Source organism: Arachis hypogaea, chromosome 1, assembly GCF_003086295.3.
Source record: "Arachis hypogaea cultivar Tifrunner chromosome 1, arahy.Tifrunner.gnm2.J5K5, whole genome shotgun sequence".
Lineage (NCBI taxonomy): Eukaryota > Viridiplantae > Streptophyta > Magnoliopsida > Fabales > Fabaceae > Arachis > Arachis hypogaea.
In genome coordinates, this window is record NC_092036.1 from 3,884,461 (window position 1) to 4,028,639 (window position 144,179).

The following is a 144,179-nucleotide window of genomic DNA, read 5'->3' on the forward strand; positions in this document are numbered from 1 at the left end:
AAAAAGTCAGAGGCGATCCTAGGACTCCGACACTCAAATTTGAACCTTAAGTTTATAAATGGAGAACCAAAAATAGGATAGGTTATCTAAGATTCTTGTTTCTAATTCCTTTCTAACTTAAACCCTAATTTCTGCCTTCCTCCAATCCTCCAAAACTCCGGTGCACAGACAAGCAATACAGACAAAGCAAACACAAGTAGAATACAAATATAGCAGATAGCAAATATAGCAGATAAGCATAATATTCATATAGGCAAGCCCAATTAATGCACAATCAAACGAAACACACATATGCATATGATGTATGTCTGCCCTATAGCTGATGAGTCTCATTTGTCAGTTATAAAGCCAACCCGACATGTCCGGTAGCTAATCCGAACATCGTCCTCTTGAAAACTGGTGAGCGGTACAGTATCACGATCCTCACCTGTTGAGTGATAAACCACCTCGATCCACACCATCTACGGGCGGTAAACCACCTCGATCCCCACAGACATTTTCAATTGGAAAACAGCACACACGTGAGCGGTAAATAACCACGATCCCTACAAAATAATTTCTTATTAAATCTGGTGGGCGGTAAATAACCACAATCCCCACAAAACAATTCTATATCAAATTTATTCTCATCATCATTCAATTCATTCAACAATTATCATGATCACACCTCTCATTACGTTCATCAATAATTCACACTCAATACATAATTCCCTTCTTAACTAAATAAAACTCAAAATATAATACTTTTCTTGATAAATTGAAACTCCAACATAATACTTTTCTTAATAGATCAAGTTCCAAAACATAATGTATTTCTTTTATAAATCGAAGTCAAATAATATAATTCTTTTATCCATATTTGTCTAAATAATATTTCAAACCAAATCTCCAATTTTTATAAAAATTTCGGTAACATCTCCTTTAAAATTCGGACTTTGTCACCCTTCTCGGGTCCCAACTAAACCACCTTTCAAACCTTTTTCAAATTATTTCCAATAAGCCAAACCAATTACAATATCAAAATCATTTCCAACTCTCAAATCATTCATTATCCAATATATATATACATAACTCAATCAATCCTCAATCTTTCATCATCAATACTCACATTCATCAATAATCATTCATCAACTCCCATCAACAACTTTAATTAACATAATTCCTACAACCAACTCAACAAAATCATCATTCATATACTAATTCGCAATATAATTCCACGTTTCCATCAAGGTTACTAGCATTAACATATTTTCACATTTTCAACCTATCATATGATCATCTAGCCTATATTTTCACAAAATATTATATATTATCTACGAGAAACGAAAATCATACCTTGGCCGATTTCTTTCTAAGATTGGAACACTTCAAAAACCTCTCATTTCACAAGTTTTAAGCTTTCAAACATTAATTTCTCAAGTTTAATTACCCGGATTTCATTCCAAACCGCCCAATTGAACTCCAAATCAACAAGACCACAATCTAATTCACACAATATCACGATAATCATCATAGGGTTTAATGATTGAATAATTCACAAGGATTCAACAGTTTCTTACCTTACCCATAGATAAAATGGACAAAGTCCAACACTATCCAACTGGTTTGGTCCGTTGGCCCGTTTTTAGGCCAAAACTTTTAAAATTAGTGTTAAAATTTGTATTTTAATTATTTCTTCCATTCTAAACTATTAAATTTAATTTTTTAATTTTTTTAAATAATAATTAATTTATTGACTAATTATTTATTAATTTCGCGAATTTTACAGGTATGACAGCAATGGAGGTGATGATGAGGGTGGACCTGGAGGTGGTGGCAGAGGCGATGATAATGGGGGCAGTGGAGGTGATTTAGGGTTTGGATTTGATGCCGATGGAGGTGATGGGGTTTATGGAGGTGGTGGTGGAGGTGGGGGAGATCACGAGAATGCCCGGCTGAGAAGTGAGGTGTTGCCATAAATGAGACAAGGAAAAAGACCATGACTCCGCATTTTCACCCTCCACTAGGATAAATGCGATAGGAACGATATTAAAATTTCCATCTTGAGCTATCGCAAACAACAAAGTTTTTCTATATTTGTCGTACAAATAGATGATGTCAATACTGGCCAACGGCTTACAATACTTGAATGCCTTGACGCGCGGTGAAAATAACCATAAAAGTCGGTGAAAAATTGCTGACTCTCATCAACCTGGCCTCCAACTCGCACATAACTCGTCTTCAGAACTGCGACACTACCTGACATTGTTATCTGCACACCAAGCACCTATCTTGGGAGCTCATTGTAGGCTTCCTCCCAATCTCTATATATATGTGCGACGGCCTTCTGCTTAGCCAACCACGCCCTCCTGTACATAGATTTGAATCCAAAATGTGCCTCAGTCGCATTCTGCAGAACCTTGACGGACATAGCCGCATCAGCTCTGATCATGGGAAGGATGAAAGCAGATAAATATCATATGATAGTCAAGCTTCCTGTGATCACTTGAGATCGAGGTCCCTAAACATGTATGAGGTCCGTTATACGGTCTGACCTCCCAGATACCCTCCCGCCGCAGTAGAATGATCTGAATCAACCATCTGCAACTATTTCCGAACTCTTTACACTTGTCATAGTACTTGTCATGGTCCAATTCCATCACTTTATACTCAATCCCACGACGGATGCTATAAGTCTTCACACATCAGATGACTTCTTCTTTATTCTGAAACTGCTGACTGACTTAGAACTCATCTAGACTTGCAGTGTCATGTGAATCTCTAGCACCAAATCTGGATTCTATATCCGGTAACCCTTCCAATCTCATCGCATCCAAGTCTAGAGCAGAAAAGTGCAGTGAGTACTGCTGAGTTCCCAAGCTCGATGCTCCACCAGTCCCAACAGGAATACTCCTCCCTATATTATCATCGCTGTCATCATCAATTGTGGCAGACTCGACATCATCTTCATCCCCAAGGACAACTTCCACCACATTTGGTTCTCCAACCGCCCCAGAAATCGAAATCATAACATGGGCATTTATGTTAGCACCCAGTTCTGCAGTCTCATCGCAGTGTAGATTACCTGCAAAAGATGGAGATGCCACCAAAAATTTCACAAATGCAATTACGAGCAGAGATGAAGACGCAATAGCAGAAGTTGAACTGGAGGCCGCTGGAATTGGTATTGATTGATGATTCCGGTTCGATCCTCCTAAACTAGAGACTACATCCACAACCTTGGCCAATAGTTCAGGGATTCTCACATAAGAAAACTGGCGATGATAATGAAATAAAACTTGTAGATTCTCGTCACTGTCTATCACAAACAAGTTGTACTTCATCCTTTCGCGAACTACATAAATCAAAATTTTGTAATATAACTTTTCTATCCGTTTCATTTCTTGCAGACCCAATTTCTGTAGAACGGTATTCTAAAAATCAACAAAACTCATAGAAGCTCTAATAACGACACTCAACGGATCTTTATAAGAAAATTTTATACCTGATTATGTTTTTTTTTAATGGTGCCTTTGTAGTGCACAAGAACTAGCAAACCTCTTCACTAACCATTGTGAATTTACCTCAATTCAACGCTTTGATTCAATTTATATAGCACACGCTCCTTAAGTAAATTGAATTAAATCAGTTCGATTTAATCATATGCATTGCATTCTTAGTAAATTGAAGCTAAAAGCTTTGATTTTCCATGAGGAACTCCTTGTGTAAATCGAATCATATAGATTCGAATTACATGTATTGACCTTCCACAATGTAGATCGAATCATGTTGTTTCGAATTGCATAATACCCTAGTAAATCAAATTATATTGTTTCCATTTATATGAAATGAGTGTAAATCGAAATAACTTGCTTCGATTTACATAGAAATAAGGCATGCACGTAATGTTTTTTACTTTAGGGGATCCATGTAATTTTCTCTTCCAATTCATTTGTTTAAGTGATTTGTCCTAAAAATGACAAATGAATTTTCGGTCAATGATATAAGAAGTCTTCAAAGGACCATAAGTTAAGAAATATTTTAATAACTTCTAATTGGTTAACAATTTTCATGTGTCACGATTATGATATTTATTGTGTCATGGTTAAAAAATTTTAGTAATATTGGCTAGACCTCTTATATATAAGTTCAATTATATATAAGTTCAATTGACGCTGAGACGTCGTTTGTCTCATTAACCTTGGCGAGGTTAACAACTCTACCATGGTCAACCCCACTGTGGTGAAAAACTGAAAATAGCCATGAACCTATCTTGGTTGGCCAAGCCAAGAATGTACCTCTCTCAAAGAGCCTCAAGAAAAATAAGTACACAACTTATTTCATATTCAAATCAACTTCAACTTCACTTTACAAACAAATAGTACATGAGTTATTTATACTAGTGAGAAAAGGAAAAATTTCATGACTTAAGTAATGTGAGACTAATAGATAACACAAAGTAACTAACATACTAACTCTACTTGCTCCCGCGTCATTCTTCCTGAGTTGGAAAGAACTTTTGCGAGAAAAGACTTATGACAGTAGATGATCTGATTGGTGAATCCACACTAAAAGATCCTATTGGTGACTCCACACTAAAAACTTGCATTCACAAATCAGATAAAATTTTACAAGACCCGTGGTAGCAGACAATCTCATTGACGACTCCACACCAAAAGATCCCATTAGCAAATCCATGCCAAAAACCTACACCCACAAATCAAATAAAATTCTACTAAAGCAAGGTGAAGGCTGTGAAGACCGACCTTGCTCTGATACAAAATTGACTCCGGAACATCGTTTGAGTCATCAATCTTGACGAAGTTAATAACACACTACAGTGAAAATAGCCATAAACCCACATCGGTTAACCAAATGATACATGAGTTATTTATACTTGTGAGAAAAAGAAAAACTTTCATGATTTAAGCAATATGGGACTAATACATAACACAAAATTCACTATCCTAAGCAATATGGGACTTATATTATTTTATTATAAGTAATTAATATAATTAACCTGCTAACTCTACTTGCTCACAGGTCATCAATACTACTTAACTAGTTCAATGAAAAGAAAAGCATATAATTTAATTGGAAATGACACATGAATTTTTAGTGAATAATATAAGAAGTCTTTAAGATTGCGTTTGATTTTGAGAACATGGCAATACAAAACACTGAGAATATGAGAATATGACACCAGGACAGAGATACAAAAATTAGTATTTTTATATTTTATTTAGTGATAAACTGAATATAAGATAGAACAAATAATAAAAAATATATTTTATTTTATTTTTAAAAAAATAAAATTAGAATAAAAAATAAAATGATAAAAAATATAATTATAAAAATTTAATAATGATAAAAAATAAGTTATGTCTCCATTCAGTGTTTTCGTGTCCTTCTTATTAAAAATGATACAAAATATAATAATTCAGTGTCTCATAACACAATATTACTTTTCATGTCTCACTGTCAAACACAATTTTGTATCTCTAAGTCCATGTCCTGTTCCTAAAAATTCACAGATTAAAAATTTTTTTCATAACTTTTAATTGGTTAAGAAATTTCATGTGTCACAATCAAAAAAATTTCTTATGCCAAAGTTTAAGAAATTTCAGTGTTATTTTTGTTTCACATAATTTCTAATTGATTAAGAAATTTTTTATGTCAAAATTAAAAAATTTTTTGTGTTACAGTTAAAAAATTTTGGGACTATTTTTTGATAAATTTTATAGAATTAAAAAACTCTTTCTCTTCTTATTCTTCTCTTTCTTGTTTATTTTTTATAATTCTTATTGTTTCACAAAAATAATAAAAACAGAAAAAAATATAATAATACCAAAAAAAAAAAGAAAAACACAATAACATATAACAACAGAATGTCTAGAAAGAGAAAATACGCAAAGAATTATTATTTTTTAATTTCTCTACTATTATTATAAACAATTTTTTTAATTTTATTTTATGTATCATTTTGATGAGTCCCTTATTTATCATATTCATTGTCTTATGAAAAGTTTTCTTTTGGTTATTTGGAGTGAAAATCAACTTATTTGTAGTGTAATATATTTTAAGTTGTGAATTTTTTGGATGATTGTAACAGAGTATGCTTTCAAGGCTGCTGGGATCACCTCAACTGGTGTACGAGAAAATAAATAACTTCTTAAATGATATATTCTGAAGTTCACTTTTACTTTATCTTATTGGAATAGCTTTATCAGCTGATGCTAGGATATTAGTTTAGCAAGCAAGAAATGAAACTGCCGAGTTTCGATTTAGATTTGAATATGAGATGCCAGCAGATATATTGGCTAAATGGTAAGTAGTACAGTTTTAAAAAGAATATTCAGCCAGTAAATAAATTATTAGCTACTTATTTCTTTGTTATATTTGTAATTAAAAATTTTAGTATTCTTTTATGAAATTGTCAGCTTTCAAATTATTAATTTATTTTTTAATTTTGATATTTAATTTTTATTAATATACATGTAAATATAAAAATATTTTTAATATTAGATTTAATTTTAATTTTATTTTAAGTTTTATAAAATAAGACATAAATATTTGTGAACTATATCTCATAAATGATAATTTAAAATTAAAAATAAAATTTATTTTTTTAATACTTAATTTTAGTTTAATTAAAATTTTATATTATTTTAATTATTTCATCAACATAGTTATATAAGTTATAAAATTTTATTAATTTTTCGTCAAAATGATATCGTATTTTTAAGATAATATTGATTTTATTTTATTAATTAATTTTAATACAAGTTTTAATTTTAAATTAATTTATTTTTTAAAAATATTAGAAATAATATTTTAAAAATACTCTATTAAAAATATTTTAAAATTAATATTTAATTTTTATTAATATATTTATAAAACCTTACATTTTAATTTTATTTTTCTTTAATTATGATCAGCTCAATTACGGTTCGAAAAACTGTGATGTTCAATTGTTCACTCTTTGTACCGAAAAAAAAAACATTAAAAAAGGGATTAGATTAGTTGACAACTTTCCAGATTAGGGTTTGAGTCTCCCCGACTCTTCTCTTCTTCTTCAACACACTGCGCATGCTCTCTCTTCTTTGCACTCTCTGGTAAGATCTCTTTCTCTCTCTATCAATACGCTGCGTTTTGATCTCATTCTTTTTTTTTCTACTCTCAACCCTAACAATAATCTCTCTCTCTCTCTCTCTCTCTCTCTCTCTCTCTCCAGATTTCAAGATAACTCAAGAATGGAGGAAGGCGAAGGCGGGGATCCCATGGATCAGTTCCACCGTAACGAGGCTATATCCGCCGTCGCCGACGAGGGTTTCTTGGGCGAGGAAGACGACGACTACGAGGACCTTTACAACGACGTCAATGTCGGTGAGGGCTTCCTCCAATCGCTGCGTAAAAACGACGATCTAGCGTTTCGAAACGACGATGCCGTTCAGGACAACAGCAAGAAGCCCCAACAAGAAGCTGTCGCTGGGGTTTCGATTCCTGGTGTAGGTGGTGGTGGTGGTGGTGAGGGACCCGGTGGTGGTGGTGGTGGTGGGGCTGTGGATGGTGCTTCTAGGGTTTCTGGGTTTCAGAATCAGGGGTTTAGAGGGAATGATTTGGGTGCAAAACAAGGTACTGGTGGATCTGGAATTAGGGTTGAGTTGGGTCAGCCATCTGGGAAAGTGAGTGAAATTGAGGATCGGAGTGGAAATGGTGCTGGTGTTGGTGGTGGTGGTGCTGCTGCGGTGCAAGGGATTGGACAGCAGCCTCATGGTGGTGGTGGTGGTGTTGTGGGCTCCGTTGGGAATGAGGGTTTGGCCAGGCAAAGTGGTGGTGGCGGTGTTGGAGTTGCAGCTGGAGGAGATGTTAATAGGATTGGTGGGAATGGGATCGGGAACAGTGTGGGTGTAGTTAATACTATTAACACTGGTGGACCTGGACCTGGACCTGGACCTGGTGGTCCGGTGGGTGCTGGCAGTGCTGTTGCTCCTGGTGGTGGCGGCGGCGGTGGAGGTACCATATTGTTTGTGGGTGATTTGCATTGGTGGACTACCGATGCTGAACTGGAGGCTGAGCTCTGTAAGTACGGCCCTCTCAAGGAGGTGAAGTTTTTCGATGAGAAAGCTAGTGGGAAATCTAAAGGGTATTGCCAGGTTGAATTTTTTGATCCTGCAGCTGCCACTGCCTGTAAGGAAGGCATGAATGGGCATATGTTTAATGGAAGGCCTTGTGTTGTTGCCTATGCTTCGCCTTTTACAGTTAAGAAAATGGGTGAGGCTCAGGTGAATAGGAACCAGCAGATGAACCAAACAGCAGCTCCTCAGGGAAGGAGGGGGCCTGCTGAGGCAGGGGCTAAGCCTGCTGGGAGTAATATTACAACTGGCGGTAACTACCAAGGTGGAGATGCAAATAGAGGTTATGGAAGGGGTAACTGGAGAGGGAATAATCCTGGGATGGGTAATAGGGGGCCTGTTAATCCTATGAGGAATCGAGGAGGTGGTATGGGTGGTAGAGGTATAATGGGAAATGGTGGGAATGGATTTGGACAGGGCATGGGTGCTACACCTCCTATGATGCATCCTCAGTCAATGATGAATCAGGGTTTTGATCCTGCATTTGGTGGTCCCATGGGTAGAATGGGTACCTATGGAGGCTTTCCTGGTGCTCCAACACCTCCATTCTCTGGCATTTTGCCTTCATTCCCTGGTGTTGGAGGTGTTGGTTTGCCTGCACCCCATGTTAATCCTGCCTTTTTTGGAAGAGGGATGCCTGTGAATGGCATGGGGATGATGCCTGGAGCTGGTATGGATGGACCTAATATGGGAATGTGGTCTGATCCCAATATGGGTGGATGGGGTGGTGAAGAGCCTGGTGGCGGCAGGGCCGGAGAGTCAAGTTATGGGGAGGAAGCTGCCTCGGATCATCAGTATGGTGAGGCAAGTCATGATAGAAGTAACTGGCCTAATTCTATGAGGGAAAAAGATAGAGGTTCGGAAAGGGACTGGTCTGGCACATCTGAGAGGAGGTACAGGGATGATAGAGATCAAGGATATGAGAGAGATGCACCCAGAGAAAAAGATGTGGGCCATGATCATGAATGGTCCGAAAGAAGGCATCGTGATGACAGGGACATTGGTCGAGAAAGATCTCGAGACCGTGATAGGGAAAAGTCTAGAGACCGCGATCGTGACCGTGATCGTGACCGCGAAAGGGATCGTGAACGAGATCGTGATCGTGACCGGTACAGGGAAGACAGGGACAAATATGCAGATCATCATAGGTACCGTGATCGTGAAGCAGAGCATGATGATGAATGGGAAAGGGGGCGGTCGTCGAGGACACACAGCAAATCACGGTTATCTCAAGAGGAGGAACATCATTCTAGGCCCAGAGATGCTGATTATGGGAAGCGGAGGCGGATGACCTCCGAGTAGTTCTATATGCTGCCTTATTATTTTTCCATTGCAGAAGGAAAGAATAGTAACTGAGAAGTAATGGTTTGTCGTGCCTTTTCGGGATTCTTCGGTTGTGCTCCTCTGGTCCAGAAGTTGTTGAGCATCTGTTCCATTTCAATCACTTGTTCTGATTGCTTCTTGTTAGGAGCATGGCTTTGGTTATCTTCGAGGAAGGTTAGTTTTGGTACTATAATTCTTTATATGCCTGAGGTATTTTAGCTTGTGACATATGTGGTTGTTTTGCGTTTTTTAACTACTAGTAGTTTAGTGCTAATGTCCTTTACAGACTTGATTCGGTCTACTTTTTCTTCAACTCAACTAATTGTCTGCCAAGACTTGGTTTTAACTGTAGATGACTATAGACTAGAGAGGTGTTGAGTATTCTGTTGAATAAGCATCTGTAAGATTAACTCATTGAAATGTAGGTCAATTATCAATAAAAGCCCAGGAAACCTAGAAATGAAGTGGTAACAACCAAACGAGAAGCCTAACAAATTCTTATTTGTAGGTTCTATTGGAATCAAGTATTAATTTTCATAGTTTCACGTATTGCATTGTCTAGTTAAAATTGCATTGCGTTATTTCTTTTGTTCATCTGTGCTCTTCTTTATTCACATAATCCCCCTTATGCCTTTCTGTAAGCTATATTCTCAATAAATCTTTCTTGTACTATTCTGGATATGTTCTCCAGTCCCGTATATAAGGCTGTAGTGTTTGATTCTCTTCCTGAATCTATGTGCTCTTGTGATGCCGTGTAAACTTGATTGTTTGTCGTGATAAGTGGTCAAGCATGTCTCCTCTTCAAGACCAGGATGCTTAATTTCTGGATTAATTGTAAATTTGTATTTCATCTGCTAAAAACACTCTGGTTCTCATGTTTCCATTTATTAGTTAATTTCTGCAAACTACAGGAATTTATGATATCTTGCAAGCATATAATCATTCTGTTTAGGAGCATATATACATGCATGTTGGTAACTAGCTTGCTATAGGAACATACATACAGTATGCTTGAATATGTGGTCGATTTTTCATTTTTTGATTATGTGATCACATGGTATCAAGCTAGCCAAGCAATTCACTATAGTTATCCTTTCTCCTATTTTTGATTGGTTGGCTGGGTAAAAAATAATGCTAGATATATGGTTAGTGGAACATGTGTATGTATATTTGATTTCAGTGGAAGACATCTGATATTGTGGTAAGTAGATTATATATATACAAACACTAATGTTTTAAAATAATCTGCAGTAGTATAGGTTCTTAGAGTTGGTAAACCCTGTTTTTCTTTTCGTGAGATGCTCTCTTAAGAAATACACAAGGCAAAAGGATCTTTGGGACATGAATATGAGAAAATGGTTGAAAAATGTCTCCATTTGGTCACACATTCATGTGTCAAAAAATGGAGCATTAAATTCTTGGCTTAGATTTTTGAATTGTTTTATTTATTTATTTGTTTCAAGAATCATATTCATTTAGCATTTCCAGAAAATTTGAAGTTATTTGCATTTCTGTGGCAAAAAATTTCTTGGGTTGCAGCTATCTGAAACTGAAAGGTGTAGTTTGTTTGTGGATTTAGAGGGCAAAACTTGACATAACATAAAGGTTATTTGCTTTGGTGGAATTGCACTGCCTACTTTTTTTTTGTTTTGTTGTGGTTTTTAGTCACTTGATAAGAATTAAACTTGTATTTTGCTGCTTCATGTTAATGCCTTCTGAATTTCGATTATTTTTTATTATCCTATGTTATGTAGGAACAAATGTGTTGAGAAAGGAAACTGGTCATTCAAACTCTGGGTTGCTGTGGGGGATCAACAATCAAGCCTTCAATATTGCTCCTTTTTATTACAAAGAGAAGTGGAACATTTACTATGAACTTTTTAGCTTTTGATTTGAGTTTATGTTTTAGTTATTAGCACATGAAAAGAAAAACCGAAGTTGTTGATGTAATGGGTTTAACTTGCTGAAGTCTGTAATGTAGAAGACTGCTTAGAACTTATGTTTGATTGATGTATTAGGATTTAGCACAGGATGTTGCTATTGTGCCCGTTTCTGATTGGCTCGCTGTTGTATCATTTTTTTTCCCACTTTTTTGTTTTGGGTGTTTTGTTTCCCTAACATATTGTTAGTATACTAGTTGAGCATGCAAATATTGTGTATGATGTAGAGAGCTAACCATTCTATTAAGGTAATCACTCGAAGCTGTAGAAGTTGTATATAATCTTGTCTTGTAGATTTTTTATTTTTTGGGTGGGGTTTAGTCATGTTTTGTATTTCATGATGTCATGTAAATATATTTTTTTGGGGGTTTTGATTCATGTAAATATTGATATTTACTTCTTTTTTTTAAATAAAGGTCCAATCCAGCTCAAGTTCTGATTTGTTTTCTTATCTTGTTATTTAGTTAGTGAAATGGAATCCATATGTTTAGATTTTGAGGGCTTCATTGTGTTTATGTCTGTTGTCACTTGTCACACTCACTTCCTGACTCTTCAGGAAATATAGTTTCAGGAAATATAGATTAGTAAGAAAGTCCATTAACTTTTGATTTTTTTTTCCCATCTATTTTGTATCCCCATCTTAAAGCATAAGAGATTGAGAGTTGTAAATCTTGATTTCATATGCCCCTTTTCATGAAATATATTTTTTGTAGAGTCCATTTAAATTTATTCAGATAATTGCCCCTGGCTCATGTTCTTTCCTAATTCATTGTTTTTCTCCCCCTTTTATAAGAAATCCTATTTCAAACAGTTGCATTTATTATTTTGCTTTGCTTTTTTCCATCAGAAATGTGGGTTGAATTTTCCTCTTAGAAGTAGAAAGTATAAACCATTAAAGGAAGTGAATTTACACCTCTGCTTGTTATCCTATGTGCTCTGTTATGCTTTCTATTGAAATGATGTGTTTTTATGCCAGTGGGTTTATGTTATTTCAATGCTAGATGCCTAGATATTTTATTTAACCTTATTTTTTGGCTGTAGGCCTGTGGCACTGAGTTGCTCGACAGTTTTTAATTTGATAATTCTTAACCTTGCAATCAAGTAACATGCTCTCTACGATATTTGTTCTTATTCCTTACATATGATTCTTTTATCATAAAAATATGTTGTGGCACCGTGGGAGTCTCTCAATTATCCATAGGGAAAACTTTGGAGAGAAACTAGAAGAGAGAATACAAGATAAAAAATGCTATATTCAATTCAAAATCTTAAAGTTTAAAGTGTTAAGTTAATGGGTTTTATATTTTAGAGTAAAGTATCGTTTTTGTTCTCAACGTTTAGGGTAAGTCTTATTTGTATCTCTAACGTTTAAATCGTCCTATTTGTATCTTTAACGTTTATAAAAGTGATTCAAATGTTATCTTACTATCAATTATACTAACAAATTAGATTATATTTTTCAATTATTCTCACTTGGATGTATTCATTCTCAATTAGGTCTCACTTGGATGTGTTCAATTTTAATATTATACCTACTATTTGTGTTTAGATTCAGTTATGTCCCTAGAAAAGTGAATTATGTAAATGTAGTAGGAATTAGTTTCAACTTTTGATGAGCTATTTTTCGGAGTGGATCATTGATTTTATCCCAGACATTTGTATTCTAATTTCAAGAAAAGATTTTTAAAACTCAAACTAAAGCGTTCATGATGAGTAATTGACGGCATGATAATATTGAATCACTTTTACAAATGTTAGGGATACAAATAGGACGATTTAAACGTTAAGAACACAAATAGAATTTATCCCAAACATTAAGGACAAAAATGATACTTTACTCTATATTTTATAATCTGATCACTTATTTTTCTTTGATGTGAGACTAATTCTTCATATTTTCTCACACTTGTTTTCTTAACAAAATAATATTGACTATAAAAAGATCTAATATATGTATATAGCAAGTTTTATCATTCGATACTCTATTGGCTATCAATTTTAAGACAAAATTAAGTTACTAATACATGAGGGTAAAAGATTATTTTATATGTGATATATTAACATTTCTTATTCTCGTCTTTTCTTCAAAACGTCCATAGTCTAAAAAAACCTTTTTTGGGTAACACCAATCTCCACACCATAATAAGTGTTCAATTGTTTAGGGAAGAAAATGGACTTAAAACGATACAAACAAGTGACATCACATCTCAAGTTGCAACAAGTGTTAACAAAAATTTGTTATACTATCTAGTATCTACTTAATCCAATACTAACAAGTTATTGCTTTATTTGTTTTTTAATTTCTAGAAATATTTCGCAAGTCATAAATCCCCAATTTGTTGACATTTGCATTAGTTTTAATTTAAATATCATTACATAATTTCCATGTTAAATTTTTGCCCCTCCAAAAGTTTCTTTCAAGCTCCATTACTGGATAATTGACACTGTTAATAATTAATAACATTATGAATAGATATAAACCAATTCATTTCATTCCTGGAAATGTAATTCGAAGAAGACAAAAATCTCTTCTATGCTAATAAACAGACACATCCAGTCATCGATTGGCGAGTGGCGATTAACCCTGTAAGGCTGTAACCCAGCAGGTCATATCCCTCCACTACTCAACGGCTATGTTACCGGCTATAGCCAGTGAACCATCACAACGGTAACATTTTACTTAGTTTGCTAACACTATATATACATTTCTCATTTCATCAAATGTACTTTCAAGTCTCAACTCAACACAAAAGTAAAAAACAAACAAGAACACTTTCCAACTTCCACTCTCACCACAGATTCATATTCATATTCATTCATCCTCGTACTTCTCGAAAGGGTGAATCTCAAAAAGAATCCAAAGATGTTGAGTAAGAGATTGTTGTTGCTTCCACTGTTCCTTCTTTCTGTCTTGTTGTTTGCCGGTTCCGTTTCGGTTCTCGCAGACAATAATGCTCCTTCTCCTTCGCCGAACTCGTCTTCCGCAAATTCTCCGGCGTCTCCTGTTCCGGCACATTCACCGGCGAAGCCACCATCTGCATCGTCACCAACTTCGCAATCTCCGGCAGTTTCACCATACGGATCATCATCTTCTCCTTCTTCGTCGCAGGCAGCGGCACCTACTTCGAAGTCTCCGGCGCCGTCATCGGTTTCTCCGGCACCAAGCCCTTCCAAGAACGGGTCTCCGCCACCAGTACCGTCTCCGGCTACTCCTCCACCGACTGCTCAGACTCCGGCGGTGACTCCTCCGAGTGCTCCACCGGTGACAGAGGTTCCGGCAAATTCTCCAGCAGCGACACCAGAATCTTCCGCGGGAATTCCTACGAGTTCGGCCGCTCCGGCAGATTCACCAGTGACAATACCGTCTAGCAGTGCCGGGCCAGTGACGGCGCCGGCGAGTTCTTCGCCCGAAACTTCGCAAGGTCCGGCCAGCGATGATTCGGGTTCAATTTCAAGTTTCGGGGCTCCGATTGTGTTGTGGGGCATTGCCGTTTGGATCGGTTTGGTTATCTGAGGCAGAAAGAGGAGGATGTGTTGCTATTTTTGTAATATTTGTGGGTCTTTTAGCAATTATTTTTTTATTATTATTTGTCACATTGTTGGATAAATAATTCCTTCAATTTTGTTGTTCAATTCCTTGAACTTGGTTATTCAACGGAGAATGCGCTTATGCACATTAAAGCGTTTTTTTTTTAAACGAATGAAATTTGAAAAACAACACAAAAGTGCAAAATTATCCCAAAAGCATGCAAAAATTTATCTTTTCAAGAAAATATTTATTTTTCTTAACATTTTAACACAAAACTTTTTATTCCATTCACAAAAATGCTTCTTCATTGTAAAATTCAGAATAATTTTGTAAACTAAAATCAAACTTTTAACACATACAAAAAAAACATAATAAAAAAAGAAATTTTCGATAATGTCTTACTTACCGATTTAAAAAATATCAAAAATTTTTTTTTGGGTATTATCTTTTAAACTTGAAGTCCCTATCCATTAAAGAAAATGGACAAATCAACCCCGGTTAATGGTTGCAAGGGTGACGTGTTAGATGTGTCAACTCCAAATGATTATAGAGACTAAAAATTTCTTTCCACGATAAAAATTCTTCTTGTCTCCCCTCTTCTTTCCCCTTTCTACTTCCTCTTCTTCTCCTTTCTCTTGGCCAGTCACCATCATCTCCATCTCCATTACCATTATTATCGAATTTCATCTTCACCACGGCACCGCCATCATCAAACTAACCTCTCTTTTCTTCTTCCTCTTCCTTTCTTATTCCTATGTCGTGCCCTGCTTCTTTCCCATTCCCCATTGCTGTTGCCTTCGCCGATTTGAGGATGAGACTTCGCTATTGCTTCTACCTCTTTGCACTGTAATAGTCTCTGCCACGTGGCATTTGCCATCGTTCTTCTGCTCCCCATTCCTCTGCGCCGTAGTTGGCTTGCATTTGTTCTGTCTTGTTTTACTATGGTTGTCATTCTAACTCCATGGAACTAATGCTGTCGGAGTTTCCGGTGCCATTGTTGCTGCCGCCGTCCCTGCATCTTGCTTCCCTTGTCTATGTCGCAGTCTCTGAGTTGTCAAATCGCTATTGCTGCCATCTTGTCGCGGCTACTGTTGGTCGCTAAAGCTGCACCAAAGAAACCGCCAGCTACTATTACCCAACCTCACAATCTCTGCCAGCTAATTACTTTGATATCTTTAGTGAAATTAAGTATTATTCTCTCAAACCCTAGGTTATGCGATTATGATGAAATTGGGGAACTTAATTGTGTTTGTTTTGTTGATTATTGATTATATGATTATCATAATCGTAAGTGAATATGATTGAGATTTATGTTAACCACAAGGGTATGGTAAGCTTAGCTATATTATAGGTTGAAATTTTGAAAAAGAGGAGGAGGAACCAGAGAAGAAGAAGAAGAAGGGACAAGGAGGAATTTCTAGTCCCTGTAACTATTTAGGGGTGACACATGGCACTATTACCTGACATGTCAATGATGACCTTTTGTCATCCAGTAGTAGGGGTTAATCTGTCCATTTTACTTAAGGATGAGGCCTGATTGATGTTTATGTATGATTAAGATGCGCGCGTCTCTGAGATAAAAAGTTAGAGGCCAAAAAGAGTATTTACTTTTTTGTTAAAAGCCCCTCAATCATACTTCTAGAGTCCAAAAGTATTATACTAAATGTCTTCAAAATATTTTAAAATCAAACAAAAATATTAATTATTAAATATATATTTTTCAAAAATATTTTAAAAATTAGATTTTAGTTTTTTTTTTTGTAAATAAGATTAAAAAAATAAGATAATTTTATCGTTAAAATTTGTAATTTTGTGTTAAGGAGATATTTTTTTGTGAACTTTTTTTATGAAAAAATCTAGGAGACCAACTAGGATATAATTAACTTGGAGTCAACTAATTAAAAGTTAATTTTTATTTTTAATTTTAAAATTCGAAAATTAAGATAGTGAAGATTTTTTTTAGAATGAACCTATTTTTTAACTAGTTGGCTCCACGTTGACTATATCCTAATTGGTTTCCTAGCGAAACCGTTTTCTATTAATAACCAAAAATACTTTTGAAAATTAAAAATATAGAGACTATGAAGGCTTAGTTTGGTAAAGCTTTTACTTTTTAAAAGTAGCTTATAAAAGTTAACTTTTAAAAGATGGCTTTTTAAAAGTTGTAGCATTTATGTTTGGTAAATCAAATCAAAAACAACTTTTAATAAACATAAGCAACATCAATTGTGTTTGGTAAAATAGCTTTTAAAATTTAAAAATACTATAATAGACATAAATGCAAACATTAAATTTGAAAATTAGTTAACAATGAGGTTATATTAGACTTTTAAATTTTGAAAAGCACAAGCCAACTTTGAAAAGCTCTATCCTAGGTGAAATAAAACAAATCACTCTTCACAAGTTTCACATACCTCTACCGCTCCTGACACTCAGAGAAACTTATCTCAATGCAGTGAAACCATATAATAATCAATCTCTGTAACCTATTGATACTGGTATTCCTCATTTTAATATGTCACCTAATATTAGTATACTTCCTTCTACTAATACTCATCCTATGTGGACCATTAACCAAGTTTAAAACACAAGGTGACAAACCAAAAGCTTTCTCTGCTTCTGTTGCTATCACTAACAGTAAAGAATAGATTCCAAAGTCAGTCATTACTGCTTTACAATTCTCTCATTGGAAGCAAGAAATGGTTGAAGAGTATAAAGCCTTGATGAGAAATAACACATGGACAATGGTTGCTATGCCTCAAGAGGCTAAAGTTATAGGTTGCAAGTAGATATTTACTATTAAAAGACAACCTAATGGCAATATACAAAAGTATAAGGCCAGACTTGTAGCTCAATGCATCCATCAAGAGGAAGGATTTGACTTTGAACAAGTCGTTGGTTCTGTAATCAGGCCAACTACAATTAGATTGGTCATAAGCATAGCTGTTTCAAAGAATTGGACAATGAGAAAGTTTTATTTTAATACTGCATTCCTCAGTGGGAATTGCATCAAATCATACATATGAAATAACTAGTGGGGTTTGAACAACAGTCCTCAAATTATGTTTGCAGATTGAATAAGTCCTTATATGGCCTAAAGCAGACACCAAGAGAGTGGTTTATGAAATTAAGCACTACTTTAAACAGTTTTTGGGTTTAAAGCCACAAAATTTGACACTTCCTTATTTGTTAAACAAAGCTCTACTTCTATTATGTATACAACAATTGGATAATGTATTCTCTCTTAAAGATTTAGGAGAATTGAATTATTTTCTAGGCATTGAAGTACACAAAACAGATACTGGCTATTTACATCTATCATAAACTAAGTACTTTAATGTTCTTTTGTCTAAATTTGGCATGTCAGAGGCTAGTCCAATGCCAACACCAATAGTCTTTTCCCTTCATTTGCCTTCTTCCGGGTCTAAAAAATTTGAGGTCCCGAAGCTATATAAAACTGTGGTTGGTTCACTTCAGTATGCGACTATAACTAGACCTGATTTATCTTATGCTATGAGTAAAATTAGTCAGTTTATGCACTATCCTTTGGTTGCTTATTGGAAGGTAGCTAAATGTGTGCTTCGGTATCTTCAAGAGACAAAAGAACATGGTCTATTGATTCGAAAATGCAGTGACTACAGGCTTTATGGGTTCAATGATTCAGATTGGGCTGCGGATCTTGAAGACAGAAGGTCAGTATCTGATTTTTGTGTATTCTTGGGCACTAATCTTGTGTCCAGAAGTCTTCCACTGAAGCAAAGTTCATGAGTCTAGCATCGTGTGAAGCAGAATTGGTATGGCCGCAAAATTTGCTTGAAGAATTGCAAGTATCCTTGAAGACAGCACCAACAATCTATTGTGACAACATGAGTACTGTACTTCTTATAGCAAATCCAGTTCTTCATGATCACACAAAACACTTTCAACTGGATGTTCAGGTTGTTAGAAACAAACTGAGGACAAATTCCCTTCATGTAGTGCATATCCCTGGTGTGGATCAAGTTGCTGATGTTCTCACAACTGTCATGGAGCTGATTTCATTTTTTCATTCATTTCCCTTATATATATGTTTTATTATTCAGTGTTGCTTTGCTAATTCTGCCGCATATGATGTGATTCTATTTCTCCTATTCATGATCTGCTTCTCAATTTCAAGAAATTCAAGATGTCTTTCCTCAAAATGTTGTTGATGGTTTGTGGCATACAAGTAAACAGAATTCAATTGGACTAGTTTTTTTGGTCGCAAATTGGACTAGTTGTGTGTTAGCTGATCATGGTGGAGCATGAATTCAGGTGACTTTTTTGTTGGATTTGGATTCTCTAAAGTTTGAATTTCACTTTAGAGAGTAAATTGTAATCTCTCACCATTTATTTTATAGGTGGGGCCAAGAGTAAATATGAGAGAGAAACCATTCAAGGATAGAAGATCACAGTTTATCCTCTAAAGTAAAAATTCAAAATTTAAAAGATCCAAATTTCTTTTCTTTTATATCAACAGGGTCGAAGCCCAATGAGTGACTTTATTCAGTGCTGATTATCTTGAGAGTTTTACAAATCAAATTTTTTATAAATGTTATCATAATCTAATTGGTAATCAAATTAGTTAGACTATGATTTCTGATTTAAATATTTAATGGATGAGTTACAAATTAAATTGATTGATTCAGTAATAATTAAATAATTATATAAATTTTACTTTTTCATTTGATAATAAGAATCTTTTTTTAGTTTTATTTTATATCAAATTAACTATTATTTTTAGATTTTAATAACTAATTAATCAGTTTATATTAATATAATTTTTAAAATGAACCAATTAGACCAATTTTTATTAGATTTGATTAAGTTTGACCAAATTAATTGTTTAACCGATTCAAATGATGATTTAACTCGATTTAATAATTATGCTTTTTACAGTTTAGATGGCTCTTCGCTAGTTTAGGACAAAAACTTAAGGAACGTGGTCTATTATGTGTTCATGTTTTTTTTTTTTTTAATATAATCCTACGGTAAATTTGACCAAAATTTTGATAATAATTAGTGTTTTTTCTACATTGATAACCACTGTCGTCGAACCGTTCCTAGGCCGTTAGATTTCTACATCTACTCCTTTCTTTTAAAAAGTTTAATTTTGACACACTTGACATATTTTATACAAACATTTAATTATATATATATATATATATATATATTTTTTTTTTTTAAATATCTATTCACACCGTTAATATAAAAAATAGTTATATTTACTAATATATGTTACATAATTAGATGCAGCATAAAATTATTTTATATTAACAATACACTAAAAAAATTAAATTCTTATATTAATACCTAAATGGTAAATATTTTTTTATATATTTTTGACACACCAAATCATTTCAATTCCATTCAAATTCTATCAAAAATTAAGAATTTAGTTTTAGTTATAACATAAATACACGAAATGCGCGAATTAATTTAATTCCTACTTTTTATCCAATCTATTCTAAAAAAAAATTGACTTTAAAATCAAATCAAATCAATTTCAATTTTTTCAAATACTGTAATTTACCTTAAATAGAAAGTCACAAACACAAGAATTTGATAGAAAAGTTATTATGATTCACTAACAGATATTATAGATTGCTTTTATTAATCTTCATTTTTATGTCAACTTACTTATTTCAAACAGATATTAGCATTATTTTACTGGCTCTAAAAATAGCCTCTGCTTCCCAATCTTTTCTTTATAATTAAAAATTTACTTTAAAAAATATTATTAGAAGTAAATTCATAAGTTAGAAATATATAGTATTCCGTTTGAGTATTATAAAAAGAAGCATGTGGATAGGAATGACCCTACAGATACCATGGTTGATGAGGTAAGAGATATCAAATTATCAATTGATTCACCAAAATAGATACACCATCTATACCAATTCATTCACTAAACAAGAGTAATGTAGCTGGTTTTAGAAACATTATAGTTGGCCTATGTCAGTGACATGATTCAACAAATTTTTACCAACAATAATGTCATGACAAATTTGGAATTGCATACTTCACTAGTAACATTGCTAACTCACACACCGTGCACAAAGCATGACCAAGAAAAATGTCAATATATTCTCACATTTGCAACCTTCATCATCATAGCACAAATTGATTTCTCATCATAATTCACAACATTATTCAATTCCAACATGGGAACCTGCATGGAGAATTTTAATGAGGAGGAACACATTTTTCGCAGTAAATTCAAGCCGGTCCAAGTTCCGGACGACGTGACGCTGCCGGAATTCGTGCTCGAAAACGCCGAATTATACGCCAACAAGGTTGCATTTGTGGATGGTGTGAGTGAGAAAGCTATGACTTATAGTGAGGTGGTGAGAGACACAAAGAGATTGTCAAAGGCATTAAGGTCTCTTGGTTTGAGGAAGGGGAATGTGGTGATTGTGGTGCTTCCAAATGTGGTAGAATATGGAGTCATTGCTTTGGGAATAATGGCTGCTGGTGGTGTGTTCTCAGGAGCAAATCCAGCATCACATGTTTCAGAGATTAAGAAGCAAGTAGATTCTGCTGATGCCAAATTAATTGTCACAGATTCTACAATATATGATAAGGTAATTGTTTTAAGTAGAATTATATTTTTTTTTAAAAAATATTATTCATACATCAAGTATTTTTGGTACCGGTATAAAAATACGGTTGTTACTAATTAATTGTGCATTTAGTAACGATCTTTTTTTTTTGTTAAATAAGTTTTTGGTTATTGTATAATGCATAATTTTTTTATTGTTAATTTCTATAAAATTTCTCTGTTTTTGGTTTAAAAGTACTTTAAGAGTTTAATTAAAAAATATTTTAAGCATAGTTGTTAAATTTACAAGTACTAAAAGGTAATTTTATTTTAATAAATGTATTAAACAGTTTAATGCTTTATTTTTTAATATTTTTTTATATTAAATATCTTATCAAATATCCTAAAATACTTATTATCAATACTATATATATTTTAAATACTTAATTTGTCTTTATCCTTAATTTTTAAAGAGAAATATTAAGAGACCATCAAAATTTATTTTTTTATTATTACTTAATTATTAATTCATTTTTTTTAGTCTAATAATCTAACAACATTTAATAATAGAAACAAATTAATTGTAGTGGATCAAGACCAATCTTCTTGAATTGTTTCTGAATCAAAATCTGAATAAATAAGATAAATTATACTATATATGAATTTTATGAGAACTGTATCAAAAAAGGTAAAAATTCAGGTGTAGTCAACTTCACGTGAAGTTAATAACCGAGAGCGATTAGATAATTTGACTGATTTGATTAAAATTTCATCTAACGACTCTCAACTATCAACTTCACATGAAGTCGATTGCACCTGAGTTTCTTTAACTATCAACTTCACGTGAAGTCGCATTTAAACTATAGTATTTGAAACTTGTTGAGTTTGAAATTTAACACAGGTGAAAGCTCTAGAGTTGCCTGTAATTGTGCTAGCTGATGAGCCAATTGAGGAAGCTATGAACTACAAAAAACTACTTGAAGCGGCGGACCGCGCCGGCGACGATTCGGCTAAAGAACCAATTCATCAGAATGATCTATGCGCCATGCCATTTTCATCAGGCACCACAGGGCTCTCAAAGGGTGTGATGCTTACACACAGAAACTTAGTAGCAAATCTTTGCTCAACACTCTTCGGTGTGGGACAAGAAATGATTGGCAATGTGACAACACTAGGACTAATCCCATTCTTTCACATCTATGGCATAACTGGAATATGTTGTGCCACTCTTAGGAACAAAGGCAAAGTTGTGGTTATGGGAAGGTATGATTTGAAGACATTTATTACTGCATTGATCAAACATGAGGTCAATTTTGCACCAATTGTGCCCCCAATTATTCTTGGATTGGTGAAGAATCCAATAGTGGATGAATTTGATCTTAGCAAGCTTAAACTCCAGGCTATTATGACTGCAGCTGCTCCACTTGCACCAGAAGTCCTTAATGCATTTAAACAAAAGTTTCCTGGTGTTGTTGTCCAAGAGGTGAATACATTATCCTCGTTTTTTTACAATGTTGCTAATTTATTAATGTGGTTATTATTTTCAGATGGACAGCAATAAAGGTAGTGTATCTTTAAAATATTTTCTTACACTTTTGTTTTTCACTCTTGCTGTGTTTTTTTTTAACTCTAAAATCTTGATATATTCTAACTCAATCTATTTATATATAAATTGCATTTAATACAGTAAAATAACAAGACAAAAAGAAAATGAAAAAGAGTATTTTATTTTTTAATGTGTTAAATTTTTATAAAAATCGTTTTTCTTTCAAATTAATGTTATATATATATAGATATATATATACACACACACACACAACAGTTTTTAAAAGTTTAATTATTCTATTGATTTGTCAAAATTTTAATTAGGTTTTTTTAATTATTTTTATTAAAAATAATTTTTTAATTTTTTTTATATTTGGTGTAAAATAAATTATAAAATATTCTAAAAGCACAATATTTTAGAATTATTGTGCTTTTTTTAAAAGATAATAATTACTAAAAATCTAATTATAATTTTTTATCCAATATAAAAATTTAATTAAAATAATAAAATTATAAAAACTAACCCAATAATTAAACTATTCCTATCTTACTGGTGAAAAAGTTTCTATTAGTATAAAAAAGTATAAAAAAACTAATTACCATGTAACTAATTTGGAGTCAACTAGTTTAATAATAACTTTTATTTTTAATTTTTAAATTTGAAAAATTAAGATAATGAGAGATTTTTTTTATAATAGACTTATTTTTTAACTAATTAACTCTAAATTGACTACACCCTAGTTAGTTTTCTCACAGAATAGTATTTATTAGTAACACTCCAAGTTTTAATGGATTGCCTAAATGACTAAGAACAAGGATCATTTCTCTTGCATAAATTTGAGTGAAAAGATATAAAATGGTATTATTGTTGGGCAGGCATATGGACTAACTGAGCATAGCTGCATCACACTTACCCATGCAATAAAAGACGCTGGGGTTCTACACAAAAATTCAGTGGGGTTCATCCTCCCAAATTTGGAAGTTAAATTTATTGATCCTGATACTGGTCGATCCCTCCCAAGGAACACACCTGGGGAAATTTGTGTCAGAAGCCAATGTGTAATGCAAGGTAAAAAATATACAATTTGCAACTACTAAAACGTAATTGTACGTGTTCAATTGTAAACAAAAATATTATTCGTATATTAAAATTAGTTGTTAAAATCAGTTACTTGTATTTTGTATAAAATATATGTAGTTTAATTTTAATATGTATTTTATACTAATAACTAATTTTAGTGACTGATTTTAATATATACTTAGCATAATAGAATTGTAAAATTATACCGGGATATGTGATGTTATGAATTTTGATTTGGTTTAATTTTTTACTCCACATGATTTTCTGAGCATTTACATATGCATTGTTCACAGGTTACTATAAACAGGTTGATGAAACTGCTCATACAATTGACAAGGATGGATGGCTTCACACTGGGGATGTAGGATACATAGATGATGAAGAGAATATATTTATCGTTGATCGCATCAAGGAGTTAATTAAATACAAAGGATTCCAAGTAAGTTGATTTGGTTAATTAGAATCACCGTTATAACTTCGAAAGAGTTCAATTTAATCTTACAATAATAATATGATCTCAATTCTAATAACTTTCTATAAACAATTTTGCCATTATGAATGTTTTAAACTTTAGCCATGAAATTTTGAAACATGTCTTTTGGATGAATGTAGGTAGCTCCTGCTGAGTTAGAGGCCATTTTGTTATCTCATCCGTCGGTAGAAGATGCTGCAGTTGTGCCGTGAGTAACAAGCCACCATCGATCTTTGTCACTCTTTTTGAAATTCCTACAAAGTTTTGTCACTTATTGAAGATTGTGATGATGGTTCAGGTTGCCAGATGAAGAAGCAGGGGAAATCCCAGCTGCGAGTGTTGTCGTGAGCCGCGGCGCAAGAGTGACCGAAAAGGAAATCATGGACTATGTTGCTTCAAATGCTGCTCACTACAAGAAAGTGAGGGTGGTGCACTTTGTAGAAACCATACCAAAATCACCTTCTGGCAAGATAATGAGAAGGCTTATCAAAGAGAGGATGGTGAAAAAAATGAAGACAAACTCCACACCAAAATCCAACATTTCTTAAGTCATTATATCATAATATTATTTATGCTTTTCCTGTGGTTGATGATTTATTTACTGTTTTGGTTTATGGAGGCAGAGCAAAGTGAATAAATTGCTGCATATTTAATCATTGGTTATATGGTTTTTTATTCACTAATTTAATATAAGTACAATTGGATGGTAGTAAAGTCAATTATCTACTGTTTGCTAGAACCAAAAATGCTACATTGGAGTTTCATTTGATCAGGGAAAGTCAAAATCAAAATGCAGCAGCGTTATTGAAATATAACTTAATAATCATCTGTCACATTCACAACCCTGTTGGTTAAGTAGCATGTTTGTTTGTAACAATGATAATATAAGAAATTTCAAATTTATGTTTAACTTGTATTCTAATTTATCTACTATTTGATCTAAAAAATAGGGTCCTTCTAGTTTAGTTATGGTCAATGATTACATAAAATTTCTTTTTCAATATAAATCTTTTTCGATTTGCATTGCATTCTACAATGTAATAAGCTCTTGTCATTCTTCCCTGCTCTCTGCATAGCATTTATCTTCTTTGGTTTTTTCTTTTGTTTTTTTCAATAGCATATGAAAACAATGAATGATTTAATTTTAAATTAACTGAATTGAATTGAATTGAAGAAGCCAAACAATGTTCAAAATCTAGCAACGCTAGATATTTTAGCTCCTATTGAATGAATTCGTACCTTTCCCGTCAAAAAAAAAAAAATAGAAATCAGTAGCCCAATAATGACAACATATATTTGAATTTTGGACTTTTGGGTTACCAAACATCATGTAACATATATTTTCTCATGGCACACACTATGACTCTGTTGTGGAGCACTCTTTGATATTCGAGTCCATGCCGTTACGCAAAGGCGCAAAGTCTCAAACACATACATATCATCGCAGTTCAGAGAAATTATTTTTAACCTTGGCATACATAAGTAAGTATTTCAACAAACTCGTGATTCTTTAGAGTGGGACAATTCCACATGATATTATCCAACGAACAGCAAAATCACCACTGATTTGTTAAATATGCAATTAGTTTTTCTACTTAATGATGGTGCGCGCGCGTTTTATGGAATATATAACGTGGCTTAGAACATGGGCATCCATGACTTTTTCTATGTCGGCAAATTGTAATGTTAGGGACACATGAAATTGCACCTAAAATATGAAAAATTACAATTAATTAAAGAACATGGAACATGTAATCGGCAATCGAATAACACATATATGTTCAGTTTTCCCACTCTTTACAATACCATAAGAGTGTCCTCTACGTTTCTTGGCTAGCTTCAAATGACGCTAACTTCAACAGTTGCAACAATAATATTATAAACTATGGCATGATATACATAAATTTAATGGGATAATGTTACTATTAATTTATGAGGAAGTATAGAGAGCCAATCGAGTATTTATACAATGTGTATAATGGGAGTATAGGAATGTTTGATTCAATAAGTTATTTTAGATAGTCTAAGTATATTGTGTTTGAGAAATCAGTAGTATTTTATCTTGAATATTCATTTTTTAACTCATATTGAGTCAAATAAATAATCTATTGTACACATTGTACAAAAACTCTATTGACTCTCTAACGAGATTCTTTATTTATTGATCTTACCCACCGTGCAGAAAAGAAAAAGAATAGTGAATGCAAACTAGGGGTGTGCATGGGTCGGGTAAAACCGAGTTTAATGTGACTCAAACCCGACCCGAAATATATACCGGGCCTATTTATTAGACCCGAACCCGACCCTAGACCCGATGAAACCTATACACTTTCGCGCTACGATTATACCGGGTCGTTAACATTATATTATCTTGATACCTTCTTATAAGCTAGCATGTGAAAATATTCAAATTTCCAAGACTCCAACCATTATTTGACATGGTAAAATTCACTTAGAAAAATATAACAAGAACCAACTCTTCTCTAAAATTAAAGTATAATCATAATCAATACTAATATTGTCTAATAACACTAAATATTTAAATTAATACAAATAACACAATATTAGACATTAATTAATCTAAAATCTTATGCATTTTAAACATAAAATATTAACTTATAGTCTTATAATAACTGATAATACAAAATATTAAGGTTTACAATACTTAAATTCCACGTAAGAATAGCCATCATTCATCACTAATAACACAAAATATTAATTGTGTATGATGACCGAACCACCAGACCAATTTCGGATAACCTGAGTCATGGCCCAGACCCGACCTAAAATAATAACCGAATTTATTTTTGAGACCCTTATCCAATCCTAGATCCGATGAAATCGTATCAAATTAGCCTCTAAAATGTTTGGAATCGGGTTGGATCTTCAGGCGGAGCCGGAGCCATGCACACCCTAATGCAAACTTACGAAATTCATCTCACTTACTTCTCCCCGATGTATGTAGCTATGACATTGATTCCAAAAAGTACGCATGTAGCACTACTAAGCTACAATATTCCTAACTTAATCTATCACCTGTGTATTTTAATTTCTCTTTTATGCTGAAACATAAGCCATTGTTGTTTCTTGTTACATCACGGATCGGAGTATGCACAGTGTAATAATTATGTCTTTATTTTTTTAATTAAAATTTTTATACTATTTTTAATTTTATAATTAAATTTTTATTAGTCTAAAATATATTAGAGTTAACAAAATAATATATATAAATTATATATAATACAAGATTGATTTGATATTTTTTATATATACATAAGTTTTAGAAAAAAATTAATATAAAATAAAAATATGTAACGAACATGTTTGAAAGTATAATTAAACAGCGAGTGATAATAGCATTTTTTTAATTATGTAATTTTTTTAAAAAATTAATTATCATGTGTCTTCTAATGTTAATATTCATAAGAAAAGTTTAAAATTTTATTTTAATAAAAATCACAATAGATACATTAAAAAACTTGAACTTTACATGTTTTTATAATTTTTTTATTGATAATTTTAACATCTATTTTTAAGATTCATATTAGTTAAATTATTTTCTATTTTTATTATTAATTCTTTTCTGAGAAAGGGTTCATAAAGCTTAAGAATAATTTGCAAATAACAAATAATAAGAGAGTATCATTAATTTATTTCTTTTTAAACACTAGTAAATATTTAAATTATTTTTTAAAAAATTTTAAATCGGATATTTTGGCTTCTAATAAATTTTCTTTTCTATAAGTCATTTAAAATTATTTTATCGGATATATCGATCCTTTCGTTGTTTTGAATAAGGACTCTTTTTTATAGTTATATTTCTTAGGGTTTAATTATTTTATAATAAAATTTATTAAAAAAATTTTTGTTTAATATACATATTAAAATTTTAATTGAAATCAATAAAAAATTAATTTGTAAAATTTTGTTAATAATTAAAGTATTTAATCATTTTTTTAAATGATTTAACTATTTCATGTTTAAACACTTTAATTTCATTTTTTAATAAATAAAATAAATATTATAATTTCAGATTTAGACCCACGTCAGGAATTTATGTTTATACACTTTATAATTTATCTCATTTTTACCATGGTCGAATTACTTGTACACATATTTCATATCTGATATAAATAAGATAAGTAAAAAAGTACAGCAGTATAATTCATCTATGCCAAAAATGAGATACATATATGGTGCGTTCTATGGTACTTATTATGGTACCATGACTATGGTGACTACAAGAAATTGGCCAATAAAGTGTAAACACCTAGTTTGAGTATATAAATTTTGACTTTGAGTTATTATGTATTAAACATGGTAAAAAGATTAACAGTTAAGGTAAATATTCTAAACAAGAATTAGGAAAAATAAATTTAAAATGCAAAAAGATTAGGGAAAAAATAGATGTTAGCACGCACATCATCCATGGATCCAGAGTTATTACATGAGTTAGGGTTTCATAGGTTTGGAAACACCGATCTTTATAGCAATTATTGGCTATTCACATCGCGTTGTCTGTGATCCACCCGGAAAAGAGGAAAAGTGGAAAATCGGCGTTGACTCATAGCTAAAATTTTTTAAATTCTAAATTAACGAAAATATATTTAAATTTACGTATGTAGCTGCAATTTTTGAAAAAAATCTACAAAATTTAAAAAATAGTGCTAAAAAGAATCAACAAATTTAAAAAAAATAGTGTTAAAATTTAAAAAATAACAATCTAAGTAAAATAATTTAAAATTTAAAAAATAACAACCTAAGTACACTCAATCTAATATTTAAAAAATAATAACTTAAATAAAATAATTTAAAATTTAAAAAATAATAACCTAAATAAAATAATTTAAAATTTAAAAAATAACAACTTAAATATAACAATCCAAATAAATAATTTAAAATTTGAAAATAACAACCTAAGTAAATAATAATTTATAATTTATAAATATAAATCTAAAAATTTCTAGTGACGACACCTAAGAAATAAACTCTCAGACTCAACGTATGAGCGCCACGTCAGCATATGAGCTCCCCTATTTGTATAACAACCTAAGTAAATAATAATTTATAATTTAAAAATATAAATCTAAAAATTTCTAGTGACGACACCTAAGCAAATAAACTCTCAGACTCGACGTATGAGCGCCACGTCAGTATATGAGCTCTCCATTTGTATTACTATAAAGATAAAATTCTTTCTAAGAATTTACAATTATCAAAATAGATTTTAAAATTATTTAAAAATTTCAAACCAATCATTTCGATTATAAGAATCAAGTTGAAAGGAGATTGTATTGTGTCACAAAAGAGTAAATATTATAGATTGTTTTGTGTGTTTGGAAATTTAAGAGATTTAAATGTTCAATATTAAAAATTTAAAATATGTTTTTGAAAAAATATTAAAAAATATATTACATAATTAAAATTTACAACTTTAAAATATAAAAATTTTCATATAATTTTGAATTAATATTACAAAATTTAAATTAAACGTCCATAATTTGTAAAATATGTCACTGTTTATAAATACTAACATAAATAATAGTTTTATAAAAAAACAAAAATCAGAAACCAGTAAAGAGAAAAAACAGTTTCGGGCAAAGAAGTGGTCATAGATGGTGTTTTTCTCTGTTCTTTCTTTTTTATTTTTCCACTCTTGCTTGTAAATTGGATTTTTATTTTTTAGTCATGTATTATATATTGGTTATCTACTAGTTTAGTTAAAAAAAAAATCAAAAACAACCCAAGTTTTGTTGGCCTAGCATACAACCCACATCATAAGGTTTAATTTTTGGTGCTCAAATTTTTATTTTACCCTCACAGTAACACTTGATAAGTTACTGCATGTTTATCATTTATTACTAATTAAACAAGTTTCCTTTCATAAACTTCTGGCTAGCTGTCACACATCTATTAGTGAGTCAACAACTAGCCACTATTAGGCACCATTACTTGTGCCACCATAGACCTGGCCTACATATATAGTAGGGAGCCAATAATATTTGTGATTAGTAGTTATCAATTAACTATTAATAATGATTTAATGATATAAAGTTAGTGTAAAATTTTATCAAATAACTTACTTTTCTCTACTAATTACATACTGACCAAAATACAATAAAATTGCTAATCCCTAAACTTTTCCACATACATAAGTAAGTTTTCTATAATAAAAACGAAATAGGTGTATAAATAACTCGTCTATAGCCAGGACGAGACACGTCTTAAGGAGGTTTATAAAATAAAATTTCTTAAACTTGTCTATATCGGTAATTATAATATTTATTTTTTATTTAAAAATAAACCCTGTAAATCCTTCTCCAAAGTCCAGAGAATCGAGCAAAAGAAGCTCCAACTCACGTGATAGTTATATGCCTCCCAATGTTGTTTTTTTTTTTTTTTTTTTTTATCTCAAATCCCAAATCTTCACACTTGGATTCTCGTTCAGATTCTTCTCGAAGAATTTCCTAAACAAAGTATGCCAAATACACCTTATAATCTGATATCTTAAACAAAAAAGGCAGAACTTCAGTAATTATTAGTACTCTATTTTTTTTAGAATTTATCTATTTTTTATGTTTTTAATATATTTATTTTATATTTATTAAATAAAAATATTTAAAATTTCTTATTAATGATAAACGTAGTAGCTAAACCCTTTTTGTAATCCTTGCTCAAACTTCACAAAGCGTGCACATAATTATAAAATATAAATTTCATTTCTTAACAATGGCATCAGCCGTAATAATCTCCAAATCCAAGCCCCATTTACCGCTCACTCGGTCACTCCCTCATCTCATTACTAGTTTACTACCCCTTCACCTCTCTCTCTCTCTCCCTCCTCACTGCAGCCTCAAGTGTACGCTTTCCACTGCTCTCTGCAGATCTCATTCTCTTTCTTCGGAACCTTCCAGAAATGCAGCCTCTCCGGCCGGCGAATCTTGCGCCCCTAGCGGCAGCGCTACTCCTCTTAGCCGCCGCCACAACCCATGCACACAACATTACCCGCATTTTGGAGAAGCACCCCGACTTCTCCACCTTCAACAAGTACCTAACACTAACTCACCTTGCGCCGGAGATCAACCGGCGAATCACCATAACCGTGTGCGCCATCGACAACAGCGCCATGAACGAGCTGCTGTCGAAGCACCCTTCCATCTACACTCTGAAGAACATCCTGTCCCTCCACGTCCTCCTCGACTACTTCGGCGCCAAGAAGCTCCACCAGATCACCAACGGCACCGCCCTCGCCGCCACCATGTTTCAGGCCACCGGAACCGCCCCCGGCTCCACGGGATTCGTCAACATCACCGACCTCCGCGGCGGAAAGGTGGGCTTCGGCGCCGAGAATAACGGCGGCGCCCTGTCCGCATTCTTCGTGAAATCGTTGGAGGAAATCCCTTACAACATATCCATAATACAGATCAGCAAGCCACTCCCCTCGGCTGCAGCAGAAGCCCCTACACCCGCACCCAGCAAGCAAAATCTCACTTCGATAATGTCCCGCCATGGCTGCAAGGTCTTTGCCGACACCCTCTCTGCCTCCCCCGACGCTATGTCCACCTTTTCTGACAATGTGGATGGCGGACTCACCGTCTTCTGCCCCATGGATGACGCCTTTAAGGTAATCACCATTAATTAGTTAGTTAGTTACATCCTAACTGTCAATTTGGACAAATTAGTTAGTTACATTGTTGTAACCGTTTTGTTGGGTTCTGAAGGCATTCCTACCCAAGTATAAGAACCTAACTGCTGCTGGGAAGGCGTCGTTGCTGGAGTACCATGCTACGCCTGTTTATGAGAGCATGGCTATGTTGAAGTCAAACAATGGTTTGATGAACACGCTTGCTACCGATGGAGCCAGCAAGTTCGACTTCACCGTGCAGAATGACGGTGATCAAGTCACGCTCAAGACCAAGATTGTTACTGCCAAGATCACTGGCACGCTCATTGACGAGGACCCGCTCGCGATCTACACCATTGATAAGGTTCTGCTTCCCAGGGAGCTTTTCAAGGCCCTGGCTCCGTCTCCTTCGCCCTCGCCCGCACCGGAGCCAGCCGCCGCCGACGCTCCTGCATCCCCGAAGAAAGGGGGAAAGAAGAAGAAGCAGAAGGCAGCCGACGCACCGGCAGATGAGGAATCAGCGCCTGCGGATTCGCCCAGTGATGCCGCCGATGAGAGCGCTGACGACGGTAACGGCGCTGTTAGGTTTGACGGCGTCAGGTACGGTAACGTCATCTTCGTGGTTATGGCTTTGTGCTTTGGGTTTTCCTTGCTGTAAACTGTGAGTTCTGTAATAAAAAGACAAAAGAGAAAAAGAAAAAGAAAAAAGTTTCTTAAATTATATGTGTTGCTTTAATATTTTTCTTACAAGAAAAAGAGAAAATTTTAGCCATTTTTTGTTATAGTTAGGAAATAAAGGAATTTGAAATGCTGTGTCCTTTATTACTGTATTTTTATTCGGTGTCTTTTGTAGGGTGTGTATTTTTAGCTGATTATTACCATTGTAGTTTTCTATTTGTTGCTGATGTAATTTATTTTTGGTGGTGTATGATTTGAATGTAAGCAAATGTGTAAGTGAGCTGTGAAGCTGAAAATTGAGTTTGTGTACCCATTCAATTTTATAGCTTACTTTGTCATATTGAGACACTTTTGGTTCGTCTTTGGTATATGATTATGAAATAAGACAAACATTGGTTGAAACTTGAAATCCTCAAAATTGACTGGTAGCCTCAAAGTCAAACCTACCCCTAAATTTGAGGCAATAAAATTCTTAAATCCTTTTATTTATTTGTTTTTTTAGCTGGAAACCGGTTTCTTTTATTCTTGAGATAAAAAATAAAGGTGATTACTTCCACAATACCTATTTTGTCTTGACTCTTGATCAATGCTCATCTATGCTTCTCCTCAATATTCTGTTTTGTGCCTGGTTGTGGTTCAGTCAAAATTTCAATTTCTTACCATTTTAAGCCATTTCATTTGGGAGAAGATCGATTGTTTTCTTATTGTTTATTACTTTCGGTGGCCCTTGATCCATACTATGTCATTATTAAATGGCACCAATCCCATTTTAAAGTTGGAGTAATAGTTGGCCGAAGTATTTATCATTTTAATTAGTTTTCTAGCTGAAGTGGTTAATTACTATGTACTGTATATATACGAGACTTAAGGAATAAATCCTCTCAATATTTTTTAATTAAAAGAATAAAATATAATTTCTAATTTTTGAATTTTTTTATGTTCTTTTTGTCTTATTTATAAAATTAATAATAAAAAATTATATTTTTTTCTCTCAAGTAAAAAAAAAAAAAATTGGGACATTCCTTGAAACTTACACTATTTCCATGAGAAGGATTTGTTTTCTGTATGTCTGTATGATTACCACGGTTGAATACAGTCGTCAAATCCACTTCCTATTCCTTAGAAATTAAGATTAATATTAAGGGGAAAAAACAGCATAAAAAAATGAAAAACTTATAAAAAAAAATATGGATTATCATAAACAATTACTTGCTAGTACTTCATCTCAATCGATTGTCATTGTTATTGGATAATTAACGTAGAATCTTTCCAATCATTTAGCCTATTGGTACTGTTGCATTAGAAGATCAAAACACAGAATCAGCCAAATTATAGTCTGCTGATTCTGATTCTGACAGTGAGTGCGGTAGCCATCAAATTTTCGGCCAAGGGAAACACAGCTTGGTGTAATCTTTTTTACTGAGATGTAAATTGAAATTGGTGGTTGCTGTTAATTCTTCTTGCTAGTGGAATGTGAATTTGGCACTAACTTTTTAGGGCATAGGAAATAATAAATACTGTAAATGTTGGCACGAACTCTTTTAAGTTTTAACCCCCTAGAAACAAACTTCTCACATGGGGGTACCCTATGCATAGCATTATTATTGTAATGGAAAAATTGGTGGTCCTGTCCAACAATAAATGCATTCGGTGCCTTAGCTATGGATAATTACTGCCATCAACATGTCTACTTGCTTGCTGGATTTACCTAAAAAAGGATAAGAATTCTCCTTCGGAATCTTTGTATAAGATTTCAGTGATCAGAGGCAATTTTGGAAGTTAGCACAGAACAAAATCATCTTGGATACCCTTTATGCTTCAATAGTTCAATCTAGAACACTTTTTTTTCCTTTCTTTCTCTCCATACAAAGATGCAAATTTGCTTAAATAACTGACCCCCTCTACTATATAGAATGCAGCATATTTGACTTCTTTTCAAAGAAACATGGTACAGTTTAAGTGAAAGATATACACAGAAGTTATAATATTATACATGCCATTAAACAAAAACTTCACAGAATCAATAATAAATCATTCCCAAAGTCATATATAAGTTCTAAAAAACCAAAAAACTCTTGAATATTTCATCATGACAACGACGTTGTATATTATGTTACATATGATATCAAAATTAAACTTGTTTATCAATTATCATATTCTCCTTAACTTGAAAGTTGAAATTGATAAATAGATATACCTGCTAAATTCAGAAGACTACAAAGGAAGAATAAAACATATGCAATGGAACTAGAATTTTCAAAAGGATTGAAGCAGAGCTTTTTTCTACATCACCATTGTTAGGCACATAAGTGTATGGATTTGGAGGTTTAAAATTGTAAGGTGGTGGTGGAGGAGTGCAACACTGAACACCAGAAGTTGGAGGGCATTTATTTAGTGGCGGCGGTGGCGGCAGTAACGGCGGAGGTGGTGCACCATAAGAAGGATAACCAAGAAGTGGTGGTGGTGGAATTTGACATGGATATTCACATTTGGAACAATTCACACATGTTGGTGATGATGGTAAGATATTATTATTATTATTATTATTATTATTATTATTATTATCCCCTAATAAAGGATCACCATAAGCTTTAAAATTAAAATTGGAGAATGGTAACCAAAGGGCTATAACTAGAAAAAATTTTGTTGGAAAAGTTCTATTTTCCATTGACTTGATATATATTAGAGAAAAATATTTGAAGAAAGAAATAAATGATACAGAGAATGAACGAAAAGAAAGGGAAAATAGAAGGAGGGAGAAGATTGTGATTGTGATTGTGATTGTGATTGCAAGTATTATCAATGTTTGTGGGAGATTTATAGAAAAATTTTCAAGATACAAGAAGTTGTTTAATATAGTGCCGCATGGCAGAACATATGTCATGATGATATTCAAGTAGCAAATTAAACAAAAATCTTCACCGTTTTGCATCACTCTATCAACTCTAAAATTAAAATTTTAAAATCTAAATTTTAGATGCTAAATCCTAAATCTTAAGTTATAATAAATAAAGAATTAAGATTTATATAATTAACAAAGAGTATAATACTCCTTACTTAATAAAAAACATTTAAAAAAGAACCTTCCATCTCTACAGACAAATTATTAAAACAAAAATGTTACACGATCAAATTTTTTATGGACGGTATGTATTTAAAAATAATGAGTTCTACTAACTAATTTAATCCAACAACCACCATATATCTTATAAAATAAATTCTGAGGTCGTGTAATATCACTCAATCTTAAAATGTTCAACCTTGTGTTTCTACTTTGATCATCATCAATTTTTATTCTTGGAGTAATTATTAAGTAGTAGGATGTTTATATTAAGAGGGTAAATCATATCTCATTTTCTTGAAAGAGTTATTGTCTTTTTAGCTATGTGGTAGCGAATCTTTAGAATTTTTCATCATCAATACAGTAATTCCTCCACTAAAAATCGATGTAGTTTATGGAGTAGTACGGATACTTATCTAATTTATTGTGTTTATGTATCGGATATATTTTGAACACGATATTTATTGATATTCGTCTAACATGCATGTCTTTTATATTCAATTATATCTTAATAAAAAATAAAAAAAAATTTCTCAAGAGACATACTTAAATATCATCATGTGTCAATATGTCTAATTTTATTCTTAATATATATTCTTGAAATGAGTTTAAAAACAGTATATATTCTTAATTATTAAAATAAAAAATATTTTAAATATTTTATATATTTAAAAAATTAATTTATATTTTAATATTAATAAAATATCAAAATATCATTATAATTTATCTAAAAAATATTTTATATTTTATATATATACCGTGTCATCGTGTTCTATAAAAATTTTAAATTTGTGTGTCCGTATTCTTACATCGTAGAGTTTCTCACAATATTGCTCACAATTCAAAAAATCTATAGAAAGAGCACACTATAAAATTAATGATTATTCAAAATAAAATTATTACATCAATCCTAGATAACAAAATTTCTGCTCAAAATCTTGTTAACGAAGATTCAAAAGCATATAAGTTCTGCAAGAAATTTATTTAACATAATATAACAGATACAAAAAATTTTTGTTATGTTTTTTTATTTCATCAATACTAACTAGATAACCATAATTTCTGCAAGAAATCTATTTAACATGTAAGAAATGAGCAAGAGAGGCTTAAGAAGACTTGTCCAATTCATTGCTATTCATATATAAATAGTTCAATTGATCCTCAAAATATGATGAGACTGGCCTTGGGGAGAATCCAGTATAGAACTTTTCTTCAACATTTGCCAAACATAATTCAACTACGTACTTGAAGGGTTCATGCTTCTGAGTAAGTGGTTGAACTGCGAATTCCTCGAACGGCATCCACTTCGCAAGGGAAGGCATAAACAAAAGGAAGGTATAGTCATACCAAGGAGATCGAATGCATGAACAAAAAAGATTGAAAAATGTGGATTGTCATGATTCATGAGGACAGCATTGTTCATAGTAATATCTTGTTAAATTCCTTTGGAATGCATGGTATAAACTCATGATTTGATTAACCAATAATAATGGATCTTGATTTTGTAGCTTAAACATGAGAAAGCTAAGGAACATAAGGAAATCCTCCATCACATGTATATAGATTCTATTACTACACACATATTATTGTAAAACAGTTCCAACAAACTCATTCTTCAAATACATGAAGGAACATTTGCATTAATTAGAGAACCATGTTGGTTTATGTGCTAACAAATGTTTGGACAACTTTATCGTGTTGATAACACAAGACATCAATATATAGATAGCTATAGCCATATAGAGATGTGTTTGTGGTTAGTGACAAAAATATAAGATAGGGTAATTCGGTCAAAACATCCTATAGTACGAAAGATTGGAGAAAAAGTTGCACTTAAAGGATGTTATTTAAGCAGATTAACTTTTACCGTAAACGAAAATTGAATTAGATATAGCCAAAATTTTAATCCGATCCAGATTAAATTTATTGGATTAAATCATATTTAATATTCACAATTTTTATTTTTAGATTTTGCAGATCAGATCGAATCAAATATATTCACAAAATATAAAAATATTTTTAAAAATTTCTTTTTATTAAAAAATATTAATAAAATTTATTTTTTTATTTTATTAAATATGTTTACTTTTAAAACAATATTAAACATAATTTTTTTAAATAATAAAAATAATACAACATGTATGATAGTTATTAGTTGAAATAAAATATAAAAAATATTTACTTATTTATCTTTTTATTTTTGCGGATATGCAGATATGTGGATACCTGCACAAAATTCGCAATCCGATTCTATTAGTGTGCGGATAAAATTCGATCCAACAGCCTTGTGGATCAGATACATATCCGCAATTTTTTTATCAGATTCAGACAAACACCGCGGATAAGCGGATCGAACCCAATTCATGAACACTCCTAGACATGTATCTAACTTGATACAATAATCTGTAGCAGATTTTAGTACGGTTTAAACTCACGATATTAAAATTGTATGGAAATAACTCACCCTTGTTCTAGGATTCACTTCTAACAAAAATATAAGATGGTTTGTATCTAATTTTCTAAAAAATAGATACACAAAGAATATATCTTTTAATCTTTCTTTATCTTATCTCTGCCATCTAGTGAATGGTTCACAAGTCTATTTTATTGTATAAACAATTTGTAAGTTGTCTTAATGGATGATTAGTTAAGATTTCATGAGTGGTAAATAAGCAGGAGTATGAACATAACTAGGTTGATATTTCTCCTTCTATCATCTCATACTCATAGTATGAGTTGCTGAAAAGTTAGGTTGGGAGAACAAAATAGACAGAAGAATGATGTGAAATCGTGAAACAAAAGTACCTGAGCTGCTTCAATTTCCAATTCTTGCTTTTTGATCTCAACAGAAAGAGGGCGCAACATGCAAAGAAATGACAAATCTGATTTCCCAAAGAATGAATTCTGCACTTCCCTAAAAATAGAAAAAACAGGACTGTTTCACCAACGATATATCAAGATTAAATTCCATACAAAAGTTAGAAGATTCACACCTGAATGCTAGTATTTCTACAAATTCTGTATCAACCTGAACAAATATAAAACAGTTGTTATGAACTTATGATCAATAAAAAAAAACTGGTCACATTTACTCAGATACTCACTCCTGTCTCTTCTTTTACTTCTCTAATAGCTGCTGCAAAAACCTCCTCACCCTGCAGGTACAAAACCATGTTACAATAACTTCCAGTAGCCAATAACCATGCTGCAAAAATCTCCTGTACTGCATACCGCGTCGACAACTCCAGTAGGTAACTTCCAGTATCCAATTCCATGGAATCTACCTCTTTTTTCCTGTACTACAAGAACCTACAACCCCAAAGAAGGGGAAAAAGTTGCACTGATCAGAATGTTGGCATGAAGCAGGTTAGTTATTTGTATGAAAAAACATACAAGATAGTAAGACCCATTTGGTGACTGTACTAGAATAGAAATATCAATTCATTTGCAATGTTTGGTTTGATACAAGAAAATAACTAGAACTCGCATGCCATGTGAAGTTAATGAAGACAGCTGCATCCGAATTTTTACTGGTGTAATAAAAAACTCTTTGTGACTGTGAATTTGACAATCACCTCTTTGTTTTGATTTAAGACTATAGCAGCAACGGCAACACGGTGGGAAGCATTTATAGGGATTGTGCAGCCTGTTTGGGGAATCCAATAAACTAGCATTAGATAGCTTGGCTCAGCATGGTGGTACCAGAACCCCTCCTGCCACCAACAAAATACATTTAATATCTATGCAATTATATGTTCTGAAAAATGAAACAATATATATATATATATATATATATATATATATATATATATGTATATATAAGCAATTAGTGTTTAAAAGAATTTTACTCAATTATATACTTCGCAGTTACCTTCACTGCAGTTTCCACAAGGTTAACAAGATTGATAGGTAACTTTATCCAAACACCATGTTTTCCCTGCAAAGCTTATTGAAGTTAATAAAAGGCGGAATATTTGAGAAATATTAAGAAGTCTTTAGAATTTATTATCCGTGGCTATCACTCAATTCTTTTAATTTAGTTTTTTTAATTTAGTAATTCAATAATATATTTTCTCATATTTTTAAATATTAATAATTAATTAATGATAAAAATAATAAATTTTAATAATATTCTAATATTTCTCTGTAGCAGGATCATAAGTTTCGTTTTAATTGTGTGGCTGACATAAGTTTATATGCAAAAAAAAAGGGTTAACGCGCAAGTTTCTCTTTCCTCTAAGTCTTGGGTTGAATCTCATTGTACACCAAAATAAAAGTAACGATGATAACAATTTGACATTTTGATTTTTTTTTTTTTTTAAAGAAAAGGATACTATATCACAGACATCATTATAGAGCTGTGTATGTGCAGCATAATAAATAATAAATAATTAGTATTACCTTAAGGTTCCAATGTAGAAGTGAAGACCTAAGCAATGTAGCAAAATGTTGTGGGTCCATAGGCTCATTCAAGTCAACAATAACTCCTCCATGGGCATCATCAATGGCAGGAAGAATTTTGGGATGTTCAAATCCATTTTCACACAATCTCTCCCCTAATTTTGGTGCTGGAATAGTTGAGACAGACATGGAGCTTTGTACTATACTGCTGCATCCAAGTAAGTCAAATATTCAACAATTTGACTCCAGTCTATTTCACTTCATATGTCACAAAAGGTTATTAAACGTTGAAAAGTCAAAAAGGAGTTTCAAGAAATTCAGCAATTATACAAAGATTTAACTGTTTGTGTCAGTAAATAATTCACAGACACATCAATTTTTTATCTTGAAATTAATTTCCTCTTTCACTACGGCAATATTAAAGTAACAACAAATAAAATAAGGTTTCAATTCAAGATCTGACATAGGGGGCTCCTCCAACAAATTAAAGCTTGTTAGGCAAACTTTTTGGTATAATTAATTACATTCTTTTTTAATTTGTTCATGGATCACTGTCTTTTAAAATTGAATAAATTACTATTTGTATCCAAAAAAGATACAGATGCGGACAAATATAACCATATAAAAATAAAACGACAATTATAACCACGAAAGATGGTTTCTGTGTGTCAAGAGTACCTGAACATTGGTTACACAATTAATCCGTTAAGCTATCTTCTATAGGTACAATTATTGTTTTATTCTTATATGGATATATTTGTCAGCGTCTACAAATAATAATTTATTCTTTAAAGTTTTAGCATACAGAATAAAAAATTATTATTATTATTATTATTATTATTATTATTATATAACTCTAAATATAATAGATTTTTTTACAAAGACTATTGTTAGTAAATTGTGAAATAATTAACACAGTAAAAAATTAAAAATCTCATAAAATAAGGATAAAATTATAAAAAAAAAGAGACAATATTAAAATTTTAAAATGAAAATTATTGTTGAACAAAATTTCAATTTAAAAAAATAACTATTTACAAACAAGAGAAAATACAAATGAATCTTTCTATACTGAGGCAAGATTGTAAATCCCAAAATAATGCATGCAGCAGCATATATAAATAACTTATCATCCAAGCCATGTGAACTTGTGATGTAAAATACTTGGTCACTACACTTATCTACCAATAACGAATTACTACCAGCATGCATTTTAAAAATTAAAAAATTAATACTAGAATAACAAATAGAAGATTACCTTGCTAAGGAGAAAGGAGGAAAAAATGGGTGAGAGAGAAAAATGAGGACTGATTATTGTAAACCTAAATGAATGAATTAGAATTCCTCTTATGAGAGGTAGCTAGAAAGATACATAATATATAAGAGGTAGTAGTGGAAGCTCAAAGTTATAAGTGGCTAGTATAGTGGACGAGGCCTTAATTGGATTGGTTTATATACCAAAAATTTTGAAGTTGGAGTGCGTGGTGACGTATGGTTCCACTCCAATTTTGCTATAATTTGCAGTATGAACAAGTTTACCAAACTTGTGGGACAAGGTAGGCTTTGAATCACTTCTTAAATTAGAAGCATTTCTTACTCTAAGTTTGACGCTAACTACTTTATCATCAGAAGATATCTATCATTTCATCATTTGTGGTTCAAACCATCTTTGTATGTATTTTATATACTTGGTATCTTATAATTTTTTTATCATGCTATAAATAAAATTATTGATCTATTGCAGATTTAATTATTTTTATAATTGATTACATAATTAAAATATGTAAATAAATAAATATGTATATAATATAAATATATATAGTACGCTAATTTTAGCGGATATGAAATATTTTTTATAATTTAATTATTTAGGGTTGAATTCAAATTTGATATTTTATATATATAACATGTAAAAAACGTTGATGTTGTTTGGTTGTGATGGCTAATGATGTAAGAGGTTAAAGGAGTTGGTACAATGTGGGAAATGGAGAAGAGGCTATAAAAATTAAAAATGAAGACAAGCGAAGAAGGTTTCTGAAATCGTCATTTATGGTTAATTGGTTATAGAATTATAGGCTTTGTATTAGTGGTGTGCTTCAAGTATTGTATTATAGGCTTTATATTAGTGGTTCTAGCTTATAGAAAATACTGGCTGAAATTGATTATTAAAATAGTTGATTTCCCTATGTTTTCTTTAATTTTAATGGGATTTATAGATTGTAGCCAAATTACGGGTGAATTGACTTTAGCATTACAGTATCACACTAATGTATAATAATAATTGCACGTAGTATTTCATATATAATCTAGATAAAATATATAAATTGAAGATAACAAATTAAACCAAGAAGTTAATAAATTTAGATTTTTTAAAATAAAAAAATTAATAAAATAATAAAATAAATAATTATTTATTATTAATTTTATAATTTATATAAAATGTATTTCTATTATCTTAATTTAATAATAACTAATTTTTTATTTTATCAACAACGTTTTATTTTAAAAGTTTGATCTGAAGTTGACGGTAGAACAAGCAGACATGAGAAGTGAGAAGGGATGTTGTTGGAGATGGCGCCACCGAGAGGTCAACGAAATAACGGAGTGGCAATTAAAGGGATCAAGGTGGGATCAGGTAGTATGCCACCACAAGTCAACAAAATGAGTGCAAAAAAGATTTTAGACTTGCGAGTACTTATGTCACTGCTCACTAGCTATACGTGACACAAGTTAAAAATCACTCAATTATTTATGATCAAACATTTAAATTAATTCCCAAAAAAAATTATATTAGTTATGCTAGTCCAACAAATATTTATTTTTTTACAAAAATTATTTTCGTCAAAAAAATTAATTTCTTTATCATTTTCAGTTAAAAATTTTTATTTGCGATGTTGGATAAATAAACTCTTAACAAAAGTTATTATAAAATAATTAGGTTTTAAAATAATATTAATATAAGATAAATGGTTCCCTTCAAAATAACAAAAGAATTAGTGTGTCCAACGAAAAATAATTTTGAAATTTTTTTATAAATATAAAATTTATTAAAATTATAATATTTAAGTTAAATTTTTTTAAAAATTAATTTGGATGTATATTCGTTATTTAAAGAATGCAATAACTTACACGATTCACTATAGTAATAATTGGATTTTTATTTTAATAAATAAATTAATTATAATAATTACTGAAATAAATAATTTAAAAAATTATTACTGAAATAAATACAAGGCAACAATGGCCAGTAACAACGTGTACATAGTTACGTATGTTTATCCCAATTGTCATATAAGAAATAACGACAATAGAATGATTTTTTAGTATGACAATTCAATACTGTTGCAGACTCAGCGTGTAAGTATGTTGTCAGAGTTGAAAAGTTTGATATTGAACAATCTTGGTGGTACAGAAACAAGGGATGTCAGAAGGATGGGGGTATAGGTTGCTGGCACCCATGGGTAATGGAGTTTTTGATTTTGACTATTTTGACTTCTAAGGGCCAAGCATGTGCGGATCATGTTCGACATCCATGAGAGAATCATGGCGGAATAAGTGATGAAGCTTTCCGCCGAGGTTGGAGATGTCGGTCGTAGTAGTTTTTTACACTCAACCTACGTAGAAGACGGCCGACCTCTCGCACCACCACCAATTCATGTCGCCATTCCAGTCGAAGAGGTGGAGGACGGTGACGAAGAGTCAGAAGAAGAATACATGGGGGATAGTGCCAACAGTGATTCTTTTGATGGGGGCGAGTAAGAGGAGTTTATACCGGAGACACCCACTGAGACTGCGGCGCGCCATGTCTTGCCTTCACCCCACCCAATTTTGGTGTTATCGACAGTATCAAGTCACTATCACAGTCTAGATCTGGATGCCATGCATGATAGTACTCTATATTCCAACACGGGGGAAGAGGATTACAACCTAAACGGTGGGGTAAAGTTTTGGGTCGGCCACATGTTCAAATACCGAGATGCAGTGTTGCAGGATGTGAAGAACTACAGTATTCGCAGGTCTGCTGAGTACCGGGTGATCGAGTCGGACCGATTAAAGTATCATGTACAATGCCATCAAGCTGGGAATGGGTGTCAATGGAGTCTCCATGATACCCTTCGACAGAACCTTGGATACTGGTGAGTTCAAATTTAATTGAGTTTTTGAGTACTTCTGTGCAATATATTTAGTAGTTTTGAAATATGGTTGAGCCAATGCTTTATTGCGTTAGGGAGGTCCGGAGGGTTGGTGGAACGCACAGTTGTTTAGCACTCACCATGTTCCAGGGCCATCAACAATTGGATAGCAGTCTCATATGCAAGGTCATACTACCGTTGATACAGTCCAACCCCTCCGTCAGCATCCCAGTCCTGTAAGGTGCAGTTCGAGCGAGCTATCACTTTAAACACTCCTACAGAAAGGTGTGGATGACGAAGTAAAAGGCAATTACACAGATCTACGAGGATTGGGAGGAGTCATACAACAAGGTGCCAAAACTGCTTCAGGCACAACAGAGCTATTTTCCTGGCACCATCTGTGAGCTACGGGCCAGACCATACTACGATGGACACCTTCTGGTCCGCGACTATAGCATGCTCGACAAAGTATTTTGGGCTTTTCCATCTTGTGTTGAGACTTTCAAGCATTGCAAGCCATTTGTTTCCGTCGATGGCACACATCTGTATGGCAGATACGGTAGAGTGTTGCTTATTGCGGTGGCACAAGACGGCAACAGCAACATCCTGTCTATTGCTTTTGCCATTGTCGAGTCCGAGAGTATCGAGTCATGGTCGTTCTTCCTTACTAATCTGAGACGTCATGTCACCCCACAAGACGGCCAACTGGTTATCTCCAATAGATCGCAGGCCATCAAGGCCGCCCTCAGTGCCGATGACAGACTGACAGTGGTTGGCATCCCCAGAGAGCGTTCCATGCTTACTGTATCAGACACATGGCGACGAACTTCATGACTCGTTTTAAGTCAGCCGAGGGCAAGAGGTACCTTATAAACGCTGCTTACGGTCCAAGTAAGGCTGGGTATGAGTGGTACATAGATGCCTTGAGAGGAGTTTCACCGGTGATGGCAGACTGGGCTGGTCGTTTCAACAAAGAGATTTGGCTGCAACATTGCGACAGTGGGAGGCGGTTTGGTCATATGACGATATATCTGTCAGAATGCATCAATGTTGCTGGATGGACCTGCATCATGCCAATCTGGTGGTGATGTGTTCCAAACTGCCTAATGCTGAGATCCTCTGGAACCAGATGCTGGACGCGGTGCGTGGGTCGGGGTGGAGGAGGTGGAAGAGGCGGACCAGGAGGTGAAACCTCTCTGTCTGATGGGATGTCTCCGTAATCTTCCTGGTAGTCGAACTCCGCCTCCTCGTCGGACTCTGTGTCCAGCCACATCCGACGAGGCCTAACCATCTCCTTCCTAATCGGCTCGCCAGGTCTACACTCTCTAGCGCCTTTGTCCCTCTTAGCAGGTCGCCGGGTATCCGTCCTAACCTCCGCCGCACGCCTACGCTGGTCCGGCACGCCCAAGGGAAGGTGGAGATCGTCTCTCGGCTGGCTGGCAGTGGGCTGTACGTCGGGGGGTAACTCAGCGAGTCTCGAGTCCTCCAGAACCTCCTAGCCTAACAGATGCCTAACACGGCAAGCCTCACGCCACTAAACATAGTACTCCCGGGTCAGCCTGCTGTCAAATGTATGCTGTATGGAGATCCTGCGACCAAGATCAAAATGCTTACGCCAGCCTTCGTACCAATCAGAATGTCGATCAGGCCACCAAACATCTTCACCCCGACCAGAGGATGTGAGGAACTTATAAGAAAAAACAATAAGTACATAATATGATGTGGTTGACAGACACACATGTGATGGTTTTAACACAACTGAAATCTAAACTCAAGTAAGCAAAGATAAATAAGACATCACATATACCTGTCAAGGTTCACTGGAGGGTCAGGGACCTGCTGCTCTCCATTGAACTGCCTCTTCATCCAGTTGACCTGGTGAAACTGCACAATATTAAAGCAGACAATGGAGACGACTGACATCTATGTCCTCCACTCCTCTTCCTCGAAGAACCAAGGAGGGCACAAAACCTACAGAACAGGGTCGTCGTATGGTCTCCATACAAAACTGAAAGAACCGTAACAGAGCTAATAGTCAGGACGACAAAAATAAGGCAACATAAATTACTAAAATGAAAACGTGGTGGTCGTAAACATGGTACTAACCTCATCGAATCGTAAACTGGTCGATCAATAGACGCCATCGCAAGACCCTGACCTCATGCTGATCTCTGCTCTACTGCTGCAATCCAACCAACCTGACACCAACTAAAAGAATAAAAGCAGTTCGTTATGCAACAGGTCATAGGAAGTTACAAATTGATAACTAAATACATAAATAAATATTTGTTACCTCGCAACCATAGGATACTGGTAGATCCGTTTATTTGCTAGACACCACCGAGAAAATCTCTGGTAGATTTAGGACATCACCAACAGAGTGCAGCCGGCGATGTCCGTGACGCCTCGGTATGCCGCCAAACACAGTGACTGGTACGTCTAGGTAAGCACGGCTGAGCCCCAAGACAACGCCCGACACCACCCGAAGTCCTCCAGGAGTGGGAGCCAACGCAAGTAGACCAAGTTGTTCGACTTGTCCGTCATCAAATATCTTCCGATCAGTAACATAATATAGCACTTGACATATTGTCGGAGAGTTTCTCAATCATCTATAGGAAACATCTGTCGAACACGGTCCCACAGCTAAACAAGTTTCAGTGTGAACGACTCCTTTTTGTCACATGCATATAATATGTTTTGCAGCGTGTTATATATATGTGATTTGCTAGAAAATAACTTAATTATTAATATATTATAATAATTTTTTAAACCACACTATTAGAGATATAATCATTAGTATTATCTTCTCTTATCAGTTTAAATTTTTAGGATGAGTAGTTTCATGACATGGTATCAGAGCTCTATATCCGAAAGGTCAAGAGTTCGATCCTTGATGAACCCCAAAAAAATGAAAAAGATAACAAATCAAGCAAACTCAAAAGAGAGACCCTTACTTAAGGGAGAATATTAGAAATATAACTTATAGTGTTACCTTCTCCTATCAACTTAAATTTTTGGGATAAGTGATTTCATGACACACACAAATAATATAATTTAATAGAACAATATATATCATAAATAAAAAGAACAATGATCAAATTTTATAGTGTTTAGCAAATAAAAAACTAACAGCGAATTATATTTAATATTCCAAAAAAAAATAAACCAACTAAATTAAAATTAAAGAGTTTAAAATAGCCTATAATAAGAATAGCTAGCTAATAGTGCTTTATATAAATTATATGAAAAATTTTTTATCATCACAAATTCCATCATTCAAAATATAGTCATTTTTATAGGTATAACAATTCTATTATTTTTACCGTCTTCTTTAACTAATTTTTTTATTTTGATATTAGATGTCACAGATCGCTCTATTTCTTTTTTAATGTTGTGTTTTACACAAGATACAGCTATTTTTTGGAACCTAAAAAATTTCTAAGTCACTGAAATTTTTTATTAACTACGAAAATATTCATTTAAAATAAATATTTATAAGTATGATGTTTAATTCAAAATAGTATATGAGAAACCAACTAAAAGAGTCAAATTTATTAATATATCTAAAAGTATTAATCGCGTCTAAAAATATTAATTTATATTTTTGATGTATTAAACGTGTCACCAAAACTTATCAAATTAGAATTATTCTCCAAATACGTGACGTTAAAAAAAAAAACAAAAATACATTGTCCGATGATATGCGCTAAAATTGAATATTTTGCTAGAATTTAAATTCTACATTTCTACTTACCGATTCATTCTTGTATTTTTTTTTTTTTGAATGTCAAAATTAATTTCTCATCTTGCGACATCCTACTCACATGATATGTGCATGATTGATAAGAATTAATATTTTGAACTTTGATATTCACTTTAAAAAGCATGTGTTTGTCTCTAAATACATATATATCTTCAGAAAAAGTATTTGCACTCAACTCCTACAACAAAATAGAACATTTATATTAATCATTACAGTAATATAAAATATAATATTTGACTATTCTTAAATTTAATTTAAATACAAACCTTTTCAAATATAGAACACACATTTTATTACAGCTTTTTTTCGAAAAACTCTTAGCCTCATGCTCAAACACTATGAAAGAGACAACATCAATCTCATTAACAACTGTAAGGTATATTTTGTACCTACATAAATGCATACGTAAGTTAAAAAAAATTCAATAATACGCCGAATTAGTGAATACATTTGAGGTGATATTTGATGGATGTGGTGCATTATAAATGATTGTAATAAAAGATAATTGCACTGTAACATTAGATAAAAAAATAAAATTAAGTAAAAATAATCATTAAATTATCAAAAGAATAATAATAAAATAACTATATAAAAAAATATTATAAAAAATTATAACTTATACCTTAAAAAAAATTAATTTCGATAAAAATAAAAAATATATCCTTATTCTATGAAATAGTAAAAAAAAAATAATAAATTAAAAAATGTTTTGGTTCTCAAATTTAGACTCATAAACTATAAAAAAAATATTATATATAACCATTAGTAACACAAAATTAATTATAAGAATTAATTATTAATTATTAATATTAATATCAATTTATCACTATTAATATTTGTATTATATTTGTAGCAATTAGAATTATAAATTATGTTTAATTTTTTATTATTGATCAATATCAATTTATCATTATTAACATTAGTATCATATATATTTATGGCACTTAAAATTATTATGGAGATATCAGTATCAATTTGTCATTATTAACGTATATATCATATTTATGATAATTAGAATAATAAATTTATATTTAATTATATATATATATATATATATATATATATATCAATTTGCTATTAATTATCTTTGATTCAAAATTATATTGTAAAAATTGAAAATTAGAATTAGTGATAATTAATATAATTAAAATAATTAAAAATATTAATAATTAATAATTAGTATGATTATACATTAAATATCAGTTTTATATAATTATAAAAAGATATTTTTTAAATTAAATTAAAAAAAAAAGAGAGACATACTAAAAAAAAGAGAGATATACTAATATGTTTTTTTTTAAATTAAATTGGGCCGCCAAAGCCCATAGTCTCTTTGTTAAGCAAGCCTCCAACAACCAAAAAATAATAAGGAAGAAGCGGAAGAAGAAGCCTCCAACGGCTACTTCCATATAAAACGACTCAACGCAACAAACCATCATATTCATATTTCTTCTTCGATTTAACGTCTCTCTCAGTTCTCACTCTCTCTGTGATCTTCAAGCTCTCACTCAGCCTCGTTCTCTAAACTTCTCAACCGCCGCACTATTTACTCTTTCTCTCTTCTCTCTCTGTTTGTTTTCGTTCTTGGTTTCTTTGTATTCACTTTATTTTTTCTGCTTTTTCTTTTCTAGGGTCTTCGTTCTTTCATCATCGTCATCATCGCATCATCGTCATCATCATCTCCTCCTTTTCTTTCCGGCCATGGATGCCGGAACCTGGAGTTCTTCTATGAAGACAAAATCTCGATGCCCTCTCCAAGATCGCCGTTTCATCCACAGGAAAGCTTCTCAAGAAAACGTAATCGCTCTTTCGCTTTACAATTTCGCATTCTATTTTCTTGATTTTACTAGAATAAAAACTAGGGTTTTCTTGTTTAATTTCGGGTTTTCTATTTTCCTAATGCAAGAATTCTTCAACAGTTGGACAGGTTCATCCCAAACAGGTCAGCCATGGATTTCAGTTATGCGCACTACATGCTAACGGAGGGAAAGAAAGAGAAAGAAAACCCGATGGCAAGCTCGCCGGCACGACAAGCCTACCAGAAGCAACTGGCGGAGGCTTTCAACATGAACCGCACAAGAATCTTGGAATTCAAGAACAAGCCCCCTGCCCCTGTTGAACGAATCCCTAAGAATTTCCTCTCCCCACCACCTCCTCAATCAAAATCCTCCAAGCCCAAGCGTTACATCCCTCAGGTAACTATACATTTTTGGATTCATATCATATGCATTCTTTCAAGAGTGATGTTTTGAATTGTGTTCTAACCGTTTGTGAAAATGATTCTTAGAGTTCTGAGAGGACATTGGATGCTCCTGATATACTTGATGATTTCTACTTGAATCTGTTGGACTGGGGTAGCAGCAATGTCCTCAGCATTGCTCTAGGAAGCACAGTTTATCTTTGGAATGCCTCCGATAGTTCCACTTTGGAACTCGTGACAGTTGATGATGATGAGGGTCCTGTAACGAGTGTTAGCTGGGCTCCTGATGGAAGACATTTAGCCATTGGTTTGAACAATTCCCATGTACAGCTTTGGGATTCTACTGCTTGTAGGCTGGTAAGTATCATAATCAAACTGAAAATTTTTGCTTTTTAGTCATGTGGCAATTCTGATAATGGTTTTTTTGGGTTTATTATATGGTGAATGCAGTTGAGAACACTGAGGGGTGTACACCAATCAAGAGTGGGTTCACTAGCTTGGAACAATCATATCCTCACAACAGGAGGCATGGATGGTAAAATCGTGAACAATGATGTTAGGGTGAGGTCTCATATTGTTGACACCTACAGGGGGCATCATCAGGAGTTGTGTGGTCTCAAGTGGTCTCCCTCGGGACAACAATTGGCAAGTGGGGGCAACGATAATCTGGTTCATATATGGGACAGGTCCATGGCGTCATCCAATTCACCGACGCGATGGCTTCACAGGCTTGACGAGCACAGGGCTGCGGTGAAGGCACTGGCTTGGTGTCCATTCCAGGCAAACCTGCTAGCCTCTGGTGGAGGTGGGGCTGATCAATGCATTAAGTTCTGGAACACACACACCGGTGCTTGCTTGAATACTGTTAACGCAGGCTCTCAGGTGTGTGCTCTGTTGTGGAGTAAGAACGAGCGTGAGTTGCTTAGCTCGCACGGTTTCTCACAGAACCAGCTCATCGTTTGGAAATACCCTTCTATGGTGAAGATGGCTGAACTCACTGGACACACGTCAAGGGTGCTTTACATGACTCAGAGTCCTGATGGGTGTACTGTGGCCTCTGCAGCAGGGGACGAGACTCTGCGGTTTTGGAATGTCTTTGGAACTCCAGAAGCATCTAAGCCAGCACCAAAAGCAACAAACACACCTCCCTTCGCTCAGTTCTATTTTATCCGATGATATTGTTGTATAGGGGATTCTGTAAGTCCCAGGGACGGATCCAATTTTTTGGAAACCAAAGTAGTAGTAGTAGTAATAGTACCGTATGTATAGAAATAATAAATGATCGAAAAATAAAGTAAATTTTGATATAAAAAATTTAAAAAATAATAAATTATTCAAAAATAAAATTAAAAATTTCATCGGTTATTTAACTTTTTTTTTTAGTGTCAAAACAAGCAAGAAAAAAAAAAACAAACCAAAACACCTATCCTAGATCATCAAGGATGAATTGTTGGAGGTCATTACAAGGCGCAGACCAAGACATGCGTAGGGTTGATTCTAGCTCCATATCTCGTAGTCAATCCACGATTCTGTTGGTTTTTTGAGCTATCCATTCAAATTGTACAAATCAAGGTCTTGACAAAAGTTTTTGAATCTTGTTAAGAATATCACAATATCTCTCAAACCACAATTTCAAGTTAAAATCTCCTCCAACGGCAAAAAGCTCACGTCTAATAATAAGTCAAGGGAGAGAGCTAACAATAAGCGAAAGGTGAGAGCTACCAGAATAACCTAAAACCAACAAACATTTGAATCTCTAATGACACGTCCAATTCCAGCCAAACTCAAATTAAAAAATAAAATTACAATTAACTTTAAAACTATTACATGTTGGAAGTATCCAACACAGTCGACTCTTGAAGGTGCTAAAAGGATCACTTCTTTTTTCATGCATTATTAAGTCATTAGTGGTTATAAGCCTTAGAACAACCACCTTATAATCAGACTATTTATTTTCACTGTTAAAAATATCATTATACTTATGTTTTCACATCCACCAAAGTCTCGGCCTACCAGCCATGACCTTCCGAAACCAACTCTCAAGAGTGGTACCTTCAACTGGTCAATAAACAAAGGATCCAATATTTATCAAATGACTTTAGGTTTCACACAATTTCTAAGACAATGCTCTATTATTTTCTGATCCTCGTGACATTTTGTGGATAAGTCCGATCTAGATAAATAACGTTTGATACGAAAAGCTTCCGTTAGAAGGACATTACGTAAACTCAGCCACATCATCAGCTTGATCTTCTTTGGAATATTAAAATGCCAAAACCACCTCCAGTTGTTGTTGCTATCCCAATTTAATTTATTCTTCAAAAACCAATGATAACCCTCTCTAGCATTACAATCCCTTGTCCCTGCAGGTCACCATCTCCATCTTGACTCCAAATCCACCATTCTCGGAGGGTTAAGGCTATGAATGAACTGCTTGATCTCTTGAGGATTTTATAATAAATGGAATAAAAAACGTAAAAGTATAACCATGAAAATAAAATAATAATAATATAAGAGAGTACAAATAATATATAGAGTAGGAAAATAACTGACTCAAATTCAAATAAAAATAATTTTATAATAATAAAAATAACTATTCACAGATTGCTTTTTTCATATATTGTTGTATCTCCCCATGTATTAGCAGGTTTGTCCTTTGTATAATTTTATTTTATTTTATATTTAAAAAATAATTTTATAATAATATAATAATTAAGGATATTTGATCCGATATGAGAATAAATTTGCACATACTAATACTAGTATGAGAAAAATAAGGATAAATAAAAATACGACATATAAATTATATTATTTATTATTTTTATCACTATATAAATTTTTAAAATAAATATATTATATCATTTTTTATATTAAAATATTTTTATAAATTATTAAAAATACACAAAGAAATTAACCTTTAACTTAAAAATCTTAAATATTTTAATTTTTCATAAATATTATCATTTTAAATTTATCATATATCAAAATTTAATTAACTTTCATTTTTAATTTTAAATAATTAAAAATATAGATAAAAAAAATATGTTCGTCTCTTACCTTTCAAAGACACATCATTCATAAGTCGCGTGAGAGGACAACAAACTAGCACTAAAGACCCACAAAAGATACAAACACGTCCCACATTGATTACCATACAAAATCTTTACTTGTTTAAATGTTGAATTCAATAACTTGTTGGTCAATGTATAGGGAATGTGGGATGGGATTTACGCGTGACTTTATAAACCCTAAACCGCCCTTATTCATGATAGGGAAATCTACTGATGGAAGGTCTTTGTCCGCTGTTTCCCCTCATGTGTGGAAAAAACAAAGAAACAGTGATGCATGGCACGTGTGCAAGTCCACGATGATCCATAGAGAGAGGTTAGTAGGTGGTGCTGCGAGCCATCTATTGTATGATGTCTATAGCGGTTCACTGTGATTTCCTCGCCTCTCTCCCATTCCTTTTTTCACTCGGATCCATCTTTGGTTAGCATTGCTAATGAAACATGGATCATCGTGACTATGTTGACATAAACCTAATTAATAATTACATTAATACTTATTAATATTGATATATTAATAATAAATAAATTTTTAATATTTAATACTTTTATATTATTTAATTGTATATATTTTAATTTTATATTATTTTTATATATTATATATTTGTGGATACAACTTAAAATTTATGGACCCACCATATGTTTTAGAAACGGTCTCTTACTTTCTCTAGCTCTGAACTCTGGTATTCCAATATCCTTAGTACTCATCGAATTTATGTATCAATAAACAAAAATTCATTTACTCTTCTTTCCATCCATATTGCTATGTACTCACTTATCAATAAATAAAAACTAACAGTACTTCCTTATTTTTGTTTCATAATTTTATTTTGATCATAATATAAATAAAAAAATTAAATAATATATATTCCAATATCCTTAGTACTCATTGTATTTATGTATCAATAAACAAAAATTCATTTACTCTTCTTTCCATGTATATTGCTGTATACTCACTTATCAATAAATAAAAACTAACAGTACTTATTGGAAATAGGAAAAGGGAGAGACAAATCAAAAACAGATGAGAGGGGATTAGAAAATCGTCAAGTTCTTGGAGATATTGGTAACCTTGAAGTACTTAAAACTACTGATGGCAAGCACATTTCACGGCCTATCACAAGGTTTTCTCTTTTTTTTTTTCGTCATTCAGTTTGATTGATCTACCAAAACATACAACTTATTTCCTAACTTGGTTGTTTCTTATAGGAACCTTTATGCAAAACTTTTGGCAAATTCACAATTTACTGCAATAAGAACATATTGCTCTTTGCTAACTTTGTTAATGATCTTGAATTGAACGTCTATCTATGCATTTGGTTTTCAATGAACTTGCCCACGTAGGTCTGTAGAACTTGTTGTTGGATCCAAAAGCCCAAGCTAATGAACAAGGAGCTGCACAAGGGAATAAGGTGCAGTACCATTCTGAAGACACATTCTTATTTCTATTTTTATGATACCTAATAATTAATGCACCTTGAACCTAATTATGTTTATTTTCAGAACTTTGTTCAACTTGAATTAGACAATACAGCAAGCGTTCACAGGAAACATGGTTTAGAGGAAAGCTTTGAGCACGATAATGAAAGAAAGTTTAAGAAAAGATCTTGTAGGAAAGTCATAGTCTAACTGCAGAAATTACTGCACAGAGCAAGGTACTTTACTGTTGTTTACACCCTGCATGTGATAGGAAATACTAGTCCTCTAAGGATATGCATGATATCTATGGATTTGGGAGTTGCTTGTTTTGTGGTTTGTACTCTTTGGATTTAGAGATATCCATGATGACGTTGTTGAAGGGGATGTTCCACAAATCTAGACTCTCTTCGTTTGGGTCTGACTTGTAACGATTTTCTAAACAAAATCTTGTGGCTCACCCACGCTAATACAGTCTCCCATATACTTTCTAAGACAATAATAGGTCTGTGATGCCCTTATAAAAATAAATTAAAACCAAAATATTTTAATCAAATAGACTAAATATTTTTTTAATTAAATGTTTTGTTTCCTTAAAGAAATACGAAAAGAAAAGCAAATTTTTAGCAATAGCAGAAAGCAACTTCTTTAGCTCATGATTGAAAGACTGGCTAAGGTACCTTAGATGTAGCAATTCAGCTGCCTTCGACGGAAGCTCCTTTATTGCACAGAGCTCACATCCAAGGTAGAGCATATGAATTGGTGCTGCCATAATGAAATATAAGCTTTTAGAATCTGCTTTATTTTTATGATGATGATATAATGATGCATGAAAAAATAACATTGTATAAATAACATTTTGTTATGAATTTTACTAGCAAACTCTTTTTTTGTTTTCAAATATAATTCAGCATCCAATAAAGTGCACTTATTGGCTGAATCTTACTTGTCCCTATATTATAAAGAGTAAATGAACAAAAATACACATTAAAGAGTTTGGGTGGACAAACATACACACCAATGAATCAAAATTATGTAGAAAATGGACCATAATAAGCAGCTTTATTTTATGAGCTTGCTTTTTTCTGCTAACTGCATTTTTTTTATTATTTTTACCTTTTTCCTCCTTCTAGTGTGGAGTCTGGTGACATTGATCTATCTGAGTTTTAAGAAGAGAACCAGGGTGACGATGGTGATAAAAACGATAACGATAGAGATGACGGGGCTGATATTAAAAGAGAATCTGTAGTCAAGAGGGAACCCAGCAAGCTGCTGGAACAAATGGTGAGATGTCACTAATAATTTTACCTTGACTTCTATCGTTATAAGAGCCTTTAAGCTTAAATTATTGCCTCAACTCGTGCAGAAAATGCAGCAAATGGATCTAACCCCCAGCCGAAGAAACTAATTATAAGTGATGAATACTTTCAGAGAGTGACTAGGGCACTCATCATGCATCTTAGACAGCAGGAAGAAACTGTTCTGCAACAAGGTGCCACTTGAAATGTTTGCTATTTGTTATTGAATATTTACTTCAATTGATTAGGCTCGGTAAAGGAACTGTATACCTTTCAATCAAGTTCTTAAGCTCTGAATGCCTTTGTCTGCTCTACATCTAATAGTTATTTGTACAAAGAAACTTTTGCTATGAATATAACTAGCCTTTATATGGTGTCCAATGTAACAGTATATTATATTGAAAACTGAAATTTATGCTACTTATGAATGTTGCAGGAACTGAGTTGGCTGAAACAAGGCAACGAGATTTGATTCAATGGTATATAGACCAACAAAATGAGAAAAACGCTTACAGTTCTATGGAGGAGGTTAAAGCAGAACTTTCCAGACTCAAAGCTATTATAGAGGTCTACATTTTGTCTACACCCTTCCAAGAATTGCATTTACTTAGCTTTCAAACAAAAACACAATTATTTTGGACATGAGTTGATTTAAGTGAGTTTCATTCATTTTCCATTATCTTTCTTGTGACAGTGTTTTGGCAACCTTGCTGAAGAACAAAGTTGTGCCTGATCCAAGATTCAAGATTAAGATTGCTTAAAGATTCTGTTGTGGTTTGTATTGGTTGCAGCTCCAAAAGCAGTGAAAAAATCAAAAAGACAAAACTAATGCAAAATTTATTAAACCATACTGATTGTTCAGAAATAGAGCAAAGTTATGTTATTCATGAATTATTTTTACCTTTGGTCTAGATTGTAGATCATACTTTTGATGTATTTAGGCATTTTTAATATTTTAAATTCTATATTTCTATGTAGACTTTGGACGGACACAGTAGACTTTGGACGGACACAATCCGCCAAAATACAAAATAAAAGTCACAAACTCATTTCTCTCCTACATTAGCATTCTCATCCTGGACTTCATCTCCAGGCTCATCGTCGACCAGTTTTCCCCCGATCACAATCTTGATAACGTCAAATTGACTAACGTCGAATTCAGGGGCGAACACATGAACCTGACTAACTGCTCGGTCAAATCCGGCAGCGAACATCTCTAAACCACCATCTTCAAGCTCCTGAATCCGAGCAGTCAAATTTCATTTTTCAACATCAGATTCTTTTTATTTCTGTTGAAGAGTACAAACTTGGTCCTACAGAGTCCCTATCTCACCCTCCAAGTCTTTCATCTTTTTCATCAGATCCATAATAACACCATCCCTCTCATTCAGTTATTTTTCAAGATCTGCTATCTTCCTGGCTTCCTTCTTCTCCTAAGCGCCAGATAGCTCCAGGCCCCGACCAACGTATAGGAGCCTGGCAGCTACAACCTACGAAAATCATCAGTTATTTATAAGTCAGATCCCAAGCAAACAAGGCAAAACAAAACCACAAAACCCTACCTGAACATATTGGCCAACTGTTTCCTTCCCAGCACCATTCAAAAGCTAAAAGTCAGAAGAACTCTGAGCAACTTTCTTAGAAAGCGCGGCATAAGGGAAACGGTCGCTCCAAACTGAGTCCGAACTCCCACCAGTAACAAAGCCATGCAAACACATTTGGTTCTTCAAGTTACCCCTAACCCGGCCACCACTAGCGAAATCAAATCCGGAAAGAACCTCAAGCAAATCCTCAGGATCTGGACTCTTCCTCTTCTCACCCCGATGAACCGCACTAGACTGCGCTCCTTCGGCAGCCACTTCCTTTAAAACATTGCTAACTGATGCTCCCTTTCCCTCCCGTTTTTTTCTCTAAGAAAGTCCGCATCTTCGCCGAGGACAAGCTCGGAACCCTCCCACCTGACAACGAAAGCATGCAACAAAAGCTCGGTAAATATAAACAGCAATAGTCAAAACAGCGAAAACCCTCCAAAAGCAACTCACCAATATATTCGGCCAACCCATCAGGATTATTTTCACGCTGAAGAAGCTCAGCAGTAGACAACAACTTACCAGAAGAAAAACATTAAATAGAATACTCCAGAACAAAATCCTCCTCCTCTGACCTCCCCAAGGCATCAAGAACCTGCATAGGCTTAGGACACCAATAAAGGAAAAATCTCTCACACAACTCCTCATCAAGGAAAAAAGGATACTCAGTCTCAGAGGAACAAATTTTCACAAACATCTCTTTAAAGCTTTTAAAAGAGGACTTAAACAAAGCGAATAAGGAACGCCCCGGATAGTTGCTCAAATTTATCCAGAGTCCCTTACGCACTCCCTTTGATTGAAAAAGCGAGAAAAACAAGTTAAGAGAGGGCGTATGGTCCAAAAACGCCATCAGAATTTTAAAACCGCGAAGAAAAGCCCAAGAGTTGGGATGAAGCTGAGAAGAGGCGCAGTATAAGCGTAAAAATACGCCTAATCTCCCCTCCTCTCGCAGACCCTCTCTTCCCCATTACATGCAATCAACTCAACACCACGATGAGGACCTTTATGAACCCAGTCACAAACGTTAAGTGAAGCTAGCATCTTTGGATTTTGAAAAGAGACGCGCGACACTTAACGTCCGCATGAACCCATTCGTAAAGGTCATCCTTGACCTCGACAACTTTGTCTTCTGGCTTCATCATCACAAACCAATAAAGAAGAAAGGTGAAAACGAAGAACACTAACCTCTCGAAGTCATCCTCCCCTGAAGAAGTAAACTTCCCCACACACCACAAAATTTACCAACGGAATAAACACTATCACACGATCAAATTCACAGTCAATCCCCAATCGTCGGATTGATAAACTATTCACATGACCAACGCATCATTACCTCGAATGTAGGACCCACTAACATTTATTTCCAAACATCTTTTCAAATACCCAAATGACAATAAATGCAACCCTTAATTTTCCTCATTTCCTTTTACCTTTTTATTTTTTATTTTATTTTCCTTGTTTTCCATTTCACGAGTTTTATTTCCTAAACATTCTTAGCCTGGAATTTGGCAACAAGTTAACCTTGTGGGTTCAGACATAGGTCAAACAAGGTATAACGACGGTGGACACTAACATTAACTTGCTTCCAACCAAAGCAAATTAAGTTTGGGACTGTGATCCGTACCCACAAAATGGGCTCGACGTTATACCTTAAAAAGACTACATCCAACAAACAGAACGTGAGATACTAGGTCAAAGATCAGGCCAGTTAGCTTCAAAATAAATATCCATGCTTAAGTTCGAATACGAGGTTGAGAATTTCGAACCGTCTAACATACCTCTTCATCTTAAATAGCGCTACACCTACACAAATAGTCTCAAGCACACACAGAATTCAATCTATTATTATGATAGTTATTAAGATATTATTAGTATTCCTGTACAGAAACTGACTTAACCATCGGAATCTCTTGTACAGGTGCTCCATACTGCTCGGACGAGATTGGAACCGATAGCACTACCCTCAGCTGAAGAATACCACAAGTACTCTAGTAACTGTCACCAACCTAAACCTCGGATCGAGAGCTGATACAGGAACATAACCCAACTTGGTTATTGAATGATATCTTTATTTTAGTCAATTTGCACTTGCAAATTTGCCATCAATGAACTATGATGTAGATGAGTAAATTGATATTTAGGGAACTTGCACTGTTGCACATTGATAGCTTGAAAGCACTAGATCCTGTTTAAAGTCCACAATGGTGCATAATTTTCTTTTTTTTTTTGGGATATTATGCAAGTTAAGAGGCACAAATGATGATCCCATGTGGTTTGGCATACTCCGATAACAAAAGATTTCTGGAAGGTTAGTGAAATTATTAACAGATCCCAAAAAAAGACAATTAAAATCCGAAAACAGCAACAGAGACGTTGAAAAAGTAGAGGAGAATCTAGATTTCAAAGTTAGTGAGGTTTCTTGCTTTTAGTTGCACAGCTGATCAAGGTAGTTCACTTGTTATAGATCCCCCTAAAAGTGTCGCGAAAATAAGAGTTTACTCTTATCCTGTAGTCCTTTAACCGCTTAGCACATTCATCAGCCTCACATGAATATTTCCGGAACTAATTGTAGAGATAGGACCGACATAGACACATTGATAATCTCATGATTTTAACCAAATCTATCATAATCATCATATAACAAACCTAATGGTGCTTCATAGAAACAAAAGTACGCAATAATTGAAGGGGAAAAGGATAGTAAGGCAAACTCAATTTTCAATTTTCAGCTTTGCAGCTTTACAATTACATTACAATCACTCACCGCCAAAATTAAATTACATCGTCAACAAAATAGTTAATCAACTAAAAATACAAACAGTCAAAGAAAAATGCTAAAGGAAACACATTTCAAATTCCCTTTAACTCCTAGCTAAAACAACGGCAACAGTAACAGCAACAGAGCCTTATAATTTAAGTAATTAGCTTTTCTTTCTCTTTTTGTTACAGAGGTCACAGTTTACAGCAACGAAAACCCAAAGCACAAAGCCACAACCACGAAGATGACGTTAACGTACCTCGCGCCGTTAAACCTAACAGCGCCATTACCGTCGTCAGCACTCTCATCGGCGGCGTCACTGGGCGAATCCGCAGGCGCTGTTTCCTCATCTGCCGGCGCGTCGGCCGCCTTCTGCTTCTTCTTCTTTCCTCCTTTCTTCGGCGATGAAGGAGCGTCCGCGGTGGCTGGCTCCGGTGCGGGAGCCGGCGCAGGAGACGGAGCCGGGGCCTTGAAAAGCTCCATGGGAAGCAGAACCTTATCAATGGTGTAGATCGCGAGCGGGTCCTCGTCAATGAGCGTGCCAGTGATCTTGGCAGTAACAATCTTGGTCTTGAGCGTGACTTGATCACCGTCATTCTGCACGGTGAAGTCAAACTTGCTGGCTCCATCGGTAGCAAGCGTGTTCATCAAACCATTGTTTGACTTCAACATAGCCATGCTCTCATAAACAGGCGTAGCATGGTACTCCAGCAACGACGCCTTCCCAGCTGCAGTTAGGTTCTTATACTTGGGTAGGAATGCCTTCAGAACCCAACAAAACGGTTACAACAATGTAACTAACTAATTTGTCCAAATTGACAGTTAGGATGTAACTAACTAACTAATTAATGGTGATTACCTTAAAGGCGTCATCCATGGGGCAGAAGACGGTGAGTCCGCCATCCACATTGTCAGAAAAGGTGGACATAGCGTCGGGGGAGGCAGAGAGGGTGTCGGCGAAGACCTTGCAGCCATGGCGGGACATTATGGAGGTGAGATTTTGCTGGCTGGGTGCGGGTGTAGGGGCTTCCGCTGCGGCCGAGGGGAGTGGCTTGCTGATCTGTATTATGGATATGTTGTAAGGGATTTCCTCCAACGATTTCACGAAGAATGCGGAGAGGGCCCCGCCGTTATTCTCGGCGCCGAAGCCCACCTTTCCGCCTCGGAGGTCGGTGATGTTGACGAATCCCATGGAGCCGGGGGCGGTTCCTGTGGCCTGAAACATAGTGGCGGCAAGGGCGGTGCCGTTGGTGATCTGGTGGAGCTTCTTGGCGCCAAAGTAGTCGAGGAGGACGTGGAGGGACAGGATGTTCTTCAGAGTGTTGATGGAAGGGTGCTTTGATAGCAGCTCGTTCATGGCACCGTTATCAATGGCGCACACTGTTATGGTGGTTCGCTGGTTGATCTCCGGCGCAAGGTGAGTTAGTGTTAGGTACTTGTTGAAGGTGGAGAAGTCGGGGTGCTTCTCCAGAATGCGGGTTATGTTGTGTGCATGGGTTGTGGCGGTGGCTAAGAGGAGTAGCGTGACCGCAAGGGCCGCTAGATTCGCAAGCCGGAGCCGCTGCATTTCTGAAAGGTTCCGAACTCCGAAGTTAAGACGGAGAATGAGATCTGCAGACTCGGGTGGAAAGTGAACACTTAGACTGAGAAGTAAGGACAGAGAGACAAAGAAATAGTAATAAGGAGTGAATAGTAAATGAGAAAGTATAGGCGTACAATGTGTACAATGAAAGTTTAGAAAGTATTAGAGATATGATTATTACTGTTACATTGTCCTATCAGGTTATGCTTTTGGAATGAGTGGTTTTAGGACATGGTATTAGAGTTCCAGATCCGAAAGGTCAATGTGAATCCAAAATTAGTTTTTTATAACATGAGATGTTTATTATCTGGATGGTTATTCTGAATAGTATAGGTGATGTTTATTTTATTCATAAACCAAAGATTTAACCCATTGTACACATTGTACGTTTAGGCCATTGACTCTCTAGCACTACTCATAGTAAATGGGCTTGAATTGGAGATTATTACGGTTTATGCCATTGTCAAGAAATGATTTGTTATAAATTATAAGTATGTGGCATAGGGGGCGGTGCTATGTGAGTTTGATAGAATATTAATTGAGAAAAAAAATTAGTATATTAAAATAACAAAATCAATAATCAAAATTAATCATAATATATTTATGAGTAAATATATATAATTTAATTTATTTATATATATATATATATATATATATATATATAACATAGTTAATTTAAAAGTTATTAGGATTGATTTAAGAAGTTAAGTGAGTTGACATATTTGACATATTTAAGACATGGACAACACAATTAGTATTCGACTCAATTTGTGCGTTAAATATCTTGATACTTCAATATTTTAAATGTTATCTATATATTAACAAACTATCTTTACATAAAATAATTTTTCTATTATTTAAGAAATTTTTTTTTGTCATTATAAGTAAAGAAATTCAAAAGTAAAACACTCACTTATCTCTATAAATATTTTATTAGATTTATATTTTTTATATTTTTTTTATAAATTTTATCTAAAATTCTTACTAATTTATACATTAAAATTTTTTATAAGTATTTTATCACTATTCGGAACAGACGTAAAATCACCTTCCAGCCTTTTCGATTGATTCCTGAAAAAAATGGATCTTCTCAAAAACATTTTTTTTCAATTATTTGATAGATTGTGATTATTTAATATATTTTCTCACATATTTTTTTATTTTTTTAATTTTATTTAAAAAATATAAGACAAAAAATTATATTTTATCAAATAATTAAAAAAAAAAAGAGAAAATTCATTCTCCATCTCCGAAACACAAATTCATTCTCTCCTAATGTTTGGAGTTTTAAAACTCCTTTGCATTATTAACATTATAATGTACGTTGGCACAATATCCTAGATAATTCCATTAATAAAACTTTTAATGTATATTAACAAAATTATTAATTAATTAATATATTTTTTTTGTAAAACTACCAATACATTAATTATAATTTTTAAAATATATTTTTAATAAAATAACAATTTAATATACTCTATTAGTATATAAATTATTAAAATTATTAAATTCGTTTATAAATTCTAATTAATTAATAATTTTTATTTTTATTTTTATTTATTTTAATTATTTGTTTGATATTATAACTTATCTCATAAAATTTAAATTTTTTTAAATAATAATTTAATTATTTTAATTACCAAAATAAATAATTTGTAGCGTACTTACCAATTTATACTATATTTATTTATTTCGTTTACATATGTGTATTTTTTTAATTTTCATATGTCTTATTTACACATAAAAAATTATCTCATTTATAGTATAAAACGATATATATGTATTTATAAATAATTAAATATAATTTTTAAAAATAATAAAAAATATTAATAATTTAAATTAGATCTTGTAAAAATGGAATGTTTCAAATAATAGAAAAGATAAACCGTCCATTTTAAATAATAGAAAATATGGACACGTTAACACGTCTACTGTAAAAGCACATAAGTGCAATTCAGATAATATTTCAAATTTTTAAATGACAAAATTTTTAAATTTTTTATGTACTCTCTTGAATATTAATTTTAAAATTTAAATTATATATATTTCAAATTTTGTTTGTCATATGAGAGTGTATAAAATTTTGAAATATAATTTAAATATAGGTGATTTATTTGATGACACAGTTAATGAAGATCGCGACTCTATTGGCATAGAATATAAAATTTTTTCTATTTAAGTTGGTTGTACAAAATTTGTTACAAAGTTTAATTCAATTTAAATTATTAATATTTTTTATTATTTTTAAAAATTATATTTAATTATTTATAAATACATATATCTTGTTTATACTATAAACGAGATAATTTTTTATGTGTAAATAAGGATATATAAAAATTGACAAAAATATACATATGTAAACGAAATAAATAAACATAGTGTAGATTGGTAAGTACGCTATAAATTATTTATTTTGATAATTAAAATAATTAAATTATTTATTTAAAAATTTCAAATTTTATGAGATAAATTATAATATCAAATAAACAATTAAAATAAATAAAAATAAAAATTATTAATTAATTAGAATTTATAAATGAATTTAATAATTTTAATAACTTATATACCAATAGAATATATTAAATTTTCAATAGTAAGTCATCAAAAAAAATTCTGTAATAATCATAATTGCTATTTTATTAAAAATATATTTTAAAAGTTATAATTAATGTATTGGTAGTTTTACAAAAAAAAATATATTAATTAATTAATAATTTTGTCAATATACGTTAAAACCTTCGTTAATGGAATTCTCTAGGATATTGCGCCAACCTACATTACAATGTTAATAATTTAAAGGAGTTTCAAAACTCCAAACTTTAGGGGAGTATTGTAACATTCACCTAGATTTTGGTTATATACTATATACATGTTTTTATTCTTTAATAAATTTAATTTTAATATATTAATAGGTTACAAAATTTTATATAATTATTTAATTATATTTATAATTTATATAAATTTTTAATTAATAAATTTAAAATTTAATTATTTTTATTAATATAATAATACACAATTAATTATCTGATATTTGTTTTTTGCATTAATTGTATATGATAATTAGTTTTTTCTTTTATTAATAATTACCTGTTTTACAATTGCAAAATATATATTACGTCTATGGTATAAAGTACTAAATCCAAACATTGTTAAAAAATAAAACAAATAGGTTTTGATAAATTTCATAATAAATTTATAGTTTTTTAAATAAAATATTAAGAAAGTTTTTAAAAATAAAAATAATAATACCACTCCCAAATTGATAATATCACTCTCTCTTAATTATATTTCTTATTTACTTTTAAAATTATCTACAATCTTTATGGATATAAAAAATATTAAAAAATGTTAATATGACAAATAAGGCTTGAGAGTAATTTAAAAAGATAAAAAATATAATTAGAAGAATTGATTTTTTAAATATTTATAATAGATTTATTTGATATTTTTCATCAGGACCGATAAATTTGTCACAAATTTTTTAAAAAAAACCTTATTTAATATCTTATTTTTCTGAAAGATATATAAATTATTTATGAAAAAATTTAAGAGATAACAGAATTTATTATTTTTTACTAATATTTTAATTATTAGTTTAATTTGTTTAGTTTAATAATCTAATAACATATTTTTAATCTATATTTTTAAATATTATTAACTAATTATTGATAAAAATAATAAATTCGGTAGGTCTTTTAGTATTTTGCTAAATTTATTATAAAACTAACTTTTTAAAAAAAAACTAAAGAAAATGCATACCGTGTTCATCAATGATGTCAAATACTGAAATGAATATAATTTTGACCAAATAAGGTAATCTATATACCACAAGAAGCACAGAATGGTATTCGCAATTTCACATAGTTGCACACTTGCACGTTGTAAAGTGGAAAGCTCCCTTTTCTGGGAACGACAAGGTGGTCCGCACAAGCTAAGCTACTAGGTAGCTGCCATGGTGCCAATTACCGCATTAATTAGAAGGACTTGTATTTAATATTGTAATCACGACCGTCAAAGACATTCCACGTGGATCGTTGACCAGTGAAAGCTCACCCATACTGATTTGTAAATTGTAATTAGAGAATGACAAGGATAATAATTTTATTAAACAATATAAATAACTAATAATCAAATAAAAATATATTATACTTTTAAATTAATTTTTTAAATTTTAATATTAAAATAATTATTCATACACTAATAAAATAAATATTCAATATATCTATTATTTATATTATTTAATATTTTTATTGTTACCTTATATTTTTTTATTGTAATTTAAGCTGAAGTTTGGTGTATCGGTTAATTTTGGTTGTGGAACAAACAACACAAGTTTAGTGTGGCTGTGATTTAGATTAACCTAGCTTGAACGGTGCAGGGACTTCCACGTGGACGGTGGATGAAAGTGCATCTGACGTTGGTAGAACGTGCTCCACCGACAATATTTCCTTCCCTTCTAAAACACTGTTTCACGTTCATGGATCTGACTTGTTAATTCTGTTTGCATCGGTTGCTTCACTTTCATAATAACTTGTGGGTATTCCTTTGTTCTTTGTTCTTTCTTCTTCATAATTCCAAAGTATAATGCTACGTGATGTAAAAACTAACAAGAAACAACAATTGCTTATCTTTCAACAAAGGAGATTAAAATATACGTGCTAGGTTAAGCTAGGAATATTGTAGCGTAGTAACAATGTTACACACATTTTTTCAGAAATTATTTTAAATATGAAAAAGAAAGGAATATTTGTTAAATATTAGTATTTAGAGTGCTTTACAAAAATATAAATGTATCAGAATTGCACTTATAACACGCAACCTGCGTGTTATCTTTAGCAGAAATTCGAAACAACTTAACAGAAATTCACAGTAAAAATTCGTCACGTGTCGAGATATAGTTCAACACGCACCCTGTGTATTACTGTTATCGAGATTCTGCGCAAATTTCCAAGACCACTTTAGCAGAGATTCTTCTCAGGGATTCGACACGTGGCAGCATCACAGCAACACGCAGGTTGCGTGATTCCACGTGGTTGCTCCCTAGCAGCACGCAGGTCGCGTGTTGACCGTGCAGCACAATGTCTCCAGGCCATGTGGTGGCCTCTCAGCAGCACGCGAGTTGCATGTTGAACGTTGGTTCCCGAGGTATTTCGATGTAAGGGGCATGCCATGCAACGAGAAGTGAGAGGAGTAAATAGGTGTCGTGGGTTGGTAAAGGCATGATGAGTTTAGGGGTGTATAAAAGGGTGTTGGGGGTTTGGTTGTGACATTGTATGAGTGAGGGTTGGGAGCAGGTGTTTGAGGGAGGGTTTCAAGGTGTTTGAGGCAGGGTTGGGGTTTAGTTGTGTATGAGTGAAGGTTGGGTGGTAAAGGGTTTTGGAAAGTGAGTGAAGGTTGGTGGTAAATGGTTTTGGAGAGTTAGTGAAGGTTGGTGCAAGGGTTTTGAAGAGTTTGGAGAGGGTTGAGTGCAATGGTTTGGGATTAGGTTTGGAGAGTAAGTAAGTTGATTTTAACTGAAAGTGATTTTAGTACGTCTAAAATGGTACGTGATTATACGTCTCTAGAAGATCATATTATCAACTATTTGGGACATCCTAATTATGTAAGTTTGTTATTTCTGTTAATATAATTAATAATATTTTGTGATATTTCGAAAATAAAATAATTATATTAATTCTTTGATTTTTTTGGAAATTAATAATATTAAGTTTCGAATTTTATATTATTATTTTATGTTGTAATGTTAATTTTATTTAGTTGTAATATGTATTTTTTAATTTTTAATAATTTATAATTTGTATTTTGATTGTCTTGTACCTAGGCTAAAAGGAATATTCTGTCCCGTAAGCTTGATCTGCAGGAATAGTGGCACCTGACGGTTGAGCAGGCTTTACGAACAACGGAATTTTACCATGTATCGAGAGTGGGATAGATCAAAGGGCATTCTGGCTAGCTATCTGTTCTTGTGGAAAGGTGGAGGCCGAAGACTCATTCCTTCGTATTGTCAGCCGGTGAGGTTACAGTGACACTGGAGGACGTGTTACACATATTTGGCCTACCGATTGATGGAGAGGTTGTGACCGGTTGGACTGATAGCAGTCAAGACTCTTGGTCAACCATAGCATGGAGATTTTTGGCAGTGAACCTATCCTGAGTAGTTCATCTAAAAGTTACATAAAGCTGTCCTGGGTTCGCCATATCAGAGACACACAGCCTCTAGACACTTGGGAGTCTGTTCAACGATAGTTAGGTGTCACACCTTCTGTCTGCTGGGAACCACCCTCTTCACGGATAAGTTGACGGCGTATGCCCACGCGAAGTATCTGCCACTACTCCAAAGAGCAGCTCGGCACTTACAGTTGGGGGTCAGCAACTCTCGTACATCTTTACAGGGTATTGTGTCATGCATCACGGTACGATTTCAAGGAGATGGACGACCCGCTTGATTTGTTGTTTGTTTAGGCGTGGGAGCGAATGCCTTTCTTGTCCCCATTTCGAGACATCATCTTGCACCTGCTGAGATACTGGTTGCACACAGGTAACACCGTAACAGTACATAGTTTATTAGAATTTGTGTTGTATTTTATTTATGTTTTACTGTAAGACGTAATTTAAACTCTGTTATAACGTTGTGTATTGCAGGTGGAGTCATCATCCACGAACCAAGGCGTGGATGTCGAGGAGAGTAGTGTCTATTAGGCATGACATAGACTACATGAAAGAGGTCAGTATTTGTCTTAAGAATAATTTACGGTATTAATAATCTAACTTAGCCCATGCAATGTTTTGCAGTTATGTTTTGGTCATATCTCGGCATCATCATCCCGGCCGAGTTACACCACCACCTTGATGTGTGTGACACGGTAGGGTCGTTGGTTTCGTTCGAGTGTGTTGAATAGCATCATGTGGATCGAGTGGTCCGCCAGTACGGGTATACATTGTCCCCCCTCTGACGGCACAGGACATCCCTCTTGACCAGCATTGTTACATTCTTCGGGGAGTACAGTGCCATGATTGGAGCACGATACTAGACGATTGGATTCAGCAATGGGGGAACCACCGCAACAGTCGGTTGTGAGATAGGAATTTGCAACCAATCGCCGACTTTAGCCCGTCTGCAGATTACCATTGTTGGTACATTAATTCATTCTGGATGTACTTGAGGTTGTCGAAGTTCATTCCTTAGCAACCACCTCAGCACTCACCCCAACAGTCATATGTAGTGTTTCAGCCATTTCTTTATTATCTCCCGCCACTGCCTCAGCCACCACAGCCCAACCATCACAGTCAGGACAGCTACCAGAGCCATCAGAGCTACCATAGCCACCACAACCATCACAGCCACCATAGTCTGCCTTAGCACAAACATGTGCATCTGTGATTTCAGTATGCAGACTTTCCCGCATTTTCACCATAGGTTGAGCAGTATACGGATGATACGATCATCCGTCATTTCCTTGATGGTGGTGCTCCTCTTAAGGATGTCTTTGATGCAGCGCCACCTCAGCAGTCGTCGTAGTCACACCAGGCATCATTGGACGGATCCTCTCGTCGAAAATCGTACCCCTACACCCGATAGTCGAGCGAGTGGTTGCATTGATCTGCATCTTGAGATTGATTTAGGTCGTATGAATGTGCCAACTGATACTCCAAGCAGTCTTGACTTGAATACACCGACACAATAGGAGGTTGTTGACGAGTATATCCCTGGTTCTTCAGCTCTGCCAGTCGCAGGTGGGTCAGGTTCAGTAGAGGAACAGGGAGTTGGTCATCAGTACAACCTACGACAGATGTCCGTCCACCGAACAGGTTTACTCTGTCAAGTGTTAACAAGATAGTGACCAAGACGATGGTATTTTTTAAGAGGAAGCCGTGAGTTGATTAGTCGAACTTAGTCTATTTAATCTTTGTATTAGTTGTATGCCTCTTCAATTGAGTTGAAATTAGTCTATCTAATCTTTGTATTTGATGTATGCGTCTTCAGTTGAGTTGAACTCAGTATTATCTAATCGCTAGTGTTAGTTGCAATCATGTTTAGTTCATTCGAACTCAGTATCATTTAATATTTCTATTAGTTGTAATTAATAGTCAGTCGAAGCAAACTTAGAAATACATTAACTTAAAAATACGTTAACTTGGAAATACATTAACTTAAAACCACGTTAACTTAAAACCACGTTAACTTGGAAATACATTAACTTAGAAATACATTAACCTTATAAACCACCACTGCCACCAACCCCCACTTGATCCAGTACATTGCGGACATCTACTACGACTATGACCCTGCCTCCTGTAAAAACGGCATACCCGTGGACCACGCATTTCCTGTGAATCCATTTCATTCAAATAGCGAGTTGATTTGGGAGGACCTTTTGACATTCGTCTCAGGGCAGGATTCGCGACCATCGTCGGTCCCGGGTAATCAGGCCATGTCGTCGTGTCTCTCACTGGGACAAACTCAATTCGGTAGACCTTGCAAATTTGCAACATTTTGTACACATCACTGACATACACCTGCAAATCAAGGCGCTGGTTAGCACAACACGCAATAACATGGCGACATGGAGGTCGCTCCACCTGAAAATGCCCACAGTCGCATTTTCGTCGTGTAAGATCAACTACTAACACTCATCTGCTTGGCATTTCACGCACCTCAAACACCTCATTTCTTCGATCAAACCAGTGCACGGCTATGTTTTCTGCATGCTGCATATTTGACTCTATCTGATGAGTGGCAAACTCATAGTAAGTAAATCCAGCACGCTTGCACTGATAAGTCTCGGAACTCTTCCGCATAAATAGCTCATTCAATCGATAATATGTTGCTCGGACGAGCGCCAAGACAGGCAGATTTCGGGCACCCTTTAATATTGAATCAATGCACTCGACAAGGTTTGTCGTCATGTGACCCCATCGATATTCCTCGTTAAATGCCGACACCCACTGAGGTAGGTTGATGTTGTCGCACCAACGGGCATATGCTTCGCCTCATTCTTGCAACCTCTTGTAATTGACGTTGTACTCCTCCACCGTCCTTGAATACACAATGTTGACCACAAACTTGCAAATATGGGACCTTGAATTTCCTTCAGAAGTTTCTACCAATATGCCGAATACAAAACATCCACCATGCTCTTGGAGGTTTCCAATCTCTTCCACTACAGTTTACTGCTGCCCGAATTGACTCATGACGATCGGAGATTATACCCACGTTGTCTCTTCTTACAACATGCCTTCATAAATTATTAAGAAAAAAGTGCCACGCATCAGTGGTCTCACCCTCTACGATGGCAAAGGCAATCAGCACAATGTTTTTATTCCCGTCTTGTGCAACTGCAACCAAAAGGCAACCTTTATATTTTTTGTATAGGTAGGTGCTGTCAACTTGAACCAGCAGCTTGCAATATTTGAAGGCTCTAATGCATGGATTGAAATTCCAGAATACCCGATGAAGTACTCTGACACCAGTCACCTCTTCACTCCCGTTATATAGGAGTCGTGTTTCTATCTGGACTTGTGAACTAGGCATCTTTTGAACCATTACAAAGAACCACAATGACAAAGCTCCGTAAGATTCTTTCCATCCACCGAAGACTTTTGCTATCTACTTCTGCTTTGCCAACCAAACCTTTCGGTAACTAATGGTAAGTTAAATCTTGCCTGGACTTCCACAATTATAGATTTCACCTTTTATGGATGAGCCAGATTTAACCAACGGCTTCATAGCCTCAGCAACCGTGTCTGAGTCCAACTTGAAATGATCTTGTGAGATCATTCCTATGGAACACGTGTGCCTTCCGTTGTATCTCCGAATCTCCCAGCAAGCTTTCTTCTGTATCAAGCTGGCTCAGATAAACCAATCACACCCACGTCCATAAGTCTTGCATCTTGCATATATAAAACATCTGTGGCTTGGATTCGTAAACAACGTAATCGACTTCTTTGGAGATAGTGTATGTAATTCCGAATTGCTACAATGATTGATTTTCTAAAATTATATTCCATTCTGAACCGAAACTTCCCATCCTCAGGATCAGCAACACCTATAACAATAATAAATTGTCGCTCATTGATCTGTCAATACAAAATTAAGAAAACATATTTTCTACTGTTCATGTACCTAATACCTATATTCGCATATTTAGAAAACTCTAGTGTATGTATGGCGTCAAAATCCAAATTACGCATGGAACTAATAGAAAGAGAGGGATACGAGCCTCTCCGGTTAGTTGCTAAGGATTACACCCATAAGTATGAGAAAGACTATGATAAAACATTCGTACCGATAGAAAAGATTAATACCTTTCGAATACTGCTCGCTCTAATTGCGAATTGAAGCTGCCCTCTAATACAACCAGATGTTCTAAATGCTTTTCTCCTATCAGAGTTCTGATTAATATAAATGCAGGCTGTTTTAGTTATACCATTATTATAATTAATCCTTAATAGTGCATAATATTACTGTTTTCTCCTATCAGAATCTTAAAAAAGTATTATTATATGAATATTACTGTTTTAGCTATACCATTATTATAATTAATACTTAATAGTGCATAATAAATACTTTTAAATTATGAAAAATATTAATGTTACGCTATAAAAATAAATATATATTTTTTTTAAAAATTAATCGTTATAAAATTGTGTTAATTAGATTATTTAGAAAATAAATTTAATATAGATCTTCTTACCTTATTACGTTATCAGTGATATGTGCAAAACAAAATAATATTATTGTAAGGGATAAATTTAATTTATCTTCTCACAATATAATTGAAAAAGTAAAAACAAAAATACATAGACTCGTTTTTTAAATTAAGAATTTTTTATAACAAATATATCACATCTGACTATGAAACAAATATTTAATTGAAAAAATGATTGAATTAATACCAAAGGAAGATAAGACTATCTTTACACATAATGTTATAAACATAACCATGATACAAATAACATAATATTTACCATATTTTACTTCTCTTTATATCGTGGGTTCAAGAATGTGGTATGGTTGAAAAAATGTTGAAAAAATATTTTACAAAAAAGACTAAAAGAATAGATTAGAGAATATAATAGAAAAAAAAAGGCAACACGTGAAAGTTATGCATGAAATATATTCAATAATTGTGAATGGATTTATTGAAGCATAAAAATAGAAAAGTAATTGCAATGAAAATGAAAGAAAAACTAAAACTCAATATAGTTAATAATCAATAATGGAATATTTTATTGTCATATCTAAAAAAAATAAATATTATCCCAATCTAAAACAGATTAAAAAAATTTAATAAATTATATCTTTAAATGTATTTTGAGCATTAATTTTGTTATGTACTTTTCAATTATACAAATTTTATTTCCTAAAACACTCTTCCTTGCGAATTTTATATCCAAATACAACTTACTAAAATTGAAATAAGATAATTTCATACTTTATTTTCTATAAAATACTGTTTAACTTAGGAGCGAAACTACATACATAGAAAGGAGGACAATCATCCCCCCTAATTTTAATTTTTTACATGTAAATTATATATAAATTTTAGTTTAGCCCCCTTAAAATTTTATTTTAATCTTATTTTATTGTGTAAATATTTTTTGTCCCCCTCAAATATTTCATCTAGCTCGGCCTGGTTTAACTTCCGCCGAATTCAAAACCTAGCAATGTGGTGCAGCTTTTTTTTATTGAATATTTTGTTTCTCTCTTCTACTATATACTCAAACTTAATATGCTATCTACTTTGAAATGCTCTCAACATATGTGCGATAGTTAGCATGAAATTTAGTTGACCATATACATAAGTAATGATTCAGAAGATTTTGTTTAGAATGAATATGTAGAAGATGTGTCAAGATGTAATCGACCAAAGCTGCAATTTGAAAGATGTCAGCATCAAGCATTTTGGCAGCCATAAGTTGTGAGTTTCGACATTATGTATAAAAAAATGGTAGAAGTTTTTTTAATTTGAAATAAGGAATGTATAGATGAAAATGAGGTAGGAGAAGATGAGTTGTTATTATGGCAGATTGATTGTAAAGTGAAAGCGATGAAAGTTTTTTTTTTTTTTTTCTTTTGGAGTAACGGTAGAATGTACATGGAGAGAGAAAAACGAGCATCCGTGTTTTAAAAATGATAATAATAATAATAACTGCTTTTTATTACGGACAATATTAAAAAATAAATTTGAACATCAAAATTTATATTTGTCATTATATATTGTTATAGATAATTTGTATTGTTATGGTTTAACTAACATATATTTTAAAGATATAAGTAAAAATTATTATTAATAGATATTTTTAAATTTTTTATTTTAATAAATGAATATCAAATGTATTAGAAATTTAAAATTTACATATTTTTTATATAAATTTTTTTAATTGATAATTTTAACTTGTGTCCTGAAAACATATATTAACTAAATACAAAAAATATTAATATAAATCAAGTTAGTATAAAGAAGTTAGAGACATTTTTGAGAGATATTATAAACTGAAAAAATCAATAGTTATGAGAGTAATTTTGATAACATGATAAAAAACAGAAGGTACTCTAAAAATAATAAGGCAGAGATAAATAAAGACTATTAGTTTCTCATGGAATTAGAATTAAGGTCAATTATCGAGTTTAAGAAAACTATTAAGGAGCATGCAACATTATATGTCACAGATATAGATGTGGGAAGAATAATAAGATAAAGTGTAGAGCACCAACAAAAGTTTACGAGGATGTACATATGTCTTGATGTAGTGAAGCAAAGATTTTTAGCAAGTTACTATTAGGAGAAATTTGACGATTGCTTTTCAATTGTTGTTACTGCAATAGAAGTAGAACTAAGGACAACAGGAGTTGGTTCTTTGATGTGTTCTTGAATTACCAAGATGATATTGTAAGAAAGGAAAGGTACTAGTGTGTTAAGAGGTATTGTAAAAGTAGTCAACAGTTCGATTAAAAATTATAAAGAGTAGAGTGATATTTGATCTTTTGGATTGTTGATAGCATTTTCGAAGATGGTTAGATATTAGTTTATTTTATCTGTCTAATACTTTGAGAAAGTTTAGGAGGTCACCAATTTTATTAAAATTTGGCCATCACTTAACTAGTAAAAGAAAAATGAGTAATCTTACATAATTAGATATAATCTCACACCATTAAAAATACTAATAATAGTTAATTGATGACTACAAATCACAAAACTTGCTAGTCCTATAACACTCTCTTAATACTTTTTCTTTAATATTATGCTTTGTTGTGTTGAGCTTTTTGTTTCATAAAAAAATTATGTTTGATCAATAAAATGTGTAAGTAATGCATTATTGTGGTAACTATCTCTTAATATTATGTTTGATATTGATCAAACTCTTTTTTTTTAGGATTTATTCAAGTATTTAAGAAAAGAAAAAGTATAAGTAACTAATAATATTTTTGAACAATACGTGAATAATGTGAATTAATAGAATTAAAAGAGTAAATTAATCTTAAATTTAATTAATAGCATTAAATTAAAGTGTAATGTATTTTTATTGATTGATAATTGTTGATATTATTAAAAATGATCATTGTTTACCTAACACTCCCCGAAAAGAAAATGGTGTCCGCAATTGAACATATGTTATGTTTGAGACACTTACATGCCAATTTTTTAAAAGGTTTTTTGAGGTGGAACTATTTTGAAGAGATCTCCACTGTGAAAGTAATTTACGTAAAAGAATGGAAAAGAAGCATATGAATCAATCTTGTCTTCTTTTTTATCAATCCACTAAAAAAATTTACATCTCTTATTAAGATACGAAATAAATCTTCTATTTAAATTTCTTGTCATATTAGAATTTCGAAGAACGTGCGTATCTCCACAAAAGCATCAAATTCTCTTTTTCTTTTGTTTGGATTAATTATTCTTTGTATCTTCATCATCATTAATCTATTGAAGGAAGTTGCATTTTGACATTCTGCTATAAACAATATACTTCCTACTATAGTTTGTTATTGTTGAAGAAAAAAGAATAATATTCATCTTCTCACAGAAATATAGGTATTATTTTTTTTTTTGTTGAGCCTTCTCGAATTTGAAATTCTTAAAAGAAGGTGACTTTAAACTATGCAATTTGAAAAGCATATAGAAGATAAAAAATGTAAAGAAAAAATAAATTTAAGAGAGTATAAATCATATGTAAATAGAAGTATTTAAATTCAAACGGATCCAAACCAAACCGCTCATTCAATCTAATTTAAACTGAAAATTGATTAAAACCGTATTATTGGATTTAATTTGATTTTATTTTTTTTACAAACCACTGGATCGGATCGAATTTCGGATTTACTTTTTCATAACTGATCCAATCCAATCCAAACCGCACAATGTGCTATAATGTTATTATTTTATTATTATATCTATAATTAATTATTTATGTATTATTATTATTATTTAATAAATATTTTATGTTCAAAATGTGATTTATTTATTTCTATTGTTATGTTATCGTGGTTGGTTTTTAAGATATTATTAAGACTTGTTATGTTATTACTGGTTATTTAAAATTTGATATTGGGACTTGTTATATATATTTAATTTTTTAATTTACAAAATTATAAATCTAATCCAATCTAAACTGCTTGAAATTGGATCGAATTTTTTTAAAAAATCATTCAATTCAAATCATACTGCAAGTAAAATTAATAGAGTAATTCTCCACGTACAAGTGATTTTCCATACAAGTCATACAAGTCATTTATAAACACGCCGTTTTACGTTTTTTTGTGCCTCTTTTTCTTCTTCTTCTTTCTCCGTGCTTCCTCTTCCTCTTCCTCTTCCTCTTCTTCTTCTTCTTTCTCTGTGTCTCTTTTTCTTCTCTTCCTCCCTCTTTTTTTTATTGAAATTTCTTCTCCTCTTTTCGTTTTCTCTTTCTCCTTCATCAAAATCACCAGAAAAAACGAAGAAACATTATTCAAGGTACGTTTCTTGCCTTCTCTTTCTCCTTCTTCTTCTTGCTACACTCTTCTTCTTCTTCCTGTTCTTCTTCTTCATTTACGTGCTTTTCTCTTTATTTTCTTTCTTCGTTATTCTTGGTTTCCATTGTTTTTTGACATCAAGCTCTGAAATCGTTTTTGAAGAAGAAGCAGCAGTAGCAAAAGATGAGGAGGAAAAAGAGAAAGAGTTCTGAATTATGCATAAGGTGTACTTCAACAAATTTTGAGTGTATTTCTTAAATTCTTTGGGTGTATTTTTATAATCCTTTGGGTGTATTGATTTCAAGAAGAAATATACTGTCTCTTCCTATATTGGGTGTATTTCTGTAATCCTTTAGGTGTATTTCTATAACTGTTTGGGTGTATTTCTGTAATCCTTTGGATGTATTTCTATAATCGTTTTGGTGTATTTTTGTAATCGTTTGGGTGTATTTCTGAAGTTCCATCATCTTCAAAACAATTTCAAAGCTTGATTTCAGAAACCATGAAAATCGAAAAAAAGAGATCGAAGGCAAAGAGAGAACGCTTTTCCATACAAATCATACAAGTCATTTATATTCACGCTTCTTCTTCTTCCTCTTCTTCTGCTTCTTCTTCTGTAATGCACGTGTTAGGCCCAACTTGTAAGACTTGTAAACAAAAATGACTTGTATGTGTAGCACTCCTCAAATTAATATTCAGATCAGACAGGTTTTTGACTCAACACCGATCCAAATTGCACTGTCAAGGTTAGAAACGAGAGACTAAACTGAAAAAAGGATTTATGTATTATTGAGTATAATCAAATTGTCTATTCAAATTATTTCGAAATGATACAATATAAAAAGGTATTTATAGGGGTTGAGAGAATCGTAATAATAAAAATGTAATATTCTATACTAAATATTTAAATATACTAAATAATTCTAATTGATCTTAATTGATCATAATTATATTCTAACAGCGAACACCTCTGTATGTAAATGATAAAGAAGGAGTATAATAATAAATTTACACTTTATAACTTGTATATTAATAGAAATTTAATTATAATATAAAGGATCATTAAAAAATTTATAAAGATTAATAGAATTATTTATTACAACAATCCTTTCCTTGCAATTTTTTTCCTGCAACCCTGATTCTACAGTCTCAAAATCTCACTCTCCAATATCTGTCTCTCAACCCTCGTTTCTCACCCTTCCCCCACTCTCCGTCTCTCAACCCTCGCCTTGCCGCCCTTTCCTTCTCCTTGCCTTGTCTCTGCCTCCTCCCGCGTCGCCGTCACCGTCACCGTCTCGATGATCTCTCTCTGCCTTTGTTTCTCAGTTGCTGCTCTGACTCATTGCCATTCCTATCGCTGAGAACAGTCTCTGAGTCATCACCAATCAACATGTCTCTTGGGTACGCAGAGAAGCTTTCCTACATAGAAGATGTCGGCAACGTTGGAATGGTTGAGTATTTCGATGCTTCTCACCTTTTGAGAGAAAAAGTGCGTCTCCTTTCTCTCTCCATTCACCTTCTACTTGTTTATTTTTCTCCCATGTTTTTGTGTTTCTTGTTGCTTAACCTTTTGTTGTTTCTTCAGCAACGAAACATTTTGTGGATGATCTTTCTCCGAGAAATGCTGCAAGATTAAGCTTTCTTGTTGATCTTTACATGTGTTTTAATGGTTAGGCTGAATTTCCCCCATAATCAGCATGCATGTTATGATATGTGCTGAGCTGGATTAGGATGACGAGAAATACATTGGAATCAATGAGCTTTTTGTCTTATTGGAATGGTTTTGAATTTTAGTTAATGATGCTTTGGAACATTGATAATTGAAATGTTGATTAGGTTTTCACCTCAATTTAGAAGAGTTTCTGCTAGACGTTGGTTAATATGCTAGAGATAGTGGTTGTTTTTTTTGTGTTGCCTTACGTAAAATTGCTGATATCTTCAATTATGCTCTATGATTATCATTACGAAGGACTTAGGGCTCAGTTGATCCTTTTCAAAGTGCGCTATGAGTTGGTTTGACTAGTTTTAAATCACAAATTATGATTTTAAATTTCACATAAAATACATTGTCCTTAAGGATATTATTTGTGTGATTGTATCAATGGTACTATTAAACAACCATGGCATGGTGGATGCTAGGGTTGTTTTCATAACTTTTGGATCTTAGGAACCAATGGCATTTAGTTTTTCTTTAGTATGGTTATCTATATTTTAGAAATAGCACCTGATTAAGGATCTAGAGATATTATGCATAAATGGTGATTGGGTTTGTTGATTCAAACATAATTGACATAAAAAATTCATTAGCTAGGTGTAATTCATTAAGGATCTAGAGATATTATGCATCACAAGTTATAATTCAATTTTGGGTCGCTTTTAATGCTATTGGCATAGGTGTAATTGAACATGCATATTTGTTTGAATAGGTTAAAACTTAAAATTGTCAATATACGGACAATTGTGGCTAGCCTTGTTATAATTGGTAGTATTTAGTTTTGTTGAGGCTTTTAGTGGCATTTGCTTAGGTTTCTCCATATGTATGTGTGCAGAGTGCAGTAAATTGCTTATGCAGATATGGAGCCATTTTTCTTTTTGTTATAATTATTCAATATTGGATTCTTTTCTTTGGGAATTGAGATTTGGTTGAATCATACATGCTCTTTCTTCAATCATCTCTCATGATTTATGTCGACATTTTCCATGATTCTATCCATTTTTCTTGTCTTGTCTTAGCTACCATAACCAAATTCATCTAGTGCAATAAAGCTTAGTTGTTATTGTCTAAGAATACAATACGGCCATTTATTTCCTAGAGAGAAGTTTCCTTCATTATATTGTAAATAGTAGATACGTTTCCTTCATTATCTATTTACCTCCCAAGGCCAGAATTAATCCTTCATATGCTGACTTTGCTTTCATTGCAGATAGAGCGACTTGCCATCATGATTAAAAAGGTATCAATTGGAGCTACTTGTTAATGTTTACATAAAATATTTTCCTCTTTATCTTTTTATATTTATGTGATATGCTTTTTTAACTTGATATTCATTTTTCTACTTGCAGAGTAAACACTTGGTGGTCTTTACGGGTGCAGGAATATCAACTTCTTGTGGTATACCCGATTTTAGAGGTCCTAAGGGAATTTGGACGCTTCAGGTGATGATTTTGAATCTTGCAAATGCTTATTCTCTGATGAAATTAAGTTTTTATTCCCATGATTTATCCTAATTCCTAGCCTAGTTACTTGGATTCGTTTTGAACGTGAGATTTCCAAAGGGAAACATGTCTCCTACACTATATCTTGTTGAATTGAAATCAAACCCAAAATTTTATGTTAAATGTAGGTTTCTCTACTGAAGAGTCATAAAGTACTGTGATAATTGATATTGTCGGACAAAGCTATTAAAAATTAAGTCAGATGCTGCTATCATTTGCAATGCACATTCTTTCATAGTCTTTGCTATCTGGTTTAATTGTGGGATTTGACTTCATGTCGGGTTCTTATCCCTATTTTCTATGTCATTACAGCGTGAAGGTAAAGCCTTGCCTGAAGCATCACTGCCATTTCATCGAGCGATGCCAAGTTTGACTCATATGGCTCTAGTTGAACTAGAAAAGGCTGGTATTTTAAAGTTTGTTATCAGTCAGGTAGAGTCATTGTTTTTGATATTATGTATACACTTTCTTCCTCTAGACATGCAAAAAAATGTTCACTTTTTCCGCTTTTGTTTTTTATTGGGTGCCTTCTGATATTTTATTTTCTTATGATAGAATGTTGATGGTCTCCATCTTCGATCTGGAATACCAAGGGAGAAACTAGCTGAGTTGCATGGGAATTCTTTCATGGAAACATGTCCTTCTTGCGGGGTTGAGTAAGATCTAACTTCCCTTTGCTCCCTACTTTTGCATGGGCTGTCATTTTGGGGGAGTTGATTAGTCTAGCATGACCAATCATCATAATGGAGCTTCTCAATTTTTTTGCTCCATTGATCTTTAAAGTATGATCTCACACCATATGAGACTTAAGGGAGATCAAGGAAAAACATGTGAAAGAAATGTCTTGTATGGGGTGAGATCGCACTTTAAAAGATCAATTGCGATAAAAAAATTGAGGATCAATTTCCGACCAATCATATATCTTCTATGAAGGTACGAATATTTACAGTATGGCAGCAAGTATGAGTAGAACAAGCTGCAAGCACCAAGAAGAACTCTTTTCTCTTAAATTAAAGCCCTATTGTAATTTCTAATATTTAATCTTTTCCATCCTGTATTGACTTTGGGAAATTTTCTATTTAGAATTGTCCTGATTTTTCTGCATTAAGTCACCGCTGATTTAGTCATTGCCAGTTTTTGTTATTTTAGTTATTTCAGTTATGCCTTCTTTTTTTCAATATTCAACTTTGTTCAAATGAACTCATTTCTTATAAAGAATTTTCAGCTTGCTCCTGTTATGCAGAAGCAGCATAACCACCAAGTGAATGTTTTTAATTATGGTTTTCTTCTTGGTTTGCTTTTTGGGGGGTTTATATCAGTCAACTACAAATCCTTGTTTTTAAAGATATGGTTTTAAATTATCATAATCTAATCATATGATTTAAACCTCTGAAGGTACTTTCGTGACTTTGAGGTAGAAACTATTGGTTTAAAGGAGACATCACGACGGTGTTCAGATGAAAAATGTGGAGGAAGACTCAGGGATACAGTCCTTGACTGGGAGGTAGATAATGTTAATTTACTTGATGGCAATTTGATTGAAGTTTAACTAATATGATATATTATGGTTGTCGTCTAGTGAATCTTGTGTTTTCTTTGGTATTAAAATATGATATCGAGTCAATAATTTGTTATCAGAATTGCAGTTTTGCAGATGTCAAGTTTGGTTGCTACCTTTTCATGGGTGTTTTAGCTGCAGAATTTTTTTCCCTCGCGATTGTGCTTTTTGATAATAATGACTTCTTTTTCCTTCAAATATTGAATTGTAGACAACAACATCCATTATTTGGTTTCTTGATTTCTTGTTACTTTTGCCTATACATGCACACCATGGCTACCATGTACATTTTTTGCACGCAATAGATAATGGTCATTGTTGCTTTCCTGAGCTTGCTAGTCTTCTTTTACATTGATGCAGACTCAGTACTATAAAAACAAGTAACACGCTACAACTACATGCAGTCACACTTACTCTCACTAAGAACTGAAAAAGTAGCAGTGTTATATTAGGAACTGCTGAAAGTTGTCTATTGGGCAAAATTGTCCGTCACCAAGCTAACCTAACATGACACTGACTACTAATTGATTTTAGCTGTTAATGTTTCTGAAAACTACTGTGCCATGGTGTATAATTAAGGACATGTTAACGAACATTTGTTTTTTGTTTGTCTAACATATATGCCTGCTTTTTCTTAACTCTAAGTATGTCTCTATCTCCTTGTGTATAAAGGATGCATTGCCTCCAAAGGAAATGGATCCTGCAGAGAAGCACTGCAAACAGGCAGATATAGTGTTGTGCTTGGGGACAAGGTAGTAACAGGATTTATGATTTATTCCTGTTACACTTTTGTTTTCATTTACTTTATGTTCTAGCTTTTTTTTTATTAGTTATTGATTCCAATGACTTCTATCTTAGTCCCCACCTACCAATTGGTTCACACTTGTACAAGTTTAATTGTTTTGGGTTGTGGAGAATCAGCCTTCATTTTAAACAGATCCAAATAAAATTGACTTTAACAGTTTCGTGAGAAAAGCTTGACTGCTTGGGTAATCCCTTGTGGTTTTCATAAACCAGCTTCTTTTGGTAGAATGGAGAGCGAAATTGATATGCAAAAATAGATTAGTTTCATTTAAACTAACAGTGCTTGACCTTGAGAGCAGAGTAGTGGAGTATCCTAGTAATTGAACCATCTCTAGTTACGGGTTCTATTTGCATCTTGATATTCTGGAGGGAAACTAAATTTTTGCAACATAAATGGAATTGCGAAGAAGAAAAATGCAACTTATCATCACTTAATAGCCAAGGATATGGATATAAACAGCGTATTACAGTAGACATACATTCAACCAAGAACATGAAGCTTCACGTATACTCCATGTTGAAGTGAATACATGAGCCATGCATTTTCATTTCCATGTCATTAAATTATTTTCTTGATTTTCAATTTTTTTTATTGCAATAATGTGGCTAAAAATCTCCATGCAGTCTGCAAATAACTCCTGCATGCAACTTGCCTTTGAAAGCAATACGTGGTGGGGGTAAAGTTGTTATTGTAAATCTTCAGGTATATCTTATTTTCTTCTAGCCAGCTTCCGTATGTTAATCATATCAGGTATTCAGGGTAAACCTGCTTCCCAACTTATAAAATGAAGTTATCTTTGCTGTTGTTAGAGGTTTAGGCCTCTTATTCTCTACTTACTAGGTAAAGGAAAAATGGTACACTTGCTGCTTTTACTAAAAGGAATATAGATCCTATTTGAGGTCAATTAATTCGATTAACAATGGAAAATTTTATGGGTAAAACACATAAGTTCTGTAGTTTTAGTTTAGTCTTGCCATGCAGTTAAAATTTAAAAATATTTTGGCTAGTTATTTTCAGTTTTGCTTTCTTGTTTTTTAGATGTGAGTCCTTCTGACCGTTATTTATTGCTTTGCATGCTCTTACAGCACTAACTAGTATTATTATAACAGTAAGTCTTGGTTGCCTTGATCATCTTTGCATGTAAAGCAGTAAAGGTGATCAAGGGAGTGATTTAAATTGATATCATTTAGACAAATCCAAAACTGACTTTGGCCAACATATGCTATAATACATTTGAATATCTTTAATGTGTTTACAATATTGGAATTTCTCATAGGCAGTATTATAGATTTATAGTCTTATGTAGTTATATAGCCAATTTCTTAAGTCCCTCTCTAATTTTGTTGTCTGGCTTTTAAGTTTCAAGTTTCAGTTTATTATTGCTGTTATGCCTATGCATTCTCATTAATGTAAATATCTAACTATAGATGTTTGGACTCGCAGAAAACTCCGAAGGACAAAAAAGCTGCTTTAGTCATTCATGGTTTTGTAGATAAGGTATTGATCTGAGCCTCTGCCCTTTGATTACGGATGTTGTTTTCCTTCTCTCTCTATTTATAGTCATTACTTACCTGCAAAGCTTTCTGCATTAAAAATTTATGCTGATGCAAATGTTGTGAAAAAGCACTAACCTAGTCAATTACAGAGATAAGGATGTGTAGCTGGGGGATGAAAGGGTTACAAAAGAAGTTGAATATCTTGTTCATGCCCAGTCTTCTCTATTATTGGATGATATATAAACTGCTTTCTCATTATCCTCTATTCCTCGATAAATTTCTGGTTCTAAACTAAGAATTGATGTTATAATAAACAATTATGCAATCGTATAAATATTTTATGTTAATATTATCCTTGGTACAGTTATTATACTATGATATTTGAGGTGATCTTTGGGGCATAATGCAAGAAAAGCTTTTGGATTAGGTTTTATTTTTAATTAGATATAATGGATTTGGTATGATATTAAAGAATTGAATTTAGTTCTGCTAGGGACAGTGTTCCCTTTAGATGTCAACATAAAAAGATTTCTCAACAATTGTCAAATTGAGTTGCTGATATTACTTGCATATGCATAATAAACCCCAATTTAACCCTCTCCCTTGATTTTCTTGTGTGGGATTGAGACCTTACTCTTCTTTCCAAAGTGAGGAGTGAGGACTCATTATAGAGGAATCAAATTCGAGAGAGCATGTAAATGATATGCTTTGTAGATCTTACTATTGTCGTAATATGAAACTCCTCTATGATAATACCATGATATTTGTTTCCTGTATGAATATTGTCAAAAACCACAAATTAGGTAAGGATGGCTCCATTAGTAGCATTTGAGATAAATTAAAGTAAATAAATAATGTTTTCTAAAGTTATCAATAAAATAAACAAGCTTTGACTACTTAGATAATTTCCTTCCTGACCTGTCTCTTAAAAGTTTATGACATTGTTAAAGTGTGAATTCATTTCTGTTTCATGAAATTTCTTATTTTCTTATACGTTCTTATCCAGATGTTAATATCAGTTCAATCTGAAGCAAATAAGTCTGGCTTGAATTTTCTTCTCCTGCCATGAGGAATACAGATATGCCGATATACATTTTGATAAGAATTAATTTACATTGGTGCCAGGTAATTGCAGGTGTCATGGACCAACTTAACCTGCAGATTCCTCCTTTTATAAGGATTGATCTTTTCCAGATTATCATAATGCAGGGTTTGAGCCTTGGTAACCAGCATTTAGTTTGTAATTATATCGAGTCCATTTAGCTTATGAGTGCACAGAGACACACACACACATTTTTCACTAGATATTTAAATGATCAAAATGGAAGACATGACCCAATTCTTAAATGGCCTACCTGACTAGCATTTTAGTTGGTTCAAATTTTTTTCATATCATGAATGGCCAAGGAAGTTTGGATGCATTTGTAGTCAACAATTAGTATAATTTCTTACAAACTTAGATATAGTGATCTAAGATTTTATTTATATCAAATTAACTGGATGAAGCTCCTTAATTACTGAATAAAATCAATGATTTTGCTATTCCTTATATTTGTTTTATCTCATTAGCATCCGTAAAAACTTGTTCCCTTATAATCTCAATTCTAAGTCTTATCTATGGTACAAACAGTTTACCAAGATGATGGATTTACTGTCTAGCGTTGCATACATTACACGTTGGTTCATATCTCTGACATAATTCATTCATATGGATATCAGATAAAAGATATGTGAACTGGACTCTCCAAGTTGCAAGTGCTCATGGACAGAAAGCAACATTGCCTTTCATCAGATCTGTTGAGGTGAGTTCACATGTTTAGTCTGTTTCTCATTTAATTTATTTATGGTCCACATTTCATGTTTGCTAGACTGGCTGTCAATTTTATGGGAATAAAATATGACTATTGAGTTGAGAATATTGATATTGAATTAAGGGTTTTTCTGTATAGCTTACAATGGTATATATGCACTTAAGTTTTACACTGTTCTCTTGTAGTATTTAAAACTACAAAACATTGATTATTAGGCAATAAAATGCTATGGGAATAAGTTGAATGTTGTAATAGATGAGAATATTGCATCAGATGACTGAAGTCTGTATACGTTAAATACAATAGTATTGAAAGGCATTGCAAAGACCTAGACATGGTGAGTTGGAGTGGCAGATACTCCTCCTTAATGAACGGTCTTGGGTTTGAGTCTTGAGTTCCGAGTAACCGGTGTTGAAAGATTCATGCCTCTCTATGGGATCTCAAATGCTTGAATAGGATTCTCTCCAGCAGGATGATATCTGTGGATCTACCAAAACAAAAAAGGCATTGCAATAGAAAGAAACTTGAGGTGGCACTTATTTAGGAAAGATGGTTCAATCATGTGAGAAGATGACCTATAGTCACACGAGGAGAATACGATTCGATGAGTGTAGCTGGTAGAAGTGATGTTGGCAATAGGAAATAGAGATAAAATTTAGTGTATCAAATTGGGAATTCCCAGCAGTGTGCTTAGGAACTCCAGCAATTGGGGGGGTAATTTGTATAGAATCTGTAGGATACAATGAGGAAGAGTTAAAGCTTCTCTACTCTCAACTGTTACAGTGCTCAACCACACCAACTAACTATTCTCTATTTTCCTCTACCTTAAGTAATCTTCTCCAAAGTCTTTTTATTTAATTACTGTTGGGTCTTCAACCCCCCTATGCCTCTTCCTGCAGTGGCCTAAATCAGAGGCAGCGTAGACAGAAACACAAATAGATATCATTAAGAACTGAGAAGCATTTGGATTTAATTTATTTGTCTATATAATTTACAAGACAGATTACTTTCTTTGATCTATATGGCCAACTCTGTATTGTTGTAGTTTAGATTTTTTCTTGCTTCCGGTTATTAAGTACTTTTTCTCTAACCATGAATAATTTAGGTTTGATTGCTTATTGAGCTGGCTTTGTCTACTTAGGGATAGTAGAGTTTTATAGCTGGACTTTTAAAAATTGAAAATGCTTCCTTTTTCTCCCTTTTCCCTCTTGATCTTCCATGATATTAAGATTCTTCTTTTTAGTCTCCCCTGATATCTTCTTCTCTTTCCTTTCTCTGATCCCTGTTCCCAGTCAAAATATTTTCTGTTGGTAAACCTAACAATGACGATAAATCCTCCTAGTTTTCCAATGTAATTAGGGCAAGAGCAGCCCTTTCTTGTTGCCTATCCTACTGGCTGCTGGTGTAATGCATTCCATTAACCATTCTAATCTTATCATGAATGTAAGTTTAAAAAAATCATCACTAGGCCAGAAATTGACCAGCATACCTATCTTGTTCTGCAGGTATCCTTCTTAGACAAGGAAGATTACAAAGCAGCCATTCTTGACAGGCAACCGTTTCGGCTTAAAAGGTTTTATAACACTTTTATTATATATATATATATATATATATATATTCTTTCTTCTTATGAATTTTACTCACTTCACTGCTCCTTAGACACTAGATGAGATTAAAAATTGATTTGGGAGTATTGTGAAACTTTGTTAAAAATTATGGAATATGGAATGGAAATAATTCTGTTCCAATAAGTTTTGATACTCAAAATAGATGTCATGGCCTGCACCTTCTTATCACATATGGGTGACTTGATTTTACAGGCGAACAGCATATAACAAAGCATTTGAAATGGTTCTGAAACTCAATTTCGGTGATGGCTGTGGCTGCTCGTCCCTTGAAATTGATGTTCCAGTTGATTTCAAGGTGAAGTTTTTTCTCTCTCATTTTCATGGCAAATACCATTTCTTATTCGAAAACTCCCGCCGTCACTTTGGTATGATCTGAAAGAAAATTGGGGGTACCATGTTCATTCTTTTATTCCTTGTTATGTCTGATGCCTATGTTTTTAATCCAAAAGAAAACCATTTTTCCACGCCTGCGTATTGAGAAGTGTGGTCTAAACCTAAACTATTAATCTTTTCAGGGTTCAACCGACTGCTTCAACTTCGATAAGGATTTCATATTCCAAAAGCTAAGAGAGAAGGCAGTTATTGAATCAAAATGTGGTCAGAATGATGTTATTGAGAGAAAGACCATCTTGACACCAAGGGGTGATGTCACCACATATGCCATTGTAACCAATCTTGTTCACCACAGCAAAACAAGCAAATCATCCCCTGATTCTCGAAGTAACGGTGATCTTAAAAGAAGAAAACCAAGCTTCAATGGTACAGGATCATCTGGGAAGCGTTCAAAAGTGTCCAAATGTAAATCAAGATCATAGTAATACTAGGGTTTAGATGTAGATTTTATTGTATGTATGGTATAAAAAAATAGAACTGACAGGAATGAGAAATTGTAAGAGACTGGGTGAATTTTGTTAGATATGTTACACTCAGTCTTCCCAAATGGTGCATATGATTAACTGAAAATGGTTTATTGATACTAACTATAGTGGGTACTGGTGCCGTTATAATAGTAAATATTTACCTTAGCATCTGACATTGAATATGGGAATCACTTTAGTTTCCGAAATTTGAAGTCTAGTCTTTGAATTTGCAAAAATGTGTGATGTGCTGATTTCTAATTTTATTTGTTAGTGTTATCCCGATTTTATTTATTTGTGCATTGAGTAACGTATGAGAGCAACCTTAAAGGTTGTAGATCTGAGTAATAAAAGATATGTTCAAATTGGTGATATTTGATTTACTATCATACTTTTCATTTTTTTTTTCAGGATTTTCATTTAGCAATGCGAAAGTATTTTAATTCATGCCATTGGGAAATCGTATAAACTGAAAATATGATTTTAAAAGACTGGCTTTTTAAATTATAGGAATTAAAATAGCTCAAAGCCACTAACAAAGTCTGCCATAGCTCAGAAATTACCAAAGTGACCCGAATACTGCTATAAGCCTATAACCACTACTACACCAGAAATGCAACCACTACTACACCAGAAATGCAAGAGTGTGTGCAAGTAGTGCTCCAAAATCCCAAGATGGCATTAAGAGCTCATTCTTCTTGGTGGCCAAGAGTTTCTACTATGTTGCATATTTTGACTCTCAGACCATTTTGTCTCACGCTGACAAAGTTCTATTTCAGAAAGTGGTGTAATAAATTAACATATTTCACTCATACGCAATAAAATAAGGCACTTACTCAAATAAAGATGCTAAAAACATCTTCTTATGAAGATTCTTATGTTAAAAATTTACTTTGTTTGTTTAGCCACACTTTAAAAAAAAAAAAACACTTTTGTAATACATCAAAATCAAATCATATAATTTATCATCTAATGATAAAAAAGAAGCATTTTTATATGAAGACAATAATAAAATTTTTATGGTAGTATCCACCATAAAATAAACCATCACAGGCATGGAAATCTTATATTTTCTTCCACTCATTCACAATATCTAATTTTTACTATACATTCTACAATATTGTGTAAGGCCCACATCGGTTGGAGAGGGGAACAAGCATGTCTTATAAGGGTGTGTATACCTCTCCCTAGCATGCACACCACACCTGCCACGTAAACTCACAGGTAAAAAATAAATGATGTACAAATTCTATGTCCTTTTTACACAATGCACAAATATTGTCATGATGATTAATAATGCTAAGTCTACTCAGCCTCTCCTTTGGATTTACCTCTACTTTTATTTTGTATTCCAAGTTATTAGTCACTTTTTTTTATTAGAGAGGATTAGTGTTGTATTTTTTGATATCTTCTCTTTGTATTTGAATTGAGTATTTATACTATTAAATTTACGATAAATAGACATTTTGGATGTAACTAAGACTTGGTTCTAAGTGAAATTTCCACTTTGTATGTCTGTATTAGAAATTTGCTTTGAGGAGTTGAACTATTTGTTAACACATAATTCAAGAGATCGTTCTTGCTACTTGATTTAAACTAATTTTTGAGGTTGAAGAATTTTTTTTTTGGTTGACAGAATAAAATATTGTTATTTTAGAAAAATTTATTTTAAATAACAAGCTTAAATATTTTTATAAACACCTTTTGAGATATACTTTATATAATTATTCTAAGATCCTTAAAAGACTTTAAATAAGTTAAAGGCGAATCTAAGATATCTAGATAGAATTTAAGATAATAATAAAAATGCTTACATTCAGTTCTCAAAAAAATACAAAAATTCTATTATTAAAATAAATACTAAAACAATACCTTAAATAAATAAAAAAAATTAGAGGGCTATTAGAATTTATTATTTTTGACCATCAATGTTTAAAAATATGAGATAAAATATATTGTTAAATTATTAAACTAAAAAAACTATACTAAAAAAATTAAGTTAATGACTAAATAATGGCTAAAAATAAGAAATTCTGATTGCCTTAGTATTTTTCTTAAAATACAATGTAAGAGGATGAACTCTAAACAATTATAAAAATTCGAAAAAAAAATCAATTTAAGTTGGTCAAGTGGTCAACTCACTAAAAAGAAATTCGAAAGAACTATCGAAAAATTGGTTAATAATTTAATATTACCATTCTAAAGATGTAACATATGCAGTCGTAAAAGAGCATTGCTAAGTGGCTCCGAAGTTTGAATGTGGTATCCATTCAATCTTTGTCAACCAACTTGGATTATCAAAATGCAACAATGTTTTCAAGTATTATATCATGTCGAACACTTAAGTATCAAAATCCTGAAAATTTTCTCAGGCTATACACGGATATGAAAGCAAGAACAATGATTATTGTTGAAGAGTATTTTGGTGTCAACAATGTGCGGAAAGCACTTGTTAATAGAGGTGACAAACTCTTCAGGAGTCCCATTGTTATCCTTCAAGTGTTTAATTGAGATTAGCTTTGTTTCAAGAACACGTTTAGCCATCCAAAGATGGCAAATTTTATGCTAATAACACAATAGTTCATAAACGTGTTATCCTTCAAATGTTTAATTGAGGATTAAGCTTTGATTCAAGAACATGTTTAGCTATCTAAAGATTCTATACTAATACAAGGTCATTTCAAGTTTTCATTTAGTAGTAATCAAAATTCATTCAGTTAACATGACCATTGCCTTATAGTGTGGAAAAAGTAATTCGCTTCCAAATATCATTAGCGATTTAGAACACGCATCACAATTTTAAGGCAAATAGAGAAAAAAAAAAATTACAGAGATAATATGACAAATCTTGAAAGTTTTTTTGATGACCTGAAATTTTCAATGTATAATCAGATTAATTTGTTCTTCTTGACTTTGCTCCTGTAATAACCCATCACGCCATTTACTGAATTTGTTTTTCTGCTTCCCTTTCTTGCTCTCTAGATAAATAAGATATTCCTGACATTATACAAGTGCGCAAAATTCTCAAACCACAGAACTATTAAAGTAGTGAAGAATTATGCATGTAGAAAAATCGCCTATTTCAAATAGAGAATTCTTGAAAGTCAGCATCTTTTAGTATTTTTGGCCATCATTGACTAGCATAAACACCAAGTTGCCATTTTAAAAATTTATATGTAAATTCTGAAAAACGTGAATGCAAATTGTATTGATTCATGGGTGCAAAATGTATAGATTCATATTTGCAAAACTCTAATAAATATAAGTGCAAATTATATACTTCATGTATGCAAAATGTCAGTAAATATGGGTACAAATTATTGCGGCTAAGTGCTGGCAAAAAATAATAATATTTGTTGGTCATGTAACATTGTTTTTTCAAAAATTAATATTAGAGATTTTTTTATGATCAACAAATCCAAAATTCCTCCAAATAATTGATGATGACAAACATTAGATTATTAGGCTAATTACCCAATTAATTTTGATTATTTTAGTTGAGTGATGCAGGCCAAAAATCAATATATAGCTATAGAATGGAACAAAAATATCTGAAGCTTTCAAAGTGTGGTACACTTATAAATAAAGCCCAAATTAATTTAGAACAAAGAAAGAATATTACAGCAGCTCAATAGAAAGAAAATCAAACTAGAAACAGAGTGGGCTACAAAGCACTAAAAGCCTAAGGTTGATAAGCAATAGAATCAGTTGGGCTGAATGGAAACATATCTAACCCAAGCCCAAGTTAATCCTACCAAGCTTTTCTACAATATTGAAGTCTTCACTCTCTCTTATTGCTTCGGTCAGCAACAAAACACAAGAAAGAGAGCTTCGTCCTTCCTACTCGTTTCAACAGAGAAGAAATAAAGAAAAAGCTTATTCAAACAGCAAATGTCTAATCACCCAATCAATCCATATTAAACTAAGTCAGAAATTAAAAGGTGATTTATTTCCATTTGCATGCAACTTACTTTCTTTACTTCATCTCAAATCTTCTGTTTTACCATTTTTGGATAAATGGAAAAAGTGTTCTCTAATAATCACTACTATGAATCAAAGGCTAAAAATTGTTTCTTGAGAACAAAGCACTTGCTCAATGGTTCAGATTCAAGTTTACCTTTAAAACTTTTATCTTTGCTTATCTAAGGCTTTCGGTCAAGCAAAAAAGGGTCTGTTCCAACATTCTATTTTTGGAGGTAAATGGAAGAAAGTGAAAGGATATGATGGTGAAGCACACAGCTGGAGGAGTGGACTCAGAGGAGAGCAACTCAGCAACATGCAAGGAGATACAAAAGAAGATTTCTCGTCATTCTGAAGTAAGGAGAGATAACCATTGTATTGAAGTTTTGTTCTGAGAAGTGTTCTCTGAAGAAGTTCATCAACTTGGACAATACTTCCTAGTCAAAGGGACATTCCGCCAGAATGAGGAACTAAATCAGAGGCTAGCTAATCTGGTTCATCACATAGCATAGAGGTTGTTGAAACATTAATCTCCTTCATGTTTTACAGATTATAATTTTCTTTTTAATATTTATCTTTCTGTAATTTCTTGAGTGAAAAGGCATAATGAGAGAGCTCAAGTAAAAGCCAATGAGTGAAAGAGGCTGAGTGATACACTTGAGAGAAAAGTCTAAAGTTATTTCAGATTTCTTTAGGTAAATCTGTGTCTTGTATCTTGTACCTGTGAGGTATCTCTTTCTTAGTTGGGTTAGCACTAAGAGTGAAGAGTTAGGTATTAGCATAACCAAGTCATGTTAGGTCAGAACTTGAGTGTGAAAGGATTGTGTCAATTCTGTGGAATTGGTGTATGTAATACTTTAACTATAGTGGAAATTCCACCACTGTTGTGGTAGAGACTGGACGTAGGTTGCATTACACAAGGCAACCGAACCTGGATACATGATGGTGTCAGCTTCTCTCTTCCCTGCTCTATTCTGTTTTCTGATATTCATGAGACAAAATGAAATTGTCTCATAAATTTTTCGCTGCTGAATTCAAAGAGATTCAGATTACAAGTTTGTTTTAAAAGGTTTATTTCATTAAAGTAAAAGAAGGTCATAGATTCAACCCCCTTCTCTAAGCCTTCTACAATCTTCAATTGGTATCAGGAGCGAATGTCTCAAGAATCAAGCTTCACCGCTTGGAGCAAAGACCCAATGGCGAATAATTTGGGCACAACCATAGTTGTCTACACCCTCACTGAAGGCCAATCAAACAACAGGCCTCCTTTCTTTAACGGAAAGAACTATGCCTACTGGAAAGAGAGGATGAGAATCTTCATCTAATCCATTGACTACAATATATGGAAAATTATTGTGAGCGGTCCCAGGATTCCAACAAAACAAGTGCTGATGGAGTGGTGACTCCAAAAGAAGAAGCTAAATGGAATGAAGACGACAAGAAGAAGATGGAGCTGAATGCTAAATCTATCAACCTTCTTCACTGTGCTATCAGTTTTGAAGAGTACCGAAAAGTGTCTAGATGCAAGACAGTCAAAGAAATTTGAGAAAAACTCCAGGTTACACATGAAGGCACTAAACAGGTCAAAGAAATGAGGATTGATATGCTGCGAAAAGAGTATGAGATGTTTAATATGAAAGATGGAGAAAACATTGATGAAGTGTTTGAGAGATTCTCAATCATAATCAACAACCTTGATGCTATGGGTACAAACTACTCAGAACAAATCCTAGTGAGAAAACTCCTTAGAAGCCTCACAAAAGAATGGAAAACCACTGCCACTGTCCTAGTCAAGAGCAATAATTTAAGCCCTATAACCTATGATGAGCTGAGAGGAAAACTCATTGCCTATGAAACTACACACACAAACCTAGACTCAAAGAAAAAGGGAATAGCACTCAAGTCAAAAATAGAATTAAAAGAGAGTGAGTCTAGTGATGGTATTTCAGATGATGAGCTTATGTTTTTTGTTAGGAGATTTAGAAGGATGATGAAGAACAAGGACAAGTATAAGGGTTCAAACTCAAAGGAACACAAGATGGAATTGAGCAAGGTGACTTGTCATCATTGCAAGGAGGCTAGACATTTCAAGCTAAACTGTCCAAAGCTCAAGAAGGAGGAAAAAGGGAAGAAAGAAAAGAAGAGAATGCTCATGGCAGCTTGGAAAGATCTTGAGAACGACTCAAATGAGGAAGAAGATTCTAAAGGTGAAAATAAAATCTGCTTCATGGCTGGAAATAATCATCTTGATGAGGTAAATTACTATGATTTGTCTATAGATGATTTACATGCTATAATTGATGATCTTACACTGAACACCTTAAAACTGTTGGATAAGTACAATAGATGCAGATTTAGAAAAGATGTATTAAAAGCTGAAAATGATTTTTTGAGAGAAAAAGTGAAGGAAACTGAATATGCTTTGGGTATTATTATTGAAGAAAATAGATTTCTAAAATCTGAACTTGAAAAATTAAAAGGAAAGCACATTGTAGATACTTCTCATGAACTTATTGCTGAAAATGAGAGACTAAATAAAATGGTTAAGAGGCTGAATGGTGACTTAGCAAAATTTGCTCAAAGTTCTAGTAACTTGGACAAATTACTTGCAAGTCAAAGACCATTGTTTGAAAAATCTGATTTAGGTTATATAACCAAGGAAAGTCTAGTTTTTAATGATTCCTTTATAAAATTTGTGGCATCTTCATAAAAAACTAAATCTACTTCCAACAGATATGGTCTTGGAAATGCTTCCACATATGAGGAGGAATCTAATGAATTTTGTACTAGTGAAACTGAGCCTTTTTCAAAAACCGAAACAACATCAAATAGGCCAGGTCTGGGATACATTTCGAATAGGGAGATTGCTTTCAAAAATTCACTATTTTACAACAAAACCTCATATTCGAAAAGTCCAAATATTCCAAAAAATTCTAGTTGGAACATTGCAAAGAGGAACAATTTCAATAAAAACCAGTTTGTCAAAAGAAGAGCACCTCTTTGAAAAATCAGAAAATTCCATTCCTTTAATCTTTTCCAGCATAATAAATCATCCCAGTTTCAGAAATATGCATCAGAAAATCATTGTTTAAATTGTAAGAAATTTAGTCACTCATATTCCTAATGCTTCATTAAAAAAAGAATTGTGGGAAATCAAATTTACAATGTTGTGTGTGATTTCAATGCACTTGGACAACCAAGATGGATTAACTTCAAAGAATCTAAATTAATTTGGATATCTAAGGTTACTTGAAATTTTTATGCAGATTTACCTAGCATCCAAGAACAAAAGGGATATATGGTACTTAGATGGTGGATGCTCAAGGCACATGACTGGAAGGTCAACTTACTTCATCAAACTAAACAAGTATGATGGAAGTTTTGTGACCTTTGGAGATGATGGAAAAGGTAAAATAATTGTTGTTGGAAAAGTAGGTAATAATTACTCTACTTTCATTGATGATGTCTTTTTGGTAAGTGGCTTGAAGCACAATCTTTTGAGTATATGTCAACTGTGTGACCTAGGATATTTAGTGACTTTCAAAAGACTTAAATGTTGTGTGGTGAATGAAAAGACCAATGAAGTACTTTTTGTTGTTAAGCGTTGTAATAATGTGTATGGACTTACCCTTGATGAACTAAAGGATCAAAATGTAGCTTGTTTTCATTCTAAAGAATTTGAAAAGTGGCTATGGTACAAGAGATTGGGACATGCAAGTATGTTCCAAATAAACAAACTTGTAAAAAAAGGATTAATAAGAGGTCTTCCTTTGATAAAGTTTGACAAAGACATCACTTGTGATGCTTGCCAAATGAAAAAACAAACAAAAAGTTCATTTAAACCAAAGGAAGACATCTCTACTAAAAGGCCACTTGAATTGCTACACATTGATTTATTTGGTCCAACAAGAACTCAAAGCCTAGGTGGTAAACATTATGGTTTAGTAATTGTGGATGACTATTCTAGGTTTGGTTGGGTCTTATTTCTTGCACATAAAAATGAAGCCCTTTCGGCCTTTGAAATCTTTTACAAGAAAATTCAAAATGAAAATGATTTAAAGATCTCTTCTATAAGAAGTGACCATAGAACTGAATTTGAAAATCATTTATTTGAATCCTTTTGTGAGAAATTTGGAATATCTCACAACTTCTCTTGTCCAAGGACACCACAACAAAATGGTATTGTGAAAAGAAAAAATAGAAGCATTCAAGAAATGACAAGAGCTATGCTTTGTGATAGCAATGTTCCAAAATTCCTTTGGGCTGAAGCGGTTAACACAGCTTGCCACATTTTGAATAGAACCATCATAAGAAAATTTTTGAAGAAAACCCCTTATGAACTTTGGAAAGGTTATCCACCAAAGTTGGATTACTTGCACATCTTTGGATGCAAATGTATTGTTCTCAATAACAAAGATAATTTAGGAAAATTTTATCCAAAGGCGTATGAGTGTTTATTTGTAGGATATTCCACAACTAGCAAAGCATATAAAGTTTATCATCAAGATGCTAGGATTATTGAGGAGTCCATACATCTTACATTTTGTGATACTAACTTGGTGCAAAGTGTTTTGGAAGATTGTGATGCAGGGAATCAAGCTCAAAAGGACAATGAAACTGCACAAAATCATGAAAATGAAAATTTTGGACAAGCTGAACCAGAAACTGCAGCTGCTGAAAATCAATCAAGAGACAATTCCATTTTGTCTCATGAATCTGAAGGAAATCCTGAAACCAGCAGTACCCAGAATCCGTTGGTAACTGAATCTGCCTCCAAGTCCACCAGACTTTGTGAATGGAGATTCTTAAAGAATTATCCTGAGAAATTTGTCATTGGGGACGTCTCTCATGGAGTTAAAACTGGGTCTTCAACTAGAAAGACAAATAAAGGAACAAACATTGCCTTTCTCTCTCAAATGGAGCCTCAAAATGCCAAGAAAGCCCTTGATGACCCTTCTTGGGTAAAGGCAATGGAAGATGAGCTTCTTGAGTTTGAGAAGAACCAAGTGTTGACATTGGTTCCAAGGCCGAATGGAAAGAAAGTGATCGGCACCAAGTGAATTTTTCAGAACAAGCTAGGAGAGGATGGTAGCATTACAAGAAACAAAGCAAGGCTAGTGGCACAAGGATATGGCCAAGAAGAAGGAATAGACTTTGATGAATCCTTTGACCCTGTTGCCCGAATGGAAGTCATAAGACTTCTCTTAGCCTATGCTGCCTTTTGTGGTTTTAAATTATATCAAATGGATGTAAAATGTGCATTTTTAAATGGTGTGATAGATAGGGAAGTGTATGTGGAGCAGCCACCAAGTTTTGAAAATAAAGAATTTTCCAACCATGTTTTCAAATTATCAAAAGCTCTCTATGGTTTGAGACAAGCTCCTAGAGCTTGGTATGAGATACTTAGCACTTTTCTCTTGAAAAATGATTTTCAAAGAGGCACCACAGACACTACTCTCTTTATCAAAAATTCTAATGATTCTTTCATTCTACTCCAAATATATGTTGATGACATTATTTTTGGATCAGCCAATGAATCCTTTTGTAATGAATTTGGAAAACTCATGACAAGTGAATTTGACATGAGTATGATGGGTGAACTTAATTTTTTCCTTGGGCTATAAATTAAGCAAACTGAAAATGGTATTTTCATTCATCAAGAAAAGTATGCCAAGGAACTAGTTAAGAAATTTGGTATGGAAAATGCCAAACCCATGGGAACTTCCATGCACCCTAATTCAAAATTAGACAAGGGAAAAATTGAGAAAGATGTAGATTAGACTAGGTATAGAGGAATGATTGGCTCTCTTATGTCCTTAACTTCTTCTAAACTCGATATTGTGCAAAGTGTTGGAATGTGTTCAAGATTCCAATCTAAAACAAAAGAGTCTCATCTTTTTGCAGTTAAGAGGATAATTAGATATGTTCATGGCACATCTAATTTTGGTCTTTGGTATCCTAAGATTGATAATTTTTCTGCAGTTGGTTATTGTGATGCAGATTTTGCTGGTGATGGAGTTGATAGAAGGAGTACATTAGGCTTATGTTGCTTCCTTAGAAAGTCTTTGAATGTTTGGTCAAGTAAGAAGCAGCTAACAGTGGCTTTATCCACTGCAGAGGCTGGGTATATAGCTGCTTCTTCTTGTTTTTCTCAGCTTATGTGGTTAAAAACACAGCTTGCTGATTACAAATTAAATGCTAAAAATATTCCCTTGTTGTGTGACAATATGAGTGCCATTAATATTTCTAAAAATCCAGTTTTGCACTCTAGGACTAAATATATTAAAGTGAAATTTCACTCAATAAGAGAACATGTTCAAAAGGGGGATATTAGCATTCAATTTGTTAAATCAGAGTAGCAATTAGCTGATATTTTTATTAAACCACTAGCTGAGGATAAATTTTGCATGATTAGGACTAGTCTACGAATTTTAAGCTGTGATTCATTGTTTGAGCTTTGCTGATGTGTTTGTTAAGTTTGTGGTCTCATAGGTTTGGATGAGACAATTCTGGGCCGAAGAAGAACCATCACTCTGAACTTTATCTTCTGGGCTCTGAACCTTCTTGGAATATGGTTCTGAAATTTTTTTCCAAGATCACTCTTAACTTGCTGCAATTGCAAACCTATTCATGAATCGTGCATGTCTTTTTTTTTTACATTTCTCATTATCATCATTTCAATTTCTGAAAAAAAAAACTGCAACTTCTGTTTTAATTGTGCTAATGTCTTGTTTGAGAATTTTAGGTTGCAGCTCAAAGAAACTTTTGTTGGATAAGAAATGAGAGATCTGGATTTTGTAGTGTAAAAATGGACATGGACCATGCTTGAATCTTATTACACATGTAGTTCCTTTTGTTTTCTAAAACCTTCAAGTGATATGAAACTCTTTTTGGTCCTAATGAGATTTTACCAAGAATTTATCTTTGCACATTGTGAGTTTTGTTATATAACTATGGTGTTGCTAGTTGAAATATGATCTTCATTTCTCTTTCAATTTTTTTCAAGACGCAACATTTAGTTCTTACATGCCTCTAAGACATTCTTTTGCAGGTTCTATTTTTGTTTTATTTTTCTCACCTTGATAAAAAAAAGGGGGGAAGAAAAATGCATATATGAGACTTGATAAGACATAAGACTTACTGTAATTATTGGATATTAGTTTTGATTAGTCTTGTGTTTGTTAATTGACTTGTGTTTATGAACTGAAACCTATTTGACTTGTTTGTGAACTGAACTATTGGATGATCTGTTTGTGAACTGAACTTGGATGACTTTAAGTCATTTGAACTTTATGTTGTGCTGGTGAATTGTTACTTACATGCTGCCATATTTAGCAATATGTGCTTATATGGATTATTATACTTTTGTGCAACCATAGAATTATAGATAAGCATGTATATACATTGAATTATTGTGTTGGAATTATTGTCTGTGTCCTCAGGTTAAACGATAAGTATACATTAAGGAGGAGCAACTAATATAAAGGAAAAGGAGAGCACATCAAGTTAATATGGTATCATCAAAGGGAAGTATCTAAACCTTCTGTTGCAGTATTTTAGTTCATTTCAAGTTGCAAATTTGAACCTTACATTAACTCTTCCACCTTTGATGAAAAAGGGGGGGGGGGGAGTAGTTGTATGTATGAATTGAATTTAGTAGCATATGAATTTTGCTAATTTTGCTGCTGCATTTTGCTAATTTTGCTTCTGTTGACTGCTGTGAACTATGACTGCTTTACATGATTTGTTGCTATTTTGTCATTATTAATCATTGATGCTCTGTTCTACTAATTTTGCTGCTGCTGTAAACTATGGCTGCTTTACATGATTCGTTGTTGTTTTGCCCTTATTAGTCTTGATACTTTGTTTTTGTTAAAGCATGAACAGTTTCTAAAATGGATACTTGTTAAAAGTGCTGACATGAGATGTTCAGTATTGGGCTGGATTTGTGTTGCTGGTTGTATAAACTCCTTTAGTCAAGTTGAATTGTGTGTAGATCTTTATTGTGCCTTCTATAAGAATAATATAAACAAGAACGAAGAGAAGAGCATAAATTTAGGGGGAACTACTCTTGAAAAGGAAAGGGGGAGTAACACATAAGCAAGTGACATCATTCAAAGGGAAGTTTCTCAACTCAATTCAAATTCAATTCCTTTGGTTAATGTTTCAATTATGTTTGTCATCAAGGGGGAGATTGTTGAGTTAAGAAATTAACTAACATAGTTGATGATGACAAACAATAGATTATTGGGCTAATTACCTAATTAGTTTTGATTATTTTGGTTGAGTGATGTAGGCCAAAAATCAATATATAGCTGCAGCCCAAATAAATGGAACAAATATCTGAAGCTTTCATAGTGTGGTACACTTACAAATAAAGTCCAAATTAATTTAGAATAAAGAAAGAATATTGCAACAGCCCAATAGGAAGAAAATCAAACCAGAAACAAAGTGAGCTACAAAGCACTAAAAGCCTAAAGTTGTTAAGCAATAGAATCAGCTGGGTTGAATGGAAACATATCTAACCCAAGCCCAAGTTAATCCTACCAAGCTTCTCTACAAGATTGAAGACTTCACTCTCTCTTATTGCTTCGGTCAGCAACAAAACACAAGAAAGAGAGCTTCGTCCTTCCTACTCATTTTAACAGAGAAGAAAGAAAGAAAAATCTTATTCTGAAAGCAAATGTCTAATCACCCACATCAATCTATATTAAACTAAGTCAAAAATTAAAAGGTGATTTATTTCCATTTGTATGCAACTTAATTTCTTCACTTCATCTCAAATCTTCTGTTTTACCATTTTTGGATAAATGAAAAAAGTGTTCTCTGATAATCACTACTGTGAATTGAAGGCTAAAAATTATTTCTTAAGGACAAAGCAGTTGATCAATGGTTCAGATTCAATTTTACCTTTGAAACTTGTATCTTTGTTGATCTAAGGCTTTCGGTCAAGTAAAAAAGAGTCTGTTCCAGCATTCTATTTTTGGAGGTAAATGGAAGAAAGTGAAAGGATAGGATGGTGAAGCACACAGCTGGAGGAGTGGACTCAGAGGAGAGCAACTCAGCAACATGCAAGTAGATACAAAATAAGATTTCTCATCATTCTGAAGTAAGGAGAGATAACCAGTGTATTGAGGTTTTGTTCTGAGAAGTGTTCTCTGAAGAAGTTTATCAACTTGGACAGTGCTTCTTAGTCAAAGGGACATTCCGCCAGAATGAGGAACTAAATAAGAGGCTAGCTCATCTGGTTCATCACATAGCATAGAGGCTGTTAAAGCATTAATCTCCTTCATATTTTACAGATTGTAATTTTCTTTTTAATGTTTATCTTTTTGTAATTTCTTGAGTGAAAAGGCATAATAAGAGAGTTCAAGTAAAAGTCAATGAGTGAAAGAGGCTGAGTGATACACTTGACAAGAGTTATTTCAGATTTCTTTAGGTAAATATGTGTCTTGTATCTTGTACCTGTGAGATATCTCTTTCTTAGTTGGGTTAGCACTAAGAGTGAAGAGTTAGGTATTAGCATAATCAAGTCAAATTAGTTCAAAACTTGAGTGTAAAAGGATTGTGTCAATCCTGTGGAATTGGTGTATGTAATACTTTAACTATAGTGAAAATTCCACCACTGTTGTGGTGGAGACTGGACGTAGGTTGCATTGCACAAGGCAACCGAACCTGGATATATGATGGTGTCAACTTCTCTCTTTCTGCTCTGTTTTGTTTTCTAATATTCATGAGACAAAATAAAATTGTCTCATAAATTTTCTGCTACTGAATTTAAACAGATTCAGATTGCAAGTTTGTTTTAAAAGGGTTATTTCATTAAAGTAAAAGAAGGTCATAAATTCAATACCCCCTTCTCTAAGCCTTCTACAACCTTCAGTCCTCAACTTTTTCCCCAATTTTTCGATGTAACAAGAGAGTGACTTACTTAATCTCACTTATTCAAATTATGGTTTTATCACAAAACCAAAAGTGCTTTGGCACTTCTCTAATCACTTTATAATGACTATAATAATTTATGAGGTATGTATAATTTTTTTATTTTAATTTATAAGTAAACTACCATTTCTACCCACGAAAATTTTAAATACGAACAAATCTACTTATAAAAAAAAATTAAAGTTGTACTCATAAAAAATAGATTCTATAAAAGAAAATTATTCAAACACTAAAAAATCAATTAAAAATTTCAAATTACCCTTCTCTTAACCCTAATCTCACTCTTAACCCTAATCTCAACCCTCTGCCCCGAATCTCAACCTTCTTTTTGTTCTTAGTTTCACCACCTCCTTCACCAACAACATCTCTGCCACCAACCATCAACCGCCAAATCTCAATTCTCCCATTATTCTATACATATCACAAAGAATAATACAAGTTAAGATAAAAACCAAGACAAGTACTCATCAATCACCATCATCATTTTTCTCTAAGCCTTATTATGAATCATGAAAGTGAGATTGAAAAAGTCACAGTAGTAATAATGATGAAGAGTAATAGGTATGTGTTGCTGAAACGAAAATTGTAGTTAGTTATGTCGTTGAGTGTGGCATTTGTATTTTTTTGTTGCACTTTGACATTATACTATCTTGTTTCCTTTAATTTTGCCTACTTCGAGAGGAAATACATATTTCCTCATCTGCAGCGCCATTCTCGTTCTTCTCACCAAAACCTCCTCTTCTTCCAATCATCAAGAACATGAAGATGAAGATGAAAAAGACACCCTACCACCACCACCAAATTGTGACAACGACTTTCACATGCTAGTTATTCCTATTTCTACGGCTCTACCTCAAGAACAAGAGACAACAGAGAATGACCAACAAGAAGACACATCGTCATCAATGATGGAAACAAATAACGAAGAAGTAGGAAGTGCAGAAGAACTGAATAGGAAGTTTGAAGAATTCATTAGGAAGATAAAAACAAGAAATCAGGACTGAAGGAAGAGGATCATGGTCGTGAAGTGTGATGTGAGAAGCGCAATAAGAAAGAGGGTGTAGGCGATGATGAGGTAAGATCATGAGTCATGACCATGGAAGAAGGTGAGGCTGACTTTTGTCGGCGGTGGTTTTGGTGGATTTGGTGGAGGAGATGGTAAAATTAGAATAAAAGGAGAATTGAGATTTGGGGAAGGAAAGTTGAGATTAGGGATAAGAGAAGGGCAATTTGAGATTTTTAATTGAATTTTTAGTGTTCGGATAATTTTTTTGTACGTACAGAATCCATTTTCTATTAGGGGTGAGTATCTGATTACCTATCCGAATTTAAATCGAACCAATTAAATTGGTTCCAAAATCAACGGGTAATTGGGTCCGATTCGAACCAAATCGATAATTCTCTTTAGTAATTAGATCGGATAACGATTTTGGAAGTGTGAAACTCAAACTAACTAATGGACCCGATCATATATTAATTAAATAAAAAAAATTAAAATATATATATGCCTTTTAAAATATAAAAATTTAATGTGTTTGATGTTTAACGTATTTGGATTTTAATATCTTTAGTATTTAATATGTTTAGATTTTAATGTGTTTAGTTTTTAATATATTTGGTGTTTAACATGTTTGGATTATTTCTATTAATTTTACATGTTTATTATTCTTATAGAAGTTTTAAGATAAAAAATTTTGTTTTTTATTTTCTTTTATAATTTTCTGTTTCATCGAGTATTCAATTACCTGAACCGAACCAATCCGTTTTTAATCAGTTTGGTTTGATTTGGATACATACACAAAAAAATGTAAATCTAAACCAAACCGAACCAATTACAATTCAATTAATTCGATTTTAATTTCATCTTAAATCCGAACCAACTCAACCCATGCTCACTCCTATTTTTTATGGATAAATTTAATTTTTTTTTTATGAATAGATTTGTCAATGTTTAAAATTTTCGTAAATAAAAACAATAATTTATCCCTAAATCTATAAACATAAAATTCAATTTAATAACTAAATAAACAAAATCAAAATATATCAAACTAAATTAAACATTATAAAAATATAAACTAATAACTTTCGAATAATATTTCAACTCTTCATCACATTATAAACATTTAAAACACGTCTCACATGCATATCGTGATATCCTAATATTTCCAAATTTTGCTTAAAGTATGTTTGATTTATAGTAGTACGTTGTTGATATTTAATTTTTCAAAATCTAAAAGTTATTTATATTAAATATCTTATAGAAATTAAACAACAAACAAGTGCACATATAAATTATATACAGAAGGTAAGGTTAGGTTGCAGAGATAGACATGCTAATATATAAATTATATACAAACATTGATAGACCTTAATTATTCATATTTAATAAAAATATAATAGAAATTAAACACCATGACGACAATTTTGGTCGCTCTATGATGGTGGAATAATTCTTTTTCATTTTTATACACGAAAAACTAATCTAGAACTAGAATATTAATAAATAGTAATAATATTTAAGATATAATAAAAAATTAATTTAAACAATTTAAAATTATTTTATTTAATATTTATTCATTATTATTAAAATAATAATATAATTTAAAATATAATAAATATATAATTATATATATAAAATTATAAATATTATATTAAATAACTTTAAATCCTGTCTTACTAATATTATCGATTCGATAAATAATAAAACTTTAGATTTTAAAGCACGGTTGAAATCCTTGATAATAGATATTTATGGCCATAATTTGAAAATTCATATTAGGGATAGATCCAAATTTGATAGGAGGAGAGTCAAAAATTAAAATATTATATAATCAAATATAATATTATATATTTAGTAATATATAATCATGATTAATATTTTTTTTAATTTTTTAGTCATAAAAAAAATGATTAATATTTTTTAATTAAAAATATTAATAAATATTTGTTATATAAAAAAGTTGTCTTATAGTTCTTATAATTTTTTTTTATTTTAGATTTGATAGAATATAAAAATTATTTATTTTTTAATTAATTTATTTTATTGAATATTATTGTGACAGTAAATTATATTTTTATGCTTTATATCATAAAAATATATGTTATAAAATAATATAAATAAGTAATTCTAATAACTTTGTTATATATATTTAAAACATATTTATGAAGAAAATACATAAAATATTTAATGAATTTATTTAATATGTTATAATTTTAATATTATGAAATAAATAAATAAATTTTAAAATAATTTATTTTTATAATATATAAAGATTTTTTAGTTATTATAAATATTAAAGTAATTTTATACAATAATAGGTGTAAACATTAAGAAAAAATATTTTAAAAAAATATGTAAAAATTTAAAAATTTATTTAATCAAAAGTAATTGATAATAATATTTTTTTAATTTAAAAATTATTACTTATTTTTAATTTTAATAATTTAATTATTTATATAAAATAATTATTTATTTTATTTTAAATAAAAATAAATTTATATAATAATTTTATATACTTAAAATTATTAACTTTAATTTAAATAAGTTGGAAGCCAAGGCCTATGCTTGCCCCTTGCATCCGTCCGCAGTTACTTGAGGATCACTCTTTCTATCTAATTTTTTTGTCTGGGTTATGTTTTATATTACAATTCCAAATTAAACTTTCTTTTAAGGTTAATTGTAGGAGTTGATATCTTTTGTGACCATATTTTCCTATAAATATGCTTGAAAAGTGTGCATGATATTTTGAGCCTATACTGGTGAACAATGACTTCTCAGCTTCCTTTCCATCTAAATCGCTTTGCTTTCAAGTTTCACCTTCAATGTTCTCGGGTTTCTTTGTGGGGTATGCTTGTAATTTTGTATATGACTTTCGTTATCTTGTTTATTCAATTATATATTTGATCTGATTTAATTTACATAGTAATGAATATGTATGTAATTTAAGAGGTAAAATCTTCATTTAAAATTCCAAATCTTTATTTACACCTTAAGAAGTGATTTTAGTATATATATTAAATAATAATCATTCAAGTGTCTTTAAATGTATCCATTTAAACTTTTGGAATAAATAATTTATGATATGATGATATTAGAATTTTTATAATTAAAAATTTTAAAAAAGGAATGAAGCAGAAAAAAAATAGTATTCTTAGAATATTTGGAAAATTTACTTAGTATTATTCATGTTTCAGTTATATCTAAGAAAATTACTTAGTATTAATCATCATTTAAAACAAAAAATTAATGTTATATATTTTGCTATAAATAACTTGTTACTGGGTAACGACACACTTTTAATGAACCAATTGCTTCAAACATATATTTTCCAATAGGTACACGTTCTCACCGAATTAATGAAGTCAAACATGCCAAGAAATGTGCTGGATTTCGTCCAATATATGCAAAATCCTCTCCAACTCTTGATTTAAAGGTGAATAAATTTCTGTTACTTTATCAGAACATTATTATTAAGGGACTTTTTAAATGTCCTTGATAATTCATCACCAGTCCACCATGATGATTAGTACACACACTCTCTCAATTCTTAACCCCTCTATCTATTCACATCTCCATCCACCGCCGATCTTTATAATCCTCGAAGAGAACCTTTTTGAGATTCAGCTGATCTCCAAACTATTGTTTTCAAATAATCTAATAAACACCATAGAAACACAACAGCACACTAATTGGGCTGGTAGGATCAGAGATGATAAAGAAGATTAAAAAAAAATTCTTTGGGTTTTTAGAGGAGTTGGTTGATTGGGAAATGAAAAAAAAGACAAGAAAGAGGGGAAGAAGGGTGGGGACTCAAGTGAATGGTGGTGCTAGTTTTCTTTTATATATATATATATATATTGTGAGTTATAATTTTTTATGTTATTTTCACTCTCAACTTTGCTCAGTTTTGTTCCTCTTCGTTTCGTTTCGTTTCATTTGTTCTTTCACTTTTGGTTCAAATGGAGAACAACACCTTCTCTTCTTTCTTTCCTTTTTTTAAAACAAAATGGCTGGTGGTTGCTATAAGATATGAATTAGATTGTAGTTGAGAATTTAGAGAGAAAGAGAGTAGCTAGTGATAATGATAGGATGTGAACAGATTGGGATTGAGGATTTAGGGAGAGTGTGTATCCTGGTCGAGAAGGAAGATAACAGAGAAAAAGAGGGTAAAAGTGGAAAAAAATGTGTTGACGGTCAAAAGTTTGATATTAGAGATAAAATTAAAATTTAGTCAAAAAAATTAAATATAAAATTGAAACAAATTAAATTTTACAAGATTTTTAAAATTTTCGAAAATATTTGGGATAAAAAATATATTTTATCAAAAAAATGGTAAGAACTGAATTTATATTAGCGTCTAAATGTCGACGGCGTAGTGCGACAATGTGGGTGGTAATGGAATGGAAGGCTGTGCAGCGCGACGGAAGAGACGTATGACTTGGCGTGACTTCTCGACCGTGGTGGACGGCGTTTTCGCAGTGGAAGCAACATGGCACAATAGGCTCGTTCACGGCAGCACTGGAGGAGGCGATGATGGCACAAACGTAGTTTGTGGCAGACATTGACGGCGTGCAGAGTAAGAGAATCAGGCGGCTACACTATTTTAATTTATTTTAAACTAGAGTTAAGAAGAGTATATTTGAAGTGAGTTTTTTTAGTAGACTTTAAATATAGTTTAATAAGAGTTGATAGGAGTTGACTGGATCTTCTATTGATTATCTACGAAATTATTAGTAAATTTAATAGAACTTTTGGATTAATTAGACATAAAAATGTCAGCCAATAGCTTGACAACAATATGATTAATTTTGGATTTGCAATTTTTAAACTTTAGATGTGTAACTTTTTAGTTTTTTTTTTATGTTGTAACTATTTTAGTTAACTATTGCCTGTTTATTGTTATTAACTTTAACATAAAAATATAAATTCAAAATGAATCAATAAAGAGTTTAACATCGAAATAAACATCAAATATTTCATAGAAAAATAATATTATCCTTCTTGTTGTTTTGAATGTGATAGTTATATTACGGTTTAATTATTCTATTGGTCTTTATAATTTTGCGAAATTTTTAATTAGGTTCTTATAATTTTTGTCCTTTAATTGAATCCTTGCACTAAATTATATTTTTTAATTGGGTTCCTACACTTTTTTTTTTATTTGGATTTTTGTACTAATTTTTTTTAATTAGATCCCTATATAATTAAATTAATTACTGTTAAGAGAGACCTAATTAAAAAAAATTAATACATAAATCAAATTAAAAAAATATAAAAACCTAATTAAAAAATCTACGAGGACTACAGAAAATGCACGTGTGAGTGAAAAGAATTGATTTTCATATTCTTGAATTAAAGCTAGCGAATTCAATCCTAGACTTAGATATAAAAAGAGTTTAATTAAAAAATTATTGTAGTATGACTATATTATGGTAGCTATAGTATTTATAATATTTAAAAAAATATTTTATTAAAATTAAAGTAATATTTTTTAATTATTTAGCAACGTTCTTTAAAAAATATTATTAAAAAAATATTTTTAAAATATAAAAAAAATGTTTTTGATTTTAATTTTAATAATATTTTATAATCATTATAATTACTATAAACATAAACATCTTAGAATTTATCCTCATAGTATAAGTAAAGTTTAGGATTTGTTATTTTTGTTTAGTTATATTTTATTTTAAATTTAAATGTATTGATGTTTAGGAATACTGATTTTGTATTTTAAATATAAAAAATAAAAAACATGAGATATTAAATAAAAATATTATGTGCATATAAAGAATTAGTCACTATATATTTATATATAAATATACGTATAATTTAACTCATTTTTAATATATTTTATAGTTTATATATTTCATATTATTTACTAATTTGAATATATATCTAACATAATTTTTATTTAAATTAATTTTAATAGTTTTTAGTTGAATAAAGACTAAATTTTATCAGTTATCTAGTGGCACTAATTTTGTAAATAGGTTTTTATATTTTAGAATCTTTTAATTAGTTAGGTCTTTGCAGTTAAATCCTATAAACATATAATATGCTTACGGGGATTTAGTGGGAAAAAATTGTAAATATTAAGAAATTACAACAACAACAACAACAACAACAAAGTCTTGTCCCACTAAGTGGGGTCGGCTACATGAATCAAACGACGACATTGTGCTCTGTCATGTATCATATCTACAGAGAGATCGTTTACATGTAGATCTCGTTTGACCACCTCATGGATGGTCTTCTTAGGTCTTCCTCTGCCTTTCGCCCTTTGTCCATCTTCCATCTCATCCACCCTCCTGACTGGATGTTCTATCGGTCTTCTTCTCACATGTCCAAACCACCTGAGACGCGATTCAACCATCTTTTCCACAATAGGTGCTACTCCAACTCTCTCCCTTATATCTTCATTCCTTATTTTATCCAATCGCGTATGACCACTCATCCATCTCAGCATCTTCATCTCTGCCACACTCAGCTTATGTTCGTGCTCCCCTTTAGCCGCCCAACACTCCGTACCATACAGCATAGCCGGTCTTATAGCGGTGCGATAGAATTTACCTTTAAGTTTTAAAGGCACTTTTTTGTCGTATATAAAACCAGATGCACTCCGCCATTTTGACCAACCTGCTTGGATCCTATGATTTACATCATGTTCAATCTCTCCATTATCCTGTATGATGCACCCAAGATACTTAAAACTTTTAACTTTTCGTAGGGTGTTCTCTCCAATTTTCACCTCTATATTGGAGTTTTCCCTTCTCAGACTGAACTTACATTCCATATATTCCGTCTTGCTACGGCTTATGCGCAGACCATACACTTCTAGAGCTTCTTTCCATAACTCCAACTTCTTATTTAGGTCTTCCCTTGACTCTCCCATAAGGACGATATCATCGGCAAAAAGCATGCACCATGGCACAGGCTCTTGGATGTGCTCTGTGAGTACTTCTAAGACTAATGTGAAAAGGTATGGACTTAAGGATGATCCCTGGTGTAATCCTATACCAATAGGGAATTCCTCTGTCACACCACCTTGAGTCTTCACACTAGTTGTGGCCCCATCATACATGTCTTTAATTGCCCGAATATATGCGATCCTTACTCTCCTCTTTTCTAAAACCTTCCATAAGACCTCCCTTGGTACCCTATCATACGCTTTTTCCAAATCAATAAACACCATGTGTAGATCCCTTTTATTACTACGATACCTCTCCATCATCCTTCTTAATAGGTATATCGCTTCAGTGGTAGATCTGCCTGGCATAAATCCAAATTGGTTCTCTGTTACTTGTGTCTCTTTTCTCAACCTCCGTTCTATCACCATTTCCCATAACTTCATAGTATGACTCATAAGCTTAATCCCTCTATAATTTCCGCAACTTTGTATATCCCCCTTATTCTTGTAGATAGGTACCAAGGTGCTCTTTTTCCACTCATCAGGCATCTTCTTTGACCTTAAAATCTCATTAAAAAGCTTGGTTAACCAGTTGATGCCTTTTCCTCCAAGACCCTTCCAAACCTCAATCGGGATATTATCAGGTCCTACTGCCCTGCCATTTTTCATCTGCTTTAGAGCCTCTTTTACCTCGAAGTCTCGAATCCTTCGATAGTAGTCAAAGTTTTGATCTTCTTCCCTTGTGCATAATCGACCAAGGCTCGGAAGAGTCTTCTGTCCCTCATTAAATAACTCGTAGAAGTAGCTCTTCCACCTTTCATTAATCTTCTCCTTTTGAGCCAACACCTCTCCATCCTTATCCTTTATGCACTTAACCTGATCCAAATCTCTCGTTCTTCTTTCCCGGCTCTTTGCAATTCTATATATACCTTTTTCTCCTTCTTTCGTGCCCAAAGACTGGTAGAGACCCTCATATCCTCTTGTTCTTGCTTCACTTACAGCCACTTTTGTCTCTTTCTTAGCCGCCTTATATTTTTCCCAGTTATCTGCATTGCGGCATAAAGACCACTCTTTAAAGCATTCTCTTTTTATCTTTATCTTTTTTTGTATACTCGCATTCCACCACCAGGACTCCTTGTCTCTTGGTCCTATTCCTTTAGATTCACCAAAACTTTCTTTTGCTGTTCTTCTAATAACTTCTGCCATCTCCCTCCACATCTCTTCCGCGCTTCCATTCCCATCCCACTTTGCCTCTTCTCCTACCCGTCTTAGGAAGCTTCTTTGTTCCTCACCTTTCATCCGCCACCACCTCGTCCTTGGGTTCTTCGTATGATGTCTTTTCCTCAACTTTTGCTCAACGCGAAAATCCATGACGAGCACCCTATGTTGTGTTGTCAAACTCTCTCCCGGGATAATTTTACAGTTAATGCAAAATTTCCGGTCGACTCTCCTCAACAAGAAGAAGTCGATTTGAGAGCTTGTCATGCCACTCTTATAGGTTATAAGATGTTCGTCTCTCTTTTAAAACATGTATTTGCAATGAGAAGATCAAAAGTTGAGGAAAAGTCCAAAATAGTTTTACCCTCGGCATTGATCACTCCGAAACCATGGCCTCCGTGAATACTCCCATATCCAGTCACTTCTCTCCCAACATGGCCATTTAAATCTCCTCCTAAGAAAATCTTATCTCCCAAAGGTATGCCTTGAACCAAACTCTCTAGATCCTCCCAAAACCTTATCTTGTGTTGTTCGTCCGAACCCACTTGCGGTGCATAGGCGCTAATCACATGGAAAGCACCTCCCTCCACCACAAGTTTGATAGAGATGATCCGATCTCCCACCCTCTTGACATCAACTACGTCCTTCTTCCACTGCTTATCCACAATTATTCCAACTCCATTCCTATTCTTCACCTTTCCTGTATACCAAAGTTTGAAACCAGAAGAATCCAACTCCCTAGCCTTTGCACCAACCCATTTCGTTTCTTGTAGGCACATAATGTTAATCTTCCTCCTTGTCATGGTGTCCACCACCTCCATGGACTTTCCTGTTAGAGTGCCTATGTTCCATGTCCCAAATCTCAACCTTTTGTCGCTTCGACCTTTACCTTTTCCTTTGTGAACTAGCTTATTTACCCTCGTCCGTTTACGAAAACGCGAGAACCCTTGCTCATTTAACACTACATCCGGGCACCGATGCAGCGGCTCTTGCTTTGACACCGTACTCGAGCCATACGGCGCGTTACTTCCGGGTAACGACCTAGCTTTAGCGCAATAATGTCTTTGATTCATGTCATGGGGGGTTCGGCTATATTTTTACGTTGGTTGTCGAAGACCTAACACAACCCTCCTCATTTATCCGGGCTTGGAACCGGCTATGTACCGCAAGTGTAACATAGGCGGAGTTAAATATTAAGAAATTAATTATAAATTAAATTTTTGTTATATTATCAAAGTTCTTTTTATTAGAAAAAGCTTTAATTTTTTATTCTCTGTGTGTGTTTAAAATGTATACTACATATAAGACTACTGTATTTTTTGAATTTTTAGAGGAATAAATTATTAAAATATAAAAATTTATTTATAAATTTAGTAAAACGGTACAACATTCAAATTAATTAAAACTATTATATATCATAATCGTAAACTTTAATGTGTAAATATTCGGACAAATGACTAAAATAAATATTTAGATTTTAAATTTATTGAAATACAATTTTTACATATTGGACACAGAAATACAATTTTTTACAAAATTATATAAACTGTGAGAGGAGTCCCAAGAATTCTAAATATACATAAATTGCTACACCCCTCTAGCGGTTTATATTAAAACACAAAATGGTTAGAAATCGTAGTAGGGGTCTCGCAGTTTTTGTGTAAATAGTAAACGTGCATAAACTGCGACAGGAGTTCACTGGTTTATGCTTGCACTAAATTCGTCTATATATACCAACCAAGAGGGAGTTGTGTGATGGTAGAGAGTCATTTTTACACATTCACAAATGGATAGTTAGGAGAGTTTTTTGGTTCTAGGCCACCTGACATATGATCGATATAGCCATGCCAATACTACCAAACCCCAACTATAGCTGCCATCTCGTCAAGCCTTGCCACAAAGGGCAACCACCGTATATGAACCCAATTTTTTCTCTTGTCACCGAACAACTGAGTGGATAGCAGCATTATAATGTAAGTCCGTGTATATATGTGTACGGTGTCTTCAGTAGCATCCTCCGGCAGCACCCTGAATTTCTCATGAAACTAGGTGAAGTGGACTGTAAACTGCTTTACCTTATTCGACCGAGGAAGCTCGCAAAATAGTTCCTGAAATCACTCTGAAGCGAGTTTCTCATCATTCATCAGCTTCTCAAAATTTGTAAGGCACCCGAATACAGGTAAACCATCCACGGGCAGCCCCAGCTGGTATATAACATGCTGCAGCATGATGGTGCACTCTCCGAATGGCATATGAAAGGTGCGGGTCTCAGGACGCCACCTCTCAATGAATACGCTGATTAGGGGCTCATCCAATCAAAACCACCTCGTGTTGAGCTTCGTTAGGTGGTACAAACCAACCTTCTTCAGATAGGGTATGATCCTATTATGCAGAGGCATGTTTTGTTGCCTTTAAATACTATAAATACACCTACTTAATTGACTGTAGTATGTGAGAGAAATAACCAAACTAAATGAAATTCCATCACTAACAAATTTAACCTATAGATTATAACTGGAAACAGATACTAACTTATAATTTTAAATTAAATTTAATAAAACTTAGATATAAGACTCAAATCTTTAATTTAAAATAATCAAATACTAAACTTATAATTTTAAAATTTAAATCTTAAATTTAAAAACCTAAACTACAAAACTTATAATTTTAAAGTTTAAGAAGGTAAAATACAATCATTACGTTCTATTTACAAAATTTAATCTTTAAATAAATTTTAAACTCTAAACAAATAAAACTATAATATTAGAATTTAAACTTACATATTTAAAACCTAAAATTTTAAATCTTAGTTTTTAAATACGATACTTAATCAACAACCCTACAAGCCTTACAATTTGAACCGTATATCTCAAATACAAGAGGATCATCATTCTACTTAAACAATTATATCTTACCTTTATATTTTACATTTTAACTTTAAAATCTTAAACTAGCCACTCCTAAATTATGTGTTCTAACTACTACAGCCGAATACTACATTTTATATTATATGAAATACAATAACTAAAAGAAAACAAACTTACCTCTTCGTTTATGCTGCCGACAACATGCGCAATGCTGTTGAGCCGGTAAAGACTGCGTTCGTCCATCATGATCCCGGCCTCAGTAAAGTCAGAATGTCTTCCTCACCACACTTTCCTCTCTCCCTCTCTCTAGAACGTCTCTTTCTCTCTCTAAGAATATGAAAGTGGCTCAAACTGAATAATCCAACTCCCCTATCGCATATTTATACTAAAGCATAAACCGCTGGACTCATGTTGCGGTTTATGCATATTTGCTATTTACATAGAAACCGTGAGATCTCTGTCATGGTTTTTGGCCATTTTGTATCTCAACATAAACCGTTGAAGGGGTGTAACGGTTTATGTTCATTTAGAATCCGTAGGACTCCTCTCACGGTTTATGTAGTTTAGTAAAAATTTGCATTTTCGTATGCAATGTGTAAAAATTATATTTCGGTAAATTGAAATCTAAGTATTTTATTATGGTAATTTATCCTAAATATTCTTAGTAAACTTGTAAAATAATTGATAAATACATAAATCTAGCAAATAATTAAAAAAAAAAACTCAAAGGTTTATATTTTAAATTTCTAAACGTGCAGATTTAAAAAAAAAGACATAGATAATTATATTTTTAATAACAATTGTATTATATGTATATTAAAACTAATTATTAATATAAAATATATATTAAAATTAAATATAATAATATAATATATGTATTTATATATAAATATATAGTTATTAATTTTAATATATAAATAATATTTTTGTGTTAATAACTTATGTAGCAAAATTTTAGTTGTTATTAGTTTTCTTTACGTTTCCCTCAAGTATATATTTATTATTAATGTTTAATTATGGAAAAATAATAAAAATATATATTAATTTTTATACAATGGATAGATGTATACTTTAATTTTTTAATAAGTTATTTGCACATATTAATATTAAGTTTTATTGTTATTTTATTCTTCTATTGGCTGAATAATTTTTTCGACGGTAATAATTGTCAGATGACTTTGTGCATTGTGTGACGTGATCTTTTTAATGATACAGTAAAAATTAAATGATAAATTATTGAATTTATTAAAATTGAATAAAAAAATTTTACAATTGACTTATAATCTTAATTCTCTTCTTTCATTCTCTAGAATTTACTTCAAACAGAATTCTCGCAGCTATTTTTGAGTTGCATCCCTTGATCCACATTCATTTTTTAGAGAAGAAAGGAAGAGAATGAAGATTCTAAGTCATTTATAATTTTTTTTTATTTAAATTTAACAAATTCAATCATTTATCATTTAGTTTCTATTGTGTCATCAAAAAGGTCACATCATATAATGAAGATTCTAAGTCATTTGTAATTTTTTTATTTAAATTTAACAAATTCAATCATTTATCATTTAGTTTCTATTGTGTCATCAAAAGGGTCACATCATATAATGTACAAAGTCATCTAGCAGTCACTATCCAGACAATAGAATGGTAGAAATGATAACAAAACTTAATATTAGTGTGTATAGATGATTCATTAAAAAATTAAATAATTTTGTTAGGTAGATAATGACTTTTGTGAACAATGTGAATAATGAGTTCTAAAATTGACCCAATAAAATAAAAAAAATAATCCACTCCCAAATTATCTCCTAAACTCTAACATTAGGATAACCACCCGCATCCCTACTAAATTGAATATTCATTATTCATATTATTTAGTATTCACATTGTCTACCTAAGTATATATTTATCTACTATATAAAAATTTATATGTAATTTTGTCTATTCTTCCTTAATTAATTTGTAATTAATGCTTGATTTGTGAAAGGAGGTGGAAACAAAGGAGATAAGAGAGAAGATAAAAGTGGTGAAATGTATGTTGGGGTCAATGGAAGATGGAGAAATAAGCGTGTCAGCATATGACACTGCATGGGTTGGTCTGGTGAAAGATGTTAATGACGGAAATGCCCCTCAGTTCCCTTCGTGTCTTGAATGGATAGCCAACAATCAGCTTCCAGATGGTTCTTGGGGTGATGCTAATTACTTTTCACCCCGTGACCGTCTTCTTAATACCCTCGCCTGTGTTATTGCTTTCACTCAATGGAATTTGCACCCCCAAATGTGTCACAAGGGTAACTTTATTCTTACATATAATTTATGTGATTCAATAATGTTTTTTATATTCAATGAATTTCATTACTATAACATTCTCATATTATCACGTACAGGGCTTACATTCTTTAAGGAAAATCTAAGCAAGATTCAAGATGAGAGTGCCGCAGAAGCTCTAGTTGGTTTTGAATTTACTTTACCTTCTCTTCTTGACTTGGCACGAAGTATGAATATTGAAGTGCCGGATGATTCTCCTGTCTTAAAAGAATTATCAGCTAGGAGAGATCTCAAGCTCAAAAGGTATCACATGTTTGGTTAAGAGGAAGTAGAGGAACTAATTTTTAGTTAGTTAACATTATTCATGGTTAGAGTTTAAGTTGATAGTTTAGAATTTAGATCTAAGAATTTAATTTAAGATCTAAATTTAAAATAAATAATTAGGTGATGTTGACAACAAAAATTGGTTATCTAGCATTATTTTTTTGAGTAGTTCTTTTTTCAACTTTTTATTATTACTTGAGAGTAATATTTTGAGAATTGATCTGAATTTGTCGGTTGAATTAGGTTAATCAAAAACTGATTATTAAATTAGTTCAATTCAAACAAAAATCGATTGACAATGAACTCATCAAAAATAAAAAAAAATTGATAAAAGAATTTGATTAATCAGTTCAATTTTTTAGTAGTTAATCAATTTAAAATAATAAAAATAAAAAAATTCAATTTTTTTAAATATTTATATTATATATAAATATACTATTCTATTCTAATTAGTTCATTCTCAATTAAATCTTTAAATTTTTAAATTTTTAACTTTATTACTTCAATGATCAATTTAATTTTCAAAACTTTACCGGAGAGAATATCATTATTAATTGAGAAATTGAAAACTAAACTGATATGATATATATATCTATACTACTTGAATGTTTAGAATACCAATAGAAATTATGCATAAGGTGCCCACATCAGTACTCTATAGTTTGGAGGGAATAATGGTAAATTTGGAGTGGAAACAACTTTTGAAGTTGCAGTCAAAAGATGGTTCATTCTTATTCTCTCCGGCGTCCACAGCCTACGCTTACATGCAGACCAAAGACGAAAATGCTCTCAAGTATCTCCACAACACTGTTAACGTTTGTAATGGTGCAGGTAATTAACAACACTACCCATATAACACTTTCTCTTTTAATTAACTTTAAAGTGTATGTTTGTAGAATTGATTTAAAAAAAAAAAAAGGTTAGAAGAATTGATTTTAAAGTGAAGTTATTGTGTTTGAAATTTTGCATATATATAAAATGGGAAGAGTTTTAAATGTACCGAAAATACCAGTGTTTCAGTTATTTTAACCGTTGATCTGAATTATAAAAAATATATATAATATATATTAATTAAAATCAACGGTTAAAATAATTGAAACACCAATGTTTTTAGTATACTTAAAATTTTTTCTATAAAATGTAATCTCTAATGACTGTGTGTCAATACTACAAAGTTAATTTGTAAAAACAATTTTACTTTTTTATCTTTTTCGTTGAGGAATTTTTAAAGCAATAAAACAACACTTAAAACACTAATGAGAAAAAGGTTACTGTAGTATTTCTTTTCTTTTAACAATTTTGGGGTGATATCAAATCCTATACCCACAAACTACGCAAAATATATGTTACAAAAAAAGGATAATCTCAATACTAAAAAAGAAAAAGAAAAAGTTGGATCATCTTCTTCATTCATCACTCATCTTCTACCTCAGATGTCTTCTCTATTAAACTTCATTGGAATTCAGAAAATCATCATTGACCAAATTTAAATCATATTAGTTAAAAACTTCAAATCATATTAGTGCTAGATTTTCTAACGATTATTAAATCTATTAAGATTTTCATTTATTGCAAATAGTGAAGCCAAAATCTTCTTTATTTTCTTCCGTGTTCTACTTCAAGTGGTCTTCCCTAACACCTAGAATCTTAAACAAAATATCACTGCAAAAAAGTTGTTGGATACTTTTGGATTTACTGGCTAATTTATTAAAAATTCTGTTAGTAACTTGTTTACTGTTAATTTTAGCGGTGGAATAAATTTAATGGTATAAATTTTGTCGGTAATTGTTTGTTAATGAATTTTTTGTTGTTGTTAATTATCGACGAATTTAGCGGCAGATATAAACTTTTAATTATGTAATTCTGGAGCTTGGTACTGTTGGATTTTTTTCTGATAAATCCAACAGTAATATATTATTTATTATTAATAATTAAATTAATAATTACCGGTGGATTTAATCGACAATAAACTTACTTTTTTTTTTAAATTTGTTTGAAAATTCAATGTTTAATTTTAAATATTTAAATTTAATAATTTCTAAACTAACAAAATTCAAAATTTTACAACTTATAATAACTTTTAGTTGAAAGTTCACAAACAAATTTAAATATTAAAGTTTATTATTAAAAAAAAAGAATTCAATTAAGCAGGAAAATCAAATTTAAAATGTACCAAACCTCAATTACAAAAATTAAACAAAATTAAATCAGAAATCGAAAGAGCAATACTAATGAGTATTAGAGATTAGGTTATACTAATACTACCACATTATATAAAGAATCAACCATACTAAACTATTTATGATACTAACAATTAACTAATTATAATAAAAATAATATATAAATAAACACACAAAACATAATTATATTCTAATATAAACCTTAAAATATCATCCAAATTAAAAATTCTATATCAACCAAAGTGTTATATAATCTCATCTAAGTTCGCAGCAATCAAATAACAAAAAAAGTATCCAAACAAGATTAATAACTTGGCATCAATTGGTATGCAAATAATAACAGCTAGAACAATAAGTAGGCAGCAAGAACAATAACAGTTAGGCAAATAAATTTAATAATTGCATATCAAAAAATTTAATAACACCTAACAAAAAATTAGCAATAGAATTATTAGCAAGAACTGAATAATTATTAGTAAAAAAATTAATAAATCAACAAGAACAATAACAGCAACGGTAACAATCACTAACAAATCAACAAGAACCATAATAGTAATAACTACAAGAACTGAATAATTATTAGCGAAAAATTAAGTAATCAAGAACAATAATAGCGAATAAATTCAATAACTATAAGAACTGAACATTTATGCAACGACAACATAACAATCAACAAAAAAAAATTAACAACAAGAACAACTAATAAAGACTGAAGTAGAACAATCAGCGACGAGATGCTGAAGAAATGAATCGAGTAACAGAGTTGCGCACTATACCTAAACGCCAGAAGGAATGGAGCTGGAAACGAGCAAGTCTGAAAACGACAGCGATGAGAGACAGAAAACGATGACAAGGCGACGGCTGAGCTGGCAGAGTGGCAGACAGAGGAACTCGCAACTTCAAGCTTTGGGAGAGGAAGGGGATGCATCTCGGAGAGGGAAAACATGAATTAGAGAAAAAAGGGATTAGAGTTTTTTATTTAAAAAAATGAAAACAAGATGGAATAGGAAGCGGGATGAGGACAACCTACTTGGACGACGGAGAAGAGATACAACTTTGGCGATAGAGGAAGCGGCAGCATAGCTCTTCCAATTAACAATAACGGAGATGGAGGGAGCAACTCCTTTTGAGGCAATAAAACACGATATAAGCGACTTGACACAGAATTTGAAAAAGAATGGAGGTAAAAAAACGCTAACGGAGGGTGGCCAGATATAGTTGCAGGAGAGAAAGAAGAGAGAAAAAAATGGGAGAGTGAGAGAAAAAAAAAAACTAATAACTTTTTATTTGATGAATTTTTTATTATATCTACCAATAAATTTGTCAGTAAACTCATTACTAATATCCAATGCTAATTCTAACAATAAATTTAATGATATTTAGCATTTTTCTTTTAATGTATAATTTTGAGAAGATTAAAAAAAATGATCTTTTTCACTACGAGAACACACTCCGCAGTGGTTCTCACTTGGTTGATGACTTGATGTCATACATTTCATTAAAGAAACTTGTGAAATTACAGTATCTATCCATGTGGTAAAGATTTTAACTTTTATTGTCATTAAATTATTAAAATAAATTTCAACTAACTCCTAATAAAATTAAGGTCAATTTTATGTTATTTATGAGTTTGTATTTAATTTTTATTTAACTTATTTTTATAATAAATTTTAAATTTTTAAATATTATTTATTTTTAAATTTTTAAATTAAATATTTTTTATCTTTTAATCACTATAATAATCGCTTAAAATAATTGTTTGACTGATATATATACCATTTGGCTGATATATATACCAGGTGAATACATAGACATTAAAATCCAAAAAAAAATAGAGCCACCAGACACACTACACTTATTTATTTATATATATATATATATATATATATATATATATATTAAAATTAATTATTAATATAAAATATATATTAAAAATAAATTAAATCATACATATATTTATACATATATAAATATATATGTAAATTTTAATGGCTATATTTATAATGACTATAATAACTATAAAGTGTTTTTAAAATTAAAATCATATGTTTTTATACTTTGATAATATTTGATTAGTAATATTTAAAAAAACATTACTAAATAATAAAAAATATTATTTTAATTTTAGTAATATTTTTAAAATACTATCACCATAGCATAAACAGTTTTAGAAATATTACTATCACTAAAATAATATTTGATGAGAAATTTTAAAGACTAACAGATTTTGTAATTTGTAGCCATTAATTAATTATTATTAAGCTAAATTTTAATAAAAGTGCAGCTGGTTCTTAAACTTTCTCTTTTGCCAAATGTATGATGTGGGTTAAAGTTGATACTTGATATGTTTGATTTTTTTTTTTTGGCCAGTTCCAAACTCGTATCCCATAGACTTGTTTGAGCGGAGTTGGACCGTTGATCGTTTGGAACGTCTCGGCATTTCAAGATATTTTGAGCCGGACATTAAAGATTTTATGACGTATATCTCAAGGTAAGTTCATGGGATTATTTGATTTAGATTTTCAGTGACTTCAAATATGGAAAATTGTATAATTTCAGATATTGGACCGACAAGGGTCTTGGTTGGACAAGAGATTCGGGGGTTCCAGATATTGACGATACAGTAATGGCATTTAGGTTACTAAGGTTACATGGTCACCAAGTTTTACCCGGTAACTTTTTATTATTCATATATAGAAAATAAAACAAAAAACTATTTTCTACGTTTTACTAAATTGTATTTTAATTAAGGTTTAATTACTCTGTTAATTCCTATAGTTTTGTGAAATTTTCAATTAGGTTTCTGTACTTTTTTTTTTAATTGGGTCTCTACACCAATTTTTTTCAATTGAATTTTTATACTTTTTTTTTCTTTTATTTGAATCTTTACACCAATTTTTTTTAGTTGGATCTTTATATAATTAAGTCAATTACTATTAAGAGGAACCTAATTAAAAAAAAAATTGGTGCAATAATCCAATTAAAAAAAAAATATAAGTACTTAATTGAAAATTTCATGAAATTATAAGAACTAACAGAATAATTAAACCTTTAATTAAATACAAATATGATTATATATAATATATGGTTCCAGAAATGATTAAAGTTATTAAATTTGGTAGATGCACTCAAGCATTTTGAGAAAAATGGTGAGTTCTTTTGCTTTCCTGGAGAAACAAATCCGTCAATGTCAGCAACATTCAATCTTTATAGAGCTTCTCAGGTGCTTTTTCCTGGGGAAATGATTCTTCAGGATGCCAAATATTTTTCCTTCAAATTCTTATCAGAGAAGCGTGCGTCTAATGAGATATTTGATAAATGGATCATCAAAAAAGATTTAATTGGCGAGGTATGTTCCAATATCATTCCCTTTAGTTAAATTTGGTCATAAATTATATTTTTACTCTTTAAATCAATGCCACTCTTTTTCTGATGGTAATAAATAATATTTATAGGTGAGTTACGCGTTGGATGTGCCTTGGTATGCAAGTTTACCGAGATTGGAGACAAGATTTTACATAGAACAATATGGTGGTGAAAACGTTGTTTGGATTGCAAAGACACTTTTCAGGTAGAGATTTTTTAATCGGCGAACCAATAAAAAGTTAAAAGGAGATAGATATTTTTGTCATCTTCGTTTGAGTAGTTGCCTTTATTCATTTATGTATTTGTTTATTGTGGGCAGGTTGCCTAGTGTGAACAACGAGATTTATCTTGAACTTGCCAAATTGGATTACAGCAAGAGTCAAGCAGTGCACTCTGAAGAATGGGAGAATATCCAACTGTGAGGCACTCAATTATTATTTTATAAGATATGTGTATTGAAAATTGACGTGCTTCTAAATTTTGCAATGGAAATTGTTAGATGGCACTCGGAAACAGGATTGGAGGAATTTGGAGTGACCAAAGAGAGTCTTCTCCAAGCTTATTTTGTGGCAGCAGCTTGCATTTTTGAATCTGAAAGGTGGTTAGAGCGACTCGCATGGGCTAAAACCGTAACTTTGATTCAGGCATTCAAGTTCCATATCAACCATGATGAAGCAAGCAAGGTCATTTTAGAACAACTCAATAACAACTTTAACAGACAAGACTTGTCAAACAGGTAAATAAATATTAGGGAAAAAGACAAATAAATCTTTAGCCTTTCAGTCCGATTAAGTTCTCGAAAATTTAAAAATACATTTAAATTTTTGACTTTCTCAAAATCTAGACACATCAATCCCTCTGTTCACTTGGAGATCCAATGGAAAAATTAAATGTAACTTCTATTGTACTGACCTGGCCGATATACAAACGTACATGTGAAAGAATTTTTAAAATGAGACAAATTAAACTTAGAGATCGATATGTTTAAGTTTTGAGAAGGTTGACAACTGCTAGAGACATACCTTTTATCGATATTAGCCAACATTTTTGGTTAATACTTTATTTTTATACACTTAGGAGTTAAACTTTAGTATTTAGGGTTTAAAATGGAGTATACAAAGCATAGAATGTTTGGCTAAAAGTTGGTAAAAAATAATACTTTTAGAGAAAGTTTAAGAGACCAACAATTTTATTAAAATTCGGCCAACATGTAACTAATAAAAGGAAAATAACCAATTTTACATCATTAGATGTAATCTCACACCATTAAAAATACTAATAATAACTAATTAATAGCTACAAATTACAAAATTTACTGACCTTAACACTCCTCATAATTTTATTCGTCAGGTAACATTGCTCTTTATTCTATTATACATCTTTTAGAAACTTGAATGTGTGGTGAATATGCAACCCATGCTGCAGGAGGCTTGATAAGAACAACAAAAACGAGCAACTTCTTGGGATTTTGCTGGTAACTCTTGACTATCTTGGATTGGAGTTCTTTCAAAAACATGGACAGGAAATTTCCCATTATTTGAATCAAATTGTGAGTTTTTATTTATTTATTTATTTATTTCTTGTGATTAGAACACAACAAAATTTACCGTTTGTTTAGTTTAACTAAACATTTTTTTATTTTTATATTGTGAAAGGTAAAGGAAGAAAATTTTTATTATTTTTTACAAAATCTTAAATAAAAAATATTAAAAATGAAAATAAAAACACAATGTTACAAATAAGAGAGGTTAGTCTCTCTTTTGAAAATTTGTTATTCCTGAATTGGTCAGTGGCAGAGTTGGTTGTTTAGTTGGCAAAATGAAGGAAGCAGCTCCAAAAGAGAAGCAGAGTTGATTGTGCAAACTATAAATTTAATGGCTGGTGATTGGTTACAAGAGCTACAGCTAAATCCTCAGTACCAAATATTACTCAAAGCCACTAACAAAGTCTGCCATAAGCTCAAAGATTACCAAAGTAAGAAGGGAAAAAATGAACTGAGTATTGCAACCAAAACCGCCACTACACCAGAAATAGAATCAGAAATGCAAGAGTTTGTGCAAATAGTGCTCCGAAATTCCCAAGATGGCATTCAGAGCTCATTCTTCTTGGTGGCCAAGAGTTTTTACTATGTTGCATATTTTGACTCTCAGACCATTATGTCTCACGCTGACAAAGTCCTGTTTCAGAAAGTGATGTAATAAATTAACATATTTCACTTTTTCAGTGGAATATATAGACTTGAACCTTTTAAGATGGGAACCCTAATATGCAATAAAATAAACCATCACAGGCATGGACATTTTATATTTTCTTCCATTCATTCACAATAGTCTAATTTTTACTATACATTATTCTGCAAGGAAAATTCTATGGTGACATTGGTTTTGGTGGTTAAGGTGGCATAAGTTTGACTAATAAGTAAAATATTGACATATGACAAGAAAATTAAAATGATTTTTTCTCTCTCTTATAATTTCTTATAATTATTTTTATCAAAATAATTTTTTATAATTATTTTCATAATTATAAAAAATAATTCTAAAAAAATAACACCAAAATAATTTTATAATTATATTTATAATTATTATTTTATTATTATTTTACTTTTAAAAAATAATTTTTATAATTATTTTAACTAAAATGATTTTTTATAATTATTTTTATTTTTTAATTATTTTTATTATTATTATTTTTAATAATTTTTAAAAATAACACCAAAATTATTTTTTAATTATTTTTATTATTATTTTATTTCTAAAAAATAATTTTTTATAATTAACTTTTTTGTAATTTCAAAAAACTAACACCAAAATGATATTTTCCCTCTTGGTGTTAGTTTAAAAATAATTATAAAAAATTATAAGAGAGAGAATATTATTTTGGTTTTAGTTTTCAAAATTACAAAAAGAAAAAATACTTATAAAAAATTTATTTTGATAAAAAATAATTATAAAAAAATTTATTTTGATAAATAATAATAATAAAAATAATTAAAAGATAATGTTGATATTATTTTTAGAAATTATTAAAAATAATAATAAAAATAATTAAAAAATAAAAATAATTATAAAAAAATTATTTTAGTAAAAATAATTATAAAAAATTATTTTAATAAAAGTAATTATAAGAAATTATAAAAAAGAGAATTATTTTGATTTTAGATTTAATTTTCTTGTCATGTGTCAATATTTTATTTATTGGTCAAATTTATGTCACTCTTAGCCACTAAAATCAATGCCACCATAAAACTTTCTGTTCTACAATATTGCACTCATTCACAAAAACTATGAATTGCTTCTCTGCTTAGTTGGATTTTGGGGAGGTGCTCTATTTATTGCACAACTCCTCATCACTAGATATAACCAATATATAGTTGTAGTTGCAGTTTGAAACTAATAATTCGATTTACTTTTACAACGATTTATGAAAATTTTTATGATTGGAACAAAATAAAAACTGTGTATCACAGATTAGCTTTATTTAGCAGGACTGATTCCCTCAAAAGTAAAAATATTTAGAGTTATTATTAAAAAATTAACTCAAATAGTATAAAATTATTTTATTTAATATTTATTAATTATTACAAAAATAATTATATAATATTAAATATAATAAATATATAATTATAAAAATTATATATATAAAATTATAAATATTATGTTATATATGGTAACTTTCCATATTATTTGGCGTGCTCCAAAATTGGTGCCAACTAATTGTCCAAATTAAATGCAGGCCACCTTAATTCAATAGCCATTAATGTTGGCATAAGGGAAAGAGTTACGTACAGCTCAAGGGAGGTAGTGGCCCACTCCCCCCCCCCCCCCCCCCAAAAAACCTGAATTATTTTTTTAACGAAGTTCTACTTTTCTCAAATTTTGCCCCTAGTTTTTATTTTGGTCCCTTCCAAAAAAAAAAAATTTACAATCATTTAAGTTTAATTAATGGTTAAAAATAAGATATGAATATTTGATATATATTTTTAAATATAATTATTCTGTTTATTTTTATAATTTTATTAAATTTATAATTAAATTTTTATATATATTTTGTAATAAGATTTTAAGATTATTTTTAATTTTATAATTAAATTATTTTTTATTAAAAATTAAAATTAATAAAAAAATAAAAAATATTGCTAAATATTTAATTAAATTTTTAATTATAAATATATTTAATTTATAAAAAAATATTAAATTAATTTTAATATTTTATAATAAAAAATATAATTAAAAAGTTAAAATAATATAAAAAATTAATTATAAATTTAATAAAATTATAAAAATTAAGAGAATAATTAAATTATATTTTTACTCGTTAAATTTAATATGACTGCGACAATAGCACTTGGATTGCAGGAAGGGCACAAGGTCGGCAGTGAATGGTCACACATTGTCCGATATAAGTATAACAGAACATGTTTGGAGAGAAAGGTTTTAAACGATAACAATGACACTTTTTTAAAAAATAAATAAAATAAAATAAAAAATTGATTAACCATTATAGAATACGATAGGATATTAGATAAACTCTCATATATTTAAAATTTAGAAAAAATGAACATAAAATATTAAATAAAACATAAAACATAGGTATGCGCTACTTACTAAAATATAGGTATTAGAATATAATCCCCCAAAATAAAAATAAGTTACAAATTAAAGACATTTTACAGCCAGAAAATAAACTAATAAATAGATATTAAGATGCTAGTCATTTAAGGTCCTCAAATATAAATTAGGATAAAGTAATATTTTGATTTAAGGTTTGGACTAAATTATAGTTGATTTTTAATATTTTAAATATTTTATTTTAATTTAAAAATTTTTTAAATGAATTTAATATTATTTTATTATTAATTTAATTCAAACAATTCATATATTGAAAAGAGAATAATGTTCAATTTTCAATACAAAAATGAAATCAATCTTTTAATAATCACCAATATAAATAATTTTTCTTAGATTTTGAAACATTAATAATTAATTACTAGGTTTTAAAGTTTTATACAAAAATAAAAATAAAAAGATGAAATATTATAAAAAAATATAATTATATTTCTCTAACACACAAAAACTAAAAGATATAATTTTATTATAATTGTTATTAATATTTATATTATTTATTTTATTAATTAATTATTTATATCTAATTTAAAAATAAAATAATATTAAATCTATTTAAATTTTTTAAAATTAAAATAAAATATTTAAAATATTAAAAAATTAAATTAAAATTTAACTCAAATAATAAGAGACTAAAATAATATTCTACTATCTAAATTAACTTGTTAGGCATTAATAAAACCAAACTAAGAAATCAATGAACCATAAAGATGGTGCCAAACACTAACAAAATATGCCATTTAACACGTGCACTTACAATAAATGTTACTAAGCTGCTAACAAAATATCAATTCTTGAGTAGTGGATATTATCAACGCAGCACTAGTAGCGGATATTATCGAGAGAAATTCTCCACATACGAGCATTTTTTTTATATAAGTCTTTATAAGTTATCTATATTAACGCGTTTCGAACCATTTTTATTGCATCTCTTTCTTCTTTTTGCTGCACATTCTTCTTTCTCTTCCTCTTCTTTTTCTTTTCTTTCGTTTCTTACCTTCTCTTTCTCCTTCTTCAACTGTTACTGTATGTTTTCACTGCACATTCTTCTTCTTCTTCTTGCTGCACGTTCTTCTTCATCTTCTTCTTCTTCTTTTCTTTCGTTGCTTGCCTTCTCTTTCTCCTTCTTCATTTACGTACTTTTCTCTTTGTTTTCTTTTTTCGTTATTCTCGATTTCCATTGTTTTTTGACATTAAGCTCTGAAATCATTTTTGAAGAAAAAGAAGCAGTAGAAGATGAGGAGGAGAAAGAGAAAGAGTTCTGAATTATGCATAAAGTGTACTTCAAAAAATTTTGGGTGTATTTCTTAAATCCTTTGGGTATATTTCTGTAATCCTTTGGGTTTATTTCTGTAATCATTTGGGTGTATTTCTGTAATCGTTTGGGTGTATTTCTGAAGTTCCATTATCTTCAAAACGATTTCAAAGCTTGATTTCAGAAACCATGAAAATAAAAAAAAACGAAGCAAGAATACCAGTGATAAACGCAGGTAAAACAACGAATAAAAAGGCGAAGAGAATAACGAAGAAATACATGGAAGAAGAAGAAGAAGAAGAAGAGGAAGAGGAAGAGGAAGAGGAAGAGAAGAGGAAGAAGAAGAAGAAGAAGAAGAGTTGTTCATAATACATGGTGAGTGTAGCGCTTTGAAAACAGGAAGCGGTTGAATAACGCATTAAAAGACATACTTGTAAGACTTGTAAGTCAAAAAGATTTGTATGTGTAGCAGGCCTCTATTATCAATTCTTGTTCGGCATTATCTTTGTTTCTCCCTTCTGGAACGTTTTTTTTAATATTTGTGAGATACTACTTGAAATATTGCAGGAACAATCGATTTTAGAGTTAGTTTTGATTTTTTTTTTCTTTTAAGACATTGAACATGTAATTATAGTTAAAATATTTTTATAAATTTAGTGTTATTATTATGTTTTAACAGAGGCCACGCCTATTACTCCCTAGGCGAGTGAGCCACATTGCAATTCCGGATGCCATTGTCCCTTACTTGAGGAAGACTGGCTTCAGCGACACAGTGTAGCTCAAGGATTTTGTCTTTGGCAACTTCCTAATTACTGCATTCGTGAAGCAGTGGCGTCCAGTGACCAACACTTTCCACCCGCCTTAGGATGAGTGCACGATCACTCTGCAGGACATTGCGTACCACCTAGGGTTACGCATGCACGGAGAGCCCGTAGGTGGGTGCTCGCATGACTTTCAACGTGGTACCAGCACCCAACTTGGGAGTGGGTAGAGGAGCTCTTAGGTGTCAGACCTCTTCATGCTCAACAACAGGGTGCACAGAGGAAGGAATTGTTTTCCATAAAGGTGACATGACTGCGAGACTGGGTCCGGAATATGCTAGCTACTGCTGATGCAGCCACCCTTCGACAGTACACGAGGTGTTATATCATGTTGCTGATTGGTGGTTACCTGATGAACGACAAGTCAACCAATCAGGTTTATATCAGATGGTTACCACTGTTGGCGGAGTTTAAGAGGTGCCATGGTATGTCTTGGGATCCGTTGTGCTTGCATGGGCGTACCACTCTTTATGCTATGGAGCACTCGAGATACCACCGACATTTTGAGTTGCACTCTGCTTCTCGTTTCGTGGATATACCATAGGTTTTCTCATTAGTGTCCACCTGATAGACAGATCTGGACGATTCCTCTAGCCATGAGGTAACTATTTTCAATTATGATTGTTGTGCTTTCTATTTATGTAAATGTAATTCATCCTTTTGTGCATAAAGTGAGAGAATGTGGTTGTTGCATTTGTGAACAAGTTGATAGGTATGGCCTAGCAAAGTAGGGACTAGTACGAACAGAGAATCCTCTGATGGCGTGGTGCATTAGATCACTTGCATTTGCATGAGGTATGCGATTTAGTTTTATTTAGTTGTCTATAACCAGTTAAATATCCCATGTAATGCACTGAATCTGACGGTTATATAACAATTTACAGATGTGATTCCTATGGACGTCATACGAAGACCTAGCCATACAGGCCCTGTGCCCAGACTGGTTGAGAAATGAGGCAGAGTGGGGGACATGGATGCTTATTATTGTTTCCCTCATCTACTTCAACATTGTGGAGTTTCACTACGCTGATAGGGTGAAATGCCAGTTTGATGGGGAGCAGCTAGTGCCTGGAGACCCAGTGAATGTCGACAGGTTCCTGATGACTACAAGACAGAGAAAGACGTGTGGTGACCCACACGTCATGAGCAGTGGTACAAGGGATGGAGGCATAGGTTTGATGAGAGTCACATGATCTCCATTAAACCGTTCATAGATTATCGGCCTACGCAGGAGTACTAGGACTGGTACCAGCATGCTTGTTGCGTTAGGCATTTGTCTGGCGACGACGTACTTGATGTTCCCAAGCTTTCGAGACTACCGGATGATGTGTAGCCTACCATCAGTCAGCTTAGGGATGTGCTCGACCTTCCCCGGGATGTTCCTGATCGTCGTAGGCATGCTAGGAAGGTTTGAGCAGACACTCGGCCCCGCAGAAAGTGACTAGATGTCAGGTCTGAGGAGGAGGTAAAGTATGCGAGACAGGAGGACTATGGTGACATAGCAGCCAAAACGGAGGACTCACCACCACCACCACCACCTTCGGGCTGACAAACGCATGAGGTTCAGGATGGATCCTTTTATCGCCTCACCTAACTGGGTGACTGGGTCCATCGACGAGTGGTCATGAGAGATCTATGATAGAGGAGATCCAGTTTGACAAGGTATTCCAGGTTGACACGACAGACCAATTTACCATGCAGCATCTTGCGGAGCAGTTCTACACAGCAGAGAGCAGAGTGTCGCCCAGGAGCCTCATTTTTCATAAGCTCCTGCATATACGTCGGCGTTAGCTCCTTCCTTGTCACCGAGGCCCAGCACCTCCTACGACACCGGTCTCCCTCCGGGTTCTCAGTATGCGACAACCCCATAGATCAATTACGGGTGATTGATGATTGTTACCCCACGGGACCTGCACCACTTCAGTATCCACCCGTACAGCCTCAGTACCACTCACAGCCGTTTGCTCCAGGCCCGTACGATCCTTCTCAAGTGTACCCATATCCTCCACCACCACCACCACCAGGACCACTACCACTTCTACCACCGCACACACATTCTCCTGCGGCTCCATGACCTGGCAGACCACCTCGTCGGGCACAGCCTCCAGCTTGTGGCATTGGGCAACGGTTGCATTACCCATCACACTAGCACCGATGAGCTGTTTCAGATGCTTTTTGTATTATTCATTTGTATACTTTATTTTATCTATCAGTTATTTGTAGTTATTTAAATTGAGCAATGAATTTTATTTATTTGGGATTTTTATGTGTGTTACTTACCAGCTTTGTGAACTTTATGTAGTTTGTATACCGAACTTTATTTAGATTATGTGATGTTGTTTAATTAGTACAATACCTCATTTCAAGTGTATTATAAAGAACAAAATAAACATTGCATTCGATCTGTACTAAACAAAATCATTAACACAATTGTGATAACTAAACCATATGACTACAAAAGAAACCTATAACAAACACCATAAGCCAACAAAAAACACACTTCTAATTATCCTCAGTTGGTTGATTGGGACAACCTCTTCGGGTATGTCTGGTTTTGCCTACAAAGCCTACACCGCTTCTCTTAGCACTCCACCTCATCCATATGATTACAAAACCTCGTGGAGACTGGTCAGCAGGTTGCTTTCCTACGCGTAGCGGGATTAGGACATAAACGTATCCTGTACCACTCTGGTCATAGCTTCTCGTCCAATATCGGGAAAAACTCCACCTCGTACACCTTGAAAATAGCCTCCTACATGTACATTGAATTCACATATGTACCCCCTCGACTCCTGCAGCGACACAAGTAGCAAATGCATGACGATAGGGGAAATGAAGTGACTAAAAAATACCACAGTCACATATCTCCCCAATCAACAGATGCCAGTAGCCACTGTGAAAACCGATTATCGACTGCCATTTGGACCTTGTCTCCCGACCCTTTCTGACAAACAACTATTGCAAACTCTCATACGTGCATCTGATGATGGATGAAATCGGTAAATATTGGGTACCTTTCAGAACTGCATTAATGCACTCGGACAAGTTGGTGGTCATGTGCCTAAACCTTCGACTGCTATCGCAATGTTGCAACCATATTTTCTTGTTAAATCTACCAGCCCAGTCTGCTACCACTCGTATCTAGCCTTACTTGGACTATAAGCAACATTCATCAGATATCGCTTTCCCTCGGCAAATTTGAAACGAGACATGAAGTTCTCAGCCATGTGCCTCACACAATACGCATGGAACGCACTAGGTGGCAGCCACCCGTTCTCATTGGCTCTTAATGCGGCCTTGATCGCTTGCGATATGTCAGATATAATCAAAAGTCCTTATTGTGGTGTCACATGATGCCTCAGGTTGGTAAGGAAAAACGACCAGGACTCGTAGTCTCAGACTCAACAATTGCAAAGGTCATAGGAAGGATGTTACTATTGTCGCCTTATGCCAATACAATTAGCAACACTCCACCATATTTGCATTACAGATGCGTCCCATCAACGGATTGCAATGCTTGAACGCCTCGACACATGGAGGAAAAGACTAGAACACCTTATCAAATTGGCTAACATCACAAATCAACAAGTGCCCCTCATAGTACGATACCGCCCTGAAATTACATATTATTTCGGGACAACAACTTTACAAAGCTTGAAGCAACCTCGAAACCTTATTATATGACTCCTCTCAATCCCCATATATTTGTGCAATTACCTTGTGCTTCGCCATCCAGACCTTTTTTTATGAGGGTTTGAAGTGATAGCTTTACTTAACTGCACCTTGTAGAACAGGAATAGTAACTGATGGGTTAGACTGTATCATAAGCATGATAATTCTACAAATGAGGTTACTGTTCAACTGTCAATGATCCTGAGACATGGTGGAGGCTAAATAGAAATGCGATCCATTGAATTTATGCACCTCCTAAGAAATTAAAATATAGTTGGTCAACATTCTAACCAAAATAAGCACGATTAATAAGATAATATGTTATAATATAAAACATGGCTTACCAATATCTGAGATTTTGTCGGAGGACAACACGGAGACTCTAAGGACATTCATCAGTGAATTTCCTGCAACGCACATGATACTTTAGCCGATCTGACTCTATAACTTGGTACTCAGCACTTCTCCAAATGCTATAATTCTTCACACCTTGCACGATTGTCTCTCTACTTCTGAAACTATGACCAGTCTAAAACTCCACTGTCTGAGTTGTAATCGTTCCGGCCCATATTGGAAAATGGAGTTACCTCATACATTGCATTCAAATCCAATATGTGATAGTGATTGGGTACAACTGATAGCTCCGGAATCGGTTATGGGACAAGCAGAAGATACCTAACCGATCCACCTGTCGGAGTCTTTAGTACGAAGTTCTCATCGTCATCATCATCAGAAGAACCACCCTCGTTGTTATCGGCAACATACTCTTTGTCAGAATCCTCACCGTCAACATCCATATGCACCTCCGGACTAGCACAACACAGGGAGGTGGTGCAAGAGGTGGGTCATCCTGGACAAAATTCGAGCTGCCAGAACCACCACGACCAACATCACTGACCTCTGCAGAAACCTCCATTACTTGTTCCGCCATTATTCTCCCATAGACATCAAACATGTGCCGAATATGCTCATCGCCATCAAGGCAAAACATACAAAACCGAAATACTCCATTTTTCATCGGTGCTAGCATCTGATAATCAACTCTGCCAACTTCTTTCTCCTATGACCACCGACATGCGTCGATATCAGTCTCTTTAACTCAGACAAAAAACACGCTCTCCTAGTGTACAACAGAATGAGATTTTTACACTCAAATACAACCACAGTATCACTGTTTCTCATGTGACAGCCGTCATAACAAAATAACTACTTACACTAGACATTCCTACTAAATTTATTAAAGAAACGGATGAGAAGAATGATTGAGATGTTTGTGAAAAATATCAATGGTTTGTAGATCTTTTTATAACTGATTGATTTTTGTTGTACTGTATCTCATTTACAATGTAAAAGAGATATGTGAATCCCATTATATCCCACATATCACGTTTATGTGCAACCTGTGTAAACGTGATAAGTAAAAAGATGAATTTCAATAAAAATACTATAAATTATCTATTTTAGTAAATAAAATATTTATGTTATTTATTTTAAAAAAATCCAGCCATAATGTGAAAATTCATCAACAGCGGACGCTATTATACCCTAGGACCACTCTTTCTATCTAATTTTTCGTGTTTTTTTTATATGACCGTCCAAGATTAAACTTTAAGGTTAACTGTAATTGATATTTTTCGTGACCATCGTGTCACGGTAAATTTTTAGAAGGTTAAATTTAACAGTGTTTGTATAGTTTTCTGGAGTGTTTGAGAATACTCTAGATGGTTCCGAAACGTTCTAGAATGTCCTAGAAAGTTCCGGAATACTCTAGAAGGTTCTAGAAGACTCTGGAAGGTCATAGAGTATTCTAGAAGAGTATAGATGTATATAGAAGTATAAAGAGTGGTATGGAATTTAGACACACTCCAACGCTACCGTGCCGGCACTCGGACTTACTCAACCTCTTGAGCTAAGACCAAGTTAGCCTAACCCTCAATACTTAGCAAGAAAGCTAAGAATACAAGAGAACACAAGAGAAAGGAAGCTTTGGTGGAAGAACACTTTATTGCTCAAGTGTGGTTACAAATGATTCACACACCCCCAAACTCTAACTCTCACCCCTATTTATAGCCATCCACCTCCTCAATGGATGGTTAGGATTAAATCTAATCAACGGTCCAGATTAATCATCCAGAACCTTCTTTACAAATATCTATCCTACCACAACTCTCTAAATATTTCTAGATTATTCCATACCACTCTTTATACTTCTATATACATCTATACTCTTCTAGAAGACTCTGGAAGGTCATAGAGTATTCTAGAAGAGTATAGATGTATATAGAAGTATAAAGAATGGTATGGAATAATCTAGAAACATTTAGAGAGTTGTGGTAGGATAGATATTTGTAAAGAAGGTTCTGGATGATTAATCTGGACCGTTGATTAGATTTAATCCTAACCATCCATTGAGGAGGTGGATGGCTATAAATAGGGGTGAGAGTTAGAGTTTGGGGGTGTGTGAATCATTTGTAACCACACTTGAGCAATAAAGTGTTCTTCCACCAAAGCTTCCTTTCTCTTGTGTTCTCTTGTATTCTTAGCTTTCTTGCTAAGAATTGAGGGTTAGGCTGACTTGGTCTTAGCTCAAGAGGTTGAGTAAGTCCGAGTGCCGGCACAGTAGCGTTGGAGTGTGTCCAAGGCCATGACAATCGGCCATATTTTTCTATAAATATGATTGGTGCCAAACTACTAATAGGAGATTTCAAAGCAGAGCTACTAGTGCATAATGACTTCTCAGCTTTCTTTCCTTCTAAATCTCATGCCTACTCTTTGTTCTGATGCTACCACACCTCCACCACCCAAATATGGCTTTGCCGCTTTCAAGTTCCACCTTCAATCTCCTCAGGTTTCTTTGTGGGGTATGTTTCAAATTTTGTATATGATTTTTGTTCTATTGTTTATTTAATTAATATATTTGATCTGGTTTAATTTATGTAGTAATGAGTATGTAATTTAAGGGTCAAAGTCTATCGTATAAAATTCTAAATCCTTACCCACACGTTAAAAGGAAGAGATTTTTCTATATTAAAAATATAATTATTTATATGTTTATTTTAATTATTTTAAATTTTTTTAATAATAATTTATAATATAATATTAAAAATTTTTATAATAAAAAAGTTAGAATTTATTTTTTTAAATTAATAATTTATGATATAATATTAAAATATTTATAAAAAAATATTTAAAAAAAACAGAAATCTTGCAAATTAAAAGAAAAAAAAAGTTTAGTATTCTTAAGATATTTAAAAACTTGAAAAAAAATAAATAATCAGTCAAGTAGAAATGATAAAGTGATCATTTCGTTCCACCAAATTAATATGGGTTAAATTTGTTATCATATGATAAAAAAAACATGCTACTCCATTCTATCAAAAGGTGAATCACCAGTCGCCTTCTTATTTTTTTTACATCCCAAAATATGAAAATAATATTATACAAAGTACAATTCAATAAATTTATGACAATGGCTATTTTTTTTTAAATTTTAAATAATATACAATTTATAATAATTATCTTATCAAACACATTTAAATCATAATATTAACCATCTCAAACACAACAACATAAGGGAACCACTCAGATAAAGACGCTGAAAATGTCTTTTTATAAAGATGTTTTTTAATAATTAAAATTTAACATATATAATCGTTTAAATCATGTTATTTTTGTCAAAATTAGGCTAAACAAATTGATTTGACCGAAAAATGGTGAATCAAATCTTGAATTGGTCTAAATTAATATTATTTTTTACAGAAAATGATTACAATACCTTATTATAGAAAATGACTAAAATGCTTCTATCATATATATTAATTTTGAGAATTATAAATTTTAGTCCTTTATTTTTCTATCATAAGGTTAGGATTTAGAATTTTTTAAATTAATAATAATAATAATAATAATAATAATAATAATAATAATAATAATAATAATAATAATAATAATAATAAGAGTATTTTAATCATTCTCTATAATAAGGGTATTATAGTCATTTTTTATAAAAAAATAATATTAATTTAGATCAGTTCAAGATTTGATTCACTATTTTTTCGGTTAAATCAATTTATCTAACCTAATTTTGGCAATAACATGATTTAATCAATTATATATGTTAAATTTTAATTACTGAAAAACATCTTTAAAAAAAGACGTTTTAGCCGTCTTTATCTGAGTGACTCCTACAACATAAATATATAATCCATATTCCATAGATCCATATCAAATAATCAAATTACACTTAAATCAAAATACGCAATATAATCCATAAAAATAACCATGTGTTCATGATAATACAAATATAAAATATCTAAACACATCAACACATAAATCAATAAAATTCGAATTTGCTCTGAAAGTTGAAATACCGTCTTACCTAGCACCATAAAGAATCACCTCTATCTTCACTTTCACTTACAATTAGATGAATATACTCAAATTTAGAACAAGAGAAATAAATAACGAAATATTATATAAATATTAAATTAATAACTAACAATCTAACATACTATCAATAAATCTTTTATTCCAATTACAGGTACAAATCAAAGCCTAAATATTTTCTAGCAACAAACGATTTCTATATTTGTTAATGACATGAGCTCCAATACTAAAAGTATATTCTGAAGTTATTATAGTATTTGGAATACCTAATAAGTCACAAACCATTATTGATAACTTTAGATAACGTTGTTTATATAGTTTTCACCATTTCAAAGTATCTAAAACCTTAAAATAATTCTTTAACAAAAGTGGCTCATCTAAGTATGTATCAAGTTGATTCTTTTTGTTAGAGATCTCAACTTGATGATTACGTTTCATCAATTTCTAACAAAATAAAAAAATTATCTTGTTAGGATAGAATAATGATAATAATAAAATAATATAAGAAAATCAAAATATGTTAACATTACTTACACTAGCAATCACAAATTGCTTTTTGCCTATACTTTTAGGAGTAAGTACTATGGATGCAGATTGAATACTAGTTTCTTGTGCATCAACAATGGAAAGAGATTTATTGTCATATTTTTCAAAAAGCTTGTATAACTTTTTTTTTTCCACATGTTCCGCATCAATCTATTCATACATAAGCTCTAAAGTAAAAATTTTAAGCTTAGGGTCAAGAATAGTGCCGGATGCAAGAATGACGTTATACCTCTCTCAATACTTTTTAAATTTATTCATCATCTTTTCTTCCATATTTCTTAGAAGTCTATCTTCACTTCTCAAACTTTCCACCAAAACACATTGAATATGATAAACTTGTAAGAAATACAAGTTTGAGATAGGATAAGATATGTCCTAAATCAACTTAATAGTTTCATAGAAAGGGTATAAAAATTCACACATCTTTTCGATTCTCCTCCATTTATCAATCGAAGGGCAACGCTTATAAGCATGATCGACTGCCTTTAAATACTCAAAGGTCTTTCGATATTTGATAGTACGTTTGATCATAATATAAGTAGAATTTCATCTAGTGGTAACATCTAGATGTAACCCACTTGTAAATTTCAAGTCCAGAATCGCTGAAACACATTTTTTAAATTTTATCATTCTACTTTTTTATCGCCTTATATATTTCACACTTTTCCTAATCTTATCTGATGCATCATGGACAATCTTTAATCCATTTTGCACAATGAAATTCAAGATATGAGCAGAACAACGAATATAAAAGAATTCTTAGTCATACAACAATCAATCATGCATGTTTAAAGTACTTTTCAAATGCTCTTAACATGTATCATTAGCAGATGCGCTATTTATTATAGTAAGAGTCATAATCTTCTTATCAATTTTTCACTCATTTAAAAGTTCAAAAATCTTGGAAGACAATTCAAATCCTATACGGGGAGTAGACAAATGACAAAAACTCAAAATTTTACTTTGCATTTTTTAATTTAAATCAACAAAGTGAGAAGTTAAACATAAATAACTTTCGATAGTGATGGATGTCCACAAATCAAAAGTCAAACAAACTCTATTAGAAAAGGCTACTAAAGTACTTTTAAACTTCTTTTTTTTTCTTGAGTAAATTTTCAGCACATCCTCCTTAAGAGTATTTCTAGTAATAAGACCTAGAGTTGGACTAATGTATTTTACCCTATTCCTAAATTTCTTATTATCAACAATAGAAAATGGAACATCACAATTAATCACAAAGGTAGCAAACATCTCACACGGTACATGGTTATCTATCTTGAGAGACCCCATTTTATTTTGCATTACTATCAATGTCTAACCAATATTCTCGAAGTTTATTTTCATGCACCTGTTCAAATGACGTTTATGTATGTGATAGTGTTCCATAATGTTTACCACCGGCCTTAAACTTTTGTTTGCATCCATCACATTGAGTACATTCTATACCATCATCATTAGGTCTAATTTTTGTGAAATATCTCCACACATTAGATGTTGCTGCCTTCAACTTTTTCTTTTTAATATCTTTTACAGCTTTAGATCCCTTTTTATTTTTAGAATTTTGTGTTAAATTTTCACTATCAACTTTTATAAAGATGGAGTTATCCTTACAGAATTCATAACTCAACCCCTAAATAACATAACAATATTTAAATTAGTAACTACATCAATAACCAAATCAATTACAAAATAACAATAGCACTAACTAAATCAATGATAGTCATGAAATAAGAACAATAAAATAATAGAGATTATGAAGGTTTATAAATGGCCAAGAGAAATGGGTTTAAATTTATAGGCTCCTTTTTTTTGAACTTCTTTAACTTTTGATTTTGACTGGATTAGGAACTCGGTTGTTGTTAAGTCTATCAAGTTGAAAATTAGGAGATAATTTTATTTTGTCTTCACAATGCAATCAAGAATAAAGCAACTCTTTGCTTTTGAATAGATGCAACTTCTAAGAAATGAACAATATAGGAGACACTTTTATTTTATCTCATAACGAAAGAAATCAGAAGAAGAGTAGAGAAGAGAAAATCACACAATCATGTATCTTGGTTCAGCCACCATATGCAATGTGACCTACATCCAGTCTCTCCCATAATAGTGGTGGAATTTCACTATCATTCACAATGATTACATACACCAATTTTCTTAAGATTCAACACAATCCTATCTAGGACAAACCCAACTTCTACCCAAGTTAGATTTAGCTAGATTCACTCTCTAGACTTGCAATCACTAAGTGCTCATCTAACTTAGTAAAGAATTCCCTCAAGATCATGTGTACAAAACAAAAAAAAAACATATAAAAGAGTTTGACATAGTAAGAGAATCCCCTCACGATCATGTATACAAGACTTTATTTTTCTTACTTTCTTGCTTTGAGCTACTTCACGTGGGTATGAGAAGAGAAAAGAGAGAGAATTGATTCAATTGCTTTTGGTTTTGGGTCAGATGCAAGTGAACTGCTTCTCTTCAACTAGGTTAGTGATTAGCAACCATTCTTTGAGTCTTTAGTGGGTCAATGGGCTGAATGCTTTGATCATGGGATTGGATCATTATTTGAGGCTTGCCCATTTGCTCTTTTTTTTGTACATTTTCTGCACACTAGCCAAACAAAATTATTCACACCACTTTGGACTTTTTGGCCCATTTTCATAGTGTTTGGTCATCATAAAATTGTTATTATTTCTTTTAAACTCAACAGATTAGAATTAATAATAAGTAACTAAATAATAGAGAATAGAATCAGTAAATAAGTAATCACTGAAAAAAAATAGGAAATCAGACGTTTTCAAAGCTCAAATAGAATCATCAACCATCTCTCAAAATTCAAAGTGTAACACCCTACCACACAAAATCTTACGCTGCAGTCATAAGTCAGAGGTGACAAGGCATTACGACCTCTAAAAACAAAGTTCATACGTATATACTTGAAAGGTAATAATATATCTAGGAGCTTGTGAAGAAAAATGACAGAACAAAAATTGCATTGAACTCGAAACGTCAATGATATATATAAACGATAGAAATTTATATATATATGATTCCAAAAAAGATACATAACAAATACTAGTCTCGACCAACAAAGACAAGGTCAGCTAGAAAGTATAATACAACTTAGAAGTAAACAAAATACAACATGTTTCTCCATAAATCAGCCTCTAAGAGGGATATACATATATATATATCCAAAAATGGAGAAATAAACATATAAGTACAAAATAAAGAGGAGTCTTCGCTTTCTACAAGGTCCGGCATGCTCAACGAAGTGAACCACGTTCTGCATCTGAAAAACAAAATCCAACAATGGGTGAGAACCTGAAGGTTCCTAATAGGATAATAATTTCAAATAGAGACTGTGTAAAAAGATATAAACCCACTAGGCATTCCTAAACTCCAATCATTCAATGTTCAAGCCTAGGGTCCTGTTCTAAACCAAACCGGGAAAACTCTAACAAATTCTTCAAATTTATCCTTTACTTGTCTCTTTACTAATGACGTTCCTTAATACAATAATAATTCTCTCGCAATTATGAACTAAGAATGTTAAGTTAAACAGTTTATTCATTGGCCTTAAATCGACACCACTATAATCTCTTCTGTATCTATTAATCATCTCAATCTCTAATTGTCAACTCGCCAAACTTGGCTAAAATTCAAAGTTATAAATTTCATATCATCCTCCATCTCATATCGATTATTCTCTATATTTAATCTCAACTTTAACCCGGAGCAAGTGAGGCGAACCACTGTATTTACCTAGGGAGCCTTAATCTCAATTAAATTCATTTTTCCATCATACAATCATATCAATACATCACATTAGTAACAACCCTCAGCATCACCACCGCTAGTATAAGAGATCTCTCAGTTATTCAAACACATACAAAACAATACAAGAAATATACAAGTAGAGAGAACATATAATGCAATTAGGTCAAGTAACATATAGATACAGTTAATCAACAAGGCAAGACAAATACAAGATGTACACCAAATCAATACACACAGATACAAATGATGCATGCTTGCCCTACTGGCCATGAGCTCATCTATTGGTTATACAACCAAACCCGACATGTCAGGTTGCTAACCCAGACATTGTCTCTCTGTTGTACACTAATATCTCAGCACATCGGCTGACTATTAGAGGGAATATGTACCTTATTACTGTTAGAGGAAATATATGCCCTGTCACCAATAGAGGGAATACGTGTCCTGTTACCATGCAACCAGAGAGAACCACGAACAAGCGGGAGTAACCACCATCCTTGTTATGGCATAATTCAGCTCAATGCAAGTAGGATTCACCAACGTCCTTGCCACAAGTAAACATCAATTTGCAGTAAAGTCTTTAATCAATTTTTGAAACCATTAAGTTCATTAACCACTTTCTCATTCAGTTTACCAATTTATTTATCTTGTGAGTGAAATAATGCCACTGTCCTCACTGTGGGCAAGACAAAACCACCATCCCACAAAGCAATAACACACTGGGCAAGCAGGATGATACCACCATCCTTGCCAATTTGGTCACTCAGGCCACAATTCATCATTTTTATTTACTAAAGTTAGTTTCATAAGTTAGTACATTCTTTAAACTTAATTAGTTTATTAATTGTCAAATTCATTAACTCATGAGCGGGATAATACCACAGTCCTCACCATAAATAGATATTCAATTAATACATAAGCAGGATATCACCCAAACTTTTCCAATTCAGCCAATCAGGCCATACTCACTCATCGTCAATTTCATCATCCATGTCTTATATCAATTTAGTATTCATTTTTATTACTCTCAAGATTTCATTAATATTCATCAACTTAAACCCTCAATCTCCTCTAAAATATCAATTTAATTTGTTGGACTTAATCACACCCTATCCATGGCTTAAAAATGAGTTATTGGGGTTCATTTAGAGATTACAAGGGTTTACAAGAGTGCTGGAAAGGCCAAACAGTCAAAACAGAGTTTAAGTGAAAAAACAGAATTTGTACATACGCATCATACTATGTGTACGCACAATTTAGAATGTCATTCCCATCTTGTACGTACGTATCCTATCGTGCGTATGCATGAGCCTTGTTACCCATTCTATGTGGTGCGCACATACCATAGTGTGTGTGAGCACACATACCAGAAATTTTGGTTTTCTGCATAATCTCATAATTCACTTTTTTATACTAGTTTTCTTTCATTCATTTCTTTCTCTATAAAATTCCGATTTCTTCCATTCTTGAACCATTTTAAAGATATTTTAAGTATCTTGATTTAAGATAGATTTTACCCTAATCCAAGTTTCAAGCACCAAGTTATGGCGTATCAAAGTTGGTCAAAATTTTGTTTTTACCAATTTTCACAAAATGCTCTTTTCATCAAATTTTCAAATTCAAATTAGCTCAGACCATTCCAATACCACTACTAGGCCTTCCAAATACTCAATCATTAATTCCTAGCTATTCCAAAGTAAATCAATCCAATTCTCACTCATTTAGCATATTTCACCAACTAAACCCAATTTCACAACCAAGCAAGACATCAATTATCACTTTCGCATACAATAATTCACACACTTACCTCATAGGAAATTCTCACTCTATCTTGGCCTCCAGCCCAATTTTCATATCCATATCCATCATAATCAAGCATACCATAACTCATATTTAATTCAACTCATTTATATACACTATATCATTGTTAACCACTCAATTCACAAAATCACAACTAATCAACACAACATCAACCAATTCCATTCATCCTATTTAGGGGCAATTAACTAAGGCATTCACATAGTTTTACACGATGCCTATTCGAAATCAAGACCCATACCTTCGTTGACGGCGATCTCAACTTCAGAAGCTTTTCTCCGGAAAATTCCTAATGTCCACCAGTCTAAGCTCCACCGATTTCACACCAAAGTGATTCTTAAATCAACTCCGCATCAAATCTCATCGGGCTAGCTCCGCTTTACACCAAATTCAATCCAAACAAGCTGTATTCCATCTAATCATAAAATTTTCACATAATTCAACCTAGGTTTTCGCATATAGTAGAAAAATTAGGAAATTGAGCTTTCTTACATTAACTCACTCCAGTTTGGAATGGAACTCACTTGAAATCCATGCTAGAATACCCCTAAAGAACCAAAATCACAATTTTTTTATCATCCATATAACCAAAAATGTGAAATTAAAGGAAAAGGAGAACTGGACAAAGAGTTCAAGGTTTTTTAACATAATGTTTTGATAGAATTAAAGAAAATTCCGAGACAAACATGTGGCCACAAATAGCTCATCAATCGAAGTTTCGGAGCAAAAGTTATGAGTAATCAAAGTAGAGGATGAATAGTGAACAAAATTCTCCTATCCTCCCTTCTCTCT

General features: G+C 32.4%; 9 protein-coding genes and 1 long non-coding RNA gene across 15 annotated transcripts; 8 read left to right on the plus strand and 2 right to left on the minus strand.

The window, feature by feature from the left end:
• Positions 1-6,933: 6,933 nt before the first annotated feature.
• Positions 6,934-11,524, plus strand: LOC112791060 (uncharacterized). Its single transcript, XM_072235756.1, has 3 exons — positions 6,934-7,094; positions 7,214-9,611; positions 11,192-11,524. Exon 2 carries the CDS (start codon positions 7,233-7,235, stop codon positions 9,414-9,416), a length of 2,184 nt encoding a protein of 727 aa, XP_072091857.1. The 5' UTR covers positions 6,934-7,094; positions 7,214-7,232; the 3' UTR covers positions 9,417-9,611; positions 11,192-11,524.
• Positions 11,525-20,804: 9,280 nt separating this feature from the next.
• LOC112791069 (4-coumarate--CoA ligase-like 1) lies at positions 20,805-25,211 on the plus strand. Its single transcript, XM_025833770.3, has 6 exons — positions 20,805-21,508; positions 22,367-22,948; positions 23,887-24,079; positions 24,385-24,530; positions 24,704-24,771; positions 24,862-25,211. Exons 1-6 carry the CDS (start codon positions 21,089-21,091, stop codon positions 25,109-25,111), a joined length of 1,659 nt encoding a protein of 552 aa, XP_025689555.1. The 5' UTR covers positions 20,805-21,088; the 3' UTR covers positions 25,112-25,211.
• A 6,144-nt stretch (positions 25,212-31,355) lies between these two features.
• LOC112791077 (fasciclin-like arabinogalactan protein 1) lies at positions 31,356-33,213 on the plus strand. Its single transcript, XM_025833783.3, has 2 exons — positions 31,356-32,187; positions 32,285-33,213. The coding sequence occupies exons 1-2, from the start codon at positions 31,480-31,482 to the stop codon at positions 32,843-32,845; spliced, it is 1,269 nt and encodes a 422-aa protein (XP_025689568.1). The 5' UTR covers positions 31,356-31,479; the 3' UTR covers positions 32,846-33,213.
• A 3,562-nt stretch (positions 33,214-36,775) lies between these two features.
• On the minus strand, positions 36,776-41,753 carry LOC112791085 (nudix hydrolase 10). 4 transcript variants are annotated; one of them, XM_072235864.1, is made up of 9 exons: positions 41,586-41,753; positions 40,328-40,535; positions 39,798-39,863; positions 39,502-39,639; positions 39,158-39,235; positions 39,031-39,081; positions 38,920-38,954; positions 38,732-38,840; positions 36,776-37,230 (listed from the first exon to the last, which is right to left on the minus strand). In XM_072235864.1, exons 2-9 carry the CDS (start codon positions 40,514-40,516, stop codon positions 37,033-37,035), a joined length of 864 nt encoding a protein of 287 aa, XP_072091965.1. In that variant the 5' UTR covers positions 40,517-40,535; positions 41,586-41,753; the 3' UTR covers positions 36,776-37,032. The 4 variants fall into 4 exon arrangements, with proteins under 4 accessions (XP_072091965.1, XP_025689576.1, XP_072091988.1 ...); XM_025833791.3 differs by having other exon boundaries at positions 40,328-40,532; positions 41,586-41,750; XM_072235887.1 differs by having other exon boundaries at positions 38,732-38,830; positions 40,328-40,532; positions 41,586-41,733.
• A 7,904-nt stretch (positions 41,754-49,657) lies between these two features.
• Positions 49,658-51,788, plus strand: LOC112791093 (cell division cycle 20.2, cofactor of APC complex). The gene is made up of 4 exons (XM_025833802.3): positions 49,658-50,020; positions 50,143-50,418; positions 50,511-50,780; positions 50,874-51,788. Exons 1-4 carry the CDS (start codon positions 49,925-49,927, stop codon positions 51,597-51,599), a joined length of 1,368 nt encoding a protein of 455 aa, XP_025689587.1. The 5' UTR covers positions 49,658-49,924; the 3' UTR covers positions 51,600-51,788.
• Positions 51,789-53,688: 1,900 nt separating this feature from the next.
• Positions 53,689-57,262, plus strand: LOC112791100 (DNA replication licensing factor MCM6-like). The gene is made up of 6 exons (XM_072203606.1): positions 53,689-53,854; positions 54,486-54,612; positions 56,154-56,188; positions 56,271-56,396; positions 56,639-56,769; positions 56,897-57,262. The coding sequence occupies exons 1-6, from the start codon at positions 53,689-53,691 to the stop codon at positions 56,933-56,935; spliced, it is 624 nt and encodes a 207-aa protein (XP_072059707.1). The 3' UTR covers positions 56,936-57,262.
• A 3,211-nt stretch (positions 57,263-60,473) lies between these two features.
• Positions 60,474-62,431, minus strand: LOC112791108 (fasciclin-like arabinogalactan protein 1). Its single transcript, XM_025833827.3, has 2 exons — positions 61,409-62,431; positions 60,474-61,311 (listed from the first exon to the last, which is right to left on the minus strand). The coding sequence occupies exons 1-2, from the start codon at positions 62,114-62,116 to the stop codon at positions 60,751-60,753; spliced, it is 1,269 nt and encodes a 422-aa protein (XP_025689612.1). The 5' UTR covers positions 62,117-62,431; the 3' UTR covers positions 60,474-60,750.
• Positions 62,432-66,961: 4,530 nt separating this feature from the next.
• On the plus strand, positions 66,962-70,043 carry LOC140183880 (uncharacterized). Its single transcript, XR_011880357.1, has 3 exons — positions 66,962-67,733; positions 67,980-68,669; positions 68,774-70,043. It is a non-coding gene; the product is annotated as an uncharacterized lncRNA (long non-coding RNA).
• An 8,128-nt stretch (positions 70,044-78,171) lies between these two features.
• On the plus strand, positions 78,172-88,638 carry LOC112791112 (NAD-dependent protein deacetylase SRT1). 2 transcript variants are annotated; one of them, XM_025833847.3, is made up of 14 exons: positions 78,172-78,573; positions 80,009-80,038; positions 80,148-80,240; positions 80,613-80,732; positions 80,856-80,956; positions 81,696-81,804; positions 82,531-82,610; positions 83,287-83,365; positions 84,107-84,160; positions 85,285-85,381; positions 85,879-85,961; positions 87,476-87,543; positions 87,791-87,963; positions 88,114-88,638. In XM_025833847.3, the coding sequence occupies exons 1-14, from the start codon at positions 78,475-78,477 to the stop codon at positions 88,140-88,142; spliced, it is 1,215 nt and encodes a 404-aa protein (XP_025689632.1). In that variant the 5' UTR covers positions 78,172-78,474; the 3' UTR covers positions 88,143-88,638. The 2 variants fall into 2 exon arrangements, with proteins under 2 accessions (XP_025689632.1, XP_025689621.1); XM_025833836.3 differs by having other exon boundaries at positions 78,198-78,573; positions 87,791-87,893.
• Positions 88,639-106,003: 17,365 nt separating this feature from the next.
• Positions 106,004-124,798, plus strand: LOC112791136 ((-)-kolavenyl diphosphate synthase TPS28, chloroplastic). 2 transcript variants are annotated; one of them, XM_025833858.3, is made up of 13 exons: positions 106,004-106,202; positions 106,693-106,790; positions 116,334-116,637; positions 116,734-116,917; positions 117,552-117,769; positions 121,489-121,609; positions 121,678-121,790; positions 122,241-122,467; positions 122,574-122,689; positions 122,804-122,902; positions 122,984-123,220; positions 123,910-124,033; positions 124,275-124,798. In XM_025833858.3, the coding sequence occupies exons 1-13, from the start codon at positions 106,124-106,126 to the stop codon at positions 124,680-124,682; spliced, it is 2,328 nt and encodes a 775-aa protein (XP_025689643.1). In that variant the 5' UTR covers positions 106,004-106,123; the 3' UTR covers positions 124,683-124,798. The 2 variants fall into 2 exon arrangements, with proteins under 2 accessions (XP_025689643.1, XP_072092015.1); XM_072235914.1 differs by lacking the exon at positions 124,275-124,798 and having other exon boundaries at positions 106,034-106,202; positions 123,871-124,033.
• Positions 124,799-144,179: the final 19,381 nt, after the last annotated feature.

Excerpts from the sequence above, each read along its gene's own strand:
- LOC112791060 (XM_072235756.1), top strand. The coding sequence starts at position 7,233 with ATGGAGGAAGGCGAAGGCGGGGATCCCATGGATCAGTTCCACCGTAAC.
- LOC112791069 (XM_025833770.3), top strand. The coding sequence starts at position 21,089 with ATGGGAACCTGCATGGAGAATTTTAATGAGGAGGAACACATTTTTCGC. Across the intron at positions 21,509-22,366 it reads ATTCTACAATATATGATAAG|GTGAAAGCTCTAGAGTTGCC; the intron begins GTAATTGTTTTA and ends AATTTAACACAG. Across the intron at positions 24,080-24,384 it reads AAGCCAATGTGTAATGCAAG|GTTACTATAAACAGGTTGAT; the intron begins GTAAAAAATATA and ends CATTGTTCACAG.
- LOC112791093 (XM_025833802.3), top strand. The coding sequence starts at position 49,925 with ATGGATGCCGGAACCTGGAGTTCTTCTATGAAGACAAAATCTCGATGC. Across the intron at positions 50,419-50,510 it reads CCAAGCGTTACATCCCTCAG|AGTTCTGAGAGGACATTGGA; the intron begins GTAACTATACAT and ends AATGATTCTTAG. Across the intron at positions 50,781-50,873 it reads ATTCTACTGCTTGTAGGCTG|TTGAGAACACTGAGGGGTGT; the intron begins GTAAGTATCATA and ends TGGTGAATGCAG.
- LOC112791108 (XM_025833827.3), bottom strand. The coding sequence starts at position 62,116 with ATGCAGCGGCTCCGGCTTGCGAATCTAGCGGCCCTTGCGGTCACGCTA. Across the intron at positions 61,312-61,408 it reads CCATGGATGACGCCTTTAAG|GCATTCCTACCCAAGTATAA; the intron begins GTAATCACCATT and ends TGGGTTCTGAAG.
- LOC112791085 (XM_072235864.1), bottom strand. The coding sequence starts at position 40,516 with ATGTCTGTCTCAACTATTCCAGCACCAAAATTAGGGGAGAGATTGTGT. Across the intron at positions 39,236-39,501 it reads TCTTAAATCAAAACAAAGAG|GTTCTTGTAGTACAGGAAAA; the intron begins GTGATTGTCAAA and ends TTGGGGTTGTAG. Across the intron at positions 38,955-39,030 it reads AAGTAAAAGAAGAGACAGGA|GTTGATACAGAATTTGTAGA; the intron begins GTGAGTATCTGA and ends ATATTTGTTCAG.
- LOC112791100 (XM_072203606.1), top strand. The coding sequence starts at position 53,689 with ATGATAGGGAAATCTACTGATGGAAGGTCTTTGTCCGCTGTTTCCCCT. Across the intron at positions 54,613-56,153 it reads ATTTCACGGCCTATCACAAG|TCAAGAGGGAACCCAGCAAG; the intron begins GTTTTCTCTTTT and ends GAGAATCTGTAG. Across the intron at positions 56,397-56,638 it reads AGAAACTGTTCTGCAACAAG|GAACTGAGTTGGCTGAAACA; the intron begins GTGCCACTTGAA and ends TGAATGTTGCAG.
- LOC112791077 (XM_025833783.3), top strand. The coding sequence starts at position 31,480 with ATGCAGCCTCTCCGGCCGGCGAATCTTGCGCCCCTAGCGGCAGCGCTA. Across the intron at positions 32,188-32,284 it reads CCATGGATGACGCCTTTAAG|GCATTCCTACCCAAGTATAA; the intron begins GTAATCACCATT and ends TGGGTTCTGAAG.
- LOC112791136 (XM_025833858.3), top strand. The coding sequence starts at position 106,124 with ATGACTTCTCAGCTTCCTTTCCATCTAAATCGCTTTGCTTTCAAGTTT. Across the intron at positions 116,638-116,733 it reads CCCCCAAATGTGTCACAAGG|GGCTTACATTCTTTAAGGAA; the intron begins GTAACTTTATTC and ends TATCACGTACAG. Across the intron at positions 124,034-124,274 it reads CCCATTATTTGAATCAAATT|TGGCAGAGTTGGTTGTTTAG; the intron begins GTGAGTTTTTAT and ends TGAATTGGTCAG.
- LOC112791112 (XM_025833836.3), top strand. The coding sequence starts at position 78,475 with ATGTCTCTTGGGTACGCAGAGAAGCTTTCCTACATAGAAGATGTCGGC. Across the intron at positions 81,805-82,530 it reads ATACAGTCCTTGACTGGGAG|GATGCATTGCCTCCAAAGGA; the intron begins GTAGATAATGTT and ends TTGTGTATAAAG. Across the intron at positions 82,611-83,286 it reads GTGTTGTGCTTGGGGACAAG|TCTGCAAATAACTCCTGCAT; the intron begins GTAGTAACAGGA and ends ATCTCCATGCAG.